Source organism: Phocoena phocoena, chromosome 19, assembly GCF_963924675.1.
Source record: "Phocoena phocoena chromosome 19, mPhoPho1.1, whole genome shotgun sequence".
NCBI classification, from domain to species: domain Eukaryota; kingdom Metazoa; phylum Chordata; class Mammalia; order Artiodactyla; family Phocoenidae; genus Phocoena; species Phocoena phocoena.
The window spans coordinates 26,092,770-26,222,144 of record NC_089237.1 but is presented as its reverse complement, the minus strand read 5'-3'; the positions used below and the strand labels follow the sequence as shown (position 1 = coordinate 26,222,144).

Below are 129,375 nucleotides of genomic sequence, written 5' to 3'. Positions count from 1 at the left end.
GGCAGCAGTGTCCCAGCCCTTACCCCATGGGAACTTGCTTTGCTTTGGAGAGGTGGAACAGTTTTCCCACACAGTATCTTGTCTGGAGCCTCTTTTTAAGTAAAGTCAAGCTGCAGCAGAAAAAGCCACTCTACTGGGGCAGGAGCCAGAACCCTTATTTTTTGCCTAGAGGATGACACCTTGATATATTTTTACCAAAGGGCACTTATCTAAGCTCTAGCCACTTGGAGGTGACAGCAATGTCAACCTTACCTGGCTGCCCCTGCCCCAACAAGAAGATCTTTGCCTTGTTTGGGGTGTGCATAGTTTCAGATTCAAGACACCTGTCAGATCTAAGTGAGCACAGGTTTAACGTCAATGATGCAAAGCAAAACGCTTTTGAGAGCAAAATCTCCCAGGAGTGCCTCTGCCCCCAGCAACTGCAGAAAAGAAGGCGTTGGTGGGAGAGAAGGGTGGCTATAGACGTCATTACATCTTCCAGATCCCAGCTGTGACCTGGCTCAGAGTTTTACAGTTAAAAATAACCGTGGCTTAGAGTTGGGGGTAAAAAGTAAACTGTTTCATCTCCATGGAAACTAGGGGCGGGGGAAGGCAAGCCATGGATTTCCAGCAGATGCGGCAAGAGGGGGCGGATGTAGGGGCTGGGAGCTTAGAGGCCCTCTGTTGAGAGGAGGTACCCCTGATTAGCATCCAGGATGTAGCTAGACATTTTCCAGGGCTCTGGAGACACGCGGCAGGGGATATGTTTGCAACAATGTGTACATTTTGGGTGGGTGAAGACTTATTTGAGGCTTACAACTTCCTGTAACACAGATTTGCTACTATTTGGCAAAGCAGAGAGCAGATGAGCAGCACTGTAGGTTAGATGTTGCCTCCTAACCAATCTGGGAAACTGCTACACACCCTACGCCTCACCTTCCATTGTTTCATTTGCATAGTCAGAGGCTTGACATCAGAACATTATAACAATTTATAACTAGAGGGGCGGTCTTCAGGCTCTTGGGCTGATATGGACATTTACTCCCTTTGAGTGGGACCAGGTTTTTTCTCTTTGGTGTTGTAGGAGATTATGCAAAGTGGCATTAATTACCTAGGCAGTCCTTAAAGTTATATCTCTTACCATTTCATTATTGTTTATTACCAGAGGTTACTAACTCTTGGGGGGAAATATTTTAATTTTTCATTTCCCCTTTCTTTAAAGGTTTCTTTTAAAACAATTTTTTCCTCAAGAAATACATGAATATATTCTAGTTTTTAAAAAAATTTAAACCCCTCTCTTTTCCTTTTTAAATAAAGGGTGTATATGCTTTCTTGTTTACCTGCCTGGTGTACTGGAAAGACCTAAGTGCTAATCCTTGTTCTGCTATTAATAATGATACAGCCTTGGGCAAGTTTTTTAACCCCTCATATCTGAACTGTGGTTGATAAAACCTACCTGACTGGGTTTGATGAAGATAAATGGGATAAGGTATATATTACACCTGACACCTCCCTTCCCTTCCCTTCTCATTGAGCCTTTGATATTTTCATTTAACTCTAGCCAGGTCTGAACAAGCCCTTGATTTTCCATGGTAAATGGTACATTCACACCATGATAAAGTCTCACAGAGGGACACTAAGTTCTGAAGGACACAGAGCAAATGTTAAAATAGGCACAGGTGCATTTTTCATGGATGTTGTTGTTTATATTGGAATCTTCATCACTGTGCATCATTGCCACAGCCCCAGGGTTGAATTAAGGGCAGAAAATTTCAGACAGATGTTAAATGACCTAGTCATCCTAGATATGTTGTAATATTCCCTTATATAAGCCTAGCTCAAGAAGCTTGAACTCAGGTTACGAAACTGTAGGCACACTATGATTGTAATTGTGTAAAGAAAACTAAAAAAAATCATGCATAGAAAAAAAAGAAAAAGATGCTAATTTTTGTTTCGTTAAGTAGTAAAATTAGGGGTGATGCTTTCTCTCCTGTTTTGTTTTGTTTTGTAATGTGACTTTTTTTATTAATGGAAAAATTAATTACATGAGAACTATTAAAACTCTACAAATAGGACTTCCCTGGTGGCACAGTGGTTAAGAATCCACCTGTCAATGCAGGAGACACGGGTTTGAGCCCTGGTCCAAGGAGATCCCACATGCCACAGAGCAACTAAGCCCGTGCGCCACAACTACTGAGCCTGTGCTCTAGAGCCTGCGAGCCACAACTGCTGAAGCCTGTGCACCTAGAGCCTGTGCTCCACAGCAAAGAGAAGCCACCGCAATGAGAAGCTGGCGCACCACAACAAAGAGTAGCCCCCGCTCGCCACAACTAGAGAAAGCCCGCAAGCAGCAACAAAGATCCAATGCAGCCAAAAAGTAAATAAGTAAGTAAATAAATAAATAAAATAAAGTAAAACTCTACAAATAAAAGTTTAAAGTATTTTACAATTAATAATATCTAGTTAATCCTTATGATAGCTATATAAGGTGTTATCTTACGTCTTATAAAATAGTGCAAGCATTAGGCAAGTTTGAATAGTGGATGAAATATGTTTTTGGACTTCTATCCCCCTAGTTCTTTTATCTTTTCCACATTTGTAGAGTTTTCTCCCAGATACCTGGTGTCCACTATCCCTCTTAAACGTGTGAAAGTTTAAGATAGCTTAAAGATTTACTTCTCTGGGGGATTTGGATTTTTGTAGCGATTAATGGCATATACTGTGGAATTACAGGCATTAGCAAGCAGGTGTTCCAGAGCCATGGGACCTGATGGCACCCTGAAATCTAACTTCTGTAGACCCGGGAGCCCTGATCACAGCTGTCTCCCAATTCTAACAGATATATCAAATCTATTGCCAATTTGTTAACCAGAAGAAATGATGCAAATGGAAGATGCAGCTATTCTTTGAGGGGCTCATCAAGGTCTGATTAGTCTCAGGAGAAGCCATTGCCCAAGCAATTAAGGAGAATATTTTTGGAAAGGCAGACATCAGAAGCTAAGCAGAGTAGAAGTTTCCACCCTCTATTTACTGTGTCTAATCAGATCAACTCTTATTCTGCACAGAAGCTGCACTGCTCTAAAGCACTGCTTATTCAGACATAGTCAGGAGCACCCACACCTTCTCTGGGCATAGACAAGTCAGACTTTTGTAACAGACGGTCTCTAAGATGTTAATACATCGAAAGCAGTCGACACCTTTAAAGGTACCTATTAACCGTGTACTAATGTGCTGCCCAGGAAGGTAGCCACTCGCCTCATGTGGCTATTTACATTTAAATTGATTAAAATTAATTACAATTTAAAATTCAGTTCCTCGGTCACACAAACCACATTTCAAGAGCTCAAAAGTCACATGAGGGACTTCCCTGGTGGTGCAGTGGTTAAGAATCCACCTGCCAATGCAGGGGACACGGGTTCGAGCCCTGGTCCGGGAAGATCCCACGTGCCGCGGGGCAACGAAGCCCGTGTGCCACAACTACTGAAGCCTGCGTGCCTAGAGCCTGTGCTCCGCAGCAAGAGAAGCCACCGCAATGAGAAGCACGTGCGCAGCAACGAAGAGCCAACACAGCCAAAATAAATAAATCAACAACAACAACAAAACCCTTAAAAGAAAGTCACATGAGACTAGTGGCTACTGTGTTGGAAAGTGCACGTATGGATCATTTCCAGCCCCCAAAGTTCTATCAGACAGTGCTGGTTTAGAAGATAACACCTTCAAATTGCATTTTCTTCCTTTGTTTTTTTTTGTAGAGATATCTATAAGCCCACACTTCCACATTCTGTAAAGGCATAAAGCACCTCCCTACCCACAGGCGTATATGTACAGTCACTATTTGATCTTACTGAGTTTAGCACTTCTTCCTACTTTCCTTAATCTCTAGATCTTCACACATACATCACACTCAATACAAACTCTATTTTAGTCCTTCTCCCTCCTCTTCGCTGATGAGGATTTGATTCTTCATGGTAGGCTTAGTTCTAGAATGCGTGAAAATGCCCAGTTCCTTGTCACTAACAAGTGTTGTTCTGGAAACCTGCCTTCTGTGTAACAAATAAGCTTGAATCTGAAGAGGGATGTATCTTTTGTGCTGCTGAGTCATTGAATTGACTGAAGGAACACTTGGTCGGGGGGGTCGGGGAGAAACAGAAATAAAGCGGCATACAATCGTTTCTATTAGAGATTTTGCTATTTTGGTATTGGCATGTCAAAAATAAGTCACTAGATAAATTGATGGTGGAGCAATTTGGCGCTGGGAAGATGCCTTTCCGAACAGGCAAGATCTGAACTCCTAACGTGTTATCCTGAATCAGATTCTGCGTTGTTCTCTCGCAGAAAGATTAATTTTGCTTAATTTTAAAGCTTTGATTCTCTCTTTATGAAGGGAAAAATAAACAAAATCTCTCCATTCTAGGCCTTTTCAACTTCCTTAGGATTATCACTAAAATGGCTTTGATGTTATATTTTTGTCTGGGAAGCAGACAGAACTTTTAGATATTCCTGTACCCACGGGATGACTCGGAATCCGGTTGGAGACCAGAAAGCACGAAAAATCCCCAAAGCTTGTGGTTGAAGATGCGGGGGGATGTGGCGGGGTGGGATATAAACCCAAAGCGCTGTTTTTACTTCCCTCACCAATCCTTCCCCCTAAACCTATGATTACTCGTTTGAGTGTTCAGCTGTTCTGATGACAATGTTTTACAACGGTGAGTAGCTGGGGCTGGTGAGCAAAGGGTTGGGCGTGGAGTCGGGACTCTTAGGTGTTAGACTCACTGCAGAGCCTCGAGAAAGTTGTTTACAGGGCAAGATTGTGCTGAAAAAAGTCCGCTTTGCATCTACTCATGTTATAGATGGACAAACCTACATTCAAAAAAAGACCCTCGGGCTTCCCTGGTGGCGCAGTGGTTGGGAGTCCGCCTGCCGATGCAGAGAACGCGGGTTCGTGCCCCGGTCTGGGAAGATCCCACATGCCGCGGAGCGGCTGGGCCCGTGAGCCATGGCCGCTGAGCCTGCGCGTCCGGAGCCTATGCTCCACAACAAGAGAGGCCGCGATAGTGTGAGGCCCGCGCACCGCGGTGAAGAGTGGCCCCCGCTTGCCACAACTAAAGAAAGCCCTCGCACAGAAACGAAGACCCAACACAGCAAAAATAAATAAATTAATAAACTCCTACCCTCAACATCTTCTTAAAAAAAAAAATACCCTCAGCGTGACACAGCAAATAAGCCTTTCACGAATCCATGCGTTCAGCCTGGGCTCCGGAGACCCTACAGTTCTGCCTTGGAGGCACGGGCTGTGGACCTGGTGTTTTGAAACTCAGGTGGCACCTGTGGTTTATGATGGTGGGTTGGCGGTCTCGGGGCAGGCAGAAGATGGCCATATCTATAGCTACTTCTGAGTCTCAGACAACACAGCTTCCCACAGTCGTTAGAAACTGTCCATACCTGCCCAAGCAAAATTCATCCAACAGTTGCCATGAGATTTATTTCCCCTTCACTCTTTGGTCCCAGCTCCTGGGCTCTCCCTTGCAGGACCGAAGGTGGTGGTGGGGTGGGGGGAGAGGCGGAGATTAGTCACTAATTGCACTCTTCACATCTTTTACATTTGTATTGTTTTCTTGCCTTTAACCCTCTCACATCCAGAAAGTACCCTAGTTCATCATCCCTGCACCCACGCCCAAACCCAGTTTGTAGGTAGACGCTGAAGTGGGGAAGGAGCGGGGGCGTATGTTGAGACACAGATGAGGACACAACAAGAGCCCCCTGAGCAGAGGTCTGCCGCTGCAGCTGGGGCGGTGCGAGCCGGGGTCGCGCCCCGGACTCCCCGCTCGGCGGCGGAGGGCACAATGCGCACGCGCGCCGTCAGCAGCTCTGCGCGTGCCCCCCGGCTCGCCCCGCTACGCGCAGCTTGCCTCTAGCGCCGAGGCCCCGCCCCCGCCCGGAGCGCCCGCCCCGCCTGGGGAGAGGGCGGTGGGGCGCAGGGAGCGTGCGCGCGGCCCGCCCCGGGCGCGGGCGGAGGGGAGAAGGAGGGGCGTGCGCGCGCCGGATAACCGGCAGAAGCCGGGAGCAGCGCAGGAGGAAAGAGCGTCAGCTGCGAGCCCGGGCGAGCCGGTATGGGGCCCGCGGGCTCGGGCAGGGGGCAGGGGGCAGCGGGCAGCGGGCGGGCGGGCGGGCGGGCGGGCGGGACTTGGCGCCGACCGGACCCCGGGGCCCTGGCCGCACCGGATGGCCGAGGGCCTGCGCGAACGTGGTCTCTGGAAACTTTGTGCCGGCGTCCCCCACCTGCTCCCGGGCGGTTCTCGCATCCTTTGGGCGGCGGGGAGAGGAGGCCCGGCGCCCAACGCATCGCCCCCTCCTCACCGCCCGACCCTGCCTCGCCGGCTCTCGGCGCGCATTCCCCGCCCCGCCACCCCGGCTGCTCCCCCACTGCGGCGACGCCTGGGCCGGGGTCCCAGCCCTCTGGTTCTTTCGCGAGCATCCTTTCTGTTCCCCTCCCCCTCCCTGACCCCTCTGCTCTGCGGTCCAGCCATGGCCTCTCTGCCTCCTCACCCCGTCGCCACCATTCGCCCGCTCCGAGCCACGGGAGCGTCGGCGGCTTCTTGCGTCTTCCAAAGGTTTCTGGTGCGTTGGTAGAAGCAACTTGACTTTCAGCAATGCCAAGTATTCAACTTGAGTATTTCTCTACGGTGGTGGATTGGTGAGCGCAGTGCTAACATGTCTTTTTATTTCTCCTAAGCACCCTTGCTCCACAGTGAAGTTGAGTCGTTGTTTGTGTGCGAGAGGAGTTGCATGTTGTATGTAGTTGCCTTAAGTGGATTGTATAACGATATTTTATTTAGGTGGATGTTTCCAATGGTGCCAGCCAGTGTTATGGTAACTGGCCATCCCAGAGGCAAGGGAAGGAGGAGTGACTTAAAAATGTAGTTCTACTGTGTAGGGATTTTTTTTTTTTTTTAAGTGCCTTGTGCTTTTCATCCAGCAAGACCTCAGGGCGTTTAGCCACGTGTTAACTAGCTGTTCAATGTAGTTTTATGAGAGAGGTAAGTAGAAAGCATTACGTCCCATTTTACGGATTTGAAAACGGAGGCAAAACGCCAAGTCCTGATTCTTTACTCACCTGAAAGGAATATGGACCAGAGTTCCTGGAATTCCTAGTCCATGAGGCCACTCATAAATGTCATGGAATGTTGGAACGTACTCCCTGAGACTATACAGATCAGTTAAAAGTCACGTCATGGGGTGGGGCTGCCAGCAGCTCCACGCTTGGGACTCAGCTCTGTCACAAAGTTAAGTGATACTGAACAAGTCACAGCTGCTCTCTGCGTGTTTCCTAGTCTTTAAAATGAGGGGAACAAAGGTGTTGTATTCTTTGCAAAGTTGTGTGAGTGTATCTGGAAGCTCCACTTCCTTGAGCTGCATTTGGTGACTGTTACTTGTTGTGGACTCTAAAGGCCCCCATTCTCAGGTTCCCTTTAGAAATGCAGGGAAGGAGAAGCCCCCAGAATGAATAACTGCCTCATCTTCACCAGAGGCACCTGAGAATTCACATCAGGGACAGGCTGAGGCAGGGACCCCGACGTGGGTGGGAGCAGAGGGTTGCCTGGTGGAGGAAGGAAGGAGTCCTGCACAGGCGGCTTGACACATGGGCCCTACTCCTGCCTCCAGCTCTGACTCATCTTCTGACGCCTGGGGGAGGAGAGGTAGATGCTTGATATTTTTGGCTTTCCCCCATAAAATGGGAGACAGTTTACTTCATTCGAAGGCTTTTTAACGTTAGTGTCCAATGTATCTATTCTGTGTTCTTAGCTGAAATCTCTCACATTGGTTGAATGCAGGTATGATTTGTGTAATATTCTTTAATACAATGGTATAAATCTATATTCTTACCATAAAAAAATTGGCCAGGTGTGTAAGTACAGGAAATCCTTTAAAACTTTAGTATTTTAAAATGTTGCTCCTTAGGGAAGGAACTGTGTTTGGTAGGTTCTTTAGCAATTGGGATTTTATTTTAAGGCGAGGTGGATTACAAATACTTTTTCCCAATACCAAGAATTAATCATTCTCTGTTTGGAAAAAAAATTAAAACTTTACAGATAAGATTAAAACCTTCTTTTGAGCATCTGTCCCAAAAGTAACTGCTGTGTGTATCTTTATTGGTCTATGTGTATTCTTTTAGACTTTTCTAAGCATTTTCATAAATGTCTGTTTGCACAAAGTGATTTTTTTCCTGGTTTGCATAGTCTGAAAACCTCTAGCTTATTTTTTTCCTGAGTGACTTTTTAAATTGAAATAGATTATTATAAAATTAACCAATCCTGTTTATAGAGACTGGGTTTCTGTCTAGAACAGGTAGCATGTGTTTTAAATACAGCTGGTCGTAAAGTTTTATTAACCCTGATAGCATGGTAGTATTTCTCCAGACAATGGAGGACCCCTTCTTAACTTCAAAACAGTTAAATCATTAAGAACCTTGGCATTACTCTTGGTTGCAAATGAAAACTTCCCCATTAAAAACAAAAATCTACTGTATTCGTCTTTTCTTTGTTTGTGAGGAGGCATAAAAGGGAGTGGAAAGCAGGGAGAGTTGCTAAAGCAACAGCACCTAAGTATAAACTTACAGAGCGAATATTTAAGATGGTAGCTTTAGTTATTTATGAAAGCCTGACTGGGGTGAAGACAGAGAAAGGGAAATGTTAATGTGGGCACAGTTCAAATCAGTAATTTCAGAAGAGAGGTGGGTTAAAACAAAATTCACATCAAGAGTGTATGGGTTTCTGGTGGTCCAGTGGTTAGGACTCTGCGCTGCCGAGGGCTCGGGTTCGGTTCGATCCCTTGTTGGGAAACTAAGATCCCACAAGCCGTGCAGCCCAGCCCCCCCCCAAAAAAAAAAAGTGTTTATAGATAGACATTTATTGAGACTTTTTTCATGCGAAAGGTTCAGTGCTGACTACTGGGGTAGAAGGCAATAAGGTCCTTGCCTCATGAAGCTGACAGGCCAGTAATGATATTCAGAGAGGAAGTGTTTTTTCCCCAGATAGGCCAGAATTGTAAGGGTTCTGAATTACTGGAAACCAACATTGTATTTATTTAACTTTTTTTTTGTGAATTATAACACACAGTAAAGGGTATAAAACATAAATGGATAACTTAATTATTTTAAAGAAAACAGCTGTAACCATCTTGCAGGTTAAGAAGTACCCTTTTCCCACTCTTTCCCAATGACCACCTCTCTCCTTACCCCAGAGGTAACCCAGCCAGTAAATAGCTTCATTTTTGTGAAAGTCATTTCCTTTCTTTTGTACAGGTTTTATCACCTAAATACTAACCCTAAACAATATAGTTTCATTTTGCCTGTTTTTCACTTTTATGCAAATGGAATTAATGTAGGTATTCTTGTAAATCCATTTTTGGGGGGGGGTCAACATCATATATATGTATATGTATGTAAGTGTGGGTATTTATACATATATATTACACACATATATAATTTTTTGGTTCAAATTCTTGCAGCATTTATAGTTTTTAAGATTCATCCATGTTGTTACCTGTAACTGTAATTAGTTCATATTTGTATGCATATACCACAGGTTATCTATTTGTCTTCCACTGTTGATGGACATCTGGGTTGTTTCTGGCCCAGGGCAGTTATGAATACTGCTGGTCATAGATGTGCATATCCTCAGCTTTAGTAGCTGATGCCTATTTTCCAAAGTGGTTGTACCAGTTCCTTCAGTGGTGTCAGCCTTGAACTTATAATCCACTGTACTTGCTGTTTAACCACAACATGTCTGGCTATTCCTTCTTCTTTTTTTTTTTGCGGTACGCGGGCCTGTCACTGCTGTGGCCTCTCCCGTTGTGGAGCACAGGCTCCGGACGTGCAGGCTCAGCGGCCATGGCTCACGGGCCCAGCCGCTCTGCGGCATGTGGGATCCTCCCGGACCGGGGCACGAACCTGTGTCCCCTGCGTCGGCAGGTGGACTCTCAACCACTGCGCCAACAGGGAAGCCGTGTCGGGCTATTTCTTGAATGAATGAATAAATTTCACCTAGGTGGCTTGATCCCTGGCCCTTCATGTGCCACTGTATTTTTATACACTTAAGTTTGTATGGTTTGGACTGCATACCACTGAAAGCCAGAGATGGTTTTCCACTCTATGTGGCTGACAGGTACCCAATAGAATCCTTCCATTGATTTTGTTTTTTTAAACAGATGTGTAGTTATAGGGAAATTTAAATATGCAAAATGAAGTATTAAAAATTAAAATGTCTAGTACCTGGAAGTTTTAAAGATTTTGGAAGAATTTTACCTCTTGGGCCACCAGATGCCTTGATGTGGTGATTTGCATTGTGCTGGAGAATACTTGCCTTGCGCCCAGCTCTGAATGTGCAGGCCAGCAGTGCTGGCTTTAGTGTGTGATGTGTGCAGGAACCCAGGCCAGAACTTGTGAAAATACCCTCTAAGGACCAGTACTCACATGATTGTGTACACATGCAGATCCCTTAGAGGCACCAGCACAGGAATTCCTTGGCAATTCCAAAGGAACCACAGCTTCTTTGCTACAGGAATAAATGCTTCTTTTACAATCTTTGAAGTGTCCTTTTCTCTAAGTCTTCCTTTATACTCGACAGTAGAGGTAGTACCGGGTTTGATAGAGAGTTCCTGCTTTCTGAGTAGACAGTTGCCAGGGTAACTTTAATTGCCTGTGTTTGGTGTTGCTAGCTGGATTTAAAGCTGGGTTGTGTGTGTGAGAGAGAGAGGGAGGGAGGGAGAGAGGATAGGGAGGGATGGGAAGGTCAGGTCAGGACAGTTATTAAATTATTAAGTTCAGGTGTTTGTTGAGCATCTACTGTGCCTGCTGTTATCTGCTAACAGTCTCTTTCTATCCTAAGGGCAGAAATACAATTCTGTACGTTTAGAAAACACCTTTCAACTGTCATCATGAAATTATCTCTGAATAATAAGATAAATTAGCATCTGAAAAAAAAACCCACCCTTAAGTAGATCTTTTTCTTAGTTGGAGGGTTGATAGAAGAACAGTAGTCCAAAGAATGTGAGATTTGTAATTCCTTTAAATTTCTTCTGTAAGGCATCTTGGAAAATGGCTAAATTGCTCTATTTTCAGTCTTTACAAATCATGAATACTTTTTTACTCATATACTAAAGGGTTTTTTTTCAGATTCTCTAAAATAACCATAATTTTAAAAACTACATATGTATAAATTAGAAGTTTTTAAGAAAACATACCCATAGTAGGAGGATGAAAAGTAGTGTCAGAACCTCTTAATCTGAGTGATGGGGGGAGAAATTTTGTGTTTCGTGGTATCCTTTTCCAAAGGCTGTAATTTACAGAGGAGCTTTGTTTTCCACCTGTTGCAGGGAAGAGCGGGGAGCCCTGGTGCCAAGGTTACGGCCGTGTCCTGTTACGTGCAGCCCATGGCCCTCCCCGCTCACCTCAGCACTTCCCATTCTTGCTTTTACCCTGACAGAGAGTAACCTCCTATCCAGTTTGGTCAGCTTTCCCCTGCCATCTGGAGGTCTCAGTGGACAAAAAGGCCCTTCTGAAATTTATATGCAACTGCTGGGCTTACTGGTGCCTTGTCCCAGAACAGTTTCAGCATCAGTGGAGCATGGCAGGCCTTTTTGACTCCTTAGGTCTTTGAGTTTGCAGAGCCACAGGAGAAAACTCTTGAACAAGAGGGTGTTGCTTCTGTTAACTAGTAAACAGTGATGTGGCAGATAGAGCCACAGAGCCTTCTGACCAGCAGCCCAGTGATTCTCATGCAGGGTCCTTAGAACCACTTGGAAAAATACTCCTTTGCCATATACTATGATGGCTTTATAACATAATTTCAACTAGTGGTTGGCAAATGTTTTTCTGTGAAGGGTCAGGTAGTAAATATTTTAGGCTTGTGGGCCATACAGTTTTTTTGTTTTCTTTTTTAACTTATTTTATTTTTGGCTGCATTGGGTCTTCATTGCTGCACGTGGGCTTTTCTCTGGTTGCGGTGAGCGGGAGCTACTCTTCGTTGTGGTGCGCGGGCTTCTCATTGTGGTGGCTTCCCATTGGGAGCACAGGCTCTAGGCGCGGGGGCTTCAGTAGTTGTGGCACGTGGGCTCAGTAGTTGTGGCTCGTGGGCTCTAGAGCCCAGGCTCAGTAGTTGTGGCGCACGGGCTTAGTTGCTCCGCGGCATGTGGGATCTTCCCAGACCAGGGCTCGAACCCACGTCTCCTGCATCCGCAGGCAGATTCTTAACCACTGCGCCACCAGGGAAGTCCACAGTTTCTGTTGCAACTATTTAACTTGCCTTTCTAAGCTTGCCTTTGTAGCATGAAAACGCCACAGTTAATAGGTAACAAATGAGCATGGCTGTGCTCCAGTAAAACTTCATTTATGAACACTGAAATTTTAATCTCATACAATTTTTATGTGCCATGAAACAGTGTTCTTCTTTTGAATTCTCTTTTAACCATTTAAAAATGTATAAACCATTCTTCTCTCATGGGCTGTACAGAAACAGGTGGCCAAGCAGACATGGCCCGCCTGCCATAGTTTGTCGGCCCCTGATTTGACCAAGAGTAGAATGAGGTTCAGAGACCATTGCATTCTCGTTTAGCATATGACTAGTAATTAGTAGTATAATCTGCAAAGAACTATGTGTATTATCTTTTTGTATAAGACTATTTCTTTAGGAGACAATTAAAGCCAAGGGAATAACTTCAGGATGCTATGTTCTTTGACTCCCATTTAGCTAAAAACCTGATTCCTTCCTTTGCTCCAGGGAGGCTCAGATACACCCAGTTGCCCTCAAAATTCGGGAGGCCTGCTGTCCCTCAGCAAGGATAAGGGTATGCAGCGTCCAGCTAATGCAAGAGACTTACCTGGTTATCTTATTCTGCTCAGAAACTCTCATAGATGATTACAGATGCCTTTGGTTTATAAAGAAAAATGGGAAGTTAATTCATCGGTAGTTTACAAATGAAGTTAATTTGGTGTAAAAGCACCAAAAATGTGGAAGCGGGCCAGAGGTATGATATAGAAGTCCCTGCAGGGAGAAAGTTGAGGCTCACTGCTTGAATTTTAAAAATGTTGATATATCTAGTGAGACATCAAATGGTTAGATGCTCAAAAAGTGCTCAACTGTTCACCATTGAGGTCTTAGTCCTGTGAACTTTATTCTAATTTATAAATTTGTTTTTGTCTCCCTTAAAGTAATAATGAACTTCTAAGGACTGAGATCTTCTTTATGAAAGGTCCTGGGATTTCATGATTCTGCTTTTCAGAGGGCAGTAGTGGCTTTCGCAATTTTGAGGCAAACTTATACGTGCCATGGGTTTAATTGCTGACGTGATTTTTTTTAAGTACTCTGGGTCTAGATGTTCTGACCTATACAAATCAAAGTTCACCACTTAGCCAGGAGTCTGTGATTCATGTTTAATTTTTACCACTTACTCTTTGAAGATTTAAAAGTATGATTTGTATAGGCTGTGGCACAAATTGGTTTCTAGTTGTCACCAAACAAGCTTAAGTGTGATTGTGGAGTTTTGCAAGCATTTTCTGGGTTCAGGTTGATCAGACTTTTCACACGCAAAGACCATCTCATACCACTTAGCAGTTTAGGATTTTTTAGATGAATATCCAGATTATAGATAAAGTACAGACTAAATTTGTGTTCCTTAATTTCTGTCTCTTCAGTTTTTATTTTCTTCCCCAGTGAAGTGTACATTTTGGTAGTCTTTAGATCAGTTGATCTGTTGTGGTCAGATTGTATGACTAATCAGCAAATGGACAACTCATGGAGAAGGGGTTCTGGTCCCAGTGGGGCTCCTCATTTTCTGTGTAGAGTCTGGAAAAGCCTCTTAACCTCCATTGACCTCTGATCCCTCATCTGGGAACCATGACAGCAGAATGATGCTGATCTGTGAGAGGCTAAACAAAACAGGCGCTCGAGTTGGCTTCAGCAAGTCCAGTGGGACAGGCCGAGGCCGATTAATGTGAGCTGTGTCTCTCACCCTTTAATGTGTAAACAGATCACCTGGGATCTTGTTAAGCGGTGGCGTCTGATTCTGTAGGTCTGGGATGGGGCCTGAGATTCTGCATTTCATTCAAGCTCCAGGTTGATGCTGCTGGGCCTTGGACCACACTCTGGGAGTAGTGAGGGGCTATAGAAAAGGGCTAGTGTTCTTCATTTGGAATCTCAAAAATAAGGAGGCTCTTGCAAGGCAAGAATGGCAGCATGTTTTAAATGGATTGGAGAAAAAGCATGATAGTGTAATCTATGAGACACTTCCCCAAGAAACAAACAGCCCAGGTTTTCAGCACCACTGACTGTTTTACTTTGTCTTAACCCTGTGCCTTCACTGCATTACTGCAGCACCTGCTGTTTGCGCCACTCATTTGTTTCGCTTATTGTTAGTCTGTCTCTAATTGTTATTCATCTGTTTTATTCATTTTTAAAAATATTTATTTATTTTTGGCTGCATTGGGTCTTCGTTGCTGTGCGTGGGCTTTCTCTAGTTGCGGCGAGCGGGGTCTACTCTTTGTTGTGGTTCACGGGCTTCTCATTGCGGTGGCTTCTCTTTGTTGAAGAGCGCAGGCTCTAGGCACGCGGGCTTCAGTAGTTGTGGCATGCAGGCTCAGTAGTTGTGGCTCGTGGGCTCTAGAGCACAGGCTCAGCAGTTATGGTGCATGGGCTTAGTTGCTCTACGGCATGTGGGATCTTCCAGGACCAGGGCTTGAACCCGTGTCCCCTGCATTGGCAGGCGGGTTCTTAACCACTGTGCCACCAGGGAAGTCCTCATCTGTTTTATATGTGTATCTTGTGTCGTCTCTTGAAGATGATAAAATCCTAGCACAGGGTGATGTCTTTTGTTACTTTATATCCCTGTTCTAGTGACTGTTGCTGCATATCACACCATTCCAAAACTCAGTGGTATAAAACTCATTTTTATTCTTGACCTACAGGAATCTGTGTTTGCTCACAGATTCCTGTAGGTCAAGAATTTGAACCTCATGTAGTGGGGACAACTTGTCTTTGCTCCACAGTGTCTGGGGGTGACTTAATGGCTGGGAGCTAGAATCACTGAAGTGTCTTGACTCACATATTTAGTAGTTGATCCTGGCTATCAGCTGGGATCTCCGCTGGGCTGCTGGCTGTAACACCCACATATGACCTCTCCACATGGTGACTCTGCCCGGCTTCTTTGGGCTGCCTCACAGCATGGCAGCTGGGTTCCAAGAGCAAGTCTCAAGAGACTAGGGAGAGGTGTTTGACATGTTTATGATCTAGCCTCTGAAGCGTCATTTCTACTGTTCTCTTTTGGTTGAGTTGGTCACGTTGTAAGAAGGTCATGGGGGGTGCAGGGTACTGTTATGGCCATTTTTCGCCAATACATTTTGCCACAGTCCCCAACAGCACTTAGAATAGTGTTGAACACGTGGCATGAACTCAGTAAGTACTGTTGTGTGAATGAGTGACAAGTAACTTAAACACCAAGGTGGATGAGGACCAGACTAAAAAACTCAATTCCAAATGTCAACAGATTGCCCCCTGATACCCAAATAAATGCATATGTTCACCTTTTATAGATAGTTATTTATAGTCTCTTCTCTCTACTTATTCTGTTTCCAACATGAGAATCTATGAATTTATTGTATGGAACTAAACTTCTAAAGAATGTGCATCTCTGTCACTATTAGCATGCTTTTTTTCCTTGCTCTCATCAAGTGGACTGCCTGTGTCCTCCTTTGGACTGTGGTATATTCTCCATCCAGCAGCTGGCTAGTGTCTTAAAATGATCAGCCTTTGTTAGGCTCAGTTCATGGGCTAGTGGTCCACATGAGGATATCAAGATGTCAGCCAGGTCACGCCTACACAGGCAGTTGCTCTACAGCTACACACTGGGGGAATATCGGTGGCCAAACTAAAATGGTGATTCTCAGATTCTTTAGTTCTATGTGTATTATGTGTATTTATCCTCTTCCCAGCCATCTTATCAGTTAAATTATATGGTGGGAAAAGCAAAAACAACCCCTTCTCCAAATGTAAGATGTTGAGGTGTTTCAGCAAATTACTAAAGCTTTCCAGATTAACTGAGAACAATTTGTGAATATCTTTTATTTCATTTTATTTTAGCATGAATATAACTGAGTATTTGAATTTTATTCTTAATTTTTTTTTTATAAATTTACTTATTTTTGGCTGCATTGGGCCTTCGTTGCTGCGTGCAGTCTTTCTCTAGTTGTGGGGAGAGGGGGCTACTCTTCATTGTGGTGTGCAGGCTTCTCATTGCGGTGGCTTCTCTTGTTGTGGAGCAAGGGTTCTAGGCGTGCGGACTTCAGTTGTTGTGGCATGTGGGCTCAGTAGTTGTGGCTCGCGGGCTCTAGAGCGCAGGCTCAGTAGTTGTGGTGCATGGGCTTAGTTGCTCCGCGGTATGTGGGATCTTCTTGGACCAGGGCTCGAACTCGTGTTCCCTGCATTGGCAGGCAGATTCTTAACCACTGCACCACAAGGGACGTCCCTATTCTTTTTTTTTTTTTGCGGTACGTGGGCCTCTCACTGTTGTGGACTCTCCCGTTGCGGAGCACAGGCTCCGGATGCGCAGGCTCAGTGGCCATGGCTCACGGGCCTAGTTGCTCCACGGCATGTGGGATCTTCCTGGACCGGGGCACGAACCCGTATCTCCTGCATCAGCAGGCGGACTCTCAACCACTGCGCCACCAGGGAAGCCTGGGACGTCCCTATTCTTAATGTTTTGTCAGAATGTTTTTTTCCCTTGAATTTTGCCACACTGTGATTTTTATTTTTAAGAGTATTTTAACTTCCTTCCCCAGTGGAACACATTTCTGATTTAATAACGAAATATAATGAGAAAAGTAGTATTTATTTACAGCAATGTAGGCTAAAATGCCTCTTTTGTTTTTATTTTTTAATTATTTTTTATTATTATTTTTAAAATGAATTTATTTTATTTATTTTTGGCTGCGTTGGGTCTTTGTTGCTGTGCGTGGGCTTTCTCTAGTTGGGGCCAGTGGGGGCTACTCTCCGTTGCGGTGCTTGGGCATCTCATTGTGGTGTCTTGTTGTGGAGCATGGGCTCTAGGTGTGTGGGCTTCAGTAGTTGTGGCACGCGGGCTCAGTAGTTGTGGCTAGCAGGCTTCAGAGCACAGGCTCAATAGTTGTGGACCAGGGCTGAACCCGTGTCCCCTGCATTGGCAGGCAGATTCTTAACCACTGCACCACCAGGGAAGCCCACCTCTCTTTTAAAAAGGGTGACTTTAAGAGTTTTTTTTTTTTTTTGAAAGAACTAGATAAACATTTACTTCAATGGAAGAAGAAAATGTGATTACGTAGGCTTTTCATGTATTAAAAAATAAAAACAATGTAGGCCTCCAGTATATACTGCAAACCTCTGAAATCCCTAAAGCTAAAAATATTTTAGATCATTTTACGTGGACATCTGTAGCACCACTGTGGCCATTTTTCTGCTTATTCAACATGAGGAGAAAAAGCAGTAGATAGAATTTCAGTTCTTTAACTCCTGATTCTAGTGATTTTTGTCATTAAAAAAAAAAAAAAGTAGCTTCTGTGGCAGTGGGACGGATGCTCTGAATAGGCTGTGACACCAGGTAGCAATTCTGCATCTGCTGCCGGTATAGACGCTGGTGCCACATTCCAGGAGCTCTCCAGTGCAGGGAGCAGGCAGTTGTTAATAGCTTAATGCATTATTGAGATTACAGGCCCACTGGGTAGACACTAATTCTGCATTTTGCTTAGCATTTAGCACTTTGATGTTCGTTATTCAAAGAGACCAGCATCATCCCTGACATTTCTTACAACCTGTTAAACAACAACAACAAAAACACCTCTCTGGGGTTGGTTTAGGACACCTCCTCTTTTTTGTCTTTCACCTCACCCCACCCCCATTCCCCTGGCCAGGAAAGCATTTTTCCCTCCAAGAAGTAAATGCAGCTGCCAGAGCAACTTGGGAGGGCTGAGTTGAACACCATGGACAGCGACATGGACACTCCTTGGTGTTCTCTCTGGTCATCCTTGTCCCAGAGACCAGTGTGCTGCAATGGGAGTGGTGCTGTCACTCAGAAGGCATCTTGCAATCATTGATCTCTCAAACATGGTCAGTCTTTTACTCTCCTAATAGATATCCTTCTCCGTTTTCCTGTACACATTCACTAAGTTGATTTTGACACACCTGTGATGTAATGTGCATGTTTTCTTTTTTTCATTATGATCAGAATCTGCTAATCTTAGAAATGAAGCAAACTAGGGCTTCCTGTTGTGCCTGCTCTGGGACTGCTCCTTGCTGAGGTGCCCCTGCTATCAGGAGAGCGTTCTGGGTCCTGAAAGGTGTACCTGTCTGTGGCAGTCTTTCCCTCTTCTGGGCAGTAGGAGAAACTGGGGCAGCCCATCTGGGGTCATTCTTCTCTGTGTGTAGCGTTTGAACATGTCCTGCTTAGGCAGATCTAAGGCCCCTCGTGCACTGAAGGTGCTGGTGGTGTGGGAGTCCTGTAGGGCAGGTAGTGAGGCCGCAGCCACCCCCGCACAGGCACAGAGAAGCTGTGTGTGGGCTTGAGCAAGGGATCCAGACACCTTGGATCTTCTCTTGGCCCTGTGACTTGTCTTCTCCAAGTTGAAATCATCTCACCCTTTCTGAACCCTGTATCTTTCGATCTGGAAAAGGTGTCGGGAGTGTGGGTCAGAGGAGCATCTGTGCCCTCTGAGTGCTCTCTGGTAGAAGTTGTTTTTCTAAACCTTGGACTCAGCTTTGGCATCTTAAACAGGTTTTTGGCACGAGACTGACTAGCAGCAGGAGGGAGGGAGCATCATGTCTGTCTCACTTGGATTCTGCCCTGAGGACTCACAATCTGCGTTCTTTTCCCTGCAGCACCAAGTACCCTATCACTGCCTGACGAATGGGAGTTAACTGAGTAAGCTAGGCTTTCAGCCCACCCATCACTTACCCATGGCCTTTGATGCAGACCTTTCTGCTGAAAAGGCCAGTGAGCCTGGGACACGTGCCTCAGGAGGGCAAGTGGCTTTCCCAAAAGGATAATTATTTGGGAGACTATGAGACTGAGTCCCTCTTAATTAGACAGTAACTAGATAACCTGGTTGGAAATTTGATTAGCATCTTCCACAATGAGGATGGAGTTATCACCAGCAGTTCAAAAGCCTAACTTTGTGTGTTTATTACCACGGTGACTTTGCTTTTTAAACTCTTAGGATTCTGCCAGGGAGAGACTTGGAAGTGGCATGAGACTGTGCTCTGCTGCAGGACAGGCTGTTCTTTTAAAGTTCTGCCTGTTTCCATGCATATCTGACCCTCACATCCGCATGCATTTCCTTATGCGACTACTTCCTCGTTCGTCTTCATGATGCAGTTTCACCTATATACGTCTGTGTACCTCTGTATCATTGGTCAGCAGGTGTGGTCCCCAGACGAGGGGTGGTAAGCTTGGGCGAGGCAGCTCCCTTCAGGCACGGGCCGTTTCTGGGGAGAGACTTGTGACCCGTCGGCACCTGCATTCTGAGTGCCTCAGTCTTGAAGGGGAATCTGGGTGGCACACCATAGCATCCGCCCCTGCAGCGGTTCTCAAAGTGTGTCCTCTGACCAGCAGCATCAGCATCACGTGGGAAATAAGTGGCAGCTCTAGAGCCCATCTCCAGAACTACTAAATCAGAAACTCTGGGGGCGGGGCTTAGCAATCTGTGTTTTAACAAGCCCTCCAGGTGATTCTGAGGCATGCCAAGTGTGAGAAGCACTGCGGTATAAAGCTGGAATTATTTTAATTTTTTAAATTGAGGTATAATTGATATAGAACATTGTGTCAGTTTCAGGTGCACCACAAAATGATTCAGTATTTGTGTATATTGCAAAATGATCATCATGGTAAGTCTAGCTCACGTCTGTCACCATACATAGTTAACAAAATTATTTTCCTGTGATAAAAACTTTTAAGATTAAGTTGCTCTCTTAGCAACTTTCAAATATGTAGCACAGCATTAACTATAGTCACCATGCTGTACGTCACATTCCCATGACTTATTTTATAACTGGAAGTTTGTATCTTTTAACCTTGTTCACCCATTTAGTCCCCACCTCTGACAGCCAACAATCTGTTCTTTATATCTATGAGCTTTTTTTTTTTTAAAGATTCCATGTCTAACTGATGCTATACAGTATTTGTCTTTCTCTGACTTACTTCACTTAGCATAGTGCCCTCAAGATCTGTGTTGTTGTAAGTGGCAAGATTTCCTTCTTTTTTATGGCTGATTAATATTCCGTGGTGTGTATATATACCACATTTTCTTTATCCGTTCATCCATCCATGGACACTTAGGTTGTTTCCGTGTCTTGGCAGTGAACATGGGGATGCATATATCTTCTCGAGTTAGTGTTTTCATTTTTTGTTGGATAAATACCCAGAAATGGAATTGCTAGATCATATGGTAATTCTATTTTTAACTTTTCAAGGACTCTCCATACTGTTTTCTGTAGTGGCTGCACCAATTTACATTCCCATAAACAGTGCACAAGGGTTCCTTTTTATCCACATCCTTGCTAACACTTTTTATTTCTTGTCTTTTCAATAATAGCCATTATAACAGGTGTGAGGGAAGTGGTATCTCATTATGGTTTTGATTTGCATTTCCCTGATGATTAGTGATGTTGAATACCTTTTCATGTACCTGTTGACCATCTGCATTTCTTCTTTGGGAAAATGTCTAATCAGATCCTCTGCCCATTTTTAAATCAGATTGTTTGGGGTTTCTTTTTAGCTATTGAATTATACACACTGTTTATGTATTTTGGATGTTAACCCCTATTGTTCGTATCATTTGCAAATATCTTCTCCCATTCCATAGGTTGTCTTTTCATTTGTTTAGTTTCCTAAACAAAAGCAAAGGCTTTTTAGTTTGATTTAGACCTACATTTTTATTTTTGCTTTTGTTGCCGAATCCAAAAAATCACCACCAAGACCAGTGTGAAGGAGCTTATCACCTCCTATGTTTTATTCTAGGAGTTTTATGGTTTCAGGTCTTAACATTCAACTCTTTAATACACTTTGAGGTTTTTTTTGTATGGTATAAGATAGTGGTCCAGTTTCATTCTTTTGTGGTGTTCAGTTTTCCCAACGCCATTTACTGAAGAAGCTGTCCTTTCCCCATTGTATATTCTTGATTCCTTCGTTGTAACTTAATTGACCATATATACATGGGTTTATTTCTGGGCTCTATTCCGTTTCATTGATCTATGTGTCTTTTTTTATGCTGATGCTATACTGTTTTGATTACTATAGCTTTGTAATATAGTTTGAAATCAGGGTGTGTGATGCCCCCCAGCTTTGTTCTTTTTTCTCAAGATTGCTTTGGCTATTCAGGGACTTTCTGTTTCCATACAAATTTTATGATTGTTTATTTCTGTGAAAATGCCATTTGATAGGCATTTGATAATTTTGATAGAAATTTGATAGGGATTGCACAGAATCTGTAGATTGCTTTGGGTAGTATGGACACTGTAACAATATTAATCCAGTTCATGAGCACCAAATATATCTTTCTATTTATTTGTGTGTTCTTCAGTTTCTTTTATAAATGTCTTACAGTTTTCATTATACAAGTCTTTCACTTCCTTGGTCAAATTTATTCCTTAAATATTTTACTTTTCCTGATGCAGTTTTTTTTTTTTTTTTTTTTTGGTGGTATGTGGGTCTCTCACTGTTGTGGCTACTCCCGTTGCTGAGCACAGGCTCCAGACGTGCAGGCTCAACGGCCATGGCTCATGGGCCTAGCTGCTCCACGGCATGTGGGATCTTCGCAGACCGGGGCACGAACCTGTGTCCCCTGCATCGGCAGACGGACTCTCAACCACTGTGCCACCAGGGAAGCCCCCGATGCAGTTTTAAATGGAATTGTTTTCTTAATTTCTCTTTCTGATAGTTCACTATTAGTCTATAGGAATGCAACAGGTTTCTGTATATTGATTTTGTATACTACTTTACTGAATTCATTGATTAGTTCTAACTTTTTTTGTGTGTGTCCAGTCTTTAGGGTTTTCTATAATATGTCATCTGCAAATAGTGACAGTTTTACTTCTTCCTTTCTGATCTGAATGCTTTTTATTTCTTTTTCTTGCCTAATTGCTCTGGCTAGGACTCCTAATACCATGTTGAATAAAAGTGGCAGGAACGGGCACCCCAGTCTCTTTCCTGATCTTAGAGGAAAAGCTTTCAGCTTTTCATCACTGAGTATGATGTTAGCTGTGGACTTGTCATATATGGCCTTTATTATGTTGAGGTATGTTCTCTCTATACCTGCTTTGTTAAGAGTTTTTATCATAAAGGGATGTTGTATTTTGTCAGATGCTTTTTCTGTACCTATTGAGACGATTGTGTGATTTTTATCCTTTTCTTAATGTGGTGTATCACACTGATTAATTTGCGGGTGTTGTACCATCCTTGCATCCATGGGATAAATTCCACCAGATCATGGTGTATGATCCTTTTAGTATATTGTTGAATTTAGTTTGCTGCTATTTTGTTGAGGATTTTTCCATTATGTTTATCAGAGATATTGGCCTGTAATTTTTTTTTCTTGTGGTGCCCTTGTCTGGTTTTGGTAGTAATGTAATGCTGGCCTTGTAGGATGAGTTTGGAAGTGTTTTGGAAGAGTTTGAGGATTGGTATGTATTCTTTTTCTTTTTTAAAAAAATTTATTTGGGGCTTCCCTGGTGGCGCAGTGGTTGGGAGTCCGCCTGCCGATGCAGGGGACGCGGGTTCGTGCCCCGGTCCGGGAGGATCCCACATGCTGCGGAGCGGCTGGGTCCGTGAGCCATGGCCGCTGGGCCTGCGCGTCTGGAGCCTGTGCTCCGCAACAGGAGAGGCCACAACAGTGAGAGGCCCGCGTACCGCAAAAAAAAAAAAAAATTTATTTGGCTGTGCTGGGTCTTAGTTGCAGCACATGGGATCTTCGTTGTGTGGGCTCTTAGCTGAGGCATTCAGGATCTAGTTCTAGACCAGGGATCGAACCCAGGCCCCCTGCCTTGGGAGCACAGAGTCTTAACCACTGGACCACCAGGGAAGTCCCTAGTATGTATTATTTAAATGTTTGGTTGAATTCAGCAGAAAAGCTGACTGTGTCCTGTACTTTTGTTTGTTGAGGGCTTTTTGATTACGGATTCAATCTTATTCCTAGTTATTGGTCTTTTCAGATTTTCTTTTTCTTCATGATTCAGCCTTGGTGTATAATTGTTAATAGTAGTCTCTTATGATCCTTCGTATTTATGTAGTATCAGTTGTAAAAATTTCTTCCTTCATTTCTGATTTTGAGTCCTCTTGTCTTTTTTTTTTTTTTTGAGTCTAGCTAAAGGTTTGCCAATTTTATCTTTTCAAAGAGTTTCGCTTAGTTTCATTGATCTTTTCTATAGTGTTGTCTTTTTAGTCTCTATTTTCCTTCTGATCTTTGTTATTTCCTTCCTTTTACTGACTTGGGTTTTTGTTTGTTCTTTTTCTAGTTCCTTGAAGTGTAAAGTTAGGTTCTTTTTTTAAAAAAATAATTTATTTTTGGCTGCGTTGGGTCTTCATTGCTGTGTGTGGGCTTTCTCTAGTTGTGGTGAGCGGGGGCTACTCTTCGTTGTGTGTGGGTTTCTCATTGTGGTGGTTACTCGTTGCAGAGCACGGGCTCTAGGTGCATGGGCTTCAGTAGTTGTGGAGTGTGGGCTCAGTAGTTGTGGCACACAGGCTTAGTTGCTCCACGGCATGTGGGATCTTCTCAGACAAGGGGTCGAACCTGTATCCCCTGCATTGGCAGGCAGATTCTTAACCACTGTGCTACCAGGGAAGTCCCTAAAGTTAGGTTCTTTATTTGAGATCTTCCTTGTTTCTTGATGTGTAGGCATTTAGCATTATGAACTGCCCTCTTAGAAGTGCTTTTCTTGTATCCCATAAGTTTTGGTATGCTGTATTTCCAATTTCATTTGTCTCAGTCTCTTTTGATTTCTTTCTGACCCATTGGTTGTTCAGTAACATGTTGTTTAATCTCCACTTGTGAATTTTCCAGTTTTCTTCTTGTATTGATTTCTAGCTTCAGACTGTTGTGGTTCAAAAAGATGCTTGCTGTGATTTCAATCTTCTTTATTTATTTATTATTTATTTATTTTATTTATTAAGGTTTATTAAGGCTTGTTTTGTGGCCTAATATATGTCCTAGAGATTGTTCCATGTGCACTTGAGAAGAATGTGTATTCTCTTGCTTTTGGATCAAGTGTTCTGTATATATGCGTTAAGTCTACCCGGTCTAACGTGTAGTTTAAAGCTGATGTGTCCTTACTGATATTCTGTCTGGATGGTCTATGCATTGATGAAAATGGGGTATTAAAGTCCCATATTATTGTACTGTTGTCTGTTTCTCCCTTGAGGTCTGTTAATATTGCTTTAATTAATTTACTTTTTAAAAATTTTGGCTGTGTGGTTCAGCATGCAGGATCTTAGCATGTGGGAACCTAGTTCCCTGACCAGGGATCAAACCCATGCCCCCTGCACTGGGAGCACAAACCCATGCCCCCCCTGCACTGGGAGCACAGAGTCTTAACCACTGGACCTCCAGGGAAGTCCCAGTATTGCTTTATACATTTAGATGCTCCTGTGTTGGATGCATAAGTATTTACAACTGTTACATCCTCTTTGTTGGATTGACCCCATTTATCATCATGTAATGCCCTTCTTTGTCTCTTTATTTTGAAGTCTATTTTGTCTAAGTATAGCTACCCCAGCTTTCTTTTGGTTTCCATTTGCATGGAATATCTTTTTCCATCCTTTCATTTTCAGTCTGTGTGTGTCCTTACATCTGAAGTGAGTGTGTGTGTCCTTACATCTGAGGTAGGCAGCATGTCTTTTTTTTTTTTTTAATCCATTCAGCCCCTTTCTGTCTTTTGATTGCAGAATTTAGTCCATTTACATTTAAATTATTGACTGCCATTTGGTTAATTGTTTTCTGGATGTTTTGTAATTCCTCTGTCCCTTTCTTCTCTTGCTCTGCCATTTTGTGGTTTGATGATTTCCTTTGTGGTATGCTTAGATTATTTTCTTCTTAGATCTTTTGTGAATCTGCTATAGGTTTTTGCTTTGTGATTACCATGAGGCTTACACATAACAACTTATAACATTCTAAAGCACAACATTTTTACTCCTCCATCCCCCACATTTTTGTTTTTTATGTCACATTTTACACCATTTTATCTTGTATATCCCTTAATTATTATATTTTTACTACTATATCTTTTAATCTCCATACTAGCTGTATGAGTAATTAATCCATACCACCTTTACATTATATTTTTCTAAAGTGTACTATAGTTACCTCTACCAGTGAGACTTATGCTTCCATATGTTTTCCTGTTACTAATTAGTGGCCTTTATTTTCAGCTTTAAAAAGTTGCGTTCATTCTTGTAAGGCCAGTTTAACTTTTGCTTGTCTGGAAAACTCTTTAAATTCTGAATGACAACTTTGCTGGTATTTTTGTCTGGAAGTTTTTTCTTTCAACTCCTTGAATATATCATGCCACTCCCTTCTGGCCTGCAAAGTTTCTGCTGAAAAACTTGCTGATAGTCTTATGGGGGTTCTCTTGTACATAACTAGTTGTATTCTTCTGGCTTTTAAAATTCTCTTGTGTTTTTACTTTGAACAATTTAATTATAATGTGTCTTGGTGTGGGTATCTTTGGGGTTTGGTTTATTTGGAACTCTCTGGGCTTCCTGGATCTGGATGTCTGTTTCCTTCCTTAGGTCAGGGACGTTTTTATCCCTTTTCTCTCTCTTCTCTTTCGGACCCCTATAATGTAAATGTTGGTTTGCTTGATGTTATCCCATAAGTCCCTTAAGCAATCTTCACTTCTTTTCATTCTTTTTTCTTTTTACTGCTCCAGTGGCTTGAGTTTTACTGCCCTGTGTTCAGGTTCACTGATCCTTTTTATGCTGTCATCTACTCTGCTGTTGAACCCCTCTAGTGTATTTTTCAGTTATTGTATTTTTCAGCTCTGTGACTTTTTTCATACTTCCTTATATTGTCTGTCTCTTTGTTGAAGTTCTGTGTTCATCCATTCTTTTCTCGAGTTAAGTGAGCATCTTTATGACCATGATTTTGAACTCTTTTTAACAGGTCAATCACTTATCTCCATTTCATTAATGACTTTTTCTGAGGTTTTATCTTGTTCTTTCATTTGGAGCATATTCCTCTACTTTTTCATCTTAATTTTAGACTCTCCCTGTTGGTTTCTGTGCGTTAGATAAAACAGCCATCTCTCCCAGTCTTGGAGGAGTGACCTTGTGTAGGAGATGAATCTTACCATTCAACCCTGCCTTAATCTTGGTTGTCTCTCAAACCTTTGTGATTGTCCCTCAAACCTTTGTGATTGTTCAGACTATTTTATTTTTAGTGGCTTCCAGTAGTTGCAGGTGGGTCCAGACCTGTCAGTATTCTATAGGGAAGGGTCTCAGTCACCAGCTTTTAAAGTATGTAAATATACAGTCTTGTGGGATGACTAGCAGTAAGTCCCACTGTCTACCAGAGCCAGGTGATGTAGAGGTGTCCCTTGGGCAGCAGTGACAAAAATCAGGATACCAGATGAGTATACAAGTTCCTTTCTGGAAGATACCAGAGACTTGGAGTGAGGCAGAGGGTGAACACACAGATGGCGTCCACTGGCTTCTGTCCTCAGAGTGTGCCAAAGCAGAAGCTGGCCCCTTAGGCTGAAGCTCCAGGAAAAGCAAATACGCCTCTTTCACAGAAAGACTGAGGGTGTGTTTCAGTTGGCTGGCTGTGTTGTGCCCCAGGGTTGGTAGCCAGCCAAGAACTGTGTTTGCCCCCAGAGCTAGGTGATGAAGAGGTGTCCCCTGGGTGGCAGCCACAAAAGCCAGGGTACCAGACACACATAGAAGCTACTCTCTGAGAAACAGTGGTGCTCTGGAACACAGCAGAGGGACAGCACAAAGACAGTGCCTGCCCTGTGAGGTCTCTGGAGAGGATTACAGTAGACCCTTATATGTGTGTTTAATTAGAAGCCTGCCTCTTAGGTTGCAAGCTATAACTATTTTTTAAAAACTATTTAAAAATGTTAAATATGCACATGTCATAGGGCTCAGCCCTTCCACTCCTAGGTATTTAACTAAGAGAAAGGAAGGCATATATGCACACTTACACATGAGTGTTTACATCAACTTTACTTGTACTAGTCTAAAACTAGAAACAGCCCATTTCCATCAATAGGTGAAGAGATAAACCATGTTGTATCTGCACAATGGAATACTAGTCAGCGATAAAAAGGAATGACCTGTTGATAGACACAACTTCATGGATGACTGCTGAGTGAAAAGCCAGACCAAACAGAAAAACCCTACATTGTGTGATTCCATTATATAAAAGTCTGGAAAATGTAAACTGTAGTGACAGCAGATCAGTGGTTGCTTGGGAATGGGGCTAGAGGGTGAGGGAGGGATGAATTATAAAGGAGCAAGAGGAAATTCTGGGGGTGACGGATATGTTTATCATTTTGAGGTCATGGTGTCTTGAGTGTACACATATGTCAAACCTCATCAAGTTGTACATCAAATTGTATGTCAGCTATGTCTCAACAGAGCTGTAAAAAAATGAAAATTTAAGTGCAGTGGTTACGTGGGAAAGGCAGAGGGACGTACGGGGGAGGAACACTTCTTTTTTCAGTTATATATATTCTTTTCCATTATGGTTTATCACAGGATATTGAATATAGCTCCCTGTGCTACACAGTAGGACCTCATTGTTTATCCATCCTGTATATAATACTTTGCATCTGCTAATCCCCAACTCCCAATCCTTCCCCTCCACCCCGCTTTGGCAACCACAAGTCTGTTCTCTATGTCTGTAAGTCTGTTTTGTAGATAAGCTCATTTGTGTCATATTTTAGATTCCACATATAAGTGATATGATATGGTATTTGTCTTTCTCTTTCTGACTTCGCTTAGAATGAGAATCTCTAGGTCCATCCATGTTGCTGCAAATAGCATTACTTCATTCTTTTTTATGGCTGAGTAGTATTCCACTGTATATATGTATCGCATCTTTATGCATTCATCTGTTGATAGACATTTAGACTGTTTCCATGTCTTGGCTATTGTAAATAGTGCTGCTATGAACATAGGGGTGCATGTATCTTTTCAAATTATAGTTTTGTCTGGATATATGCCCAGGAGTGGGATTGCAGGATCATATGGCAACTCTATTTCCAGTTTTTTGAGGAACCTCCACACTGTTCTCCACAGTGGCTGCGCCAGTTTACATTCCCACCAACAGTGCAAGAGGGTTCCCTTTTCTCCACACGCTCTCCAGCATTTATTGTTTCTAGATTTTTTGATGATGGCCGTTCTGACTGGTGTGAGATGATATCTCGTAGTTTTGATTTGCATTTCTGTACTGATTAGTGATGTTATGCATCTTTTCACGTGCTTATGGGCCGTCTGTATTTCTTTGGAGCAGTCTATTTAGGTCTTCTGCCCATTTTTCAGTTGTGTTGTTTTTTCGTTGTTGAGTCGTATAAGCCATTTGTATATACTGGAAATTAGGCCCTTGTCAGTGGCATCATTGGCAAATATTTTCTCCCAGTCTGTAGGTTGTCGTTTTGTTTTGTTTATGGTTTTGTTTGATTTCTGTTGCCTTGGGAGCCTGACCTAAGAGAACAGCGGTACAATTTATGTCAGAGAATGTTTTTGCCTGTGTTCTCTTCTAGGAGTTTTATGGTGTCATGTCTTATATTTAAGTCTTTAAGCCATTTTGAGTTATGTTTTGTGAGGGTGTGTTCTAACTTCATTGATTTGCATGCCACCGGGGAAGGAACACATTTTTAATGATACTGATTGGTGTTCATATTGTTACATAAATGAGTGAGTAAGAGGGCCAACCTGGAAGAGAATACAAAATGAAAGCAATTTCAAATTGCTGTCCACCACCAGCACCTCCTGTAGTTGACGTTCAGAGCTGCAGCCACCTCTGCAGCATGGCTCTTCGCAAAGCTGGCTGGCTGCGGGCACCTGGCCCGGCTGCTGTACCCACTGTAGCATCTAGCACGCTGCAAACAGTCCCACACTGCCAGGTGGACTGTGGGCACAGGGAAGAGAGTCCAGCTTGCTCTGCATCTCTTGCTGGCCCCGTGAGCAGAGCCTTACATTTCAGCATGTTGTGGTCTCTGAATCTCCTCTCAAATTCATCTTGGTTGTGGCCAAAACAGCACTTAATATTTTTCACACCATGGGTTTTGTGTCATTAACAAAAATCTGAGACTTGGGTTGATATTTCTTACTGGCACATTCTTTAAAGGCACATGGAGATATATTTAACATGCTTTCCGCTTCCTAGATTTATTCCAGTCAAACCCAATTTCGTAGTAAAAACCCAGGAGGAGGGCTTCCCTGGTGGCGCAGTGGTTGAGAGTCCGCCTGCCGATGCACGGGATGCGGGTTAGTGCCCCGGTCTGGGAGGATCCTGCGTGCCGTGGAGCGGCTGGGCCCGTGAGCCATGGCCGCTGAGCCTGCGCATCCGGAGCCTGTGCGCCGCAGCGGTGAGAGGCCCGCGTACCGCAAACAAACAAAACCCAGGAGGAATTCTTTGGAACTTCCTGATTGACCTTATTCTTGCCTCTCTGTCTTTCTGCAGATCTGAGTTGTATCCATTCTCATCAGCACTCACTTAGGACTTTGCAGACGCAGGACTCCAGAGTGATCAGACTCCTCAAGTGAGTAGTCCCAGCACCACCAGTCTGTGGAACCGGGGATGTTCCTGTCTAACTGAAATCACCGTGGGCATCCCTACGGTACCCTGGGTGGGGATAAGCACACTTCTCAGAGGGCACAGACTATAAAGTGGTATGAAAGACTATATAGAGACTATATAATATTGAGTGTCTTTTATAGTAACTACTGTACTAATGAAAGAATATAGATGTTCAGATGTTAAATTTTAATTCCAATACATCTTAAGCCAGTGGGATACATCTTGGAGCTTAGAATTGGCTGAGGAAGGTGAAGTAATTTAGCCACACCCAGGGGCAGGTCAGCTAAAATGCTCATTAACTTAGACGAATGAATTTTTGAGACCATGGCCTTCAAATTGCCTAGGATTGTTTCCATGGAAATGACATAGCACAGGTATTCAAATGTCACAAATATGATAGTTAGCTGTTTTTTAAATTATAAAGGGCTAAGGTGACCATATGTCCTGGCTTTTCTGTAACTGATCCAATTCAGTATCTCTTTAGTCTGCAAAGGCCATGCATTGGATGTATTACCTAAAGCGATATCGTTTTTATACTTTGTAAGTATAATCTATGTACGATCTCTATGTCTAGATTTAGGTTTAGGAAAATCTGGCCATCGTGGCTGTGGAGGTAGGCAAGAGAAGTATATGAAAGAACATGGCCACAGAAAGGATCACAAGTTCTGATTTCTTCCTGATTACCAGGGAACACCACTCCCTTCAATAAGAGCAGGACCCTGCAAGGTTGTTGTTCAGGGAGTAGTTGGGCTTCCTTCTGTCTTTAACTTTTCCTAAAATAGGATGACTTTCTATTTAGTGCCTTTAAAAAAAACAATCACCAGAGTGCTGACTTTTACATTGGTTTCGCATATTGGCATCTTAGACTACAGTTCCCAACTACTAATCGATGAGAATGGTTTGTCTATGTCCTGGAAAGCACACGCTATTATAGAAGATAAGCACTTCTAATCCTTTCACCTCCCCATTCCACAAACACTGCCGAAGGCTGTGATGAATCAGTAGCGTTTAAAGTACTGACATACACCTGTATTTTGCAGGAAAGTGACTGTAATTTCCAGTTCCTTGGTGGAGGAAAACAAAACATTCTGGTCTTACTTCCAATGATGCAAGTGTGACTGCTGGCGTCTTCATGAGCTCCAGAGGTCACAGCACGCTACCACGGACTCTCATGGCCCCTCGGATGATTTCTGAGGGGGACATAGGAGGCATTGCTCAAATCACTTCCTCGCTCTTCCTGGGCAGAGGCAGTATAGCCTCCAACCGGCACCTCCTCCAGGCTCGTGGCATCACCTGCATTGTTAATGCTACCATCGAGATCCCCAATTTCAACTGGCCCCAGTTTGAATATGTTAAAGTGCCTCTGGCTGACATGCCTCATGCCCCCATTGGACTGTACTTTGACACCGTGGCTGACAAGATCCACAGCGTGAGCAGGAAACACGGGGCCACCTTGGTGCACTGTGCTGCGGGGGTCAGCCGCTCGGCCACGCTCTGCATCGCATACCTGATGAAATACCACAACGTGTGCCTGCTGGAGGCGTACACCTGGGTGAAAGCCCGGAGGCCCGTCATCAGGCCCAACGTGGGCTTCTGGAGGCAGCTGATAGACTACGAGCGCCAGCTCTTTGGGAAGTCGACAGTTAAAATGGTACAGACACCTTATGGCATAGTTCCAGACGTTTACGAGAAGGAGTCCCGACACCTGATGCCTTACTGGGGGATATAAGTCACCAAAGCCTGCATCAGCAGCCCCTCGAGCAGTACCAGCAGCTGCTGCCCGCGTCTGCTCCCCTCTTCACCTTTCTTTCCAAATGGTTGACTTTTGGTTCTCCCTGAAGTGTTTTTTACGCTGGGTGTTCATGTCTATCTCAAGAGAGAAGGGAGGGAGGGGAGGAACGTAAGGGGAATGCTTACATGGCTACTGACATTTTTAAAACTAACATTTTGGAATAGTGTTTATGAAAATCTTTAACTGGCTTTAATCCTTTTTAACAATTTGAACAGTTTAATAAACTGGTTCTGCTCTATTCTCAATCCCATGCCTTTTGGCATCATGGGAGGAGCTCAGTGCAAAAAATCACTCTGGGCCCCGATTAACCCTTTAGATACAAGCTTTGCCCAAGGCTGCCGACCAAACAAGTGCTTAGGGAACATTGATACCAGTGTCAGTCTCTACTGGATCAGCCCTCTTTCCTTTCCTCCTATTATTTAGTGACTCTGTAAGTTAAAAAACAAGCCTTTATTATTTAGCTGTTAATTATAATGGAATCTGCAAACACTCTGTTGGAATCAGTGTGCCCCAGGACTATATTAGCATTATTTTTAATAAATATATCTGCTTAACATATTGGAATTTTTACTGATAAGAATTTCAGGGTGTGTATGTGTGTGGATGAGGGAAGAAAGATGCTCTCCAACAGCTATAATACGGCTCCTGTGATAATTATGAATCCTCCTTAAATCAGACAGACATCCCACTTGACTCACGTCAGCACTGCCCATCCTTGCAGATGGGCAGATGTTAACCTCATTCACAGTGTTGGAAGAGTAGAAAACAGCACAGTGTACACTCTAATAAAAGGTACAGTTTTCAGTTGTCTCTTGGGAACTGGAGGGCACCAAAGCAGTGAGTCCTCCATCAAAGAAACTTATTTTGTTTTTTTATAAACTTTTTAAAAACGTATTTATTTTTGGCTGCACTGGGTCTTCGTTGCTGCGCGCAGGCTTTCTCTAGTTGTGGCCAGCGGGGGCTGCTCTTCGTTGCGGTGCACAGGCTTCTCATGTTGTGGAGCACGGGCTCTAGGCATGCAGGCTTCAGTCATTGTGCACATGGGCTCTGGAGTGCAGGCTCAGTAGTTGTGGCACATGGGCTTAGTTGCTCCGCGGCATGTGGGGTCTTCCCGGACCAAGGCTTGAACACGCGTCCCCTGCATTGGCAGGCGGATTCTTAACCACTGCGCCACCAGGGAAGCCCCCAAACTGGCTGGGACTTGGTAGAAGTTTCTATCAGCTCTTCTCTATTGCACGCTCCTGGGAAACCACTGGGCGTTACCAGGTTGCTCCTTGCTTTTATAGGGGAGCTGCTTGTCCCAGCAACGGCTTTGTTTTACTTCATTTCCTTGCTTATCTGTAGAAGAATTTCCTAGATTTTCAGTCTGTTTGTTTGGCAAGAAGCCCTACATATAATGCCAGTGGCCACATATTTCTATACATTATATCCTCCAGATTTTACCTGGTTTGTGGCAATGGTTTCCCTCTAAAGTCCACCTTTTCTTATTTTATACAATTTGCCCACTTTTATAAACATGCACCATTACTGTCTAGAAGGGAAAATTAAAATGAAATTAATAGTTTCTATGGGAAATCAGGGCACCCCATAAATGCCTCAGCAGTACATGATCAAAAATGAATCAGAAAAAACAAACTGGCTGTGGAGGCTACGGCTTCTACAGTATGAAGGCAAACTCTAATAAGGCTGGTAGTCTCTGGATAAATGTGCAAAACTCAAATTGTACACAGCAAGAAAATGTTCTTGGTAATTAAGAAAGATTTCCTGCAGAAATCCTGGCAAATGCCGCTACTGGGATGTAACTTAGCACTTGGGAAGCCTAACACCTTTCCAATCTAAATGTTGGAGTTTATTAGCTAAAGGTCAGGAAGGAAGGTACGTGACCTCCAAGGTGTGACGGGATGTTTTGTAGTGATCCCCAGTGCAGAGCAAACATTTCAGATTTCTGTAACATAGAGGCCCTATAATCTTTTCAAATCTTAAGAACACGCTAGTCATTAAATAAAAGGCAAGTCGAAGGCATCTGTAAATCAGCAAAGAATTATGCATATGCACACAAAAGATACTCAAATAATTTAAAGTATGCAACCTATATGAACTAACTAGCAGCCACAGGAAAAATAAAGCAGGGATAATACCCTCATATACCCTGTGCTGCTTCTACCTCAAGCATGTCCAGACAAAAATGACACACTAAGCCGTAAAAAATTTAAAGGCAAAATACAACACCAAAACAGTGCTTACCAACTGCCACTCAAGAAGGGGGTGAAGCAGCTTGCACAATGCACTATATGGAAGTAAGTAACCTTGGTTACTGTTTCCAAGGACACTGGGCTCTTGGCTAGCAAGCGCTGAGGTGAAGCTGCATGCAGTGTTGACTCATTTTAATAAACCTGCATAAAGAAAATCAATGCAAAGGTATTCCACACTCCCCAGATCTTTACTGGTGGATCTAATAAAACATTTCCAGTACTAAACAGATACTGAAAGTAGTGAATACTCTTTATAGCAAAGGCTTTTTATTAATGTCTGCTGTATTTTCCCCTGGCACCTCCCGTGGAGTGACCAAACCTATCATACTTGGTAAGGTCAGCAGTAATTATACTTAGGAATTTTATCTGAGGCATTCTGGACTATATCTAGAAATGGAAGCCAATCTAGTTAACAGGTGAGCGTACTTTGTGAAATGTCATCAATATGGACCACTGTGACAGAATAATAGTCCACACAGCATTTCCAAAAAATGTCTCTGCAAGGTAAATTCTGTCAAACTGGGAGACACTTCTTGTCACAAAGGTAGATTTTCTTATCATGGTCTATCATGGAATGTATAAGACCACTTAGAAGGCTGCTGGAAATTTGGTGCCGTGTTGAAACCCTAGGTGCTGCACAGGCTAAAGTGGAACCCAGAGGCCTCAGGCAAAACCTGCTAGAAACCAGCCCACTTGTGTTGTCACTAACACCCACTGGCTCTGTGGAGGGCAAAGGTAACGATTCAGAGACAGCTGTCCCAGGCATTAGTAGCTGGGGATGGTATCATCTGGAGCAAATGAGAAAAACAGATTTACCTCATCAACAGTTCTCTGTGCACTCGGGCGCGCAGCCAGGTGAAGCAGGAGCCGCATCAGGAGCTCGGGAATGAAAATGTCGTCTGCCTTTCTTGGAGCGGAGGGAAGTAAGAGGTAGTAAGGTGGAACAAAACAATTTCCTCAAGTTTTGTCCTCAGGAGGGAAAATGATCTAATTAATTATGTAAAGCAGCAATTACACAGACAAAAACCAACTCTTCCAGCTTACAAATAAAAACTAAGTCTAGGTCAGAGAGCTTAAGCCATACAAAGTGAAACACACAAGATTCAAAATCTCTTGGTAAAGCATGTAATTAACAACTGAGAGAAACGTGTGTCCTAGTTTGGCGGGTTCTTCCCAGGAATAACACAGTCTTTAACCACTTGGCTTTTTTCCCCCTGATTTTATGCATTCATTTTAAGTGGCAAAGAAAATTCCCTATACCAGAGAGCATAAGCCTTTTCCTTCTAAAATTCAGTGCTGTTTTTGAACAGTTTCCTGCCTTTGCTTCTAAGTCATGTGCCTCTACCACAAATACACACCTTACTTTTCTCCTTGCTAGGCCAGGAGCTCCACCTTCTAACCCTGAATTAATTTCCCGGTCTCTCACAGAGATACTGCGGTATTGGTCCCTGTGCAGTCATTTCTGGAAATTTGGCTAGAGGCCTCTGCAAAGAGATTTCATTCAGCTGGCTTTCCAAATCTCATCTGAAAAAAGTATCACGTTCACAGTCTGTGTGTGAGGTAAAACAAGGCTTTCACTGAAGGCGCCTAAGGGCAACGATATTCACCCCGATACACTGAGATTCAGGCCTCTGTCAAAATGAACATTCTTCTCACTGCAAAGTTCCCAGGCATGTTTTGAGAAAGTTTTCTTATAAGTTGACAGGCTTAGAAATGAACGAAAAGAGAATTGGGTCGGTTGCGACAGTAAAGCTGGTAAGTCTGCCCTCACCCACCTGCCATTGTCCAATGGAGAGAAACAGAATTTTTTCTATAAAAATACCAGTTTAATCACAATTTCCCCCTTTTTATTCATTTCAGATATTAACAAACTAAATGCGGATAAATGCATTCTGCTTCACAGAACAGTAAGTGTTCTAGATACACACAAACACTGGATCAAAACATCCTTGCAACTCCAGTCCTATAGCAATAATTTATTTTTCTTCAAATGTCAATTCTTCACAGTTTCAATACTGCAGCAGCAAATATTCCTCAGATAAAGAAAATTGTGGTCCATGTTTTAAAACATCTTAAGAGAACTAGAGATAAGTCAGCAAACTTCCAGTGCAGTTTGGGTAGAGCAGTTTTAGCTCGAATACCAAAGACTGGCTGTGGGAACCTGGGGGCAAAGGTCGTTGGTGGGAAAGACTGGGAACTTCCGCAGCACTTCCTCCCCCGCCACCTCCTGAGGATTTCTTCACGTAGATTGATGGCGGTGGGGGGAGCTCTGCAGCATTCGCATTCTGTTTATTGGTCCCTGTCACCCCAAGGGGTGTGATGGAAAATAAACAAACTCAGGCAGTACTTCCCACAGGAGCTTTCAGGAAATTTCAGAGCAAATCAGGCAGGATGAGGCCGGGAGGCTTCGGTTCGACACAGTTGATCCAGAAGTTGGCACAGCTGGCATGATACTGGTGTCCTCCATACGCCAGCTTGAAGCTGTCCGTTTCCGAGTTGAACGCCTGCCGGGAAGAAACAGACATGGGGGGCCAGTCAGGCTCCCTCAACACCTGGGCGCTGACCAGCAGCCAGCCCGGACCCCTCTCCAGCTCACAGAGGCTGAGGCCAAACTGGCGCACACACAAAAGCTGAGCAGGTGGCTACAGGAATTCAAGCGAGAAAGTTTTTCGCCGCTAATTAAAGGTATAAAAATATCTTTACTGTTAAACCCAGTTTCAGCAAAAGGAGGCCAAACTGTTCCTAGAAAAGGCAGACAGAGGCTGTGCGGGTCAGCAGGGGTCCTGACACTGGACAAAAACAGCCACGGGCTGGGGATCATTTTGATCTCTCTGTGAAGAAAGCAGCCCTTCCCTGAGGCTGGCATTTGACTATAACATGCCATCCCTTAAGTTTCTGAGGCTGATTACAGTCCTATCATGAAAGCAAATGAAAGATTAAAGACTCTTAGGGTCTAATGCCATTCGGAGCTGATAACCAAACTGACATCATTAAAAAGTCCAAATAGGTATAGGATTTGTAAAAAAATAAAGATGTTAAACACAGCAGAATGATTTCCAGATGAATAATGCTTACCGGTAAGTTACAGTCAGCCAGGCCTAACCTCAATCACTTCCGGGGTGTTTTGTAAAGCTCAACAAGTAAACAAATAAATAAAGCTCTAAACCCCAAACAACTTGTTTTTGTCTGCTAACGGCCAAGTCCTGAAGCTCTCTGATCTCATTCTGTGTGTCACTACCACTTCATCTTCCAGAAGCTGCTCTTCCTGTTACCCTGTTCATCCCAGAGGAAAATAACCGCAACACCAGAAGCCAGCTATGAGCCACAAGCATGCACAGCAGACGGAAGTGGACCCGCACGGACATGTTAGTTGACCGAATCAAACACTATGGGAACGAAAAGGACTCAGCAAAGGATCCATGATTGGAACAGCTCAGGATGGCAGTGGAATCATCGAATTTGCCTTCCACACTCAAAATTAAGATGGAGACGCTAAGATAACGCATAACTGGTTCATACTTTTTTAGGATGTTCTTCTGCAGGCTTCTCTTCTTTCTGAAATAACGTTGAAACCATAAGGTCAACAAAATTCCCAGAACAGGGCCTCTGGCCTCCAAACGAGTCCTTACAGGTTTAACCTTTTCTCCTTGCCACCCCACTGTGCAGAGGGTGGGTAGGCACGTGCCAACAAGCCCGCTCCTTAGAAAGGCAGGAGCTGCCTCCACCCCTCGACAGCTCCCCACCGCTGCCCCTTTGAAAGAACATGTCTGCTTCTGTGGTCAGATTTCAGGGCTTGATAAACTCCCCTCCTCTGGTCACAGACCTTGCGGAGAAGGGCCAGATGGGATTGCCTCCTGGGTCAGTCAGGGAAGCAGCCCGTGCAGGGGAGCGGGGAAGGCGGGTGACTTACCCGGCTCCTGGAGTCCACGTTTAAAAGGCACACCCCACAAGCAAGCTCCTGAGCGTTTCTAATCCCGGGCCGTAGCATACAAGAGGAAAAATCCAGTGAATTTTCATCAGGCTGTGAGGACAAGACAAACGGGTAAGAAGCCAGGAGTTCCACACGCTGCTGGTTTCACTCCCTGATCAAACGTCCCAACAGGTCCAGCAGCAAATTCAGTCCACTCTCTACCACCACCAGTACAATTATTCCATTTCCCAGACGTTTACCGAGTACCTGCCCTGCTGTGTTCTAGTTGCTAGGGATGTTAGGATGAGCACAAAATGGTCCCTGTCCTCTGAGAGCTGTTTAGGGTCAAGGCGAGGTGGGTGTCAGGCCACACTGTGCCACGAGACCCACACTAGGCGTAAGGACCGAGCGCCGGAGCACAAGGGGGAAGGGGTGGGGCACTTACCCGACTCAGGGGGAAAGGAGCGTGGTGGCAGAGAATGCTTCTGAGAACTTCCAAACACGGTGGCTGAGTCCTGATGGGTGTTTGCTAGGTGAAAGGGGTAGGGTAGGATGAGGTAGGAGAGGGAAGGGTATCTACTCTATGTAGAATAAGCAGCCTGGGCAAAGGCCTCTAAGCAAAAGATCAGGTATGAGAAGAAATCTAGGGAGTGGGAGCCAAGCTTACGGAAGGAGGGAGGAGATGAAACTGGAGCACGAAGGCCTTGAAAGGAATATGAAGGGTTGAGACTCTATCCTGGGAAGCCCTAAGGGTTGTAACTAGATTGTAACAGGATCAGGTTTGTACTCTGGACAGAACCCTCTGGTTGCAACGCAGGCAGGCACTGAACTGGGGGTCTGGGCCTCTGTTACAAGGCTGCAGTAGCGAGACGGGTCCTGAAGGTCAGAACTGAGGGAGCAACAGTGCGGAATGGAGAGAAATGGACACATGAAGAGCTATTAAGGCCGAAGAATCAACAGGCCTGGCGGATCTGTTAGATGTGCGAGGAGGGGAGGGGACTGGGCAACTGAAAGGATTCACCCTAACGGGGCACGTGAGAGGAGAACCAGTTTGGGGATGGAGACTGGGGAGAAGAGTTCAGTTTGGTACAAGCCGAGTCGAAGCTGCCTGTGGGACAGCTGAGTTCTGATGCTATATGAGCAGGCAGATGGATATACAGGCCTAGCACTCAAGAACGAGAGATCTGGATGTTATCGGCTAGGGAGAATAAATATATTAACAGCTAACAGGTCAAGTCTTTACCCGTGCCAAGCAGTACACTAGGCTCTTTACATACATTATTTAATTTATTCCTTACCAAAAAATCTATGAAATAGGGAGCGTGTCACCCAATGATGAAAAGCCCAATGATTGAAAGCTGTTAATTTCTTAAAAGTTAAAATGCACATCTATTATGTGAGCTTGCAATTTCTAGATATTTTTATCTAAGAGAAATGAAAACATGTTAACAGAAGTCTTATACAAGAAGTGTTCATAGCAGCTCTATTCACATTAGCCAGAACTGGGAAGAGCAGGCATCTTTAAACAAGAAGATGGATTCAGAAAACATAGTGTATTAATACACTGGAATATTACTCAGTGATAAAAGGGATCAAACGGATACACACAACACATGAATTTTTACAACATGCTATGTAAAAGAAGCTGACGCAAGAACATATACACTACATAATTTCATTCATATTAAGTTCTAGAACAGGCAAATCTATGGTGATGGAAATCTACAGAAAATGGATCACTGGCTGTTTTTGGAATCAGATCAGGGGATTGACTGGGAAGGGGCAAAAGGGAACTTTAGGGGGTGATGAAAACACTCCATATGCCGATGGGGTGTGTGCTACATGGTTGTGTGCATTTGTCAAAACTGGTCCAACTATACATTTAAGATCTGTGCATTTCATTGTATATATGTTATTCCTCAACTACGAAAAACACTTGAATAATAAAACAAGACAAAAACAACCAAAGAAAAGCAGAAAAAACAAAGCAAAAAACCAGAATGGTAGAAAACATTTGCAAATGATGCAACCGACAAGGGCTTAATTTCCAAAATATACAAACAGCTCATATAACTCAATAGCAAAAAAACAACCCAATCGAAAAATGGGCAGAGGACCTAAATAGACATTTCTTCAAAGAAGAAATACAGATGGCCAATAGGCACATGAAAAGATGCTCAACATCACTAATTATTAGAGAAATGCAAATGAAAACTACAATGAGGTACCACCTCACACCGGTCAGAATGGCCATCATTAAAAAGTCTACAAGTAACAAATGCTGGAGAGGGTGTGGAGAAAAGGGAACCCTCCGGCACTGTTGGTGGGAATGTAAGTTGGTGCAGTCACTATGGAAAACAGTATGGAGGTTCCTCAGAAAACTAAAAATAGAATTACCATAGGATCCAGCAATCGCATTCCTGGGTATATATCCAGACAAAACTATAATTCAAAAAGATATACACGCACCCCTATGTTCACAGCAGCACTATTTACAATAGCCAAGACATGGAAACAACCTAAGTGTCCATCAACAGATGAATGGGTAAAGACGTGGCACATATATACAATGGAATAGTACTCAGCTACAAAAAAGAACGAAATAATGCCCTTTGCAGCAACACGGATGGAACTAGAGATTATCATACTAAGTGAATTAAGCCAGAAAGAGAAAGACAAATACCATATGATATCACTTCTATGTGGAATCTAAAATATGACACAAATGAACCTATCTATGAAACAAAAACAGAATGACAGACATAGAGAACAGACTGGTGGCTGCACAGGGGGCAGGGGTTGGGGGAGGGATGGACTGGGAGTTTGGGGTTAGCAGATACAAACTACTACATACAGAATGGATAAACAACAAGGTCCTACTGTATAGCACAGGGAACTATATTCAATATCCTGTGATAAACCATAATGGAAAAGAATGTAAAAAAAAGAATGTATGTTATGTATAACTGAATCACTTTGCTGTACAGCAGAAATTAACACAACATTGTAAATCAATTATACTTCAATTAAAACAATTAAGAAAAAAAGATTTTGGATTCTTAATGTGTAAAAGTTAGGTATACATGAACTAATTTATTTTTCTTATATACGCTCTAGAGCAGAGTTTCTCAAACTTGGCACCATTGACATTTTAAGCTGGATAACTGTAAGACGAGCTTAAAAGACCTGTAAGACCTGTCCTCTGCATGTAGGATCCCTGGCTAATTTGGGGCAAAACTGCTCCCCTCCCCGACTATTAAGAACTGACTTTCCAAAGAGGAAGACGTATGTGTGCACGCATATAAATACATATATACACATAAACCCACACACGTATGTAAGCTGATTATAAATTTTACTGATATAAAGAATGTGTAGCCCACAATTTACAAATAATAAAATATACCATCATCTTTACTGTAGATTCCACATAGTATCTTGTTCTCACAAAATGCTTTCTTGGATTTTTGCCCAACTCTTAGATCAACAACCTTCGCTTGCTTTCCTGAAAGAGTGTTAGTTCTGAGGTGAAGGCTGATGTTTTCATGTGAAGGACTACGCTAGACTGAAATGACTCAGACCTACTTCAGAACTTCACTTGTCTGTCAAATATATGAGTGACTTCTTTGCTGAAACAGATAATAGTTCTTGAATACTGGAGAATCTTTCCTCAACTTTTGGTTCTACTCACAACATAATGGCTACAGACACAGCATACTTTTAAGTTTAATCTACATTATTAACATTTTCTCTATCACCTTAAGTCTAGACAATCAACAAAACAAGTCAAGCCCTGATTTGAAGCATTTGCTTATTTCCATGGTATAAATGCCCCCCCTATGGTCGATTTCGAGCTACCAGTGTGATGTCACTGAACATGGGGTTGGGAAGAGATGCATGCAACACCGTCATATAGTATTTCCACATATGGATACAATGGACTAGGGTGACCAACTTCCTGATCTGTGCCAGACTGTTGCCATTTTAGCTCTGAGGACACCCCTCGGTTCTGAGCAAACCGGGACAGCTGGTTGTCCTATGACAGACATCAATAACCTCAAACACTAAGGACAAAGCAGGTGGGAAAGGAAGTGAAGATGGAAGGGAGTCGATAGGAACAAAGTAAAAGGGTCCATTGTCCTGTCTTGAGAACCAAAAACAAGAGCAGAGCAAGTCAAGTGTGAGAAAGTTCTAGAGTTACCAAGTTGAGCTCAGAAAGATGTCTGAGTTTAAGATTGCCCAGGCTCTGCAGTGTGATGTGATAACACCGTCCAGTGTAATCATGCAAGTGGGTGGCTTAAGTGAAACAGAGACAAGGGGCTTGTAGTCCAGAGAATCAAGGATCTGGGAGCCTGGCGTGTTGGCTGGTTTTTCCTCATGAATACTGAGGTGACCAGGATGATGGCAAATTGGACAATAAAATAACAGCTACAAGTTCTACAGTTACTTTAGGCTGAACCACTGAGAAGTTACTATACTGTCTTTGTATTTGCAAAACTGTATTCTTCTCCCTAGAAAAATGTGTAGATTATATATGATATTTCTCCAACCATTTCTTTTTAATATGAAATAAGTATCTTTTTTTTTTTTTTTTTTTTTTTTATGGCTGTGTTGGGTCTTCGTTTCTGTGCATGGGCTTTCTCTAGTTGTGGCAAGCTGGGGCCACTCTTCATCGCGGTGCGCGGGCCTCTCACTATCGCGGCCTCTCGTTGCGGAGCACAGGCTCCAGACGCGCAGGCTCAGTAATTGTGGCTCACGGGCCCAGTTGCTCCGTGGCATGTGGGATCTTCCCAGACCAGGGCTCGAACCCGTGTCCCCTGCATTGGCAGGCAGATTCTCAACCACTGCGCCACCAGGGAAGCCCGAAATAAGTATCTTTTAAAAATATTTATTTATTTATTTGGCTGCGTTGGATCTTAGTTGCGGCACTCAGGATCGTTGTTGCGGCATGCGAACTCTTAGTTGCAGCATGCATATGCGATATAGTTCCCTCACCAGGGATCGAACCCGGGCCCCCTACATTGGGAGCGTGGAGTCTCAGCCGCTGGACCACCAGGGAAGTCCCTCCCCATCCATTTCTAATTTGAAATAGTAAACCATGTGCTAGGTTCCATAAACCTCTCTTAAACTAACCTGAGCTGAATCCATTCGGATTACCCTTAAGGAAGGAAGGATACACAGTTCTCAAAGAAGAAAAAGGGAGGTGGAAGTTTCAACTGTGTGAACCTACATGGCCTTAGCCAAGCCAGAGGATAATTTGTTTGTTTTTTAGTGTAATCACGGCCAATTTGGTCAAACCTAGAAGCAGGTGGAATTATCATCTGTCTGCTGTCCAATTCTGTCCTTTGTAAAACAGTAACAATTTCACTTGCCCTACCTCCCTCCCTCCTTCAATTGGTGTTAGGACCCTCACAGATACATAAAAAGGGCTCTGGAAAGGAGAAAATACTCTAAATGATCATCACAATTATTCACTTTGACAAAATCTAACAAGCTTTTTGAAGAGGTTAAAAACATAGTAGTATGTCTATAATCTACATTATAGACATTTATCATGTTACTGAATGAGGACTAACTGAGAAATAATTAGAACCCGGGGAAACTCTGAATCTTGAAATCAAATCCAAGTTAATGAAAGCCCTTTTAATACCTGTTCACCAAAGGAATAAAAGAAGCCAATGAAAAGGTCATCTCCACTGAAAATCATAAGGCTCTGCATAAATTACCCTATAGTCAAATTAATCTTTCAAATGATAAAATTAACCTTTATAAATACACATCTATTAGCAGGGAGATTATTGTAGTACACAGTGTGACACCAATCAAATGGCCCTAATTCTATAAGGAGGTATGCCCTCTACAGGCACCTTAAATTGTGTATCACCTACTTTAACTGCCAAGTATGTCACGCATTTAGTAAAGATTAAAAACCCAGCTATATTAGACATGACCTGCATACACTGACAAGTCCCAGAGTCAGACCGGGATATATAATCCTGAATCTTTAGCCAGTAATAAACTACTAAAATGGTATTCAAGAAAATCATTATTAAGGAAGAAGAGTTTGGTAGTATTTTAGTGTTACCAGTAGACTTATTCTCCTTCTTCCGGACAAATGTAGGATGGGCCTTCCCTGTCCTCTAAATTAGGCACAGTCGTGTAACTTGCCACGATGTTAACAGACTGTGAGTATAAGTAATATGGTCACTTCTGGAAGGAAGCAAGACCAATGTGCTATTTGTCATGTTCCCTTGATACTCCCATAGTGACCAACTATGTTCCACTCGGTGTTGGCTCTATCAACCCAGATCCCGGAGTAAGGAGGACATGGCATAGAGTCCCTCCAACTTGAGATGGAACAGGAGCTAGGAATAAAACTCTGTTGTTTCACATTGCTAAGAACCGGAGCTGGGAGGTGTTGCTTGTTACCGCTGCAGAACTTAATTTGACTGATACAAAGAGTGATCTAGACACAGGTTCCACAAGCAATTCCACACCTTTGATTTTGGTTACAATGGGTTTTTTTTTTCTGGTAATTTTTCCTACTGCTACTATAACAAATTAGCATAAATTTAGTGACTTAAAACAACATAAATTTATTCTCTTCCACTTCTGGGGGTCAGAAGTCTGAAGTGGGTTGGCAACACTGTATTCCTCCTTATCCAAGCTCTAGGGGAGAATCTGCCTCTTTGCCTTTTCTAGTTTCTAGAGACTGCCTGCACCCTCTGTGGACCACGGTTCCATCTTCAAAAGCAATAGCGTAGCATCTGCCAATCTCTCTCTCTGCTTCGACTGTCACATTGCTTATTCTCATTCTTATTCTCCTGCCATCCTCTTACAAGGACCCTTGTCCTGCCTCTGGGCCCACCCAGATAATCCAGGATAAGTTTCCCATCCAAAGACCCTTAACTTAATCACATCTGCAAAGTCCCTTTTACCACATAAGGTAAAACATTCACAGGTTCTAGGGATTAGGACGTGGACATTTTAGGGGGGTGGGGAGGTGTTATTCTGTCTACCAAATCCACCTTCTGCCAACTGAAGATAGCTGTGCAGAGACATGATTTAAGATTCTGTCTCTAAAACACTGTGCAGACTGGCAAGATGACAAAAATGCTATCATTACTAACAAACAAACTGTTCTGGGGCTTTCCGGGTGGCGCAGTGGTTAAGAGTCGGCCTGCCAATGCAGGGGACACGGGTTTGAGCCCTGGTCCGGGAAGATCCCAAGTGCCGCGGAGCAACTAAGCCCGTGCGCCACAACTACTGAGCCTGCACTCTAGAGCCCGTGAGCCACAACTGCTGAGCCCTCATGCCACAACTACTGAAGCCCACGCGCCTAGAGCCCGTGCTCCGCAACAAGAGAAGCCACTGCAATGAGAAGCCCGCACACCGCAACAAAGAGTAGCCCCCGCTCACTGCAACTAGAGAAAGCCTGCGTGCAGCAATGAAGACCCAACGCAGGCAAAAATAAACAAACAAACAAACAAACAAAACAAACAAACAAAACATGACTGTTCTCCTGACATGCCACAGCAATGGGAAGTAAGTACTCTGAAATTCACTGCTTATTTTACATCAAAAGGAAGTACAGAAGAATTTTATTATACTGAGAGTAATAGTGGAATCACAGAGCCAGGGTGATTTTCAGTTGACCACAGGTCAGGAGAATAACAGTCCTGTCTCTTCTCGTAGATTTTATACGGCAAAAATGGATTAGTCTTGTTTTTCAGGACTAAGTCTTGGTTACCAAGCTACTGAACTTCAATTCAATCCACAAGCATGAGACAAAACTTTAAGATAACAATTCACTCATCTCACTAAAATAAGGGCTTTTTATCTCTTGAGAAAAAAGTTCCTTCAACCTGTGCCCAGAGGAGACAGGCTTTTGCCACAAGAGGGAGTTTTAGTCCATGAATAAAGGGAGCATGAAAGGGAAAGGGAAATGTTTGCTAGTATCACTTCCAGCCTAAAGAAATATTAAGGAGCCACAATTTGGAGGTTAAGACTGTGTACTCTGCTTTCCTTAGCCCAAGCTGCATCCTGGAACCTTTTCACTGGAGAAAATAAATGCAGCCTCCTTTTGATGGGAATAGTTTCATGGAGTCTCTGTTGGAAGAAACGAGTCTTTTTTTTTTTTTTTTTTCCCAGTACGCGGGCCTCTCACTGTTGTGGCCTCTCCCGTTGCGGAGCACAGGCTCCGGACGCGCAGGCTCAGCGGCCATGGCTCACGGGTCCAGCTGCTCTGCGGCATGTGGGATCTTCCCGGACCGGGGCATGAACCCGTGATCCCTGCATCGGCAGGCAGACTCCCAACCACTGCGCCACCAGGGAAGCCCAGTTCAAGTAAGTTTTATAGACCGAGGACCTACTAGTTATCAAGAGGAAATGCCATGGTATAATCAGGAAAAATACCTGAGTAAAGAATGATTATTTTTCTGTCACAGCTAACCTGGTGAAAAAAGCAACTATAACTGGAATAGCATGGGTAATTGGAGAAACAAAGACTCCGCGGCGGTCACGTACAACGTGCAACGCATTCCTGTGTTGTCCAGCGGCAGATACCTGCCCTTCCCTGGTGCCTAAAAACTGTCAGGTAAAAATCACTCTAGCATCTAGACATGGATGCTAGAAATGGATGTTCCTAATGGGAGTTTGAAGGAGAGGGCAAGAATGCCTGTCCACTCTTCCCACTTACCTCCTATTTTGCCATGTGGAGGGATTTAGAACCACCGTAAGTGAGAGGGCAACACTCCTAAGTTAGATGTGTGACCAAGCCCAACAGGCTTCCCTTGAAATCACAAAACCAAATTCTATGGCTTCTTTAAAAAGGTCTGAACGAAACTAATCCTTAGTGTAAAAAACCAGAACATGACTTATCTCTGAGTGGGGTGATGACAACAGAGGAGCATAAGGAAAGCTTCTGGGATGATGGGCTATTCTGTATCTTGATAGGGGTATGGGTTATATGAGGTATGCATATGTAAAAAAACATTGAGTGGTATAACTAAGATTTTTGCATTTTACTGTATATATATTTTACAGAAAAAGAAAAAAGAAAAGAAAGGTCTGGAGGGGCAGAGTCAAGAAGGCAAGCCTTTCTCATGAGCAAGATGTACCAGGATGAAACTGACTTCCATTTCACCCACTGACAGCAGCTCCCTTAAAGCAGTAATCCAGGCCAAGATTCTCCCCAAATATCCTTTGCTCCAAACTGAAAAGGACTAATACATAATGAACCTGGTTAACACACTTGGTCTTTTGTGATACCTTTTCTTTAAAGAGTTCACGGCAAAGAAAGATGCTTTGCAACCACAGCCATCTTTTTCTTTTTCTTTTTTTTTCTGGCCCTGCTGGGCAGCTTGTGACACCTTAGTTCCCCGATCAGGGATTGAACCTGGGCCCTCGGCAGTGAAAGCGCCGAGTCCTAACCACTGGACCACCAGGGAATTCCCACAGCCATCTTTTTCTAATAGCACCAGAAGAGGTGGGTTTGTCTAGAAGTCTAGTTTTCAAAATGTTAGTTACAAGAAGAAACTGCCTGTCACCAGAACAAAGAAACTTAAAATCTAAGTGGCAAGGGGGACTCTTTTAAGCTACTCTATAATCCTGGGATACGAACAGGGGAAAAAGTGTACAGAAAAGAACTTGACTGTTTACAGCAAGTTGCTGCCAAGATAGACTCCTGGTGTTTCATCTCATTAACCTTGATGCGAAATAATAACCCACTCTTCCCCAAAAGGCTTTTGCCTTTCTGCTTTTACCCATCCAACTTGCCCATTTCAAGGAGGCAGCAGAATATAGTGGTTGAAAAAGGAGACTTAGGACTTTCAGACTGAGTCCAGGTCTCACCAATATCTCTGTGCCTGAGTTTCTTCATCTGTAAGAAAGGGGGAGAATAACAGTATCTACCCTCAAGACTGCTGTATTAATTATATCTATGTAAAGAGTTATGAATAGGGTCTAGCACACAGTAATCACCAGTAAAGGTTGGCTAATGATGATGCCGATATTTAGGCTTAATGTGGTCATATCAGCACAGGGTTAGGAGCAGAAGGTGGGTGAATTAGGAGAGACCCAGACCCACACTGATCTCTAGATTCCTAAAGGTGAGACCTTTGTGAGACCGAGAGGCTGTGATGAACTGCGATGCTAACAATGCAAAGGGGACACACCTGGTAACATGTCCCTCTCCATCCCACAGCCTCACAGGCACGCCACGTACATTACCAGCCAACCAACTTCATGCGTAGCTGGAGTTAGGAAGTATTTTTTAAAAACACCAGGGTTTTATCACCCAAACACAACCCTATCACTATTCTGGCATATTTCCTTCTAGCCCTGTAGTAATTGTTCCGTGTTATTTCAAACTTTATGCTTCTTTAAAAAATGGTGGCCTAACATCCTAGTATGAAGAGTCACACAACTAATTCTCCAGATTTGGGCTTTTAGGTTATTTTCAATTTTTCACTTTTACAGAGAACAACTTGTGCATTTAACTTGCTTCTTTTTGTGAGTTTGTACGTAGAACTCTTGCCTTAGGCAGTTTTCCGAGAAGTGGAATTACCAAGTCAACTGCTCTGAATGTTTTCAAGTCCTTTCATTCATTCAGCACTTACCGGGTATTTACACGGTGCCTGGCCAGACAGAAAATGAACAAAACGAGTTCACAGGTGGAAGGGAAAGCATGTTGCCAGACACCTTTCCCATAGGGTGGTACCAATTTCCTAATCAGGGCTTCCCTGGTGGCGCAGTTGTTGGGAGTCCGCCTGCCGATGCAGGGGACACGGGTTCGTGCCCCGGTCCGGGAAGGTCCCGCGTGCCGCGGAGCGGCTGGGCCCGTGAGCCAAGGCCGCTGAGCCTGCGCGTCTGGAGCCTGTACTCCGCAACGGGAGAGGCCGCAGCGGTGGGAGGCCCGCGTACCGCAAAAAAAAAAAAAAAAAAAAATTTCCTAATCAATGAATTCCTAATAAATTCCCTAAGAAGTAGTCCAATTTTACCACATCAACACGATCAGCATTCAAATAAATAAACCAAACCCCATACTGGGTTTATTAGGAGGTAAAAACTGAGATCTTGTCTTAATTTGAATCAATGTTTACTGCTTAGCTGTGCCTCCTCTATGAATCACTTCATGTTTTGGTTCCGATTTTACTGGAAGCTGGTACAGTTCTCAGTAATTTATATGTTTTCTTTACAGAGCAAAGACTTGCGGTCACTGTCAGTATGCGCTGCCACACGTTTTTTCTCGTTTACCATTTCATCTATTTTTTTCCCGCTTGGAAGGATTTCCACTAATCTGTACTTGGAGCTATGCCATTCAATCTCTACGGAGAGATTTCCTAAGAAACTACTCAACGAAACCTGCTGCTTTCTTTACTGAAAGGATATTTTTGAAGACAATGTAGATTACGTTAGTTTCTTCTTTATGAGAACCCACAAAAGAAGTTTCTTTCTGAGTACCGGAATAATTATGCTTCCTGAGTAGAGGGTTTATTTTTATGTTGTAAACACGGTGAATCATGGAACTGATCACGTCTTCTTTACATCAGTGCCTAGAAAGGGTCAACTGTACAGCTCACCGCTAGCAAATGCCAGCACTTTTAAAGCACACATTTTTGGGGAATTCCCTGGTGGTCCCGTGGTTAGGACCCTAGGCTTTCACTGCCAAGGGTGGGTTCAATCCCTGATCGGGAGCTAAGATCCTGCATGCCTCAAGGCCAAAAAAAAAAAAAAAAAAGCACATATTACTGTACACTTCATACCTGACTTTAACTTATTTCCCTAGTTTCATTTTATTTTCCTTATCCATTTATTTAAAAAATTTAAACCAGTTATTAAAATAATGAGGTACAAAAATGCTTATCTTGCTTGAAAAAAACTGGAAAGTTCAAAAAAGTATAAAACAAAAGGTACAAAGTCCCACCAAACACTGTGTTAGAACACAAGGGAAAAAAGGACATACACTATAGGATATCACTTAACATGTGGAATCTAAAAAATACAAATGAATGTATATAAAAAATAGACTCACAGACATAGAAAACTAACTTATGGCCACCAAAAGGAAGGGGGAAGGCGGAGGGACAAATTAGGAGTATGAGACTAACAGATACAAACTACTACACATAAAACAGATAAGCAACAAGGATTTACTGTACAGCACAGGGAACTATATTCAATATCTTGCAATAACCTATAGTGGAATATAATCTGCAAAGAAACAAAAAAATCCAGATCATTACGCTATACACCTGAAACTAACATAATATTGTAAATCAACTATACTTCAATTAAAAAAATAAATAAAGGACACAGTCCTGCTTTTAAGGAGCTGAGAAGCTAGTGGGCAAGAAACAAGCAAACACAATTATCAAGAAGCGTGGTAAGTGCCCTGACAGAATGTGCTATGGACACACACAGAAAGGGCATCTAATGCAGACTGAAGGCCTCTTGGAATGAATTCTGGGACAAATGATGCAAAGTCCAGAGGGGACAGCAGTCTAACAGAGAGAGAGAGGCCAGGGCAGCCCAAGTGATGGAAAAGACCTTACTCACTGAGCTAAGGAGTTTAAACTTGACTCTGAAGACCACGGAGAGTCACTGCAGGATTTTAAATGGGGTGTAAATGACACAGATTAGCATTTTAGAAAAAGGCATCTGAGAGTGGTGTGCAGAACGAATTGATAGTGGATAAAAAAATGAACCAGTAGGGGCTTCGCTGGCAGTCCAGTGGTTAAGACTCCGTGCTACCAATGCAGAGGGCGCAGGTTTGATCCCTGGCTGGGGAACTAAGATCCCACATGTCTCGCGGCCAAAAAACCCAAAACATAAAACAGAAGCAATATTGTAACAAACTCAATAAAGACTTTAAAAATGATCCGCATAAAAAAAAGTCTTTAAAAAAAAAAAAAGAATGCTATGAGTTTTTGCCAAACTTGTTAAATTTAACCTCTTGAATTCAGTTTTATATAAGTATTTATCACCCAATGAACATAATTTTATCTCTTCTTTTCAAATATTTATAACTTCATTTCTTATTGTATTGGCCACACAGTATTTTAAAAAAATAATTAGGTTATAAATTGAAAAATGGCCAAAGAAAACAAAATAAGAGATTTGGGAAATGATTCAAATGCTTTAAGAACTTAATAGTACAAGCCAGAAGCAACATAACAATGGAGAGAGGATGTGCTTGCCGTTGAAGACAGGTTACTGGGAGAGCCGGGAGTCCTCCTGACCATCAGTGCAGCGCAATGAGAACTGGCTGCTCTTTCAGACGGGGCACATGGTAAAATGTAAGGAAAAGAAGAAAGAAAATGGAACAGCATATTTATTCCAGCTGTGGAAGGAAGATAAACTGTGAAATAAAGGATATTATCACAGACAAACTGAATAAGTATGAATATATAAAAATAAAATAGTTTTGCCCCATGAAATATTTTAAAAAGGGGACGAGGACTTCCCTGGTGGCGCAGTGGTTAAGAATCCGCCTGCCAATGCAGGGGGCATGGGTTCGATCCCGGGTCCAGGAAGATCCCACATGCAGCGAAGCAACTAAGCCTGTGCACCACAACTACTGAGCCTGCGCTCTAGAGCCCGCCAGCCACAACTACTGAAGCCCGCGCGCATAGAGCCCGTGCTCAGCAACAAGGGAAGCCACCGCAATGAGAAGCCCACGCACCGCAACAAAGAGTAGCTCCCGCTCGCCGCAGCTAGAGAAAGCCCACGCACAGCAACGAAGATCCAAAATGGCCAAAAATAAATAATAATAAAAAATTTTTTAAAAATAAAAAGGGGAAGAAATAGAAGAGGAAAAAAATAACTGATGTAATCTTATACGCACACACACGTGTGTGAATAAGTCTATTACAAGTATGAAATATGTATGGTCAGTACAATATTTCATTGACTATATGGTCAAATGGTCAAAAGAGATAGATGATCGGTTTATACACAAAGGAAATAAAAATGGTAAATTATCATTTGAGACACTGGCTAGCCCCTCAGGAAATGAAAGAAATTAAAAAACACTTTTATGAAATCGTTTACACACTTGTTAACGTAAGAAATTGGCAAAGCTAGAACACAATGTAAAGAAATGTATACTTACGTATTGCTGACAGCACTGTCAACTAGCCCCTAAGCTCCCTGTAAATCCATATAACACATGCAACGACAGCTATATGCAGGCATGCGCGTACAATGTGCAGCCATGCACTCTGACCTCTTCAGTCCACTTGGAGAAACTATATCCCCAAAAAGGGAAACAGTCATTTGTTTAATGGTATTCAGAGTAAAACTATTCATAACAGGAAAACAATGAAAACAATCCAAGACCCTAAGAAAGTAAACCGGCTAAATGAACCACAGGACAGCAACAAGATGTATCATCCAGTCTTTTGTTTGTTTCACTTAGGTTTAAAAAAAAATTGTTTTTGAAGTATAGTTGATGTAGAATATATTAGTTTCAGGTATGTAACAGTGATTCACAATTTCAAAAGGTTACACTCCATTTATAGCTATTATAAAATATTGGTTATATTACCTATGTTGTACAATATATCCTTGTAGCTTATTTTATACATAGTAATCTGTACCTTTTACTCCCCTACCCCTACTTCGCCCCTCCCCACTTCCCTCTCCCCACTGGTAACCACTAGTTTAGTTTGTTCTCTGTATCTGTGAGTCTGCTGCTGCTGCTTCTTTTTTTAAAAATATTTATTTGGTTGTGCCGGGTCTTAGTTGCAGCAGGCGGGCTCCTTAGTTGCAGCATGCGTGTGGGATCTAGTTCTCTGACCAGGGATCAAATCCCAGGCCTCCTGCATTGGGAGTGTGGAGTCTTAACCACTGCACCACCAGGGAAGTCCCGAGTCTGTGTCTTTTCTGTTATATTCACTAGTTTGTTGTATTATTTTTTGGATTCCACATATAAATGATATCACACAGTGTTTGCCTTTCTCTTAGTTCACTAAGTATAATATCCTCCAAGTCCATCCATGTTGTTGCAAAGGGCAAAATTTCATTCTGTTTTATGGCTGAGTAGTATTCCATCTTCTTTATCCGTTCCTCTGTTGATGGGCATTTAGGTTGCTTCCATGTCTTCACTATTGTAAATAGTGCTGCTATGAACATTGGGGTGCATGTATATTTCTGAATTAGTGTTTTCATGGTACGTTTTTTTAGGAGGACACAAATGGGGACAGAAATAACTAGAAATGCAAAGGGAGAAACTCAAACGAGTGCTTTGCAAAACATGCATACACATATGTGACTTAAGAAGGATGTAGATAGAGAACATTTTCCTACACTCTCATTTTATTTAGGTACAACGGTCCTGGGAGCTATCCAGAAGCCAACATGGTACTATTCAACTAATGGAACAACTGTTATCTCCTTCCTTTAACATAGCTTGATACAGTAGGCACCTTCATCCTCCAATAAGTGCCATCATAGGAACATACACTCAGCTTTACAGCTTAGGTTTCTAGAAGGAAAGCAACTGCTAAATTGTCTAGTGGTCTTACCGTGAGTGTGGCAAGTGACATGAAGCCAATTAGGTTATTCCATACTTTATCGATGTCCTTCAGCAACTGCTGGAGTTTCTCACTGCACACTGCAGTGGCTTTTATCCCCAGCTCCACACGTTTGGTTACCCTGTACACCTCAACAACACCTGACAGGGTGAGAGAGGACAGAGTTAGGTGCTGGAAGCGTACAGAAAGAGTTGAGCAAGACACAACAGCCTCACTGCTGGCTGATACTCTAGGTGGAAACTGGGACTGTATCTGGACAGACATGAACTTACTATTCTTTGGGACCAACCAACTCTTAATGCTGCAGTATAAACTCATTGGTAAGAGCACAGACTCTAGAGCTACACTGCTTGGATTCAAGTCCCAACTCTGCCACTTAACTAGCTGTGCAACCTCAGGCAGGTTGCATAACCTCTCTGTGCTTCAGTTTCCTCATCTGTAAAATTGGGATAATAGTAGTACCTCCTCAAAGGATGGTTGAATTAAGGGATTAAATGGGTTAATACTGTAAAAGGCTGAGAACAGTAGGCATTAACTAAGTATTAGCTATTTTTTTCTGGCTTCTTTATGAGTCCATTTGTTTGAATTTGGGAAATACCATTAAACTCACTGAAAATAGGAATATTAACAGTTTCAAAGAATCGGAATATCAGTATCACTACACAGGCACACCTCGCTTTATTGCACTTCACTTTGTTGTGCTTTCCAGATACACGTTTTTTACAAATCGAAGGTTTGGGGCAACTGTGCATCAAGCAAGTCTATAAGCACCATTTTCCTGACAGCATTTGCTCACTTTGCATCTCTGTCACATTTTGGTAATCTCACAATATTTCTAACGTTTCCATTATTATCATATTTGCTATGATGATCTGTGATCAGTGATCTCTGATGTTACTATTGTAGTTGTTTTAGGGCACCACAAACCATGAAGCATGTGTTCTGACTGCCTCACTGACCTGCTGTTCCTGTCCATCTCCTCCACAGGCCTCCCTATTCCCTGAGACACAACAATATTGAAATTAGGCCAATTAATAACCCTACAATGGCCTCTAAGTGTTCACTGAAGAGTCTCACGTCTCTCACTTCAAATCAGAAAATATAAATGATTAAGCTTAGTGAGGAAGGCATGTCGAAAGGCAAGATGGGCCAAGAGCTAGGCCTCTTGTGCCAGACAGTTAGCCAACTTTCGAATGCAAAGGAAAAGTTCTTGAAAGAAATCAAAAGGGCTACTCTAGTGAAAATAAGAATGATAAGAAAGCAAAACAGCCTTATTGCTGATATGGAGAAAGTTTTAGTGGTCTGGATAGAAGATCAAAGCAGCCACAACATTCCCTTAAACCAAAGCCTAATCCAGAGCACGGCCGTAACTCTCTTCAATTCTGTGGAGGCTGAGAGAGGTGAGGAAGCTGCAGAAGAAAAAAGTATGAAGCCATCAGAGGCTGGTTCATGAAGGTTAAGGAAAGAAGCCATCTGCATAACCTAAAGTGCAAGGTGAAGCAGCAAGTGCTGATGGAGAAGCTGCGGCAAGTCATCCGGAAGCTCTAGCTCAGATAATTAACAAAGGTGGCTACATTAAACGACAGACTTTCAGTGTAGATGAAACCACTTTCTGTTGGAAGATGCCATCTAGGACTTTCGCAGCTAGTGAAGAGATGTCGATGCCTGGCTTCAAAGCCTCCAAGGACAGGCAGACTCTCTTGTTAGGAGCTAATGTAGCTGGTGACTTTAAGTTGAAGCCAATGCTCATTTACTATTCCAGAAATCCTAGGGCCGTTAAGAATTATGCTACATCTACTTTGCCTGTGCTCTCTCTATAAATGGTACAATAAAGCCTGGATGACACACATCTGTTTACAACACGGTTTACTGAATATTTTAAGCCCACTGTTGAGGCCTAATGCTCAGAAAAAAAGATTCCTTTCAAAATATGAGTGCTCAGTGACATTGCACCTGGTCACCCAAGAACTCTGATAAAGATACACAACAAGATTAATGTTTTCATGTCTGCGAAACACAAAACATCCATTCTGCAGCCCATGGATCAAGGAATAATTTCAACTTTCAAGTCTCAGTCTTTAGGAAATACATTTTGTGAGGCTGTAGCTGCCACAGATGGTAACTCCTCTGATGGATCTGGGCAAAGTCAATTGAAAACCTTTTGGAAAGGATTCACCGTTCTAGATGCCATTAAGAACATGTGTGATTCACGGGAAGAGGTCACAATATCAACATTAACAGGAATTTGGAAGAAGTTGATTCCAACCCTCAGGGGTGACTTTGAGGGGTTCAAGACTTCCGTGGAGGAAGTAACTGCAGATGTGGTGGGAAGAGCAAGGGAATAAGAATTAGAAGTAGAGCCTGAAGATGTGACTGAATTGCTACAATCTCATGATAAAACTTAACAATGAGGTATTGCTTCTTATGGATGAGCAAAGAAAAGTGGTTTCTTGGGGTGGACTCTACTCCCGGTGAAGACTGTTAAAATGACAACAAAGAATCGAGGATATCACATAAACTTAGTTGATAAAGCAGCAGCAGGTTTTGAGAAGACTGACTCCAATACTAAAGAAGTTCTCTGGTGGGCAAAATGCTTTCAAACAGCGGTTTATAGTATATGGAAATGGTTCATGAAAGGAAGAGTCTATCAGTGCAGCAAACCTCACCGTCATCTTACGGCACCCCCCAGCCTTCAGCGACCACCCTGATCAGTGAGCAGCCATCAACATGGAGGCAAGAGCCTCCCCACCAGCAGAAAGATTATGACTCACGGAAGGCTCAGGTGATGGTTAGCATTTTCAGCAATAAAGCCTTTTTAAGTTAAGGCATGTACATTGTTTTTTAGACATGATGCTATCGCACACTTAACAGACTACAGTAATAGTGTAAATATCATTTTCCTATGCACTGGGAAACCAAGAAACTCATGTGACTTGCTTTATTGAGATATATGCTTTTTTGAGATATATGCTTTATTGCGGTGGTCCGGAACCAAACCCGTGATATCTCCGAGGTCTGCCTGTAATTAAGGAGTATCTCACTCCTCTGAATGCCCAAAGATCTACAAAGTCTGTGGCTTCATGTATCTTTTACACACTTAACAGGACACAGAATGGTTCTTTGCCTGTGGTCGCTGATTTATGGCTGAATTCTTTCAGCAAGGATGAGGGTGCCAAGGTCTCCACATTCTAAGGACAGCTGCCAGACGTACCCCCCAACCCCTCCACCAGCCGCTATAAGAGAGGACTGGAAGAATCCCAGGGGGTCTTCAGTGGTACATGCTCAGCCTCTGTACAGCACCACAGCTTGTCCTTCCTCCCCCAGGGGAAGGGCAGGAATCACAGTCCACTCTAAGCCAAGTGAGGGGGCTTCTCAGATGGTCTTCCACACTAGAAAACTAGTAGAAGGAAGGACAGGCACCCCATTACCCGGTGAACAACTGTTTACGCAGCAGAATTGTGCCCGTCTGGGCAGGACAGCGGAACCAGAACAAGGCGGCAGGAGGAAGGAGAGCTCACATCCCTTCGCAGCCACTCATGCAGCAAGTATTTGCGAGTGACCATTATGTGCCCGGCCCTAGTCTAGGTGCTGAAGACCCAGCAGTGAGCAAAACGGACCCAAATCCTTTCCTTCTTGGAGGTTCGTTCTAGTGGAGGGAGACAGATAATAAGAACAGTAAGTAAAGCATTTAAGATATTAAAGGTGACAGGGCTAGGGAGAAAATCAAGCAGGGAAAGAGACGGGAAGTGCCAGGGTGGGGAGACACGACATGGCTTTGAGTAAGACAGGCCAGGAAGACCTCACTTAGAAGGTGACATTTGAGTAAAGATCTGCATGTGGCTCTGGCCACGGGACAAGCCTGAGCTTGGGGAGGAGAGGACCACTGAAATGGACAGGGATTGAGGTTTCATGTTGGACTGGCAAGTCTGATAGCTGAAGGTGGCCAGGAAGTTAAGGAATCTGTGATTCAACACAGCATGGTAAGAATTGACTGGAGACCCAGTGATTTAATTTTCTTTTTTAAACCAATGATTTAATTTTAATGCCTCATCTAGTTCAGACTCTTTGATAAACCAGTAATTTCACACTGTGTATAACAAGGACTGGGAAACCTGGCCAAAGAGACCCGAAGTCAAATAGTTGTTCCTGTCTGGGACTTAAGTGTCTTCTCTACAAATGCAGACGCTACTTAGTGAAGTCATATGTGGCTTGAGGGATCTAGATTAAGCTATGTAACATAGGGACAACTGAAAAGACTGCAAAGTGTCATGATTTTGGATAAGCAAAATATAAAAGCACATACCTAATAAGTATTCCATGCCTTGAGCTGACTGAATCACTTCTGTGCACACAGAACTACTACTGATTCCATTTAAGGTATCATTGGCCTTCTTAATGACCTACAAAGAAATGAAATCACGTCACCTTATGTAATCAGGAAAAGTCATTACAAATCAATTTACTATCAGTAGAAAACCCAACAGAAAGCCAGGAGGTGTGGAAACACATGACTGATTGATGTATATAGAGGACTACGCTGAAACAAATCTGAGAATTTAACTTTGACACTGAAGAACCAATCCTTCATTTTTTTTGGAAGAGGAAAAATAGAGGTTCTTTAGCTTAAATATTATTTTAACTTGGGCAGAGATAATGATATCGTTTTGTTATGTCTTAAACACAGTGACCGAAGAGGGCACGGTAGTTGAGTGAGCTGTGTCTACTATCATAGATGGGAAAGAAGCCTTGCTTAAGACGTGTGACTTTCCACACAGCTTCTCTTTGCGCAAGGCCATCGAGGCAGAGCTCTGCGAGGCTATCCAAATGAACCCAGAAGGCAAGATATGTACGCAAGGGGCATTTCCGTACATGTGAACATCACGAAAGTGACAGACTCACCTCTAGGGCACTCCCTAGGCACCGCTGCCATTCATATGCATATCTCTCATTCTCCTGTGAATTTTATAAAAAGAACTGGGTCAAACCAGCAAGCCTGGAATCCTATTTGTTACTTCTGTCAATTCAGAGTACTGAAGACTTTCCTGTGCATGAAAATCACTCTAGTCCAAGCACAACTTATCTTTTTGAACCCACTAGTGACAATTTTTAATTCCTGATAAATGTAACTTCCAAGCACACGACTTGTAAATCTGAGGGAAATGTTTCTTCGTTGATTCCCTTTGTAAATGTTGCCTCATTTGTTCCACTAACAGCGGAAGCTTCTTTAAAGGCACTCACCATATAGGTAGGTGTCTAGTACAAGGGCCAGTATCGCGCCACGGCTTCCCGAGTGTGCGTGTGCGCGTGTGTGCCAGGGAGGGACGAGGAGCGCTAAGAGTGTTGGCTGGAGGAGGAAGGCAGCATGGGACTACGGCGCTGTGAACAGGAGCAGTGAGAGGACCCAGGACATCTGCCCTTTCTCCTCTATTTTGATGCTTTACCATTCACTAAGATGATAAAGTCTACGTGCTCAAAAGAACTCCGTGAAACACCTGCCTGCCTGTGAGGTCCCAGGAATAGTTCCAGTTTTAGGGTCACTGACTACTTTCAGTGATGCCACATCTGGGAGGTACTTTCACCTGGGGCTAACGTCACCATTCTCTCACTGTAATTACGTACTTTACGTCTGGTGCTTTGTGACGCTCTGCCCCTGATTCCCCAGGTGAAAGCTGCAAGCGCTTTTTCTCAGGGCCCTCAGGGGCTCAGCCCCCTGTGGACGAGGAGCCCGCTCACCTCCACCTCTCCTGTCAGGTCTTTGTACTTGTCGCGGATGACGGGCAGGGCGGGCTTCTCGCTCAGTGTGTTGGAGCGGTCTCTGAAAGGCTGCTCCAGGGCCGGAGAAGGAGAAGAACGGCTTATTTCTTTATCACCAAGGCTCAGACTCCTCTTGTGCGATCCTGGGGGAGGTAGATGGCACAAAGGTTCTGATTACTCAGCTTAGTGCAACCAGAGGCTCTTCCTTGCTAACACGACCCTCTTTTCTTAGATGTTTGTGTCAGGAGACGTTCACACCCCTCATTCAGCCTGTCTGGCAAGCTACATGTTGAACGCTTTCATTTGTTCTCTCTTGCTTGAGTTCCTTGCCTTTAATTTTCTCCATTACGCTTCTCCGATCTATCATAATTCTTCCATAATTCTAAGTGCGGAATCACTGGAGTCTGGAGGGCTAAAGGGTCCTTCTAAGTATCAGTGCATAAGAGGTGTGTTGCTTCTCCAGTCATCAGTTAGGGATTTGTACCGACTTCCTCCATCTCTCCCAATCTAATGGAAATCAACGAGCCCTTCTGTCAGGATGCGATTAAAGCAAAAGAGGCAAACTTAAATGCCTTCAGAGGACAGGCAAGCAAAGTAAATGACTGAAGAAGGTCAGCTGGAGATGGAAGCGGTGGGGACTGTGACACTGGGGGTGGGGGGGGCACACCTCAGCTGTCAGAGGGGGATGTTGCTACTCAGCTCCAGCTGCCTGTCAAGAGGTGGGAATGTAGGCCTAGTACCGCCAGATGCTACAACTTTTCAAGAAAAGCTAGAGGGACCTCCCTGGTGGTCCAGTGCTTAAGACTCCATGCTCCCAATGCAGGGGGCTCGGGTTCGATCCCTGGTCAGGGAACTAAGATCCCACATGCCGCAACTAAGCCCGCACACTCTAGGGCCTGTGCACGGCAATTTGAGAGCCACAATGAAGACCTAGCACAGCCAAAAATAATTTAAAAAAAAATAAGCTTACAAAAAAAAAAGAAGAAAGAAAAGCTAGAAATCCAGATTGTGAAGTGTCATGATTTCTATGTATCTGCAGCTGCTTCACATATTAGAAAACCTTCCATGTGGGTCAATCAAAACAGGTCTGTCAGGCTGGATCCAGATCCACAGCTACCATGTTGCAGCCTCTGGATGAAAAGATATAGTCCATAGCCAGCGAACAAGAGCAGAACTAACTTGCCCACAAGGGGATCAAACCATTTCTCTGTCTTTTAACACGGCACACCTCTACCCCAAACAAGCAAATGAACAACAGACTCGGTGCTATGCTTATTTTTAGCCCCAAAAGCAGTTATCTGAGGGATACTGGTTTAATTTCAGTTCAGTCTCAGGAAAACCTTCTTTTATAGCTATCTGTCATAGACTCTGATTTTAAACACTGGAAAATCTATTCCTGCTATCCCAGGGACTAACTTCTTATTCTAAGAAAGAACATCTAACACTGCAGTGGAAGAAACCATGACGTAAAATCTATGTTGGAAGCCACTCACCTTGAACGGAAAGGTCAAAGGTTGCCAGCTCACTTTTGATCATTTCTTCACTGGATTTCATTTTGCCTTGTGAATTGGCCACTAAAAAGTCAAATTTGCTGATTTTGGGCTTTTCACTTTGAAACTCTCCAAAGTCATCTGCACATTCTTTGGGGGTGTCGTGAGAAGCGCTGCTGGGGGCTGGGCTTGGGCACGTGGCCTCTTGGCTCCGTTCAGCCGCAGGTAGGTCCTGTCTGGTGAAATCCCTGTAGTCCTCGCTTTTATATTCCTTTTGCTCGCTGGCCTGTGGGACCACATCTTTAAAATTGGCAAAAGCCGGAAAGGTCGTCTCTGGAAGAGCATCCTCGCTCGTGAAGGTTGTGACTTTGGAGAGAGGTGTCATGGTGAGGTTTTCGGCACTGCCAAACGAAGTCTCTTTCTTTTGAAGAGCTGAGGCAGCTGAGGAGGCCCTGCTTCCTGCTGAGAGGACAAATGGAGAGAGTTTTCTGCCCTGAGAGGCATCATCCCTGTCTGACCAGTCATAGCTCGTAAGTGTGCTCACTGCAAAATTGCTACTGTAGGTTCCAAAAGCAGCACATTTTAAGTCCTCTACATCTGAAAGGGAAATAAGACCCCACAATTAGAGGCAAGCTCACCATTTAGGCAAAATGCCCTAAGCTCTGCAGAAGCAAAATGTCTAGCACTTTTGATTCATTTTATGCGATGTTGGAGTTAACTAAATTTAGAGCTTGTACTAAAATTAAAGAAGCTGGGCTGTAAAATCTGATCTTGAAAAACCCACATTAGCCTTGAGTTGGCATTTATATTTAGTAACAAAGAGCCATCTTCTTTGGATAGTACAATTCTTAAAAAAAGATAGGAGGTTCATCCACCAATGTATATACAGTTTGATATAAGAATAGGGTCATTTAATAAAATGTCCGTTCACTTATGAACTTTAAAATGTATTTACGATATTCCCTGCCTAAAACAAGTCTCTTTCATTTTGACTTTGCTGGAAAATGTTCCTTCATAACACGACCATATGAAATGTACACGACAAACTAATTAGAAATTGACAATATCCCGAAACTAAAGTAAAAATAATGTTATTTAACTTTTAATCAGTTATTAGGAGTTTCTGTCTAGGCAAGGCCACATATGAGATTTTAATTGAGCAATTACTTACCTAGTTGTTATTTTGGTCAATATGGACGTCATATTGCTGTGATGGAGTATGAGGAAAGAAAAATCAGTCTAAACTACTTTAATCACTAAAAAAATAGAATCAAAGGTCTGGGTCCTCTTGGGCTCCTGTTTCTCCTTCAACTATGTGTAACCCCCTCATTTAAAAAAAAAAAGGAAAAGAAAAGAAATACTGCGGCAGAAGACTCATTTTACATGCTTAATATATCTTTAAATAATTTAAGAGGTGGCACAAAACAGCAGAAAGAATGTAGGTTTTTGATTCAGACAGACCTGGGTTCAACTCCCAGCTCTGCCACCTACCACTTGTGTGACACTAGGCAAGCTATTTAACATCTCTTAACCTCGGCTGGCTTATCTGTAAAAAGAGAAGACCATGCACTTGGAAGGGCTGTGTTATATGACATTAACGATAACAAGTGTAAAGGGCCCAGCCCAGGGCCTGGTGAGCAGCACAGCAATTACTATACAGCATAGCTGCCACCAGCCTCAATGTGATATTTAGTTGCCTGCCTTAGGGCCTAAAATAGAATTGTTTCAAAGAAAAATTGAAAAGTCAACCCATCCCTTTAGTGGTCTTAGTAGGGAAAATTTCTTGCTCATTTTCATAAAGCAAAACCAGCTGACGCTGAGTAACACTGGTGTGGAGAAGCAACTTTCCAGCAGTGCTGTCCATTCAGTCTGGCTGAGAGGTGTTTGGTCTCATTTTGGCCATTGTACACCAGGTAAGAAGGCCAAATGCAAGACTCCCTCTCTGACAACCACAAACATGGATTAAAGGAAAATGCTCAAAAGTTCTGTGACCCAGATTTTCGTAATTCAGTCAACAGGTAAAGCAACACTGGGCTTCTTCATCTCTCTTACACAGCAATGTTGCATAGTTTATGAGAAGGAAGGGATTCCTGACATTGCTCCTCTAACAGTGCACCCCAAATAGCTCTCTCTCTCTCAACCCTATTAGGAAAAGGGCATTAGCTGAATAATAAAAAAAAAGGAAAACCCGAGATCTACAGAGAGGCCAACCAGTGAAAAGCAGGTAACTGCCACAGAACAGCAGTATATTTTAAAATTCCGTAGTGCAAATGGTACCCTTCAAATTTAGCTTATTAAACAGGAGGGAAAAAAAGATTCAGGTGAAAAATGTACAGTTTAGAATGAATGAAACAGGACTTTAGGCAGAACACCCTCTTAGTCTCTGGCTGTAGTGTTTATTTTCCCCACTATTTAAAGGGATCAGAAGGTGCCCTGACTCAAATGAAGTGAAATTCTATCAGGAGGCAGATGCAGTTAAACACAAGATGAGTGAGTCTTCAAGGGTTACATTCAGAAGAATGTGTCAGAACATGAATTTTTTATTATTACATCCTACCAGAAAGCTCTTTGAAGAAGCTATATTGTGAACTACTCCCAGAATCTCATCTACTAAAAAGGGTAGCAATTTTCCTAGAGACCAAAGATAAATTTAATAAAAAGTCAAGCTCTTGTTCAAACATTACAACTAAATTGCTATGGTAATAAAAAAGACCCTTTTGTGCAATTATGCAGCAAGAAAAAACAAGTTTTCTTTTTTTTTTTAAACAGAAATGATTGTAATATAATCAGGCAAAAGGCATTATAAGCAGTAAGGGAATACCTTAGTTGAAGACCTTTTAAGTATTTTTTATAACACTATAGGTCTTCAAGAAACGTTTCTTTTATTAAGAACGATAAGTGTAACATTTTGCCTTTTGGAACAACTCACAGAAATGATCAAATGAAAGATTAAAAAAGAAAAATTTTATATTTTATAAGATAATGAAGAGTAATGATACTGGATATATGAAAGTCAAGCCTCAAGGCTGATTTTTTTAATTTTACTTTTGCTTATTTACTAGCTATATAGTGTAAAAAAACAATTTATTAAGTGCAATTCATTTGAACACATAAGGAAGTACTGCTACCACATAAGGAACGTGAGAACACTGTATTCCTAAACCTTAGCATTTATAAGCAATATAAAAATACAGTTTTATTTCCTAGCATGGTGAATATTAGTTAACTGTTTTTTTTTTTAAGTAAACCTTTTTTTTAGAAAAACGTGGTAAATCAGCTCACTGAGGGTAGATTAAACCAAGAAAACTCCTTATTTCCCATGTTAACAGTTCTATATTTTCTAAGCAGTCAAATGATATGTATTATTGTACGATGGTCTTAAAAACAGTAAAGATTCTATAAGAGCCACAACATGAGTGATGGAAAAAATAATACGGAATAACCCACATTTTATTTTGCAATCACTGAAATTACTGTAGGTGGGTTTTCAATTTGATAGCTGAATTCTGAAAATTGCAAGAGAAAAAGGAAAAGAAAACAGAATGAATGCAATAAAAGGAACAGAGGATCACTGCTGTACTTCTGATTCTACTGGAAAACTCCTAGGCTGTGCTAGGTTGAACCGCAATTGCACACAGATAGTGCACCAAATTGTGTGCTTTAATATATGTACTTGTTTGCAGTCAGCAATGTCCTGTTACTAAGGCCAAAGGAATAAACTATACAATCTGTTTTCCATCATGGGTCTCAAATTAAGACATGGATTTCTTGCTTACACTGGCAAGTAACCCTATCAGTCTCTTCCATAACCTCTATTCACGTCCCTTCTGCGTGGATGTTGTACGTGAAAACAAGGTATTTCTTGGAACAAAGAATGTGAGCTGCTGCTACAGGACACAGAAGGCCATACCGATTCCCATGGATCTTTTCTAAAGCCGTAAGCATATGTGCCCAGGTGATTAAGAGTCACTGGCTTTTGAGAAAGGCGTTTAGAAAAAGAAAAGAGATACATGTGCAAATTCCACTGTTCCCTAGTGTTTTATATAGCAATTAAACTGTTCATTGGCCTAAGGAATAAACAGCTTTTAATTTCCAATACTGATTTAATCCAAACTCCGTTTGACCAAAGCAAATCATGAAATATTTATACACTTAAACTTCTTTCCATTCCTGGCCTTATTCTACCTTCTGAAGTCAGTCACATTTACATTCTCTATTAACTACAGAACCTGGCCCGACTGTGTCCTCTAAGTATCAAACACCCTGACAGGTGTTGGTGAAGAAAACAGGAATGAAAGTGATCACAGTATAAGAATGACAGGCCATAAAATGGTGCTGTATAATCGCCTTCCAGTGTTTCCTAATCTGCATAGAAACCTCCCATTCTTCATGTGTATTACTCATATAAATCTACAGTTTAAATGTTGTCAGGCTATCAGTAAGCACCTGCGGGTTTCCAGGTCAGTGCTCTAAGTTCAATAAAGGAAAGTGGCAATCCTGTGGATATTTTCAGTCCAGAGGAGGCTGGAAGGCCACAGAATGGTGCCAAGACATACAGTGGGACATGGTCATCATTAAAAATCCCACAGAAAAAAATCAAATGAGCACAGAAGATGGCAATTACAACTAGAGCCTTGTGACCATGCAAGGGAGAGGGGAGCACCCAGAAGACCATACTATGCATATGACCCTATATAGCTAATGGGCCAACATTTTCCAAAACAACCTATGAAAAGCATTCAACTGATGGAAAAACAAAGCTGGAAACAGCTCTTTAAATATTAAATTGGTTTGATTCTTTGAGTTATTTTAGGATTTAGCCCAGCTTCTTTGATATTGCCAGAATCCCCTTCATGTTCATTAGCTACTTTTAAAAATCAGCAGGGATTTTAATGTGAAAAATAGAGTGACTGTAAGATATAAATACATTTGTATAATTTCTCAGGCACTGATGTGTGAAGTCAGGCACTAACCACATCTCACTTTACTTGGCACTGGGGTAAACAAAATGGTGTTTTCTGATTTGTTGGAACTTACAGAATACAGCCTTCAAGTCTTTACTGAAAGTTTATATTGTTATATGTATTATCAAAACTTCCTCCCTAAAAAGTAATATTACTCTGGAAACATTAATTGCTCAATTTGTGAATGTGATTATGTTTTATGCACAGGTATATTCATTTTCTGGAGCCTGCTTAAATGCAGAAAGGAGTTAAAATAAAGCAGTCCCAGATGGACCAATATAGCACTAAATAATTCCACTGACAGAGGAATTCCTTAGCCAAAGCCATCATGAGACCGGCACCAGAACATTCTAAAAGAAAGGCAACTGATATTTTCACTAGATGGAGGCTACACCAAAATCTTTCTTCCAAATTAGTTAATACACATCATAATTAAAACACAGTATGATTATACAAGGTTTCGCAAACCAAGTATTATTCACTTTCTAAAGAATTATGCTCTGGAAAACACGGTATTTTGAATGGCAGACCCAGCTTTTCTTAGTGTTAATCTAAATTCCAATATGCAACTTTTCTTTTTTCTCAAATGGCATAGTTCAGATACTGTAAGTAATCTCTCAGGAATCCTATTCAAAATCCTCACCTTCAACGGTTTAATTTCCTTTCTGACTCAAACTTTTAAAAAGAACAAAGAACCAAAGCGTCAAAATATAAGGAAAGGGCTTCCCTGGTGGCGCAGTGGTTGACAGTCCGCCTGCTGATGCAGGGGACACGGGTTCGTGCCCTGGTCCAGGAAGATCCCACATGCCACGGAGTGGCTGGGCCCGTGAGCCATGGCCGCTGAGCCTGCGCGTCTGGAGCCTGTGCTCCGCAACGGGAGAGACCACGACAGTGAGAGGCCTGCGTACCGCAAAAAAAAAAAAAAAAAAAAAATATATATATATATGGAAAAAAATTTAAACCATGGAAACAACTCCCTTTTCCCAAGGTTTTTCACTATTATTATACTCTAAAATGGAAAAAAATTTCCAAATTTGGTCTAGTCTTGCAGCTAACTTTTATGGGTCTTTCTAAAATTGTTTTCTTAAAAATGAAAAGAGCTAAGAACTTGCTTTACGGACTAAGTTAAAAAAGACCAAGGGTGGCTTCATACTACATTCTGAAGCTGGAAAGACAACATGCTCTACGATTAGTGGACGGAGTGCCCAACTTCAAACTCACATCAAATTCAGTCCTGGAGACTCCCTGGTATTAACAATAAACACTTTTCATTACAGAGATTATCAATCTGAATTCAGTTTACACTTACTCTGCTCAGAAGTTCATCTCAATACCATTCGGTAATTTATTTTAAATTAAATTTATATATACCTAGTTATTAACAGATATGGCCCTTTCCCCAACACTAAACTCTTAGGTCTTCCCCTTCTCGTCACAGTATAATTCCTAGTGGAGACAGGCTCTGTGATGTTTACTAAGCAATATCTTCACTAGAAGTAAGGAATAAAATTTCCATTACGTAAAGTAATGTAAGGTTTACACTTATCTTTTAAAACATTTTAACTCACATTGTAATCCAGTGCCATGTTAAAAATTTATATCCGTGGAATTATAAGGGGAAAAGGCTAAAATGTACCAATAACTTTCTTAGGAGAAAGGTGTTTGAAGAAACAAAATAAAAGGGAAAAAGCCCTCTAACCACAGGAGGGTTTAAACTTGATACTGACCAGGTATTTCTTTGGTCTAATCCTGGAAAAGTACAAATTACACACATCCCCACACTTTCAAAATGTGTGAAAGAATTATTTATTAACGTTAAGACTTACAGATCACAAAAGAGAGTGGTACAGAAGAGCTGGGAAAAAAGTCATCAGAATAAGCATGCAGATCGGTATTTGCAGAGGAATATACCAAAGCAAGTTTGAAAAGGCACATTCACACAGAAAATGTCTAAATTGAAAAAAAGACATCAGAAAAGCAGCCAAAAAAATAATAATAAAGCGCTGATTAAAATACAAAGATTTTCAATGTCAAAGAAGAGCTACTTTACAGGTAGGTAGGTAGGCAGGTAGCTACAGAAGCCTTGCTAACCCTTTGAGAGTGTCACAAATGAGGGGCAGCTCTTGCTGCCAACGAAACCAGATGATCTTAATGAGTGCACATCAAGAGGCTTTAGTGCTGAGAGATTCAATTTAGAGGGGGGACAAAAGCAGCCTAGTTGAAATTATATGCAGCAAGGGCTCAAAGGGTTAAATGTAATAATACGCAGAGAAATCAGGCAATGTTATTAGTGTTATCTACCTTCCATACAAAGAATTATAGCAAGAGTTAAAAGAGACAGTATCCCCTTCAGAGTCGAGTTAGGGTTTCTAAACAGGATTAAGGTCCAGAGCTGATAATCTACTACGTTTTATTCTCTCTTCATCAGCCCACTTCTTATTTCTCCAACAAAAAGTACCCTTAACCCTCAAACTAAGAGAGCAAGAGATACTGTGCGTCAACATGAGGATAAAGAAAAACCAAGTTGCACTGGAGAAGTCCCTGCCATTTACCCTCTTCAATACATTCACGCAGCAGTTTTGCTCAAGAACGATATAGCTCATTGGTCAGACATCAACCCCTTTTAACAACCACTCTAAAGGGATACTGCTCCTTTCGGACAGGAGGTTTACAGATCAAAAGGAGGGAACAATCCTCTTTTAAGAATATCCTCAAACTGAAGAAACTTGGCTTGAACGTTACAGGTTCCAAGCTGGGAATGTTCCAAACATACATAAAAGGACATGAGCACAGAAGATTATTTTAACAGGTCAATCAGAACAAGCTCAGTCACGAAACCAATCTCCCCTCCCCAAACGGAAAAAAAAAAAAAAAAGAAAAGACACCCTCCCAAACGCAGATTAGACTCGTCTCACAAAGAAATCTAGTTTGGCACTGTGAAAGAATATAGATTCACTTTCAGAAAAATAGCTTCTAATTAATAACTTCAGAGCCCAAAAGGCTAGTATACATGTTATGAGATTTTAAAATAAAAAGCCAATATTATTGTTCAGAAAATGGAGCACTTTGCAACCAACTGCTGTAGCTCAAGCAGCTCATACAAAAAATAAACAAAATCACTCTAGCAAACAAACAGCGGCAAAAAAAAAAAAAAAAAGGAAAACATTTGAAGAAGGGTACATTAGAAAAAGAAGTAGACAGTCAGGGGCACAAGGAGCCCTGCAGACAGCCCACTGCACTTGGCAAGTAGCCTGTGGAACACGTCACTCCTCCTATACCTTGCTCCCAATTCAGCACCCTGTTTAAGAAGACCTCTAACATCTCAATAGCCAAAGGATGGATGCAATTTTGTTTTCTGACTTACCAAATTGATATATGCAAAAGCCGCCATACTTTACTATTTCTTCCTGAATCTGTAAACTTGGGAGTGTCTTATGTGTCCCTCTCTAGTTAAACGACAATGAACCCTTCGTACGCATAATGCATTTTCTGGAATAATACAGTAATGCTGAGATATTTCTCATTATTAAAGGCCACAAAATAGGTTTATCTTTCTATATACATATCAAAGAACAAAACAAAATAAAAACTAGGACACTTGGGAATCTAGTTTTTCTGACAGGAATTTGGACTAGAGAATCAACTGCTACATGTAAATCCATATGGAATTTAAAGAGGGCTCTCTTCTAAGATGTTTTCAAACATTTTATGAGAAAGTTAGTAGTTACCCTATCTACCATCTACAGTTGTGTTACAATTTACTACTCCCAGTAATAGCGTTAACACTGAAAACCGTACCTCAATTCCACTAACAACTCCTGCCCTCCTCCTTGCCAGACCCTGGCACACAGGGCATCCAGATACAAGCTCTTGCCCTCTTCTCTTATAGCGATGTGGCAAAACTGCAGTATAACTGGCTAGACATTGTTACTTTCTTGGTCTAACAAGAGTCGGTTTCTATAAACCAAACAGAATACTCTATTGGCAGCTGCCAAATATACCCAAGAGAAGAAAAAAGGAGAAGGAAACATTGACTTCACTCACAGAAATGGAGGAACATTACTGACACTGCAAAAGTCTTTATAAAATTTCTGGCAATGTGTGGCTCATTCAGCAGTGGATTTTAATGTGCCTCAGACACCAAGTTGGTGTTAGATTTCAAACGTAAAAATATCTTAGCTATCCAATCTAAGTTTCATTGCATTCATGGTATCCACATATCCAAGTATCCATAGAATCCAATTCAACACTGCTTTAAGGGGACTGGCAATGAAGAGGTTAATTATTAGACATTCATAAGGGTTAAGAGCCAGAGCCTTCCTCTTCTGTCAATCAACACCCACAGAACCATCTTTGAAGTCTATATCACCATCACCAGAGCAATCTCACCAATTCCTCACCTGCAGCAGGCGGATGCTGGCCACTAACTGTTGGTAAATCCAAAGAGCTATCAGACATGACATGCTTAAGATCTCCTCCCACATCAGCCAGTTTCATGTCAAACTGAACAGAGAGTGCATCTTCAGAGTCCTCCTTGCCAGCACTGCTGCCACCAATGGAAGGGAGATCCAAGGACTTCACCGAAGCAGAGTCTTCTTTGGTGTGTCTGAAAGTCACTGCTTTCTCTCCCACGGATTTGTCCGAGCTCATGGAAGAAAATTTACTGGAGTGGAAGTCAGCGAAATCATCATCGCTCTTTCCTGAAGGAGTGTTATCTTTCAGCTCGTCAACACCTAGTCCCGATCCTTCCAGAGAGAGCTGTCTGAAGACATCGTATTTGGTAGACGCAGCGGCAGAGTTCTGTCCGTTCTTCACTGTGCTGCCCACGCTGCTGCTTAGAGGAACCGGACTACTTTCCTCTTTAAGGGCCTCATATTTGTCATCTGCCTTTTGCTCAGATAAAATAGAACTATTACTGAAAGCCATAAAATCTGCAAAGTCGTCCTGCTCCCCAACAGATGCTGGACTAGAATATTCCCCAAAGAGGTTGAATTCTCCAAAATCATCAGCCAAACTAGAAGTTTTAGTTGACGCCAATGTCGTCATGGGTGCCACAGATCCCGTGAGCTGGGGTCGTGAGGAAACAGATTTTGATGCGCTGAATGCAGCTGAAAAGGACAATGGTTTCTCGCTGCTGCAAGTAACTGAGGAAAACATATCTAGGTCTGCTAAGTTCAGAGGATTTTTCACTTGTGTTTGTGGTTTCTGTTGGATAGCTCCTGAGGGGAAGGCTGCCGGAAAAGGTTTGTCTTTTGCTGGTGGCTCTAGTGGTGAGATACTATCGGCGGTTTTAAAATCGGTGAAACCATCATCATTTCCCGCAGATCTGAACTCTGCAAAGTTTTCTCCTGCAAGAAAAAACACAACCAAATACAAAAGAATGCTGAGCCTAAATCCCATGATCCATATTAAAGTACAAGCATATTACAGACCTTTCCCTCACTGGCTTCACATTATTTAACCATAGTTTAATAATATCCCTACCCAATGTCCCTTTTGTTTCCACACTGAAGGCTAGTGATAGGGAAATAAATAAAAATCAAACTGAGCACACGTATCACACGATTTTCATTTGCTCATTTCAGTGTGATATGATATGTGACATGATATGTCTGTGCCAGAGCCTTCAGCTGTCCAAAAGCATTGCTCCAAGGATGTTTTCTCACTATTGCTAGCCAGCCAAGCATCCAGGAGAATAAGAAACAGGCGCTGGACAGTGGTTAAGAATCCGCCTGCCAACGCAGGGGACACGGGTTTGAGCCCTGGTCTGGGAAGATCCTACATGCCACAGAGCAACTAAGTCCGTTTGCCACAACTACTGAGGCTGCGCTCTAAGCCTGTTCGCCACAACTGCTGAGCCTGCACATCACAACTGCTGAAGCCCATGCACCTAGAGCCTGTGCTCTGCAACAAAGAGAAGCCACTACAATGAGAAGGACTTGCACCGCAACGAAGAGTAGCCCCTGCTCGCTGCAACTAGGGAAAGCCTGTGCTCAGCAACGAAGACCCAACGCAGCCAAAAATAAATAAATTAAATAAATAAATTAAAAAAAAAAAAAGGAAATAGGCGCTGGAGGTTCCTGAAGAGAGGCATATTAAAACACATAGTGGCCCTTCAAAGATAAAATGTGTTACATGGTAATCAATCAGAAAAAAAATATCACAGGTACCAATGAAGTATTACGAAAAATCCTGAATCTAGTATTTAGGATGTACAAGACTCTGCTCAGCTAGGCACTTAGGCTTATGGTTAGATACTATGTGGTTTTGCTCAAGTATATTGAGGCATTAATTTCAAGGGATTTGATGAAAAATTCTGAAAAGGCATCTGCTTATTTGCAAAGCATTCTTGCTAAGGGCACATTATAAAGTAGTTCCCCCCACACTTTCCAACAAATAAGCTGAATCTTACCCAAAAAATCCATGAGTACTTGGGCTCTTCTTGAAATCAGCAATCTCACTGTACCAATCAGCACTTATTCTTATTTATTACAATCCAAAGGGATTTGAACACCAATTCCATTATTAAAAATTTTGAGGGGACTTCCCTGGTGTTGCAGTGGTTAAGAATACGCCTGCTAATGCAGGGACACAGGTTCAAGCCCTGGTCCAGGAAGATCCCACATGCCATGGAGCAACTAAGCCCGTGTGCCACAACTACTGAGCCCACATGCCACAACTACTGAAGCCCGTGCACCTAGAGCCCGTGCTCCGCAACAAGAGAAGCCACTGCAATGAGAAGCCTGCGCACCACAACAAAGAGTAGCCCCTGCTCGCCACAACTAGAGAAAACCCACGTGCAGCAATGAAGACCCAACACAGCCAAAAATAAATAATAAATAAGTTTTTAAAAAAATTTTGAGGATCGGATTTAAACTTTAGTTTATATTGTGCTACTCTGAGGATGGGGTTACTGACAGCATTTTTTAAATTATTTTTTTAGTTAGAGAAAATAGGTACTAAGGTATTTCTCATAAATAATTAAATAGATGCAGTCAGATACTGATAAAAATCTGGGCCCATGGTTCTTAATAGGGTTTCTATTCTTTATTATCACAATAATTTTATCACTCATAGGCATAAGGTTAGGACACAGATGATCTCAGTTTTTGCATAGTGCCTGAAGGTCTTCCATAAAATCCACTAGGTTATACCAGATAATGAAAACCAGAGATAAACCAAATATAAATATAGCTATACTAACATCACTTATTATTTAAAAATATGAATGCCATTTCTGGAGAGTTATAAATTAAAATACAAGCTTTAATTTCTTCATCCATTTTTAAAAATTCTACTTTTCCCTAAAAATGAGATATAGAAGCATATGAACTATAAAAATGTGTGTAAAACCAAAATATAATTCTGCAAATTGTCACTTAAATAATGCAGGCTTGTGCTTATAACATGATATATACTTTGATACATCATATGAAAAAAGCATGGGGGCTTCCTTGGTGGCACAGTGGTTAAGAATCTGCCTGCCAGTGCAGGGGACACGGGTTTGAGCCCTGGTCTGGGAAGATCCCACATACCGCGGAGCAACTGGGCCCGTGTGCCACAACTACTGAGCCTGCGATCTAGAGCTCACAAACCACAACTACTGAGCCTGCGTGCCTAGAGCCCGTGCTCTGCAACAAGAGAAGCCACTGCAATGAGAAGTCAGTGCACAGCAACAACGAGTAGGTCCTGCTCGCCGGAACTAGAGAAAGACCACCTGAAGCAATGAAGACCCAACAAAGCCAAAAATAAATAAAATTAAAAATAAATTTATAAAAAAAAAAGAAAGAAAAAAGCATGGAAAATAATGGAAGCTTATTTTCCCCCTAATTTGAGCTACTTAACAAATTCACCAGCATAATTTATCAACACAGAGAAATCTATTTAATATTAGGGAAATTTTAGAAAGAGAAGAACAGCATTCAGAATTTCTGTATTTTATGTTTTTATACATACCACTAATAAAACTAAAGTCAATTTCACAAAGTGACAGAAGCAGATGTAAAACTTTAAAAATCGCCCTAGAATTTTAGGCAAGTACATCACTGATAATATTTGTATTATTTGTGTAAATAAAAAGGTAATAAGCAGTCAATTTTGTCACAGCCTAAATTTTTGATGTGCTCCTTTAAAATATCTGTGAAACTGACAAGTTTTGCTTTGTTATTTTATAAAGGAAATCACCACAGCAAACTAAACTTACTGATGAATTGTAAACGTTTCCATTAGAAATGTAACCTGGGTGAAAGGGTTAAAAAGAAATAAAAATGGGTGGGTTTACATGTTCAAAAACACAGGGGCTTTTCGGGCAAATAAATTAGTTGCAGACACTGGAAGATTGCTTATCAGGAGGTACATTAAGCATACGACTTCATGGGTAGCTTTTCAGTCCACTTTTTTAAAGTTTTAAATTAATTAATTTATTTATTTTTGGCTGCGTTGGGTCTTCGTTGCTGCGTGGGCTTTCTCTAGTTGCAGTGAGCGGGGGCTACTCTTCGAAGCAGTGCACGGGCTTCTCACTGCGGTGGCTTCTCTTGTTGTGGAGCACGGGCTCTAGGCATGTGGGCTTCAGTAGCTGTGGCATGCGGGCTCAGTAGTCGTGGTGCATAGGCTTAGCTGCTTTGCGGCATGTGGGATCTTCCTGGACCAGGGCTCGAACCCATGTCCCCTGCATTGGCAGGCGGATTCTTAACCACTGTGCCACCAGGGAAGCCCTGTATTTTTAATGAGAGTAGAAAAAAATATATTCTCCTAAAATGAACAAAGTTGGCATCTCTCCCTGGAAAGCCTTAAAGGTAAGACAGGAATGAAAGCAAGAACACAACAATGCCAACAACCATCTGGGATTCTGTTCATAAACTACTGCAAAAGCAGGGCTAAGATGTGCTGCTTACATTTTGGTGGCACCATGGTGTTTCCCAGGAATAACATACATATCATACGATCACTAATACCAGAGTATATAAAGAACCCTGATATTAAACCATGCTCTTTACTCCAAACTTGCCTTGGCCCAAGAGTTGATAAAAGCATTGCTAGGAGTAAATGCCAAATTAACAAACCAGAAGTTCCTCTGGGGTTTATTTTTGTACTCATAGTACAAAATACAGGCACTGAGGAATAAAGTTATTACATCCTAAAGGCTTGAATGAAACACAAGGAAACATTTCTAGAACCTAAGAGCTGTAAAAGATTGACTATTTCTGGGCTTCCCTGGTGGCGCAGTGGTTGAGAGTCCGCCTGCCGATGCAGGGGACACGGGTTCATGCCCCGGTCCGGGAAGATCCCACATGCCGCGGAGCGGCTGGGCCCGTGAGCCATGGCCGCTGAGCCTGCACATCTGGAGCCTGTGCTCCGCAACGGGAGAGGCCACAGCAGTGAGAGGCCCGCGGACCGCAAAAAAAATAAAAAAGAAAAGAAAAAAAAAGATTGAATATTTCTACAGATATTTAAGCAGTACACTTTCTATTTTAACTTTCACACATACACCTTACCTTTCCTGTAATTTCCCCCCACCTCCACACGTCCTCCCCATTGCTCGGAGAAAAGGGTTAGAACAAATGATTGTGGAAGGATGTTCCAAATTTGATTGTCCAATACAGAGAGGTAGAATGTGGTGTTGTTTCCAGGAGGAACTCCTCAGTAGAGGATAAAAATTTCACAGCATGCGTGGTTAAGCTTTGAAGGACATCATTTGACCTATGGATTATCTGAATCCTACACATCAGGTTTCCAGTAGGATTTAGCCACAAGTATGACTTTACATATATGGCTCTCAAATTATCATTCTACATTCCCTTCTACTCTATTTAAGCCCTTCTATCAGAGATAGGAACCACACAGGCACACAAAGCCCTCTCACTTCTACTCATTAAATTACAGCCAAGTTTGAAAATCTTGAGATGTAAAAGACTGGTTGCTGCCTTTTGCACAATCCACAGATTGCGGCACTGCCAACAGCTCAAGTCTTGTTTTGAGCGTTAAAATAACCGGAAGTGGTCACAGGAGTCTAACTTGGCTTGAAGGCTTCCAGTGAAAGGAAATGCACTATCTTCAAAGGAAATTGCATTGATTTGGGGTTTGCCCTAAATATTAGAAAATAATTTTTCTAAATTATCAGTTATTTTATTATCTAATAACTGAACCACATTTTTCTTTCTCGTAATTTCCAGAGCTACAAAACGAAACAAAAACAACCACACAGTAAAATAAAAGAATGTTTGGGATGCTACTGAAAGAACCATAAAAATCTCTTATTAAAAATGGAAATAATTTATCCATTTAAGGAAACAAAAACTTACCTAAAGATTTACTCTCTGCTGTCTGTTCAAGTTCTCGGAAAGCACTATATTTATCACCAGGCTCTATGATGAAAAGACAGAAGCCCAATTAAGGTTTAGGAACCTTAAGCTCACAGCTCAAGGACATTCACCGTAAAAGGTCACCACTAAAAACAAAAATTTACATTCATAGGTTCATGAGTTTATGAACTGTTTTTACCTCCAAATGGAACAGTATTTTCAGAGGACTTGTCAGCTGCAATTCCTTTAAACACAGCATATTTATCCACTGAAGCTGATCCTTTAGTTCCAGGAAGTGGCATCAACAAAGAAGGGGCACTAAAAGGGAAAAAGAAATATTTCTTAATAACCAGAACATTGTCTCCTTACCTTGTCATCAAGGAAGAACTTAGAGTTAAAATGGCACACAGATAACCTAGTTAAAACTCATGGCTCCCTGCTTTAAAAGTTAGAAACTATATAGGTACACCACAAATGACAAAAAACAACATCCTTTTCCTTGAAAAAACATATATTGAAACAACACTCAAGCAATAATTCTTTTCTTGATTATGTGAAAAGGAGTCAGATCCACGCTGACCATCTATCTAATCATCTTTAAGCCATAAGAACCACTGGAATGGCATTAGAAATAGATTATTATAGAATGATGACTTCCTGTAATTTTAAATTTAGGTCCATAAAACTGTGAAAGTGAACTGCTCCAAGTACGTATACCCAATATTTTAAAGTAAATTATGTTAACCTTAATATAAATTATTCTCTAAGATGGGTTCAGAATGCAGAGGTGGAATAGTTAAGATAAAAATCTATTTATGAAATGCTGTTCAAGCCAAGATGTAAATTGTCCTTCTTTTGATCACACTGCATTGCTTAGTGGCAGAAGTTCCCACATCTGATAAGCAGCAGTAGAGTTAATACAATTTGCATTTTTACGAGGATCACATCAGCAGTTCCAGAAGCTATCTTTGCAGCAAAACAACAATCACTTCAAAATTAGATAAAGATACTTTTGCCTGTGGACACATTTCCCTGCTGGATGGAAAAATAGTGTAATGAGTAGTATCTGTGTGGGTAATTCTTGGGCGGCTTAAGCACATACTATAAAAGCACTGCCTTTTTTTTTCCCCCTTATCAGACCCAGGCAGCTCCCTGGAAGAACCACCTTTACATATGAATGATTACATTCCACTACTCGTTTGTGTCATTCAGTACCATATACACAAGTTATATAAATGGATTTCTATTGAGTTCTTTGCCCTGGAGCAAAAATTTTCTACAGTCATTTAAATCTTATCAGTGGCCTACAAGCAAGGTAAAAACCCTGCTCTTGCACATGCATGCTAATGGGCGTCTGCAGTGCCTGGAGGACTTAGTGCTATCAAATATTAATAATTTCACACCAATACCAAACAGCTGCTACATATTTGATCTGGACAAATAGGTCACTGTTTATACAGTATAGGTGGATTTCTAAAAGTTCCATAAGTAATTAAACTACAACACACTGAACAGAATGTTACACAGGAATAAAGGTAATTAATGTCTTAGGAAAAAACCACAAAGTTGAATGATCTATTTGTTTTTTCATGATCGCCAACGTTAGCTATGGCCCTTTAAAGTCCATGGTAAAATCTTCCACTAAATATGACATTTATTTGAATATTATTAATTTAAAAATTATATTCAGAATTGGAAAAAAACCAGAGGATCTTCAGAGTAATGTAGTACTGCTGAGTGAAGTCAACAAAATAAAATTCCATTCAAAAAACGCTATGACTCAGACTACAATTTTATGCATATTACAAGGAAGAATTCATTCCAGTTCTTTCCTTAAAGTTTTTATTAAAAAAGACTGTAATCACCATGAAAGTGTTTATGCCAGTTATATAAAGTAGTTATCTGTTCCAAACATGCAAATGGTTATTTCTACTGTTTAATACTAACGAAAGGTACTCAGTGAGAGAGGGATACTGCTTTAAAATTTAAGAACCTGCATTCTACTGAAAGATGAGACTTTAGAGAATTTGGCCACAAAAAAGTGCTTTGCTTTTTCTCTAGTGTATCATTTGTGTTTTACAGTTACTTCACGTGGCTGCGGTAGGTGACTTTACTTAGTTGCTCAACCTGCTACATACATAAATTTAAAAAGCAAAGAAAATAAACCAACTCAAAATTCCTACGCCTTAATCCTTTTTGAACTATTCTATCGTCAGCGCCCCATGACCGCTTTGTTTATTATACGAGGCTCCCCGGTGCCTGGCACACGGTAAGTATTTTCCGAATGGATAAATGAATGATGTTGCTCCCTTCCAGATGCCCTTTCATGCCAGCTCAAGTGCTATTCCTCCTTTGACTTTGACATCCAGTTCAACACCGAGTCCAACCAATTTCTCAGATACATACTTTTCAGTATCTGTAACTCTAAACCCAGGGTAACTCTCATAACCTCACAACAGGATTACCATGGAAGCTGCATTTATCCCATACCTAGTAGCAAAAATCACTTTCTCCATGCCACTTATTTCTAAAATGCTTTACAGATGTCACAAATCATAAGGCATCCCATAACTGGTGCCTGCCCTTAACTAGTGTCATTTTTTCAGACTAACAATACTCTTGGCTCCAGCCCATTTTAACACCTTACTTGCCTTTTCATCTTCTCAAAAAAATAATGTCCATTTTTGCTTAAAAATACTGCTCAAAGTGGTCCTACCTATTTATATCATGATTTAACAAATATCCTTTTAAAATAACTCACAATATGGAATACAGATCATCATAAACTAGGGAATTCATTATACATGAACACACAAACTCACCACTGAAGGAGCAATTCTAAGAGAGTTTTATTAGATAATATAAATACCCAGATAAAACTAACAATCTTTAGAGCAGAAACTGTGCTTTTTGCTTCTGTATTTCTAGTGCCTACCCCAGTGTCAGGCACACAGGAGATGCTATGTAAATGTTTCTGAATGAATAAAGAAACGACGAGTGTGGATTCTTAGACATGAACAAAACGTTTTCATGCAAGAGAAGCACAGAAGTAGTCAAGCCAGAACTGAAGAAGAAAAATCTGCAAAGTATGGCTGTATATGAAAGTAAACTACTGGGTGGAGATAATGCCACACAAAATTGCTAATACCCCATATATCTCAGGTCTGGCCACCATCTTAAAACTTTCTATGCCCAAATTTTAATTTCATCTGCTGAAAGTTTTCTCCCTGAGGAATGAACCATCAATTTGTTAAATGTGGTTTGTAACCTTCATACTACAATATATTCATCCAACAAACCTTTATTAATTACATATTACAGGTTAAGTACTACATACAGACACATGAAATACTGTCTTCAGGTACTTACAGCCTAGTGAGGGGAACAGTCAGGTAAACCAGTAATGGCAATTACGGCACAGATGTTCACAGGCTACCATGGCAGTAGAGAAGAAGAAGCCCTTAACTCATCTTACAGGTGGGGACTGATGGAGTGGAGTTAGTAAACACTTCCTATAATGAACCAATTTTCGACATGGAACTAGAATTAACTATAGAGAGAATTTCAGATTGAAGAAAACAGAATGGAAAAGGCCAGAAGCTTGAAAGAACATGGTCAGTTTGGCGGTTTACGTGTGGCTGGAGGTAAGCTGTGGAGAAATGGCAACAGTCAAGAGGGTTGGCAGGAGCCAGATCACACATGGCCTTTTCCCATGCCAAGCAGAGCTGACAGAGTTGATGGCAGTAAAGGAGAGAGAAAGGAGACAAAAACAGCATGTTTCTGATTAGGTGACTGGATATGGTGCTCTAACAAATTCTTATTTAGCTTTGAGCAGGAAAACAATGAATCATTTTATGGAGGTAATTTGAGATGACTTGGATCATTCAGATATGTTCTAGATAGCAGTAGAACATATCAATTTGTGCAGAGGAAGAGACATGAGAAAGAACTATTATGTGTCTATCAGGTTAATACGTGTGTGTGCTGGTACAGCAGGCTCGGAACTCCCAGTACTTTACAGTCACACCCCTCGTATGTCTCTTCTATGTGTCATTTTTAAGTGTTTGATGTATTCTTAAAATCAGGAGAATAATTCTTTTCCTAATTTCTAATTCTCTATAATGCTTATCCCTTAGTTCTTCTTACAGTGTCTGCAGGAAGTGTTGACTAAGAAATAATCAATTGGTTAAAATACAAAAGATGAATGAAACTGCACAAATAAGAACATAAGAGAAACAGAATATGTACCCTGACAAAAACAAGTTCTAAAAGCAACCAAAAACATTCACATTGCTTACTCAAAGCCTCATGTGCTCTACTCAGTGGAAGAAGTATCTACTAAGTACTTCTTAAAAATGATGGGGCTTCCCTGGTGGTGCAGTGGCTGAGAGTCCAACTGCCGATGCAGGGGACACGAGTTCGTGCCCCAGTCCGGGAAGATCCCACACGCCGTGGAGCAGCTGGGCCCGTGAGCCATGGCCGCTGAGCCTGCACATCCAGAGCCTGTGCTCCGCAACAGGAGAGGCCACAACAGTGAGAGGCCCGCATACGGCAAAAAAAAAAAAAAGATAGAGATAGGAGCTTCAAGATGGCAGAAGAGTAAGACGTGGAGAACACCTTCCTCCCCACAGATACATCAGAAATACATCTACACGTGGAACAACCCCTACAGAACACCTACTGAACACTGGCAGAAGACCTCAGCCCTCCCAAAAGGCAAGAAACTCCCCCACGTACCTGCGTAGGGCAAAAGAAAAAAGAAAAAACAGAGACAAAAGAATATGGACAGGACCTGCACCAGTGGGAGGGAGCTGTGAAGGAGGAAAGGTTTCCACATACTAGGAAGCCCCTTCACTGGTGGAGACGGGCAGTGGCGGAGGGGGGAAGCTTCGGAGCCATGGAGGAGAGCGCAGCTACAGGGGTGCGGAGGGCAAAGCAGAGAGATTCCCGCACAGAGGATCGGTGCCAACCGGCACTCACCAGCCTGAGAAACTTGTCCACTCACCTGCCGGGGCAGGCAGGGGCTGGGAGCTGAGGCTCTGGCTTCGGAGGTCAGATCACCTGGAGAGGACTGGGGTTGACTGCATGAACACAGCCTGGAGGGACTAGTGGCCACAGCTAGCCGGGAGGGAGTCCGGGAAACGGTCTGGAGCTGTCGAAGAGGCAAGAGGCTTTCTTCCCTCTGTTTCGCAGTGCGCGAGGAGAGGGGATTCAGAACGCCACTTAAAGGAGCTCCAGAGACGGGCGCGAGCTGCGGCTATTAGCGCGGACCCCAGAGACGGGCATGAGATGCTAAGGCTGCTGCTGCGGCCACCAAGAAGCCTGTGTGCAAGCACAGGTGATTCTCCACACCTTCCCTCCCAGGAGCCTGTGCAGCCCCACTGCCAGGGTCCTGTGATCCAGGAACAACTTCGCCAGGAGAACACACGGCGTGCCTCAGGCTGGTGCAACATCACGCCGGCCTCTGCCGCTGCAGGCTCCCGCGTCCGTACCCCTCCCTCCCGCTGGCCTGAGTGAGCCAGAGCCCCCGAATCAGCTGCTCCTTTAACCCCGTCCTGTCTGAGCGAAGAACAGATGCCCGCAGGTGACCTACATGCAGAGGCGGGGCCAAATCCAAAACTGAGCCCCGGGAGCTGTGAGAACAAAGAGAAAGGGAAATATCTCCCAACAGCCTCAGAAGCAGCGGATTAAAGCTCCACAATCAACTTGATGTACCTGCATCTGTGGAATACCTGAATAGACAAGGAATCATCCCAAATTGAGGAGGTGGACTTTGGGAGCAAGGATATATATTTTTTTCCCTTATTCTCTTTTTGTGACGGTGTATGTGTATGCTTCTGTGTGTGATTTTGTCTGTATAGCTCTGCTTTTACCATATGTCCTAGGGTTCTGTCTGTACATTTTCTTTTTGTTTTAGTATACTTTTCAGCGCTTGTTAACATTGGTGGATTTGTTTTTTCGTTTGGTTGTTCTTTCTTTCTTTTTTAATTACTTAAAAAAATTTGTTTTAATAATTATTTTTTGTTTTTTATTTTAATAACTTTATTTTATCTTTTTCTTTCTTTCTTTCTTTTTTTCTCCCTTTTATTCTGAGTCATGTGGATGAAAGGCTCTTGGTGCTGCAGCCAGGAGTTAGTGCTGTGCCTCTGAGGTGGGAGAGCCAACTTCAGGACACTGGTCCACAAGAGACCTCCCAGCTCCACGTAATATCAAACGGCGAAAATCTTCCAGAGTTCCATCTCAATGGCAAGACCCAGCTCCACTCAGCAACCAGCAAGCTACAGTGCTGGACACCCTATGCCACACAACTAGCAAGACAGGAACACAACCCCATCCATTAGCAGAGAGGCACCTAAAATCATAATAAGGTCACAGACACCCCAAAACACACCACCAGACATGGACCTGCCCATCAGAAAGACAAGATCCAGCCTCATCCACCAGCACACAGGCACTAGTCCCCCCCCACCAGGAAGCCTATACAACCCACTGAAACAACCTTAGCCACTGGGGACAGACACCAAAAACAATGGGAACTACGAACCTGCAGCCTGCGAAAAGGAGACCCCAAACACAGTAAGTTAAGCAAAATGAGAAGACAAAGAAACACACAGCAGATGAATGAGCAAGGTAAAAACCCACCAGACCTAACAAATGAAGAGGAAATAGGCAGTCTACCTGAAAAAGAATTCAGAATAATGATAGTAAAGATGATCCAAAATCTTGGAAATAGAATGGAGAAAATACAAGAAACATTTAACAAGGACCTAGAAGAACTAAACAGCAAACAAACAATCATGAACAACACAATAAATGAAATTAAAAATTCTCTAGATGGGATCAATAGCAGAATAACTGAGGCAGAAGAATGGTTAAGTGACCTGGAAGATAAAAGAGTAGAAATAACTACTGCAGAGCAGAATAAAGAAAAAAGAATGAAAAGAACTGAGGACACTCTCAGAGATGTCTGGGACAATATTAAATGCACCAACATGTGAATTATAGGGGTCCCAGAAGAAGAAGAGAAAAAGAAAGGGACCGAGAAAATATGTGAAGAGATTATACTTGAAAACTTCCCTAATATGGGAAAGGAAATAGTTAATCAAGTCCAGGAAGCACAGCGAGTCCCATACAGCATAAATCCAAGGAGAAACATGCCAAGACACATACTAATCAAACTATCAAAAATTAAATACAAAAAATATTAAAAGCAGCAAGGGAAAAACAACAAATAACATATAAGGGAATCCCCATAAGGTTAACAGCTGATCTTTCAGCAGAAACTCTGCAAGCCAGAAGGGAGTGGCAGGACATATTTAAAGTGATGAAAGGGAAAAAACTACAACCAAGATTACTCTACCCAGCAAGGATCTCATTCAGATTCGACAGAGAAATTAAAACTTTTACAGACAAGCAAAAGCTAAGAGAATTCAGAACCAGCAAACCAGCTTTACAACAAATGCTAAAGGAACTTCTCTAGGCAGGAAACACAAGAGAAGGAAAAGACCTACAATAACAAACCCCAAACAATTAAGAAAATGGTAATAGGAACATACATATCGATAATTACCTTAAATGTGAATGGATTAAATGCTCCAACCAAAAGATATAGACTGGCGGAATGGATACAAAAACAAGACCCATATATATGCTGTCTACAAGAGATCCACTTCAGACCTAGGGACACATACAGACTGAAAGTGAGGGGATGGAAAAAGATATTCCATGCAAATGGAAATCAAAAGAAAGATGGAATAGCAATTCTCATATCAGACAAAATAGACTTTAAAACAAAGACTATTACAATAGACAAAGAAGGACACTACATAATGATCAAGGGATCAATCCAAGAAGAAGACAGAACAATTGTAAATATTTATGCACCCAACATAGGAACACCTCAGTACATAAGGCAAATACTAACAGCCATAAAAGGGGAAATTGACAGTAACACAATCATTGTAGGGGACTTTAACATGCCACTTTCACCAATGGACAGATCACCCAAAATGAAAATAAATAAGGAAACACAGCTTTAAATGATACATTAAACAACATGGACTTAATTGATATTTACAGGACATTCCATCCAAAAACAACAGAATACACTTTTTTCTCAAGTGCTCATGGAACATTCTCTAGGATAGATCATATCTTGGGTCACAAATCAAGCCTTGGTAAATTTAAGAAAATTGAAATCGTATCAAGTATCTTTTCTGACCACGCTATGAGACTAGGTATCAATTACAGGAAAAAATCTGTAAACAATACAAACACATGGAGGCTAAACAATACACTACTTAATAACCAAGAGATCACTGAAGAAATCAAAGAAGAATCAAAAAATACCTAGAAACAAACGAAAATGAAAACACGACAAACCCAAAACCTATGGGATGCAGCAAAAGAACTTCTAAGAGGGAAGTTTATAGCAATACAATCCTACCTTAAGAAACAAGAAACACCTCAAATAAACAACCTAACCTTACAGCTAAAGCAATTAGAGAAAGAAGAACAAAAAACCCCCAAAGTTAGCAGAAGAAAAGAAATCATAAAGATCAGATCAGAAATAAATAAAAAAGAAACGAAGGGAATGATAGCAAAGATCAATAAAACTAAAAGCTGGTTCTTTGAGAAGATAAACAAAATTGATAAACCATTAGCCACACTCATCAAGAAAAAAAGGGAGAAGACTCAAATCAATAGAATTAGAAATGAAAAAGGAGAAGTAACAACTGACACTGCAGAAATACAAAGGATCATGAGAGATTACTACAAGCAACTATATGCCAATAAAATGGACAACCTGGAAGAAATGGACAAATTCTTAGAAATGTACAACCTTCCCAGACCGAACCAGGAAAAAATAGAAAATATGCACAGACCAATCACAAGCACTGAAACTGTGATTAAAAATCTTCCAACAAACAAAAGCCCAGGACCAGATGGCTTCACAGGCAAATTTTATCGAACACTTAGAGAAGAGCTAACACCTATCCTTCTCAAACTCTTCCAAAATATAGCAGAGAGAGGAACACTCCCAAACTCATTCTGTGAGGCCACCATCACCCTGATACTAAAACCAGACAAAGATGTCACAAAAAAAGAAAACTACAGGCCAATATCACTGATGAACATAGATGTAAAAATCCTCAACAAAATACTGGCAAACAAAATCCAACAGCACATTAAAAGGATCATACACCATGATCAAGTGGGGTTTATCCCAGGAATGCAAGGATTCTTCAGTATACGCAAATCAATCAATGTGATACACCATATTAGCAAATTGAAGGAGAAAAACCATATGATCATCTCAATCAACGCAGAGAAAGCTTTCGACAAAATTCAACGACTTATGATAAAAACCCTGCAGAAAGTAGGCATAGAGGGAACTTTCCTCAACATAACAAAAGCCATATATGAGAAACCCACAGCCAACATCGTCCTCAATGGTGAAAAACTGAAACCATTTCCACTAAGATCAGGAACAAGACAACGTTGCCCACTCTCACCACTATTATTCAACATAGTTTTGGAAGTTTTAGCCACAGCAATCAGAGAAGAAAAAGAAATAAAAGGAATCCAAATAGGAAAAGAAGAAGTAAAGCTGTCACTGTTTGCAGATGACATGATACTATACATAGAGAATCCTAAAGATGCTACCAGAAAACTAGTAGAGCTAATCAATGAATTTGATAAAGTAGCAGGATACAAAATTAATGCGCAGAAATCTCTTGCATTCCTATACACTAATGATGAAAAATCTGAAAGTGAAATTAAGAAAACATCCCCATTTACCACTGAAACAAAAAGAATAAAATACCTAGGAATAAACCTACCTAAGGAGACAAAAGACATGTATGCGGAAAATTGTAAGACACTTCTGAAAGAAATTAGAGATGATAGAAACAGATGGAGAGATATACCATGTTCTTGGATGGGAAGAATCAACATTGTGAAAATGATTCTACTACCCAAAGCAATCTACAGATTGAATGCAATCCCTTTCAAACTACCACTGGCATTTTTCACAGAACTAGAACAAAAAATTTCACAATTTGTATGGAAACACAAAAGACCCCAAAGAGCCAAAGCAATCTTGAGAAAGAAAAACAGAGCTGGAGGAATCAGGCCCCTGGACATCAGACTATACTACAAAGCTACAGTAATCAAGACAGTGTGGTACTGGCACAAAAACAGAAATATAGATCAATGGAACAGGATAGAAAGCCCAGAGATAAACCCATGCACCTATGGTCACCTTATCTTTGATAAAGGAGGCAAGAATATACAACGGAGAAAAGACAGCCTCTTCAATAAGAGGTGCTGGGAAAACTGGACAGCTACATGTAAAACAGTGAAATCAGAACAGTCCCTAACACCATACACAAAAATAAACTCAAAATGGATTAAAGACCTAAATTTAAGGCCAGACACTATCAAACTCTTAGAGGAAAACATAGGCAGAACACTCTATGACATAATTCTCAGCAAGATCCTTTTTGACCCAGCTCTTAGAGAAATGGAGATAAAAACAAAAATAAACAAATGGGACTTAATGAAACTTAAAAGCTTTTTCACAGCAAAGGAAACCATAAACAAGGTGAAAAGACAACCCTCAGAATGGGAGAGAATATTTGCAAATGAAGCAACTGACAAAGGATTAATCTCCAAAATTTACAAGCAGCTCATGCAGCTCAATATCTAAACAACAAACACCCCAATCCAAAAATGGGCAGAAGACCTAAATAGACATTTCTCCAAAGAAGATATACAGATTGCCAACAAACACATGAAAGGATGCCCAACATCATTAATCATCAGAGAAATGCAAATCAAAACTACAATGCGGTATCATCTCATACTAGTCAGAATGGCCATCATCAAAAAATCTACAAGCAATAAATGCTGTAGAGGGTGTGGAGTAAAGGGAACCCTCATACACTGTTGGTAGGAATGTAAATTGATACAGCCACTATGGAGAACAGTATGGAGGTTCCTTAAAAAACTAAAAATAGAACTACCATACGACCCAGCAAACCCACTACTGGGCATATACCCTGAGAAAACCATAATTCAAAAAGAGTCATGGGGGCTGCTTCCCTGGTGGCGCAGTGGTTGAGAGTCCGCCTGCCGATGCAGGGGACACAGGTTTGTGCCCCAGTCCAGGAAGATCCCACATGCTGCGGAGCAGCTGGGCCTGTGAGCCATGGCCGCTGAGCCTGCGCATCCGGAGCCTGTGCTCCGCAACAGGAGAGGCCACAACAGAGAGAGGTCCGTGTACAGCAAAAAAAAAAAAAAAAAAAAAAAAAAAAAAAAGAGTCATGTACCACAATGTTCATTGCAGCTCTATTTATAATAGCCAGGACATGGAAGAAACCTAAGTGTCCATCGACAGATGAATGGATAAAGAAGCTGTGGCACATATATATAATGGAATATTACTCAGCCATAAAAAGGAACAAAATTTATTTGTAGTGAGGTGGATGGACCTAGAGTCTGTCATACAGAGTAAAGTAAGTCAGAAAGAGAAAAACAAATACCGTATGCTAACACATATATATGGAATCTAAAAAAAAAAAAAAGGTCATGAAGAACTTAGGGGCAAGGTGGGAATAAAGATGCAGACCAACTAGAGAATGGACTTGAGGACACGGGGAGGGGGAAGGGTAAGCTGGGACAACGTGAGAAAGTGGTAGTATATATATGGACATATATACACTACCAAATGTAAAATAGATAGCTAGTGGGAAGCAGTCGCATAGCACAGGGAGATCAGCTCGGTGCTTTGTGACCAGCTAGAAGGATGGGATAGGGAGGGTGGGAGGGAGGGAGACGCAAGAGGGAAGAGATATGGGGACATATGTATATGTATAACTGATTCACTTTGTTATAAAGCAGAAACTAACACACTATTGTAAAGCAATTATACTCCAATAAAAATGTTAAAAAAAATAATGGAAAGGTGTTGACAACATACTGAATCACTTACTGTACCTAAAAGTTAAAACATTAGAAAAATGTTTATGCAACTGTCTATGCAAGCAAACAAACAAACAAACAGAAACCTGAAGGCCTAAAAGCCACTGATCTCAAACAGAAGAGCAACATGGATAAATAATCATATTTAGATTTCTAAATGATGATTTCTGTGGAAAAGCAATAGTATGTTATATTGCAAAATGTCAAATTATGTGCCCCTGCCTAAAAAGCTTTTCAGCAGTTGAAGACCTGGATCTAATATAAGAACATGAAGTCATGCGTGGCACAGGTGCACTCAGCTGTAATAAATCAGGTTTAGCACAAGCAAAAAGAAATATTGTTAAGCAGGTGCATACTGGGAGGAAATGGTAGAAGCTGAAGTTTAAGGTGGACAAAGGGGAAGGAAGTTTGAAGAGTGAAAGTAGGAATACACTAGGAATAACCAAGAAAGCATGAGAGTAAGGAGTCTTAATTCTCTTATTTATACTTAGGCTTCTCATTGTGGATGGCCTCTTTCTCAATTATTAAATACAGTGTTAACTATATTAAACTCTTTTCTACCTGTTTCCGTGCTGAGAATTTGATTTTGAAGAAGCAGGCAACTCTTGGAAATCACTGAATGAATCATCAAGGGATCCTGACTTGGAAGCATCTTGAAAATCCTGGAAGTCATCTTCTTCTGGTTTGACAACCTAGGTTTACAGAGGACGTTGAAATAGAAAACGTCTTATGATAAAATGGTAAAGAACAAATCTTCAACTGTCAACCTCAAAGACTACTTTTTTTTTTCCAAAAACTACTTTTTAACTCTTCCCATTTAAGTACAAACACCTAATTTTAGAAGAACACCCTTTAGACAAAAACAGCAACTCAAGTGCTTAAGGCAGGAATGCTGCCTAATATTTTAAAATGCTCTCTTGTACAAACGGTAGAAGACTGGTTTAAACAGTTAATTTATATAATTTTAAAATAGCTGAATCACATTTAATGGATTACTGAGAAACTGCCATCTTTATAAAACATTTTAATCATGTCTGTAAATTACAGAAGTGATACAAGTTTGTTTTAACTCATCACATACGTGTATAAAGGAAACCGTGAATACGGACTCCTAATCCCATGCTTAGGAAGTGAGCACTGTTAACAGTTCATTTGTTTTATAGAAAAATGAGCTTATATTATATTGTTCTGCACTTTAAAAAAAATGTAATTACAGAACATGGACATATTTTCATGCAGTACATGTACATCTACCGGCATTCATTTTAATAATCTAATAGTTTACCACTGTAGAGTTAAACCAAAATTTATTTAACCTTTCTTCTTCTGATGGATATGCAGCTATTCCTAATTTTTTACTCTTTTTTTACTCTAACAAACAATGCTACAACAAATATCCTTGTATATTTTTGCCAATTTGATTTACTAAGTTCTGTGAGACTCCTAATCGAGTGACTGCTGGGTCAGAAGACACGAACATTTAGAATTTTGATAGCTATTGCCAAACATGCCTTCCAAAAAGGCTGTACCAAAAAACCCTTTTCCCTACATTTTTACTGACACTGAATATATGTTTAAAACGTTTTTTGCTAATCTAAGAAGTGAAAAATAAACTGAAGCATCTTAATTTCAGGTTTAGCAGCTTCCTCAAAAAACATAGCCTAAGGATATAATTAGCTTTATTAAGCCTGAGGTTTAAGACATATATGATAAAGAACTATAAACTTTTAGCCAAAATTCAAGTATCTTAAGGCTTAAGAAAATTTTTTTTAAATAATGAAAAATTAAATGTTGTATTGTTTTAATACTGCTTAATTTTCACCTCCAGTGTCCATCATAATCCAGCACCTTTTCTGCATTCATGGAAAAAAAAAAGTTGCCTGGATTCATTTTCCAGGGATAACTCAGAATATGCACAGCCTCTCCATTTTGCATAGCCTCTCCATTTACCTGATTTGCAGGGTAAGTTGACATGAAGCCACTGGGAGTCTGGGCTGCAGCTCCCCCGACTGGTCCAACAAGATTAATGCCCATGACTGGCTGTCCGAGGGTGAGGGGCATGGAGCCTGCAGGGCCTGAAGGCATCCCAGTTGGCTGACTCACAGCAGTAGGCAAAGTCATAGGAAAGCCACTTAAAGTTGGAACAGGAGCCGCTGGAAACTGATTTAAAGCATCAGGACTCATGGCAGGAACACCCCTCTACGTAGAACAGGAGGAAAATGGAAACACTTTAGGAAATTGCAAACCACATACAACCCAAATCTGGCAAAGAGAGACCTAACTGTAAAATCTGTAGCCCTGGTATGTTTCCACTCTGACTCTCCCAAAACTCAGGAATTTGACACAAGAAAATAAGTTATGAGGTTAATGTGAATCTAATATTTAGCAAGGAAATGGCCAACACATACCAATTCTTACATTTTCACTCTGACAAGTCTGGTTAATTCACTACAATCAAATCGTTTACAATGATTTTGTAATATGAGAAAAACTGCTGCCAGACCGAGTATACTTTATCTGTATCTAAGGAGTTTTAGACAAGGACCTCAAAGGACAGAGAGTCATCTCATCTATTACTAACTAACTTTCAAGTTCAGAAGGGTTACACTTAGGTCAGAGAATGTTAATATATTCAAGTCTTTAAACAAAGGAATATTTTGCTAGTATGCACATCACATAAAACGTACATTTTTGAAGAACTGTATCCTGAAAATAATCTAAATTTTAATGTCCAAGGAGTTCTGCAAGGTTGTAGAAAAAAAGGATTCATATTCTCTCAGTTTATATTGGAAAGTAATTTGACCTAACCTTAGAAACAATGTCTACCTGTGTTACTGCTATCATGGCGAGAACAGTATAAAGTTCTTCTTTAGTAAGTTTGCCAGGTGTGGTTCGATTAGCTAAGGCCCATATCTGTCCAAGAGTTTCCCTGGGAAGTCCAGATGACATCAGGATGGGATAAAGTTTAGCAGTATCTATTCCAGTCGGAGTCATTGTGGTTTCTAAAATTTTCTTATATGCATCTATTAAAGGAAAGACCAGATTACAAATGTAAACATATTACAAGTGATTCATCTTTTTTGTTGTCATTGCTGCTTATACAAGAATAAACTTAAGTCAAACTGCTTTAAGAGAACTGAAGCCACATCAAGGGTTTAAACGGCTGTAAAGATATTCAAGTGGAAATATCCAGCAGACAATTAGGGTCTAGAGCTTAGAAGAGAGGTTGGAGTTTGGCCCTACAGACAAAGATTTGGGGTTAAAGGTAAGAGAAAGTCTTATAATTCATTAGTAGATAGGAACAACAATAAGATGGAGGTGGTATAAGCAGATGTTTTGGACTTTAAAAAAGAAGTTGTAGAGTAATGATGGTGGGACTAATTTGAAAATAGCAGTGGGAAGCAAGAATTATACCAATCACCTTTCTCTTGTCCCAGTGAATTAGAGGCTATTAGCGGAAACATTATTGGGTAAGGTGCTTTGGGAACACAGCCTTCAGAGAAAGACAGGGTTTCAGTTAGATGGCGGAAAGTGTTTGAAAAAAGGAAGGGACTGTTGGGGAGTTTTTCACTATAAAATGGCCTTTCCAAAGGACAAAGTGGGAAAGGCTGTTAGGGATAGGGTTGCCACATAAAATACAGGACGCCAATTATTGCATGGGGTATACTTATACTAAACAACTATTTGCTGTTTCTCTGAAATTCAAATTTAACTGGATGTTCTGTATGCTTATTTGCTAAATCTGGCAAGCCTAGTTACAGGAGTTTGGGGGATGAAAGTAGGGTTAAGGCAGACAGAGAAAAACGCTTAAAGCAAAAATTTTACATCTAGCATTTAGATATGGATTACAGGTTAGTAGGTTGACCATAAGAACACATATTTTGGCTAGGAAATTATGTGTACCGTGTATGTTTGGAGGGAGAAGGGAGAAAGAAATACAAGCTGGCAGAAAAGGGATAGAATCCCAAAATATACCAAGATCTAGATTTTTGTTTGTTTGGCTTGCAGACAGAGAGGAAGAAGAAAAGATGCAATCTGTCTAACGGGCAGTTGGGAGGAAATCAATTATCTTTATGTACAACTGAAGTCCCCTGTGGTTTTGGGAAATGAGCCTTTCAATTTGTGATTATGTGATTCTGAGGAAAAGCAGACATTACTAATTTTTTCCCCCAAAAAGTTGAGCTACAGGGATCTTGCATGAGTTTTATTTAAATTAAGTGCAGAACCAACCTAGATCAAGTCTATGACCAACAAAGAGAGCTAAAGATCAAAGTTACCTTTAGTTTTTAAGGGGTTTGCAAAGCAAATTGAACAAGTTGCAATATACTAACTGTGATTAACATAATGCCACTGTAATAGTCATTATTCTATGCACATCAAATATGGCTTAAATACACTATTCCCTTGTACCAATTGAATACATCACAAAACGTGTACTTCAGTGATTTTTTTAGCTCAGTAGTTAATAACATACATAAAGAAAAAAGTAAACAACATCTTCCAATGTAGGAAAAGATGCCACTTGGTCTTTTACTTCATATAGTTTTATATTGACAAAGTCAAAGAATATTTTTTAAATATATAAACGAATCACCAAGGGTTCAGAAAATTTTACTAAACATATTAGTACTATTCTTGATGCTATTAATAATCTGTGAAATAAATATTTGATAGTGTCTTTTAAAGCATAATAAATCTAAGAAAAGCTTTTAGATATAAAAGTATATGATGGTCAATAAAACATTAAAGCAAAACACTTCTTCATTTATATAGTTATTTCATACATGAGACAGTCTTTTTTTAAAAAATATTTATTTATTTGGCTGTGCCGTGTCTTAGTTGCTGCATGTGGGATCTTTTTTTTTTTAGCTGCAGCTTGTGAGATCTAGTTCCCTGACCAGGGATCGAACCCTGGCCCCCTACATTGAAAGCACGGAGTCTTAACCACTGGACCATGAGAGAAGTCCTTATGAGGCAGTCTTCAACACTAGATGTATTTAATTTTCTGTACTCTTTTAGAAAAAATAAGAAAAAGTTACCATTCCTTCTGCATATTCCGTAACCACAATAGTAAATATTTATAACTACATTTACAACATTTAAAGTAAAGTATCCAGATAGGAATCTTGGACAAAAAAGCTCTTTTTACCTGGAACCAAACTTTCATTGTATATCCAAGGAGGCATTCTGGGCTGAACAGGATCCTGTGAGGGAAATACTCCCACACCTAAGAAGTTAAAGAACATTATCTAATGTATATACTGGTCCATGTAGCAGATGGGGAAATCACACTGTGTCATGTTTTTTTTTATAAGAAGAGCACTGGAGACACTAAAAAAAAAAAAGTCACCAATACAACTAAAATTTGGTTTCTAAGCAACTCTTGTACACCTATGTCCTAAGGTGTAAACTAAAAATAAACAAACAAAAAAATACCCCTAAGATGTACAAAATCAATATTCTGGATCATATGAGGCTTGATGCCAGTCACATATATTACAATTTAAAGACAAAAACATGAGAGATGATGGTTTAAAGATTACATACGCAAAACAAAAGAAAAAATGCCCAAGCTTCACTTGCAGCTTTTAATAACACTTCTTTGCAAAGTCTGATTTTTTAAAATCCTGAATATGACACTGCTGCCTTAGATGTATAGCATTTTTGTTTAAAATTTTTGTTTTTCACTTTGTCCTGTAAAATAGCCTCCAAAAGTTTGCCTCCTGGGCTGCCCACATTGTAATTCATCTCTGCAAGTTGAGTTTACAAAAATGTGGATCTAATTTAGGCAGCAGTGTGTACGATTAATTTCAGAGAAGCAAAACTATATTCTCATTGGTGACTTTTCCAGTTAAATTTTAACTTTTCAACCTTATAGAAGAACAGAAAGTTTGAGGGGGAAGAAGTTTTTTATAAAATAAAAGGAGAAGAAATTTTAAATCAGAAATGATTCCGATTAAAAAAACTGGTTATCGAAATTTTTTTAAAAGGAATAACAGCGTGTTTAAAGAATTCAGAGCAAAATTGTAGGGGTTAATTAGAGAAAGGAATGCATTAAATATATTTTAAGCAAAATTTTGATTAGCAAAATCAAGCAGCATTCATTTTAAGATTAAGGCCTAAGGTGTTAGCATTTGAGCAACATTTGGTTAAATGAACTTTTCGCTGAATATTTCATGAGCTCACCACTCTCCTCAATGGACAGGTTTTGGTCTGAAGTCTTTTCTGCCTCTGCGGTAGTGGTACCACTTACACGTCCATCTACAGCACCCCCGTTATTGGCCGTTAAACTGGGATGGTTCTTACTGGAACCTGGGCCTAGGGCTTTGTGCCCAACTTCAGAAGTATTTAATTTAATTTGTTCCTGCCCCGATGTACTTATATCACAAGATACTAGGAGCTTCTCCTCCAAGGAAGGGCCTAAACAAACAGCATGAAGGATTATTTGTATATAACTGCAAGCTTCTAATTTTTCAACCATCCATCTCCACCCCCCCAAATTCTAAAGGGAAGGCCCTGCCACATATAATATAAATTTTGAAACAATTCAAGTCCACACATTTGTCTAGGGCTTGAGACACTTTAGCGATTTTAGAGAACTTAAACATCATTATCTACTTTGATTCTCAGGAATTCTGTGAGACAGGAGGTAGAATGGTATAGTGGAAGGTGTACTACCTTAGAAATTTGGTGACCTATACAAGATACAGACACTTCTACTAACTATCGCCTATTTCTTCATCTGTCAACCGAGAACGTGTAGATGAGTACATGTCTGCTAAGATTCCTCTCAGCACTATTCTGTGCCTCAAGACACAGTAACTGCCTCCCGCCCCCATAAGTGATAAAACTGAGGTATAGAAATGTTTAAAGATTTGTCCAGGGACAAACTGGTAGTAAATGGAGAACCTGGGCTTCTGACCCCAGCGTGCTTTATCACTGAAAGCACTTTCTAAAGCTGCTTTCCCTGGCTCATTACTCTTAAGAAAATGATGGTGGTGATTTCCCCAAACAAGAGGCATCTCCTGAAGAACTCAGTGTGTTCTTAAAGTTCTAAGGTGGTTTAAATAGGTCCTAATTTAGGAGCAGATGTTTCCAATCACTTTTCCAGAATGTGAAGCCCCCAGAATTAAAAAATCTATATTCTTAACTTTGGTGAATTTCAACAGTACTCATATATTCAGGCACATGTTTCTGTGCCAACATCACTGTATTATTCTACTTATATAAGTGAAATAAATTATCCTAGATTATTTAAAAAATACTTTCATTAATAGTCTAGTAGTTACCTGCTTTCTGCACATTGTATGAGGCTGAAGCAGTAGAGAAATAAGGAATTTGCCCAGGGACACCATGTAAGGCAACAGACACTGGACTCTGACCTGGAGGGATATACTGTGCTCCAGCCTTCTGAGCATGCAACTGGCCAAGTGGGGTGGTGGGGTGGAAAGACTGAAAAGGCTGGGAAGTGGAAGAAGGCCCACATGTGGGAGCTTCACCAGGCCCCTGCATAAAGTCACTGAATTCTTCTTCATCAAGAAAGGCGGGTGATGGGGAGACAGTTTTAGCAGAATGAAATGATGTGGGATAATCTGCAAAATGGAAAATGGCAATGAAACACACACAGAAATGAAAATCAACAGGGGAAAAGAAATTAAGATGTAGTACAACTCCAAAAGAATATAATGAAACATGAATAGTGGAGGTGAATAAGAAATAACATGTAACAACAAACAATCATACAATGAATGCAAAACACTTTGATGTCTATTTACAAACAATTTTTTAGTCTTTTTTTTTTTTTTTTTTTTTGGTAGTACGCGGGCCTCTCACTGCTGTGGCCTCTCCCGTGGCGGAACACAGGCTCCGGATGCGCAGGCTCAGTGGCCATGGCTCACGGGCCCAGCCACTCCACGGCATGTGGGATCTTCCCGGACCGGGGCACGAACCCGTGTCCCCTGCATCGGCGGGCGGACTCTCAACACTGCGCCACCAGGGAAGCCCTAGTCTTTTTTTTTTAACATCTTTATTGGAGTATAATTGCTTTACAATGGTGTGTTACGTTTCTGTTGTGTATAACAGTGAATCAGCTATATGCATACATATATCCCCATATCCCCTCCCTCTTGTGCCTCCCTATCCCACCCTCTAGGTGGTCACAAAGCACCGAGCTGATCTCCCGGTGCTATGCAGCTGCTTCCCACTAGCTATCTATTTTACATTTGGTAGTGTATATATGTCAATGCTACTCTCTCATTTCGTCCCAGCTTACCCTTTCCCCTCCCCGTGTCCTCAAGTCCATTCTCTACATCTGCGTCTTTATTCCCATCCTGCCCCTAGGTTCAGCAGAACCATTTTTTTTTTAGATTCCATGTATATGTGCTAGCATACAGTATTTGCTTTTCTGACTTACTTCACTCTGCATGACAGACTCTGGGTCCATCCACCTCACTACAAATAACTCAATTTCATTTTTAGTCTTTTTTAAAAAGAGGTTTTATAGCTATTTTGCATTTCGTTCAAAAACAGAAAAATGTAAAACTCAAAATTTCTTTCCTTCTTTTATTAAGTTAGCACTTATTTTTTTCCTTGAGACCACTAATAATTTACATGTGATTATTTTTGAAATCCAATTGATCTGTTTATCTGGATAATATTTTCTCAAACCAATATAAATAAGAGAACCAACCTATATGTTGCTGAATACATTTTAGACAAGATATATACTGATGATTAAATTTCATTATGCCAGTAAAAAACAATGCATGACGCATACTTGTAATTTTTGATAAATCATGCCTAATCCATACACTTAACATAGTTCATATTTCATATGAGGATGAAACTTACTGTGTGGGGAATAAAAATTACAAAGGCAACAAGAACATCAAACATATTACCAAAGTGATATTTTCTTGTGCAAAGCATCAAAATTAGGACATCATAAAGTGCTAAGTCAAATAACTCAACAGCCAATTTAAGAAAGTAAACCCTAAGAGCTATGTTTAAAAGATCTTTGCCTCTAAAAGATATAACATCACTGTGGCTTTTTACTGTTAAATGAGATTCACTTATGTAATAAACCTTCTCTACAGGGATTGTGTTTAATACTATGCTTATTAGCAATACTATTATTGTTGCTTCTTCACATTTTTAACTTCTTTGTATTGCTTTAACATTTACTAAAGTCTAATGTCACAAGGAGCAGTCTTTTTTTAAAAAGGCTCTCATTTGAAAAATGGGGACACTATATGCTTCTCTTTTGGACCTTTCTCTTTTGGATCCATGAAATAAAGCCTGTAAGCATTAAAGTTCTATGAAAGATGCAAAATGAATATGCAAAATTACTGCCTTAATGAATTTTGTTTAAAAAAAGCCATGTCATAATGAATCTCAACCCTCCCAATAATGGTTACTGAGAGTGTGTATTTAAGCTCTCAATTTGGGCTCTCAGATCAGTACTGGTAGAAAATAGTAACAATGCAAAACTGACAGCTACTAGGGATATACTAGCTGACTGTTTAGGCTAAACCAACTTTTCTTCTTTTCTTTCTTTTGTTTAGGCTAAAAATTTCTTTCCATTTGACTGGAATTATGTTAATTCTATGTGGTATATATTTTGGCTTAGAAACTCTTGTAGCTATATATATATATATAGTTAATAAGTATAAAAATTATGTGGTACAGTTTGTATATTCAATATTTTAAGGTAAACAGTCTATGGGCGTTTATGCCTCTGGTGGTAAAAAGGCTGGAAACTTTTTACATACTTTAGGCCTAGGTTTAAGACCCTAGCTGGAGAAGCTCTGGAAATTCCTTGGGCTTGCTTCAAAAAACTATTTTTCTAGCGAAGCATGAAGCAGTTAACTAGAAACAGCTAACTACACGCATGTTGATTGAACTCAAGAGATGACTTGAACATCAAAACACCAATTTATTACTTAACAACGAAGTTTTTAAACCATACCCAGTTGTCCAAAGGGGCCATTCTATATGGATAGAAAAGTATGTGACCTAACAATGACCATTCCTCTCTGCCGCCTTCTCCTTTATCTAATTAGGTTCCATGCTGGGTCCAGTTTTACCATTCCAACGACTATACTTAAATGACTTACTGACTAGCTTATTCAGCTTATAATTTTCATTTTTAGGTATGTTTTTCCTTTCTGAACTCATTCTGATTGCTAATATCCATTCCCTTTTCAATATCAGTATATATTTTACTTTGGGGCATATGTTTGTAACGATAATCTGAGTATATAATCTAGCAAGTGAAATTAATAGCACAGAGGCAAAGCTGTCCCAGAAAGTCAAGAACTCGTTACTGTGCCAATATTAGATTATGCCCTCCTGATATCACCTATAAAAGGTACCTATAAAAACTGTCAATGTAATACATGCCTGCAGAAAATAGCACTTGCTGAAAGATTTATGAAAACTATTCACATATTAATGGTATGTTATTCTTGAAATTAGCTGAGAATAAAATGTCAAAATATCAAATTTAAAAAAAGGATGTGGTAACAGTTATGTGAAGATAAGACTCATTTCAACTGCTAAATGTTTAAAACACATGCAAAAAAACCCCCCAAAATATCTCTTTACCCTGCTCTATTAGGTACTTTTCTTTTGCTTATTTGATGGTAAATGAAAATAAAAACTACAAAGGAATGTATTTTAAAAAATAAAATTTCACGAGAAATATTATTTAATCCATGACTTTTTTAAATTGGAGTTTAGTTGCTTTACAATATTGTGTTATTTTATATTGTACAGCAAAGTGAATCAGCTATACATATACATATATCCCCTATTTTTTGGATTTCCTTCTCATTTAGGTCACCATAGAGCACTGAGTAGAGTTCCCTATGCTATACAGTAGGTTCTCATTAGTTATCTATTTTATACATATAAATCCATGACTTTTTAAAGAAGTCATTTAGAAAATTTTTAAGTTTCATCACATCGAATAAAATATGAACTAGTACATCAAAAGTAAAACTATTTTAAAATAATGAGAATGAAATGGTAAACTCGTTTATTACATTTGTTTTTAGTGAATGGATTTTACTAACGTTAACATATTCATTTATACAGAAGATTTACAAGTTGTCATACTGACATTTACTAGAAGACAAAGAAGTTTCTTCCCCCCAAGATTGTCTAGACCAGAGCTCTTAACCCACTGTAAATTTTAAAACATCCAAATCTGTACTTAGCTTGAAGGAGGAGCTCAACATTCACTCTCTGCACACACACATAATGGTCAATTAAACACACAGGGACTATAAGGCACCTTCCAACAAAAGAAAAATTTTAAATTAAAACTACCTGGTTTCTTAGGGTGTGATGCTGGAGTAGGATGCATCTTAGCGTCTCTGGAAAACCCATCTAAGTTTCCTTTTATGGCTTCCAAAGCATCATCTCTACTCTTCTCTCCTGTCTGGGAGACAATAAATGTATATATATTTCTTCACTTGTCTCTCACACTTCGTCCTAATCCACATAAGTTGAAAGAAAAGTGCAAATATTCGTCAATTTACAATATTTTTACCACATACTTCGGATAGTGAATTTTCCAAGTCAGAAAAACATTGACATAAAGCGAAGGCGTAAGACAACACTCTAAAGAAGATCATTAAAAGGCCCATTTAGAAATACTTTAGGCTACAGCTGTTAGATATTAAGTATCCAGTATTAATGCTTCCCCAGAAAAGATTACAAGCATTGCAAAGGCAGAAAACAAGAGCTGAGAAGATAATGGCTGCTATCCTATTCCCTTCAACAATAAAGTAACTTTACAGAAAAAGAAAAGTCCTTTGCTTTCGGACTTAGACAAAACCAAAACAAATCAACCACAGCCTCAGCTTGCGCTGGTGCCCACGTAACAAAATCCACTAAATGACTGAGAATAGGCGCATTCAGGGGGGTAGGCTGTGTGCCGGAATACGTTACCTTGGGTTTCACACTACTCAGAAGTCTGAGCTTTTGCTTCTGCTCTTCAAACTGGCGTCTTTTTCTTTCTTCTTCTAAGAGCTTTTGCTGCTGTTCAAATCGTTTTCTGAAGGAAAAACAATCTAGTAAAGAGCCAGCTTCAGGGATTATCAACTGTTATATTCATATTTCTTCTACAAAGTCATCTTGCATTTCTAGAACTAAAAACTTCACTGATAATTATATCTAATTTTCTGAAGACAATCCTATTTCACCACTATATTAATTTCCAAATATATGAAATAAGTCTAAAAAGTGATTTACCTAAATTATAGACGTGAATTTACTTCCTGTCTAATTTGCAAGGGGAGGAGACAACATTTTACATTCAAAGTAATTACAAAAAACAGAGAGGGAGGTAGACGAAATAAAAACACTCTTTGCTCTGCATACAAAAAAGAAACTTCTACTTGAGGAGGCAGTATCATACATGAGAAAGAGTAGTAGTTCTGGGACTCAGGAGGCCCGAGCTCGGGTCCAGGTCTTACTGGTAACTGTATAACCCAGCCTGACACTTGCTTATTTCTTTGGACCTCACTTTCCCCAGATGTAAAGTCAGAGGACTCAATTACAGGATCTCTAAGGTCCCTTCTGGCTTTAAACTTTTAAATAATAAGAGTATTTTAAAGAGTTTTAAAGGTACCGTAAAGGCACCGAGCTTCAAATCTGCACTACAGATCACTTGACAATTTTAAAATGGATTGCTATCATGTATCTTTATCCTTGCATCCTGAGATCTCTTACTGCTGCTCCTCGGCAAACTGCTTCTGCATGTCTGGAGTGTACTGTGGGCCTGGAGGACGCATTCCTAGGAATGGTGCTTGTCCCAGGTAAGGCATTCCTCCTGCTGGTATTGGTCCCATTGGTATCCCTGCCTAGAAAAAAACAGACAAAGACTTAAGCTTAAAAAAACACAATGTCTCCTTTTATCCTTTTCTTTTTCCTTTGGCTGTGCTGCACAGCATGCAGGACCAGCTCCCCAACCAGGGACTGAACCCGGGCCCCCTGCAGTGGAAGCATGGAGTCTTAACCACTGGACCACCAGGGAAGTCCCCACAATTGCTCCTTTTAATTACTACAAAGAAAAACTGTAACTTCCAGAAATTTTCTTATTTTTAATTAATGAACTATATAAAGGCATTTTAATAGAATATTTAATATTATTTATTAACAAACTATATAAATGCATTTTAATATAAGATTCAAAGAACACAGGCTAAAAATGAAAAGCTCCCCTTAATATCTTGCCCCTTCCATTTCCTTCATGTCTTCGAGGGGACCACCACTGCTAGAATAGTCTGAGGGTGTGCGTATAAAATCTTTCAGTCTGTGTGTGTAAGGCTGTGTATGTGTACAACTCACAAGTTATATCTGGTGAGTTTACTGATCCATACTCTTTGGGAAGAGGTATCATATCTTACATGTCTCTGTATTTCCAGCAATAGATAAGCACCTGGCATATGGTAGTTATTCCACAAATGAGATTAAACACGATTTTCCAATATGATAGGATAATGATTATTTTGATATTCATTATCATAGGCTTGGCTATCCAAACTTTTACAGAAAATATCAATAATTAAAAAAATCAATAGTAAATGACATATCAATACAACAGTATAAAGTTTACTGAAGTGTCCAGAAGAATGGTATTACACAACAGCTAACCACAAAATCTAATATGAATAATGATGATGGTGAAAATGATGGCAATGGATAATTTTTACTGAGTGAAAATTCCTGTGTTATTCAACCTTCTCCCTGAAAAGTTCTCCTTCAGTTCCCTAACTTGAAACGTGGCTGTCCCTGGAAGCCCTCTCATTTGGAGATTGCTACTTTTCTTCCAACATTTCCTGTAGACGGGCAATATTCCTCCTTGCTTCTCCTTAAACTCTTTTTCTCCTCTTTTCCTTCAAAAACCTGAACACATCTTAATTTCTTGCCATCAGACTTCATCATTTACTATCCTAACTTGTTTATGTCATCTACTGACCCTCAACTCCCTCACTCTTCAACTAAAGGCTTCAGAACCTTGCAAAGGTCCATTCTACTCCTAAACTGCTCTTGGTGATGTCAATAATCATATGGATGACTCATCTAACACTGTGGCCTTTCAGGTCTCCTCATCACAATCATGTCCAACATACCATTTCAGTTTCCCATTCCACGGCCACCTCCCCTGATCATCCGCCCCAGTAACTGCATCATCTCCAAAATCTTGATTTTAAACATCCCAACACTTGACCACCACCTTCTATCCTTCCAGCTCATGTACTCCAGCAATTCTCTTATTTCATTAATACCTCCCTCCCATCCATTAATCTTACCACTTTCCCACTGTCCATCATCCTCATCATGTCCTCACTTCTCTTCCTGCTCAGCTTAGACTCCAGGATTCAATATTAAATGCCTCTGTAAACATCCTTAGCTCCCTTACCTCTGGCCTCCTTGGTATGGTCTCCTGGGAAACCTCATTCCTGGTTAGTCAACTAATCACCTTCTCTTATCCTTACAACCAAACCATTTAACCTTGCTGGAGAAAAAAACCTTGATGATTCACCTTAAATTCCTGACTACAGATCTCAAATGGATCCCCAATGCAGGAGTCTCATGAGGACTCCTACTGTGTAAGATTTCAACCCTTTGACATTTCTTGAGATTTGCTATGGCCCAGCATATTTCAATTTTAATAAATATTCCATGTTTGCTTAAAACGAGTATTTTGCAATTGTTGGGAACAGTGTCCTATTTATCCACTAGTCAAGCTTGTTAAGAAGGTTGTTTAAACCTGTATCTTTACTGATTGTGGATTTGTCTATTTCACCTTGTTTTTCTGTCAGTTTCTGTCTTATACATTTTGAGGCCAGGTTATTAGGTGCATACAAACTTAATCTTTCTGGTGAATTTAATCTCTCATCAAAATGAAATATCCTCTTTACCTCCAGGTTTTTGAGGCTTTTTGCCTTAAAGTATATTTTGTTTGATTTTCTTTTAACAGAAATCATGTTACTGTTTCCCTCAAATAAAAAAAGTATTTCTTTTGAACTTATCCAAAATACCTTCTTGTTCTGAACCTTTACCGAGACAGTGGAACATTGTTTTAAGGTCTAGAAGTAATATAATATGTGTAAAGCACCTATAACACTGTCTAGTACATATAAATAAATAACAGCTACGACAGAAATAATTATCTTTATATATTAGAAATATACTTTATACATTAGAAACAATACTAATGACAGAATAGAACACTTTCAAAAACAGTAATGATTCAATTTTTTTCTGAGACAAAATAAGATTCCTCAAGCAAATACAGAATTAAGCAACTAGATAAGAAAAAAGAACACAATAGTTATAGGTATCATTTTACTGTGTTCCTGCCATATGTCAGCTATAGAACTAGACATTTACAAACATTATTCTCAATATATGTGTAAGATCATCAGAATTAGGGATATTTCTGATGATGATCAATAAGAAGACCTTAGTAATAACACTTACGAAGCCTGTACTATGTTCCAGGGACTTTTCTAAGTGCTTTACATGTATTAATTAATTTAATCCTTACAACAAATCTGTGCAGTAGGTGCTACTATTATTCTCATTTTACAGATAAGGAAATTGAAGCAGAAAATAGTTAAGTATCTCACTCATTACTGGCAAGTGTCAGAGCCAGGATTTAGACCCAGGCAGCTTCTGGTCCCCAAATCCATGTTCTCCATCATTATGCTATGCTCCCTCTCCAGCTACCAACAACCACCATAAAATTCAAACTTAAAAAAAAATTTTTTTTCTGTTTCTATTCATGTGCTCAGACACATACCTGCTCAATAAATACTAGCAGCCTGGAAGGCTTATGAATGGTTTCTAGTACTTTATAACTGGAATTCCAAGTAATATTGCTTAATCACTAACACTCCCTATTCTAAATCTTGAGTAGTAATGGCTATGCATACTTATTTTTAATCACACTGTGGTTCTCTTGCTGCTAAAAATTAGTGCCAGAGTCCTAGTATTACATTTCTTTTCTTCCCCCAATCTATAATTTAATCAGTTCCTTATTTTTTCCAGTTTTATTGAGATGTAACTGACATATAACATTGTATGAGTTTAAGGTGTGCAACATGTTGATTTGATACACTTATATACTGCAAAATGATTAACACCATAGCGTTAGCTAACACCTCTGCCATGTCACATAATTACCATTTCTTCTTTGTGGTAAGGGATTAAAATTTTTTTTTTAAATTTTGACTCAGTTTACTCAAGGCACACAAAACACAAAAGAAACCACCCAAATCATATAGGCTAAAAGACAAAATGAGACATTCCACAAAAATAATAAAGAATGAAAGGAGGTGTTATTATGCATATTACCTTTCTATTTATACAATTCTGTTCTTCAAGAAGATTCAAACTTGCTAAATGGCATTTTGTGTTTCTCCTTCTCCTGAAAAGTAACTTTATACATTTCATAGTCTAATTTTATACATTCTTTTGAGATCTAGATAAACCAAAAGGTTGAGACACTAATCCTTAGCTATACAGTGAGTGAATAACACAGCAAAAGAAATAACTCAGAAATCTGAGATACATCCAATAAACTACTAAGAAGACTAAAAGATAAAGAAGTTCACCCCAAGTTGAAGGATACTGAAGGCTACTGAAGATTTAAGTAAGTGGAGAGGTACGACAGTAAAACTAAAAGAGTAAAAATGTCGATTTCTTTCTTTAAATTTTTTATTTATTTAATATTTTAAAATTAATTTATTTAATATATATTTTTGATTTTTATTTATTTATTTAATATTTAATATTTTTTAAATTTTTGGCTGCCTTGGGTCTTTGTTGCTGAGCGCGGGCTTTTTTCTAGTTGCGGTGAGCGGGGGCTACTCTTTGTTGCAGTTCCCGGGCTTCTCACTGGGTGGCTTCTCTTGTTGCAGAGCACGGGCTCTAGGCACGTGGGCTTTAGTAATTGTGGCACCTGGGCTCAGCAGTTGTGGCTCGCGGGCTCTAGAGTGCAGGCTCAGTAGTTGTGGCGCACGGGCTTAGCTGCTCCGCAACATGTGGGATCTTACCGGACCAGGGCTCGAACCCGTGTCCCCTGCACTGGCAGGCGGATTCTTAACCACTGTGCCACCAGGGAAGTCAAATGTCAATTTCAATCAAAATCACGACAGGTTTTATATGGAATTTGACAAGCTTATCTCAAAATTTATACTGAAGGGGATGTGACCATGAATAGCTATAATTCTTTAAAAGAAAAAGGAGGATCCACACTACAAGATATCAAGGCTTATCTTGGGCTAGAACAATTAAGACAGTAAGATGTTTATTGATGTAGAGACAGACAGGTATAGTAATGGGACAAACAGAAGAGCTCAAAAACTAATCCAAAGCATATAAAGAAATTTGATATTACAGGAGTAATCTCAGAAATCAACAGGTAAAGAATGGGCTGCTGGGCTTTCCTCACACAAGAGAAGCCACCACAGTGAATAAATAAATTAAAAAGAACAACAACAATGGGCTGATGAGAGGAATTCCCTGACAGTCCAGTGGTTAGGACTCCACGCTTCCACTGCAGGGGGCATGGGTTCGATCCCTTGTCGGGGAACTAAGATCCCACATGCTGCACAAAAAAGAACGGGCTATTGATAAATGGTTTGGGGGACAACTGTCTACTCAAATGGAAAATAATAAAATTAGACCCTTCAGCCTCACACTGATACCAAAGAACAATTCCAGGTAGGTTAAGGACCTATATATGAAAAGAAACTTTACATTTTTAGTAAGAAAATACAGGAGAATATCATTATTACCTCAGGGTAGGATTATGTCTTAGATGAGACACGAAAAGCTCAAAACCATAAAAGAAATGATTTATCCATCTGACTTCTATAAAACATGACACCACAAACAAAATTAAAAGGCAAGCCAAAGTCTAGGAGATATTGACAGCACAAATAACCATGAAGGTTAGAATCCAGAATATATAATGAACCCTTAGAAATCAATAAAACCAAAACAAAGAGCAAAAAATTGGAAGCAACTTAAATGTCCATCAATAGAAGAATATATATTCATGCAATGGAATACTACTAGCAGCTATATACAAACTTGGCATCATTCCACAACTGGGATAAATCTTGGAGAAAAACGATGTTAAATGAAAAAATCAAATGCAAAAGGGAACACACGTAAAATTTTAAAACCTAGAAAACATTCATGAATATTCAAACATATCTTTAAAAAAGTACAAAATACATATGGAAACAATAAAAAGTGAATTCATGATAGTGATAACTATCTCTGGGGAAGTAGAGAAAGAAAATTATACCTATATTGTTAAAGTCTTTTTAAAAATGTGAAGCAAATATGGCAGGTTAAAATTTGATAAAAGGATGACATGACTGTTTAAGTAGAAAATCGAAAGGAATCTACACAAAAATTCTTAGAACTAATAAGTGAGTTCAGCAAGGTTTCAGGTTACAAGACAAATACACAGAAATCAATTTGTATTTCTATATACTAGCAATGAACACATTAACACAGAAATTAACAATATAATGCCATTTACAATTACTCAAAAGAATGAAATACTTAGATGTAAATCTAACAAAACATTCACAAGACTTGTATGCTGAAAACTATACAATGCTGATGAAGAAACCAAAGAAGACCTAAAAAAATGGAGAGACATATCATGTTCATATATTGAAAGAATCTTCATATTAAAGATGTGAATTTCCCCCAAGTTGATATAAAGATTTAATATAATTCCTACCAAAACTCCAGCAAGAGCTTTTGTAGATCTAGACAACATTATTCTAAAATTTTATGGAAAGGCAAAGGAACTTAGAATAGTTAAAACAATTTTGAAAATAGTAACGTGAGAGGAATCAGGCTTCTATATAGCTAATGAGATTGATCCAGTAATGAAAATCTCCCAACAAAGAAAAGCCCTGCCCTGATGGTTCTGCTGGTGAATTATACCAAACATTTAAAGAAGAAATAATAGCAATTCTTCTCAAACTTTTCCAAAACATTGAAGAGGAGAGAGGTTATGCTAAGGCCAGCATAATCCTGGTACCAAAGCCAGACAAAGACACTACAAGAAAAGAAACTACAGATCAATATCCCTTATGAACACTAACGCAAAAATCCTCAACAAAACACCAGCAATCAGAATTCAGCAGCATAGTAAAAGGACTATAAACCATGACCAATTGGGATTTATTCCTGTAGTGCAAGGCTGGTTCAATATATGAAAAATGATCCATGTAAATACCACATATTCATTTCAATGGACGCAGAAAAAGCATTTGACAAAATACAACTGCATTTCATGACAAAAAACACTCAACAAACTAGGAACAGAAAAAAATTACCTCAACACAATACAGGTTATATATGAAAAGCCCACTGTGAACATCATACTCAAAGGTGAAAGACAGAAAGCTTTTTCTCTAAGATCAGAAATAGGGCAGGGGGGACTTCCCTGGCGGTCCAGTGGTTAAGACTACATGCTTCCACTGCAGCGGGCACGGGTTCAATCACTGGTTGGGGAACTAAGATCCTGCATGCTGCGTGGCACGGCCAAAAAGAAAAAAACGAAATAGGGCAGGGACGCCCACTTTACCACTTCTATTCAAAATAGTAGTGGAAGTTCTAACCAGAGCAATTAGGGGAAAAAAGGAATAAAAGGCATCCAAGTTATAAAGGAAGAAGTAAAATGATCTCTGTTTGCAGATGATATGATCTTATTTGTAGAAAATCATAAAGACTCCACAAAAAAGCTGTTAGAACTAATAAACTAATTCAGCAAGGGGGAGGATACAAAGTCAACACACAAAAATCATGAGTCAACCTCACTATAGGGGTGTGGGAGCCAAAAGAGGTGAAGGAATGTCAGCAGAAACAATTAATCTTCCCACCAAAAAAAAAAGGCATAAAATGCTCAAAATTAAATGAAAAATGGACTGTTCTAGAACTTAAGAGAAATATATTGTTCAAATATTAAATGGAAACAAAATAAAGCTTTCAGATTGTATTTCTCCCTAAGCACTAAGAAAGTGAGGTATGTACCACTAGAAAAAACTTGACATTAAAATAATGTTTTTAAATCATGTGCATTTCTGTACCAAAAAATGAGCATCCAAAAAGGAAATTACAAAAACAATTCCATTTACAATAGTATCAAAAACAAAACAAAACAAACAAAAACTTAGGAACTAACTTATACCAAACATTTAAAGAAGAAATAATAGCAATTCTTCTCAAACTTTTCCAAAACATTGAAGAGGAGAGAGGTTATGCTAAGGCCAGCATAACCCTGGTACCAAAGCCAGACAAAGACACTACAAGAAAAGAAACTACAGATCAATATCCCAAGGAGGTGAAAGATTTATCCAATGAAAACTACCAAAAACTGCTGAAAGAAATGAAAGAAGTCATAAATAAATAGAATCACAACACATGCTTCATGGATTGGAAGACTTAATATTGTTAAAACGTCAATATTACCCAAAGCAAACTACAAAAGCAATCCCTATAAAAATACTGGTGACATTCTTGCAGAAATAGAAAAACCCATCCTAAAATCCATACTCAATGGGACTTCCCTGGTGGCGCAGTGGTTAAGAATCCACCTGCCAATGGAGGGGACACGGGTTCAAGCCCTGGTTCGGGAAGATCCCACATGCCACGGAGCAACAAAGCCCATGCACCACAACTACTGAGCCTGTGCGTCACAACTACTGAGCCCGTGTGCCTAGAGCCCGTGCTCCACAACAAGACAAGCCACCGCAATAAGAAGCCCACGTACCACGACAAAGAGTAGCCCCTGCTCTCCGCAACTAGAGAAAGCCCACGTGCAGCAATGAAGACCCAATACAGCCAAAAATAAACAAAATATGGAAAAAATAAATTAAAAACAGAAAGAAAACAGTATACCAAGTCCTCAAAAAAAATTTTAAAAATAAAATAAAATTCATACTCAAGGGACCCTGAATAGCCAAAACAATCTTGAAAAACAAGAAAAATGGAGGACTCAGGCTTCCTGATTTCCTGCTACAAAACTACAGTAATCAAAACAGTAATGGTAGTTGCATAAAGGCATATAGACCAATGGAAAAGAATAGAAAGCCCTGAAATAAACCCTTGCATATATGGGTCAAAATGATTTCTGACAAAGGTACCAAGACCATTCTATGGGTAAATGACAGTCTTTTCAACAAATGGCGGTTTTCAACAAAATTGGACCCTTACCCAACACCATATACAAAAATTAACTCCAAATGGATCAGACCTAAAACAATAAAACTCTCAGTAGAAAACATAGAACAGAAACTTCATAATACTGGATTTGGCAATGCTTTCTTGAATATGACACCAAAGGCACAGGCAACAAAAGAAAAAATAGACAAGGTGGACCTTCATGAAAATTCAAAAAATCTGTATATTAACAGGCACAATCCACAGAGTAAAAAGGTAGCCCACAGAATGGGAGATAATATTTACACATTACATATATGATAAGGGGTTAATATCCAAAATATACAGGAAACTCCTAAAACTCAACAACAAAACTCTCAGTTCAAAAATGGGCAAAGGGGCTTCCCTGGTGGTGCAGTGGTTAAGAATCCACCTGCCAATGCAGGGGACACGGTTTCAAGCCCTAATCCAGGAAGATCCCACATGCCGCAGAGCAACTAAGCCCGTGTGCCACAACTACTGAGCCTGCACTCTAGAGCCCGTGAGCCACAATTACTGAGCCCACATGCCACAACTACTGAGCCTGCACTCTAGAGCCCGCAAGCCACAACTACTGAAGCTTGCGCGCCTAGAGCCTGTGCTCCACAAGAGAAGCCGCCGTGATGAGAAGCCTGTGCACCTCAATGAAGAGTAGCCCCCGCGCGCCACAACTAGAGAAAGCTTGCGTGCAGCAATGAAGACCCAACGCAGCCAAAAATAAATAAATAAAATAAATTAAAAAAAAAAAAAGGACAAAGGAACTGAACAGACATTTCTCCAAAGATATACAAATGGCCAATAAGCACATGAAAAGATACTCAACATCAATAATCATCAGGGAAATGCAAATCAAAACTATAATGAGATACCTACCACCTCACAACCATTAGGATGGCTCCTATCAAAAAACAAAAAATAAGTGTTGGCGAGGATGTGGAAAAATTGGAACTCTTTTATATTGTTAGTGGGAATAAAATGGTACAGTTGCTGTGGAAAACAGTATGGAGGTTCCTCAAAAAATTAAAATAGAATTACCATGTGACCCAGCAATTCCATTTCTGAGTATATACCCAAAAGAATTGAGAGCAGAGTCTAAAAGAGCTATTTGTACACCCGTGTTCATAGCAGTATTACTCACAATAGCTAAAACATGGACTCAACCCAAGTGTCCAAAGACCAATGAATGGATAAGCAAAGTGTCATATATACATACAATGGAATGTTAGTCTTAAAAAGGAAGGAAATTCTGCAATATGCTACAACATGGATAAACCTTGAGCACATTATGCTAAGTGAAAATAAACCAGTCACAAAAAGACAAATACTGTATGATTCTACTTACATGATGTACTTAGAGTAATCAAAATTATAAGACCTAGGGACTTCCCTGGCAGTTCAGTGGTTAAGACAAAGTGCTTCCAGTGCAGGGGGCGCAGGTTTGATCCCTGGTCAGGGAACTAGGATCCCACATGCCATGCAGTGTGGCAAAAAAAAAAACCCTGAAACCCAAAAAACATAAAGACCTAAAGTATATAATGGTGGATGCATGGGGCTGAAAGGAGGGAAAAATGGGGAGTTACTGTACAATAGGTGCAGAGTTTCAGATTTACAAGATGAAAAGAGTTATGAGGATGGATGGTGGCAATGGCTGCACAACGTGACTGAATTTAATGCCGCTGAGCTGTATATTTAAAAATGGTTAAGGTGGTAAACTTTATGTCATGTGTATTTTACTGCAATAAAGTTGGAGAAAACATGGGAGGAATCAATCTTACATAGCTACTGTAATCAAGACTAGTAGACACATAAGTCAATGGAACAGAACAGAGAACCCAGAAGAACACTCACATAAACATGCCCAACTGATTTTGACAAAAATACAAAAGCACTCTGATGGAGGAAGGACAGCCTTTTCAACAAATGGTACTGGATCAACTGGACATCCATTGGCCAAAAAATAAACCCCAACCAAAGTTTCATACCTTGTACAAAAACTAACTCAGAATGGATCAAGGACTTAAATGTAAAATGTAAAACTTTTAGAAAAAATAAAAAAAATGAGAAAAATCTTCAGGATCTAGGGCAAGGTAAAGAATTCTCAGACTTACAGCAATGCATGTTTTATCAAGTGAAAAACTGATAAATTGGATTTCATTAAAATTAAAATTTTTTTCTCTGAGAAGGACCTTGTTAAGAGGATGAAAAGACAAGTGCTATGGTCTGAATGTTTGTGTCTCCCCCTAACTCATATGCTGAAATTCTAACCCCCAAAGGTGATGGTATTAGTAGGTGGGGCCTTTGGGAAGTGATTAGGTCGTGAGAGACAAAGCCTCATGAATGGGATTAGTGCTCTTAAAAACAGATCCCACAGAGCTCCCTAGTCCCTTCCCCCCTGGGAGGATACAACTAAAAGTCTGTGACCTGGAAGAGGGTCCTCACCCGACTATGCTGGCACTCTGATCTTGGGACTTCCAGCCTCTAGAACTGTGAAAAATAAACTTATGTTGTTCATAAGCTACCCAATCTCTGGTATTTTGTTACAGCAGCCTGAACAGACTAAGACAACAAGCTACCGACTGGGAGAAAATATGTACAACTCAACAGTAAAATAAAAAAATCCAACAAGAAAATGGACAGAAGACAGGAAGGGACATTTCGCTGAAGAGAATGTAACCATGGCAAATAAGCACATGAAAAGATGTCCAGCATCGTTAGTGTTAAAGAGAAACCAATATGGAGGCTGCACTTTGAATATACCCCTATACCAAAGGCTCACAGTAACCAAAATGTAACACTGTCCTGAGTTCCCCCAAATGCTGACTCTGACTTTAAACAAAACCTAAGCTTTCTTCATGTCAATGTGACCTTACAGTTTCCTAGCTAATCAGCTACAAACAAGTAAGCTTAGCAATGAAAAGGAAAGTAAGTTTCTAGAAAATAATCACAGTAGAACACAATGTACTCCTTCATGTTTCTAATGAACTGTAACTGCTGAAAGCACTTGCGGGTTTGAGGTCTCCCTGTTGGGGAATACTTTGTTTCTTGCCCAATAAAATACCCATATCAAGTAAAGCTCCTTGAATTTTCTTTTGACATTAGTCATTGGGGAAATGCAAATTAAAATCATGAAATATCACAACACACCTATCAGAATGGCTAAAATAAAAAATAACAACACCAAATGCTAGCAAGGATGCAGAGAAACTGGATCACTCATATATTGCTGGTGAGAATGTAAAAGGGTACAACCACTCTAGAAAATAGTTTCTGTAAAAACTAAACATCCAAATACCATGCCACCCCGCACTCCTGGGCGTTAATCCCAGAGAAATGAAGCCTTATGTTCACGCAAAACCCTCTATTGGTCATAGCTAAAAAGTAAAAAACAGCCCAGACGTCCTTCAATGGGTAAATGGTTAGACAGTAGTATACACAATAATGGAATATTACTCAGCAATAAAAATGAAGTACATGCAACAACCTGGATGAATTTCAAGAGAATTATGCAGAGCAAAAAAAAAAAAAAGCCAATCTCAAAAGGCTAGTGATTCAATTTAGGTAACATTGTTGAAATCACATAATTATAGAAATGGGAAACATATTAGTGATTGACAAGGGTTGGGGGGGTATGAAGTGGGAGGGAGATGAATTTTGCTGTAAAATGTCAACATGAGGAGATCCCTGGGGTGATGGGAATGTTCTGTATCTTGACTGTATCAATGCCAACATCCCGGCTGTGATATTATACTGTAGTTCTGCAACTTGTTACCACTGGGGGAAACAGGGAAAGGATCTCTTTGTATTATTTCTTATGTACATGTGTACAGACATTTACCTCAAAATTAAAAGTTTAACAAAAAGTGTTTTGATAAAGCTGTGCAACTGGCTCACACATGTTCATCATATAGTCTATTCTTCCCTATATACTTGAAATATTTTGAATAATAACTTTAAAATTTATTCTAAATCTTGTGAAGTGTGTTCTGAGTTTGGGGGAGTGGAGGGCTATGCAGCAACCAAGACTAATTTTCACCTTTGACTTTTATCTGAAAGTGCACCCTTCAAACATAATGGGTATTCCTCATACATGTCTGTGGTTGGTTAAGGTTATTAAGTTTGAGGGAGAAAAATAAGATCTGAATGAGTTTCTCCTTTAAGAACAGTGAGCAGCTTCCAAGCAGTATAATGCCTGTCAGCAAGAATAAAGGTTAAAGAAAAAGATTTTGGCTTCTTTACTTTAGAACCATTAATCCTAAACTCCTGATACTCAGGGAAATTATTTGGGTGACATCAAATCTGGTAGTTCACTTTCTTATTGTTTTTCTGCATGTTAGAGATCCTTATTGTTTTTGGTTGTTTCAAACTCTTTAAAAATTTTTTTTAGATAATTAGGCAAGTTATAAAACAATGTTTAATGTGAAAATTAATGATTTTAAAATTGTGGGCATTCCCTGGCGGTCCAGTGGTTAGGACTTTGTGCTTTCATTGCTGAGGGCACGGGTTCAATCTCTGGTCAGGGAACTAAGATCCCACAAGCCCCCGCCCCCCTAAAAACTGTATCAGTTGTTAAGATTCAGTGGTAAGTTTACTAAATCTTAGTTAGAAACACATGGTATTCTTTGGTAGATTGTTTCCATTCACTTGCTGCCCTTACTATAAGATGACACATCCTTATGTGGTGTGCATTCCTCCTGGTATACTCTCCTAATGATGTTTTTGAGTCATACTACTTTGTGAGAAGTGATTGATAAATCCTGCCTCTGAGAGAAAGCTTTAAAAGACATCACAGGGTTTGGCCATCTCTGGGATGTCCTTGGTAAGGGTCTCACAATAAAGAGAACATGCAGCTGAACCAGCTAACTCATAAAGGACACGTATCATAAATGAGAAATCTGTTTCTGTAAGTCACTGAGACTTGGGGATTTTTGTTTCTGTAGCATAACCTAGTGAAAGCTGAGTAACTTGGACTTAAAACCTACAAAAGCTCAATTTATTCCTATTTTCTTCTTACCGGAGGTGAATAAAGAATGATTTGGAAGTTTTCCTAAATCTTTACATACAACATAGAAGCTTTATTTGCTTAAATGACTTTGACATGACAATGGTTTAAACTTAAATTCTGATTGCTAACTCCCATTATTTATAATTTATATACATGTGCTATTATATTAATATATATATAAAACATGCAGGAATAGAAAGTTTTAAATAATTAGGTAAAAATGAAATATATGGCATTTAAAATATTAATAGTACAAAATCCTTTTGTTCTGGTTTATTTGTGACTGATTTTTTTCTTTTTTTTTCAATAATATAACACTCTGGATTCAGCCAAAGATCTGACTCCTGGATTCAGTTTAGTTAGTTTAAATGGGTATCATGGCTGAAGAAGACAATTTACCAATGTGGATAAAGCCCATTCCTTAGGCTGTACTTATTAATTAAATCATGATACTATCAATTTCACTCACCAATTCTAAAACCAAAACAAAAGCAAAACAAAACAACCTTATTTGCTTTAATTTACACTATCTATGATCATGACCAGCTACGCAAGGACACAAGCTCAGCATGCTAGCAGGAAAATTCTCTTCAGTTCCCCTGCAACTCTCATTCAGATTCCCATTTATGTCTCGTTTTAAGTGTTATTAATTTTTACCTAAATTCTCCCTTTTTTAAAATATAAAATTTACAGAAAATTTGGAAGAACAGTATAATATATATTGTTTTGTTTTATTTTTAAGTTTTTTGGCTGTGCCTAGGGGCTTGCAGGATCTTAGTTCCCTGACCAGGGATTGAACTCGCACCCTCGGCAGTGAAAACACAGACTCTTAACCACTGGACCATCAGGGAATCCCTGGAAGAACAGTATAATATTAACATTTTGCCCTATTTGTTCTGGGTTTTTTTTTTTTTAATACTTGTTTGTTTTAATATTTATTTATTTGGCTGCGTCAGGTCTTAGTTGCAGCACGCGGGATCTTTAGTTGCGGGATGTGGGATCTAGTTCCCGGACCAGCGATTGAACTCAGGCCCTCTGCATAGGGAGCATGGAGTCTTATCCACTGGACCACCAGGGAAGTCCCTGCTCTCTGTTTCTACACATACATACACTCTTTTTTTCTTCTGCTGAACCATTTGTGGGTAAACTGTAGACATAATTTACTTTTTGTTTTTTAAACAAAGAGAAAGTAAACATGAGGCTTGTAAACTCCAAAAAGTAACAGTACCTAGCTAGAATTTTGTAATATTGTTTTGATTCATCATATTTATTTTTTGGTTACCCTGTTTATAACAAATGAGGTTTTCTATTTACTTAACAAGAAAAGATTCCTTTAAGAATCTGCTGCAAACCTAACCAATTAAAACTATTAATTAAATAATACATGGCAGAAATCATGAAGGTGATACTCAAATGACTAAAGGCTGGGAAACACTGGTAATTAAGAACTCAGGCTCCAAAATGTAAGACAGCTTTGCTTTCAGTCTCTATTCTGAAACAAGCTGTATGACACTGAACAGGGCACTGAATCTCTCTGACTGCAGTTTCCTTATCTATAAAATGGGAATAAAAATATTACCTATAGAGTTGTTATGAGGACTGAATGATATAATGCACACAATGAATACAGCACAGGTAAACAACAAATGGTGGTCATTATTATTATTACTGCTTATTACCATTATTCAAGAAAGAATGTTTTAGACAGAAATGGGGCTTGTGAGCCAATGAAAGCATGGAAACACAGACAAATATTAAAAACAACATGAAATAGTGTCATGCCACTGGAAAGATCATTCCTGATATTAATAATATAAGAAATAAAAAATTCTTGTCACTTCCTGCTCACTGTGTGCCAGGTACAATTCCAAGTGCTTTATATAATTCCTTTTTCAATCCTTTCTATAACCGTACAGGCAAGTTATTATTAAATCCGCGTTTTACAGGTAAGTGGCAAAGCTGGGCTTTGAACTTAGGTCTGTCTGACACCCATGTTTTTTTTCTTTAATCCCCCCACCCCGCAACCCCACCACCTTCTGTGGCTGTTCCTCTTCAATCTCCTCCGTTTGCAACTCACTCCCTTAGATTTAAACACTGAAATTCTGAAGGCTCTATCCTGGACTATTTTCTCCATCTATAGGGTTCTTGGATGTTCTAGTTCACCCCTATGGCATCAATTACCTTCTATGTGTGCATGATTCCCAAATCTATAATTTTCAACCGAGAGTGAAAAATCTTGAGTGCCAGGTCAACTGATTGTCTCTGGACAGCCCCACTTGAATATTTCATGGGTCCTTAAAAATCAACAATTATGTTCCAGCAAACAATCTCTTCTGGTGTTTCTTTTATTAATAAATGACCAGTCAGTGGCTCATGCAGAAAACGGGGAATCAATGTGATACCACCTTCTCCTTATTTTCAACATCCAATCCTTCATCAAGTTCTCTTCATTTTATTTCCTAAGAAGTTCTCAAAAACATCCATCTCTGCACCCACCTGCTACCACCCTAAGTTAAGCCAACATCTCACCTGCTCTCACTACAACAGCCTCTTTTTTTTTTTTTTTTTTCCCGGTACGCGGGCCTCTCACTGTTGTGGCCTCTCCCGTTGTGGAGCACAGGCTCCGTACGCGCAGGCTCAGCGGCCGTGGCTCACGGGCCCAGCCGCTCCGCGGCATGTGGGATCTTCCCGGACCGGGGCACGAACCCGGGTCCCCTGCATCGGCAGGCGGACTCTCAACCACTGTGCCACCAGGGAAGCCCTACAACAGCCTCTTAATGATTCTCCTTACATCCACTTTCGCTCTCCCCTCTCCTTCTAATCACTCTCCAATCAGCAGTCAGAATGATCTTTTTGAAACACAATTCTGATTGCGTCATTCCACGCTTTATACCAATCAATGGCTCTCTGATGCTCTCAAGAGAGAATTCAATGTATAAATAGTCAAGTACAGACCTACTGAAGACACAGGTTCAAATCGTGGCTATGCTCTGTGAGCATCCTCACAACACTTCAGTTTCCTCATCAGAAAAATGGAGATATCACCTCTTTAAAAAATTGTTATGGGGATTAGATGAGACAATTCAATATAAAGCAGTATCTAAGCCTTGCAAACGACAATACTGCTCCTTTCATGAGAACAGTAGAGTTCTTCTAACAATGTGATTTCATGGCATCAGGTCCCTAAACTTTCCAAGATGCCATTCTATAATTCTTCTAAGTCAGTAGTCAAATATAGAGGTCACCAGATTTTTCTTAAATGATTTATCTTTTTTTTTTCACTCTTACAAACATATATTCATTTTATTTTGAAGGAAGCCACCTAAGATGCAGACTACACTTATTTCTAAATATAACATTAAGCTCCTAGTATGTAGCTCTTAGAACACAGACAGTTAACAACAAATGATAACTTTGCAAACATTGGCTAAAGAGGCAAGTACCTGTATAGCAATAGGTCCCTGGGACATTTGAGAGCTGTAATTCATTCCTATCATGCCTTGCACATTAGGCTGCATGACGGAGACCATAGGAAATCCTTGTTGCTGCATCGGCATCAGACCTGCTGAAAAACATAAAGATATCACTAAGGTCAATGTGTTTTACAGTTTATTTTCTTAAAACCATAAGCACCTAAAGGACTTGTTACTTGGGAGGTGGCACAGTACAGAGGAAAAGGCACAAGCTCTGGAGTGAGACAGACTTGAGTATGAATTCCAATTCCATCATTTACTTAGCTATGTGATCTTGGGCAAGTTACAAAACTTCATCTGTAAAATGAAGATAATAATACCTATTCCACAGAATTTTTGTGCATACTTAAAAAATACACAATATGGCCTAACTGGCCTTCAAGATGGCCCCCAGCAATCTCTGCCTCTTGGTATTCATATCCTTGTCCTTCCCTCCCATACTGAATAGGGCAGACCAGAATAACCAATAGGATATTGTGGAAATGACGGTGTGTAACTTCCAAGGCTGGTTCTTCTTCCTTTCCCTTTCTTTTTTCTTTTCTTTCTCACTCCCTGACTCCCTCTCTTTATCATATTTATTTATTTATTTGGCTGCGCCGCACCAGGTCTCAGTTGCAGCATGCAGGTGTGGGATCTTCGTTGCAGCGTGCGGGCTCTTAAGTTACGGCGTGCGGGCTCTTAAGTTACGGCATGTGGGATCTAGTTCCCCGACCAGGGATTGAACCCAGGCCCCCTGCATTGGGAGCGCAGTCTTAACCACTGGACCACCAGGGAAGTCCCCCAAGGTTCCTAATAACCACTGCAGCTTCCTTCTTGCTCTCCTGGATCACCCGTTGGGGAAACCCACTGCCACATCATGAGAATACTCAAGCAGTCCTAGGGGGAATGGAGAATCCATGTGGCAAGGAACTGAAATCTCTTGCCAAAAGGCAGCATGAATTTGCCATCTATGTGAGTGAGCCATCTGGGAAACAGATCTACCAAACCCATCAAAGCTTCCCATGACTACAGTCCTAGTTGACATCTTTAATGCAATCTCCTTGGCCCTAAGCCAAAATCACCTAGTGAGGCCACTCCCAGATACCTAACCCACACAAAGTGTAAAACAGTAAAATATTTATTTTCTTTAAGTTTTGGGGTAATTTTTTATACAGCAGCAGATTACTAGTAGTTAAGAGTTAATACTAATTAAGTTACTTTTAATACAAAAGTAGTTAAGAGCATGAACTCTGGAAGCCAACTAAAAATGTCACTTGCTAGGTTTGGGACCTTAAGCAACTTGATTAACTTCTTTCTGTGCCTCGGTTTCACATCTGTGAAACTGTTTAATACCTAATATGCTCAAAGAAATGATATTCCTCTTCTCTTTCCTTACACGAATAATTAATGTAACACCACAAAACAGCTATCAGCATGCAAAGTATATAATGCAATGGCAGGAAAACCATCACGAAAGTATGTTTTATAGTATAGTACCTCCCAAACTTTTCCAATGAAGTATTCCCAAGAGTACAGGAGAATAAAGATTACGTCCCTTCAGGGATTTAATAAATATGAAATGCCTACCACATTTTAGGCACAGTTCTAGATACCTGGTATGCAACAGTGAATAAAACAAAATCCCTACATAGCCTGAACACAAATTTCACCCTAATTTTGCACTGTACAACATATTACATCCATGTTGGTTCTAGTATAAGGAACTTTTTAAAATCAAATTTTGATTAAAAAAATTAAAGGTCTGGTAAAGTATACCATATTTATCTTGTGGATTCTGTGTACCTTCAAAGTTATTCATACAGAGTTTAATTTCAGAAGCATGGACACCACATTTGTAGGTAACATTTATTAGTGGCAAACTATTCATTTATATTAATCATTTTTTCAAATATTTGAGGGCCTACTCCATGTCAGGCACCATTCTAGGGACACAACATTGAACAAAGCCAGGTCTTTGCTCTCATGTAACTTAACTGTAATTGGGGGAGACAGATAATAAAAAAAGAAAAAAATAAGTGGATATCAGGTGGGGATGGGGGAAAGGAAGAGCCAGGGAAAGGAGTGGTTGCTGTTTCATAGTCAGAAAAGGTTTCTCCAAAAGGGTGGCATTTAAGCAAGCACTTGAAGGGAGCGAGCCATGAGGATATTTGGTTAGAGTATTCTAGACAAAGGAACACCAAATGCGAAGGCCTTGAGGTGTCATGGAGAATTAGAATGCATAGACTGGGGACTTCCTTGGTGGCGCAATGGTTAAGAATCCGCCTGCCAATGCAGGGGACACGGGTTCGAGCCCTGGTCTGGGAAGATCCCACATGCCTCAGAGCAACTAAGCCCACGCACCACAACTATTGAGCCTGTGCTCTAGAGCCTGCGAACCACAACTACTGAGCCCACGTGCCTAGAGCCTGTGCTCCGTAACAAAAGAAGCCACAGCAATGAGAAGCCCACACGCTACAAGGAAGAGTAGCTCCTGCTCGCCGCAACCAGAGAAAGCCCATGCGCAACAACAAAGACCCAACACAGCCAAAATAAATAAATAAATTTACCAAAAAAAAAAAAAAAAAAGAACACACAGACTGAATATAGCATAGTAAGATGTTTTCCCTCTTATGCCTTTGGACCTACAGTTTTAGTTATTTTCCTAAGTGTATTTAAGTTGAACAGGTAACTCAAGGATTTGGTACAACATTCAATGGCACAGAAGTATACACAGTAAAAAACAAGTCTTGTTTCTCTCCTGTCTCCTATTCACCTACTCAATGATCTTGTAGCTACTCTTCTTGTCTGTTCCTTGTATATGCTTTCAGAAATAACCCCTGCACAATTTAATGCCTTCAAAAGATCAAAAAGTTCACTCTAACATACTTTGTAAAAAAATCTTGAAAACAATTCCAAATTCCAGAAGAAAAAATATCAGGCAACCTTCTGGGCTCTCTTCTTGTCCTGTTCCTTTGCTCCATATGTAGATTTTTACTTGAAAGTTTATAAAAATGCAAAATGAGGAGCCACAATAATGAACACACAACTCTCTAATGCCCTCCTAAAGTACAAAAGATCTCAAACCATTTGATCTAAATCTGGGACACATCTAATTACAGATAGCTTAAATAATGCATAAATGTGAGCACAATGAAAAGAATACAACTGACCCTTGGAAAAATTTACCTGAAACTCAACCTCCATCACTGATTATAAATGGAGACACTAACCACCTGCTACTGAGCTGCTCTTTATCATTCATCTCTACTGGTGACCTAGGAGTCTCTGTTTCTCTAGCAAGTCTACCATAACCAGTTAACACTGGCTTTGTGAGCAGGGCTGGTTTTCAGAGCAGCTTGGCCTGTGGAGAGGAGGGGGGCACATTGGAGTGGGAGAAGTGAGCAGAAAGAAGGGCAGACATTCTTTCATCAGTTTTGTGTTCCAGTGACACAGAAGCATGAGTCAAGATTATATCCCTTCACTACTGTTTCCTTGAAGACAAAGCTAGAATCAGTATTGGTGGGCCCTTGTCTGAAACCAAGAGAGAAGGGATATACCTAGTGGAGAAACTGCTAGGAATAAAACTGAGACTTAAAATAGTTTAAACGGAATCAGAATATGTCATCTCTTATGTACATGATTAAAATAAGACCAAATTCATATAGAGAAAACATAAGTATAAAATAACTAAAGGGGTTCATTTATTCATTCAACAAGCATCTATAAAGACCCTATTATTTTCTATCAACATGCTGGGTGCTGGAGATACTGACGAGCATAAGGCAGACATAGCCCCTGCCCCACGGAGCTAACAATCTAGAAGAGAGACAGGAGGAAGATGGCATTCAGAGAACTACAACTCATTTCATCTTTGTCACCTGTTTCTTTAATACTTTTATCTTGAAAGTCTCCTTCATCTCTGAGATTAAATAATAACCTGTCAATATAATGCTTAAATAAGTTTGGGAGAAATGAGGAATGATCCTTTTTATTTGCCAAATTACACAATTTTTGAGAAATTTTAAGAGTAAGCTGTCATAGAGGTTCGAGACTATAAGAAAATTTTACTCTATTTGGCAGCAATAGAACTTTTTTACCCACTTAATCCCCAAGTTCAGAAACATAATAGTGAAAAATGAAAGTTGAAAACTTAAGCTTTCACATACCTTGAGGGGGTCTTATTCCACCTGCAACTGGAAACATGAAGCTGAAAACAGAACAAAAATATATCAGGACTTTCCTATGTGCAAAGAGTTCAGATAAAACATGTAACATTTCACATAAAGTAAAAAATTATAGCCTGGGCCGTGGCATCTCTTCCATAGTACAATATTGAATTATCCACCATCAATACAGATTGACCATCCACAGGACACATGACAGTCAGCATGTTAGTGTAGGGAGAAAATTTTTCAGCCAGAAGACAGGAGACCTTGAAACTGGTCCTGGTTCTGTCACTCCCCTGGATTCCAATGTGACTCCCCTGGATTCCAATCTCCCCATCCATAAAATGAGAGGGCTGGATTAGATTCAATTCAGTGAACATTTATTGGGTGCCTACTACATGAAAGGCCTGAATGAGCTCAATTTGGCTGAAGACACAGATGCAGGCAAATAACTTTAACACAGGACAGAATGTGCTAAGGGCTGTGAGAGGGCCAGAATACTAACAGAAATGAGAAGAAAAAGATTAATTTTATGGTTTATATCTTGGGAAGTTTCTTGGAGGTATCTCTTGAGCTGAATCTTAAAGAGAGGCACACTATATAGCTTGAGCAGAATCTCAAGAGGCCGGAGCTGTAGTGTGTTCAGAGAAATGATTTAAGGTTGAATAGAAGATATAGGACTGAAAAACGTAAGCAAAATGTAGAGGGCCTTTAAAATGTTTGATTTTATTTTGAGTACTGTATAAAGTCAGAGATTTTTTTTAAACTGTGGTAAAATATACACAATATAAAATTTTACCATTTTAACCATTTTTAAGTGTACAGTTCAGTGGCATTACAATGTTGTACAACCATCACCATGATCCACTTCCAGAACTTTTTCATCATCACAAACAGAAACTCTGTACCCATTAAAAAATAACTTCCCATTACTTCTTCTCCACAACCCCTGGTAACCACTATTCTACCTTCTGGCTTGATGAACTTGCCTATTCTAGCTACCTTATATTAAATGGAATCATACAATACTTGTCCTTTTGTATCTGGCTTATTTCACTTAGCATAATGTTTCCAAGGTTCATCATGTTGTAGCACACATGAGAATTTCATTCTTTTTTATGGCTGAATAATATTCCATTGTATGTATGTACCACATTTTGCTTATCCATTCATCTGTTGATGGACAGCTGGGTTGGGTGTTGTGAATAATACTGCTATGAACACTGGTGTACAAGTATTTGTTTGCGTCCCTCTTTCAGTTCTTCTGGGTCTCTAACTAGGAGTGGAATTGCTGGGTCATAGAGTAATTATGATTACTTTTTGAAAAACCGTCAAACTGTTTTCAACAGCAGCTACGCCATTTTACATTCCCACTAGCAATGCACCAGGGTTCCAATCTCTCCACATCCTCACCAACACTTGTTATTTTCTGAATTTTTGTTTGTTTGTTTATAATGATGGTTATCCTAATGGGTATGAGGGGGTATCTCATTGTGATTTAGATCTACATTTCCCTGATGTCATACATTTTTCTCTAGTGAAATGATCAGAAATGTGCTGTAGGGCTTCCCTGGTGGCGCAGTAGTTAAGAATCTGCCTGCCAATGTAGGGGACATGGGTTCGAGCCCTGGTCCGGGAAGATCCCACATGCCGTGGAGCAACTAAGCCTGCACCACAACTACTGATACTGCGCTCTAGAGTCTGTGCACCACAACTAGTGAAGCCCGCGTGCTACAACTACTGAAGCCCGCGCGCCTAGAGCCCAAGCTCTGCAACTAGAGAAGCCACCGCAGTGAGAAGCCCACACACCGCAACGAAGAGTAGCCTCCGCTTGCTGCAACTAGAGAAAGCCTGAGCAGCAACGAAGACACAGCCCAGCCAAATAAATAAATAAATAAATAAATAAAAGAAATACACTTACTAAAAACAATCTAGATTTATACAAAAAAAAAAAAAGAAATGTGCTGTAGGTTTCTCTGGTAATGGGGTATGACAGAGAAGACTTGAAGTAACAAGAATTAGCTAAGAAACTATTACAATAATCTTAATAAGAAATGAAAAGGGTCATAACCAGAGTAGTGGGAATGGAAAAGAAGAGGTGAATGAAATCTATTTAAATGAAAGAATCAATAGGACTTAGCAACTACCAGGATGGAGAACAGCACTGAAAAAGCAGAAAGGGCTGAAGATGCTGCCGAGATTTTGGGCCTGAGCAACTGTAAGGATGGTGACACTGTTTACCTGCTGACAGGAACCCAGTGTGAGCAGGTCTGGGGAGAAAGGTGTTAGGAGGGTGCCCACGAGGAGCGATCTAATAGGCAACCAGAAAAGTTAACTCCAGTTCAAGGGAAGGGAGCTGGATCCCTTCCCTTGCATCAATCTACCCAGGCTCTTTTAAATAAAGGTAAAAAAAGAAAAAACTTAAAGTCTGGTTGTGGATGAAAGAGCCAAAGGGATGTATACATAGTGAGAAGACAACAAAGGAAAACCTTGGAATTCTTAGTGAAAACTGAGTATGGAATGGTCACTGAGAACCAAAGAAGTTGCTTATAACTGAGGGTTATAACTGAGGAAGGACTGCATTTAAGGAAAAAGTGTCTAATGCTGTAGAGAAGCTGATAAGAATGAGGATTACTAAATAAAGATTGCTGTTTTCGAAAATGGTAATCTTTGAGTGAACGGTTTCAACAGAGGAAGAGGAAGGGACCTGCATAGACAGAGATTTAGGATACAAAAGATATACTTAGTGATAGCTAAAACAAGGTTTTTGAGAGGATGGGATTAATGTAGCAAAAGGAAGAGGGACTTCTTTCTCTGAGACCAGAGGGAAAGGAAATGGGACAGATCAAGGAAGAAAAAGTCTGAGTGGGAAAAGCCCTTAATCTGGGAGTCAAGGATCTGAAGGGGCTTTCTGGATAGTCTTTAAAGATATAGTGAGATCAGGAACGGTATGCCAAATTTATGTGTCCTTGCATTTTTCTATTACACAACACTCCCCCTTCCCAGGAAAAGGGCTAAAAATCAAACTTTAGAGTCTCTTAGCTCTAAAATATTTTGATCAACAAGATTTTTTTGTAAGGTGGTTCACAAATTTCTAGTTGGACATCTACCTGATTACAGCCTTGTAGAGGATCTGAACCATTCGCAAATTCTGCTGACAAGCGAGCCCACACCAAGGAAAGGTCTGAACAGTGAACAGCTTTTCCAAACTGCACACAAGACGTATTAGCTAAGTAATGTGTTAACTGGATAAAGTGTTTAAATTGCAAGTTGAAATTTGGTAGGACTCAATTTTTTAAAAAGTTACTCATACACTAAGATTTAAGTAGTCAACCTATTGAGACTTTCCAAATCAGTCTTAAAGATTACAATCACCAATAGGGATTACTGGCTAAGTAAAAACTGGACACTTGAGTGACATTTTCTTTTCTCTAGCTCTGCCACAAAGTAACCATGAAGCTCTATGCAATCCCTTTCACCACCCTGTCCTGTTTGCCTTTTGTCAAACGAGGACACAAGTCTGCCAAGCTCCTAACTAAGACAACCAAATAATGTACAGACGTATAAAGGCTACTTCAAAAACATAAACAAAAACTAAATTAAGAACATTACTGACAAACATGACTTACTCCAGTAATTATACAACCTAAACTACCAACCGACCTATGTACCATTCATAGGACTCTCTGAAATGTTTAGACTACTAACAGCAACATGCTTGAAGACTGGTTAGACAAACAGCTAAGATATTGATAAGACAGCAAAAGTTTGGCAAAAAAATGGGCGACAAGATGACAAACAATTTGAAGCAGAACTGTGAGCCCTGCTTGTCACATGCCTATCTCATTCATCCTCCCCTTTCAGTTACCTTTGCTACTAACCCAGATCAGCCTTCACTTCTCTCTGAGGCCTGGACTCAGCAAGACTTCCTAATGGATCTCCTCACCTGCAGACTCTGTGGCTTCTAACGCAGCTCACATAGCACAGGTGAGGTGCATCTAGCTAAGGGACCATTTGATAAGCTACTCCTGGGATTAAAACAATGTAATGATTCCCCCTTAAACTGAATTTTTTTAGTTTATATTCAAGGCCCTCTCCAGTTTTAACACAACTTTTTCAGTTTTATCTCACAAAACTCTTTTCTCCCACTCAGTGCCACAGTCCATCTGGCCTACCTGCTGTCCCCTAATGTTCACTGGGCCTTCCCATCTCCATGACAATCTCTTGACCCCTTACTCTTCCTTGAAATGAGGCCCAACTGAAATACCTCTTCTTTGCCTACAACGTTGCTTGAATCTACAAATATTTGCAGAATGTTTTCTATGTGTAGAATGTGCTAGAAGCAGTGGAAGATAAAAAGATGATGAGGCCCTTAAGGAGCTTATAAAAGCAGGAAATAGACAAGCTCACAAATGATACTATCCCAGAAGGACATAGTCTAATCAAGATCTTTCAACTGTTTTTTTCCTGCCATACTTTAAAAAAGAAAACAAGTTATACTTCTCATCTCTTGCGTAAATTTTGCCCTTTATACAACTCTACTATTTATTCTAAAGTAGTCCATTCAGGATACCAATCAAAAGTAGGCTAACATTAATAAAGTTGGAAAATGCCTGTGCTTTTTGCTTAGCCTCTTAGGAAGGACACAGACAAGTACCTAAGAAATATAGTAAATTATAGTTCACAGATTTCTTCCATTAAAAGCTGAGAAAGATTGCCTGGTTCTTTTTCTTTTCCCTAAAATATACTTAGGGTACCAACCATAATGTTAGCTTCCTTATAAAAAAACAACCTCAGCCCTCACCACTGCTCTCTAAAAACCATATTCTTTCTTTATTAAGCATACAGCTTCTCAGCCTCAGAAAAGCTCCAATATAATACTTATCACACATTTTACAAGATAAGGCTGATTTGCTCTCCCACATATCCTCTAGAGCTTAAGAATGTAATGTTACCACCAAATTTTAAATAGGAAAGAAATTTTAAAGTCAATCATTCTAATTCAGGCCATATTTAGAAAAAAAATTGTGTTCATGGACCAATGATGTTAAACTACTACAAACTAAGGGGTATGATCCACTCAACTTTCTACACCCAAGCTCCTCTCCACCTGAAAAAAACAAAAAAAAACCCAAGCCAAAACAACAACAAAACCCCCCAAGACCCGTGACTAGAACGCCAAATTCTTTCAAGTTTGTATTTCCCCAGAACTTGGTGCCATGACTCATCATACACTTGATCAAATTAATGCCACTCAAGAACATTTTAGAAACTGTTGTCGCATTCAGAAAAGAGAGATTATTACATATTTGTCTTCTCTAGCCAGAAACTGACTTATATCAAGTATTCATGAAAAACTCTAATGAAAAGTGGAAATCAGAAAACAAAAGAGAAAGAAAACAGTTTTAAATCTAGAGAGAAAGATATGAAAAAGAGAAAGTGAAAAATGCGGCTGCACACAGGTGAACCGTGACTGCTCTCTTTTCCTGGCATATATACAAGCACCTGCAGGATGTGATGATTTTAAAGGCTTCACACTGTGGTGTTCATAACTCCAAAATAAAACACTGCATAAAAAAAAAAACCTAACACTTTGTTTTCCAAAAATAATTTAGGATGCTGAAGATAAAAAGCAAAATTTATCTCCAAATGTGTATGAACCTCGGGTTGGCTAGCAAAACAAAGTAAGACTAGGTCATTACAGAAGTGGGATGAAAACTTCCCAGAATCAAATATTTCCTCAAATGATGAACTTGTCAGGTTGCAAACGTTCATCTCTTTTAATGTTCTCGATATGAGAGCCACTGGCGATTAGTAGCTGGAACTGACAGACAGCAAATTTGTTTAAGGGCTAAGTAAAAGTCTGGAAGCTTTGTTTTGATAACTGCGTACGTACTGTTTAACAGTGAATTGTTTTTTAGTAAGAAGACAGGTGTTAAAACTACCTCTACAAGATTCAAAGGTCTTCAGATTTTCCTGCTGTTTCTGGTGTGTTAAGGAAAAAATAAAAAGGACACAACACTGAAAAAATGAGTACACAAACACACACACACACCTTGGAAACACTTGTGCAGCTCTGTGAACAGATTTTTCAGAGCCCCTGGTCAAGCCCTGGGAAAAGGAAGTCTCTGGTCGCTTCAGTATACAGCCGGGCTAGAAGCGAGGCGTCGGGGTTCCTCCTTTATCCACCCAGCAGGGTGGCAGCCGCACTGACGGGACACTCACCTCCTCCCCCTCTTCTCCCCGCTCAGCACCAGCAGCCAGTGCCCCCGAGCCTGCAGGACAAGAGTCGGGCGCCCGGGCTCCATCCACCGCTTCGGCCTAAGTTCCCGGAGGACGACCCCTCCTCCCGCAGCCCAGTTCCGAGGGAAAAGGGGTCGGCGTGGGCGAAAACCGCCATAACCACCGACCACCCGTCGCCGGTGCCAGGTCTGCTCTCCGTCTGCGAGGCACGCCCAGCCCAGGTCTTCACACTCACCTGCCGCCCCCGGCAGCCCCCGCGCCAGCTCCCGCGGCCCCGCCGCCGCCAGCTCCCGTTCCCGGCCGCAGCGCCATCTTGCTCCGGGCCCGCCGCCGCCGCCGCCACCTTCCCAGCAGCTGTCAGCTCCCGACAGCCACTTCCGGGGCAAAAGCAGGACCCCACCTCGCCGCGGCCTGGGCGACGGGGCGGGGCCGCGCGCCCACGTGACCCTTCGCGTCCGGGGGAGGAGTTGCGCTTCCTCGTCACGTGACCCGGCCACAGCTGAGGGCCTGCCAGGTGCAGTTCTAGTTCAGGGGCTGGGGCTGGTGGGATGGTCTGGTGCCGGCTCCAGGTTCATTGTCAGGCAAGGCTCTGTGGAGAACCCAGCTGGCCGCCGAGCGGCAAGGCGTCTTCGTTCCTCCGTTTGAAAAACCATCGTCTTGCTTAGTGGAAACAGTACACTGAGTCCTGTTTTTCTACCTGGATGGGGGGTACATGGGTGTTCTTTTATTGTTACTCTTTACACAAAGAATAGATGGATCTTGAATGCCCCTTTGATAGCATCACAGCGCCGATTAGTGATGAGCTCTACTTTCTCCCAGGAACTCGGCAGCTTCCTTTTGGTACCCACTCTAAAAGCCGAAGGTGTTTAGCCACCTGGTAATCCCCGTTTTCCCTATACTTAAAATCAGGGCCAAAACGGTGGTGCTTGGAAAAGTTCATTGCTCCGACCCTACCTGGGCATATTTTTACTGTGGTTTTTTTTTTTCCTAATCAAACTACTGTAGGTAAATATTAAAGTTGAATGTAAACTTTTTCAAGCCCTCAAGTGGAGTTTGCTTACTAGCAAGTAACGGATTATAATTAGCTTTATCTTTTACTCTTGCCTCAGGGCTTTTACTGGGAAACAACTTGTAATAATAGTTATCGTCTATTGGGCACAATCACTGGTCAGGAACTTTACTGTATTTTTTCAAATCCTCAGTGTCCCTAAGAGCTAGTATTGGCATTTCACAGATAAGAAAATCAAGGTTGGGAGGAGTAGTAATTTACCCGCATCAAACAGCTGCAAAACAGCAGGACCAGGGTCAAAATCCAAGGAGTTTGACTTCAAAGTCCTTGCTCATTTCAGCTAGAGCCAGCTATTTAATTATGCTTTTTCCCCCATAATTGTCCACTAACTTCATTCCTCCCCTTCTTTAGATGGAACTGTGTAGCAGATGTTCCAATCGACATAAACTGATACATAACTAAATTCAGTATTAATCCATCGA

The 129,375-nt window shown here is 40.7% G+C and overlaps 2 protein-coding genes across 2 annotated transcripts; one reads left to right on the top strand and one right to left on the bottom strand.

The window, feature by feature from the left end:
* The first annotated feature begins 30,920 nt into the window (after positions 1-30,920).
* DUSP14 (dual specificity phosphatase 14) lies at positions 30,921-31,517 on the top strand. Its single transcript, XM_065897804.1, has one exon. It carries the CDS (start codon positions 30,921-30,923, stop codon positions 31,515-31,517), a length of 597 nt encoding a protein of 198 aa, XP_065753876.1.
* Positions 31,518-35,778: 4,261 nt separating this feature from the next.
* On the bottom strand, positions 35,779-128,237 carry SYNRG (synergin gamma). Its single transcript, XM_065896595.1, has 23 exons — positions 128,120-128,237; positions 121,642-121,682; positions 117,467-117,585; positions 100,511-100,641; positions 99,728-99,833; positions 99,104-99,215; positions 95,155-95,364; positions 93,959-94,192; positions 92,922-92,999; positions 90,599-90,795; positions 89,723-89,971; positions 88,334-88,464; positions 75,987-76,105; positions 75,788-75,850; positions 69,887-70,834; positions 60,526-61,119; positions 59,012-59,175; positions 58,178-58,231; positions 57,582-57,678; positions 53,270-53,418; positions 37,743-37,853; positions 37,352-37,387; positions 35,779-36,336 (listed from the first exon to the last, which is right to left on the bottom strand). Exons 1-23 carry the CDS (start codon positions 128,194-128,196, stop codon positions 36,205-36,207), a joined length of 4,152 nt encoding a protein of 1,383 aa, XP_065752667.1. The 5' UTR covers positions 128,197-128,237; the 3' UTR covers positions 35,779-36,204.
* Positions 128,238-129,375: the final 1,138 nt, after the last annotated feature.

Coding starts and splice junctions, on each gene's coding strand:
- DUSP14 (XM_065897804.1), top strand. CDS start 30,921: ATGAGCTCCAGAGGTCACAGCACGCTACCACGGACTCTCATGGCCCCT.
- SYNRG (XM_065896595.1), bottom strand. CDS start 128,196: ATGGCGCTGCGGCCGGGAACGGGAGCTGGCGGCGGCGGGGCCGCGGGA. Junction 61,120..69,886: donor CCAGCATCCGCCTGCTGCAG/GTGAGGAATTGG, acceptor TTTCCCTTTCAG/ATGTAGAGGACTTAAAATGT. Junction 58,232..59,011: donor ACCTGACAGGAGAGGTGGAG/GTGAGCGGGCTC, acceptor TAAAATTCACAG/GAGAATGAGAGATATGCATA.